The sequence below is a fragment of the Leptodactylus fuscus genome, chromosome 4, assembly GCF_031893055.1.
Source record: "Leptodactylus fuscus isolate aLepFus1 chromosome 4, aLepFus1.hap2, whole genome shotgun sequence".
In the NCBI taxonomy this organism is placed as follows: Eukaryota; Metazoa; Chordata; class Amphibia; order Anura; family Leptodactylidae; genus Leptodactylus; species Leptodactylus fuscus.
Window position 1 is genome coordinate 167,806,166 of NC_134268.1, and position 144,179 is coordinate 167,950,344.

Consider the following 144,179-nt stretch of genomic DNA (forward strand, 5'->3'; position numbering starts at 1 on the left):
GTAAACTGTGCGGAGTAAATTGGGTACTCCAAATCCCATTCTATTTTTCCACTAGCTCCTATGACACGGATGGGGAAGAGAGGCATTCTGGGGGATCAGCTCTGGTGTATTATCTCTCATAAGCTCTAAATATGAGGTGTCCCCTGAAAACGCTCGCACAGCTTATACATTTCCTTCTAGTCGCAGCCACTTATGTCCTAATGATTTGGTGACTTTTGGGGTTTTTGTCTTCACATTGTACAAGCTAGATTTTTTTTTTGGCAATGTGGTCATATGAGGGCTTGGTGTTTGTGGTATGAAATTTACTTTTCAATGCCACCATTTTGGGGTGCCTGTAACTTATTGACTACATTTTATAAACTCTTTCTGGGTGGGATGTAAAAGGAAACATCAATTCTGGCATTGCTTTTTAGCATTTTTTTTTCCCCATGCAGCGTACAGCATAAGTAACATGTTATCTTTATTGTGCGGGTTGGTACGATTACGGCGATACCTCATTTATATGATTTTTTTATGCGCTGCTTTTGTGCAGAATAGAATTCAATTTAGGGAAAAAAATCAATTATTTTTGCATCGCCATCTTCTGAAAGGTATAACATTTTTATTTTTCAGTAGACAGAGCTGGTTGAGGGCTTATTTTGTGCAGGATGACCTCTGCTTTTTATTGGTACCATTTTGGTTTCATCTGACCATTTGATTACTTTTTATTGAACATTGAACAGGCAAAGGTGGTGAATAATCATTATTGTGTGCGGTTTTCTATGACGTTCGCCGTTCGGGTTAAATAATGTTTTAATTTTATTGTTCAGGTTATTACGGATGCGGTGATACCAAATATGTAATATGTTTTTTTATATTTTTCTTTATTTTACATAATAAAACATTTTATATGGGAAAATGGGATTTTTGGGACTTTATTTATTTCTAATTTACTTTAAACTTATTTAAACTTTTTTATTTTTACTTTTTTTATAACTTTTTTTTCTGTCCGCATGGGGGATTGAAGCAATGATCTGCTGATCACAGCTTAACTAGATGTACGCTGCAATACATACTGTATGTTACACGTGTATTGCAGTGTTCAGGAAGCTATCAACCCCGACACACGGGGCTGACAGCTTCCATTTTGGCAGGATCAACCAGGTACGTGGAGGGGACAACATGGGGCAAACCTGGGGTCACTGATCAGACCCCGGGCTGCCCATTAGCAACACCGAAACCATCACGGGGGGTGCCTATCTCAACCCTAAGTTACTGAAACCCTTGAGATGCCGGCAGTCATGTTTGACCACTGGCATCTCAGGGATTAACACCCGCGATCGGACCCGGTTCCGACCGCGGGTGTTACAGGGCATTGTCAGCCATAACATACGGCTGACACTCGCAGGGCATGGTGCGCACACAGGTTCTGTGTGCACATCATGCAGCCACCATAGTACTACGCCAGTTTGCGGGAAGTCCTTCCCAGCAGTGCCATACTATTGCGGTGGATGTCAGGAAGGGGTTAAAGAGGAACTTTCATGCCCTTGGGCACATGCGGCACTTCTAGAAAGCCGAGAGTGCGCTGAATTCAGCACACTGTTGGCTTTCCTGTTATGTGCTCTGGGGGAAAAGATATCAATGCAATTACCGATATCTCTTAACTGTGAGAAAGGCGTTCCTGACAGTCTAGATGGGCAGTGAGGAATGCCCCTACTGTACTGTCAGAGGGTGCGTTCCTTACTGCCCAGCCATGACTCTGAGTGGTAAGGAATGTCCCCTCCAGTACTCGTCTATGGATGAGTACTGCTAGGAAGGGGGGGGGTCCTCACCGCTCAGCGGCATGGCTGTGTGGTAAGGAACACCCCCTCACAGTATAGCACTACACACAGTACTGTCAGGAGGGACGTTCCCTGTTAGACTGTCCGGAATGCCCTTCTGACAGTGGAGAGCTATCGGTAATTGCACAGATAGCTTTTCCCCCGGGGCACATAACAGGAAAGCCATCAGTGCACTGAATTCAGCACACTGTCGGATTTCTAACAGTATATAAAACTGAAGGTGCCCGAGGTCATGAAAGGTCTTCTTTAAAGGCCCACAATTGTGACTCAGAACCTGTAGAACCCACCTTTTTAATATGCCTATTCTCTGAGCCAAAAATCATACTAGTGAGCAAGGGTTAACTCCTGTTTTCTCTGCTGCACGTTACAAAATTGCTTTTGCTGGAACGTATAAAAAAATCCTGTAGATTGGCAAACAGTGTGGGAAAGTTTATCTCCTGCTTACTTTTATCATTAATTTCTAGGTTTAGTGATTCTTGAAATTATATGCTGGCTTCATCTTGTTTATTCTTGGCTATGCTATTTTGCTATTTTTTCATTATGTTTCCTTTTTTTACAAAATTATGCTTTCGTACAAATAGTAATAGCAGATTTTTGATCTATCGTATAAATCTATGCATTAAACTGAAGCGTGAAAATAGCAATGCAGCAAGGAGTCTGTGTTAAAGTGAAGTGAAGGGTATCATCATAGAAACAAGATACCTAGGCAAGTAATATAGTGTGTGTTTATCAGACACTGTTATTGAAAAATAACAGCAAACCATGTCAAATGGATCAACTGTTAATTAAAATTGAATGATGTCTGGAAAATGCAGTGTGCCAGAAGCAATATATGTAATTCATACTTCAGCTTCCAATATACCTGTCACTGGTACTTATGCTGTCCTTACAGTAAATTGGCTGAAATAATTGTTTTCCCATGTGTCGGGTACTCGAGGACACAACTCTGTGTCTTGATGTCTGAATATCAAATGCTGAAGAGGATTGAAAACAAAATGATTATTCAGCATTGAGCGGCGTATGAGTCTACATCTTTCCAGCTGTTGATGAATGCCTGCAGAGCATGTTGGGAGTTTTAATTCAACAATAGCTGGAGAGCCACAAAAGGATAAGCTCAGTGTTGAGTAATGTCATTTTATGAATGAGCAAACAGCCTGGAAAACCAAAGATTGCATTTAATTGTAGAAAATCAATTTATCTTCAGCTTTCAGAATTGAGGAGAAATAAGAAGATACATTTATCTCTTTACATAGTGGTAAAAGTAATGGACGTCAAGACAGGATTTCCTAAGAGGGGATCCAAAAGTGCAACGCATTATAGAAATACCATGACTCCAGAGGAAAACTCTGCATTTTTATTAGCATTTTCTTGCTGTTTCTTCCCTGTTTTTATTTTCAGATGGTTCATCAATCTACAGCACAAAGCCTTAGATGCCCTAGTTTTTTTTCAATCATTTTGTTTTCTCGCTGTGACTTCTTCATTAGTGTGTCAGTAGAAGAATTATTGTGAATCTATCGATAAGAACTGTGTAAACTTTGTTCCTCTCAATCCCTTTTATCTTTTCATTTAAGGCCCAGTTCACAACTGCATTCGGTATTCCTTTCGGGGAGTCCAGATGGGGACCCCATGAATGGAATATCGAACACATTGACAAGCAGTGATCTTATGAAAGCACACAGACCCCATAAACTATAATGGGGTCTGTGTGTTTTCCGCGCAATGTCCGCACAAATCATGCGGAGAGAAAGGTACTTTCCTCTCCGTATGAATCGTGAGGACAGTGCACGGAAAAAGCACGGACCCAATTATAGTCTTCATAAGTTCACCGCTTGTCAATGCATTCGGAAATCCGCCAGAATGAAATACTGAATGCAGATGTGAACCAGGCCTGACAGATGTTGGAAAAAGCAAGACTTTGTTAAAAGGTGTGTTCGATACATGATTGCAGCCAAAGAAGTGGGGGAGGGCTTCTGTTATAACCAGTTGCCTTATGGAAAAGTACATATTTTATCATATGTGAGAAGGAGAGGAGTATGACTGATCATCTTTGACCCATTTGGAAGAATTTGCATGATATTTACAGTTTTCATTAGACAAAATAATACCACAAACTACCTTTTGTGTATTTTCTACATTTACTGTTCATTTTTTGTTAATAGCGTAATTTAAATAGTCACTTTTCAAAAAACTTTATATGAATCAAATATTTTTATGTATTTAGTAAGTAAAAATGTAAACTTGTTAATAATTATGATATAATAAGTCAATTAGGCCAAATTAATTAACTACAACAGAAAGAAGAATCAAAGAAATTAGGATGGGTAAAATTTTACAAACAGAATGTAAGCATGTACCAGACATGACAGTTTAAACCCCTAAACTATATTCTCCAGGTTATTGTTTGGGCAATGTTGTTAAGCTGGTTGTGGTGTTATTTGGGCATCTTACTGCATATTTACTAGGGTAAAATGTATCATCAATCCCCCAATTGTTCAGATCAGTATCTTACAAAAACCATCTAATCTTAACAGATGTAGAAAACTATAATATGACACTGATAATGTAAAGGGGTTGATCCATCTCAAGAAACCTATCTGTGCTGGTATCTTATGTAAAATAAAGACTTTTCCTAAATAGATTGCTTTAAAAATGCTGCTTTGTTTGCCTGCTATGTGAACTTACTCCTCCCATAGCGTTGCTATAACCACAAACTTGTAGGACAAGTGACGTCATTTACTCATTGCTCTTGCTGACAGGACAATCCACTCAGCTAATTGCAGTTTGCTGATAAAGCCGAGTCTGTTACCTTACTATGTAAACAACAGATAAATCTGATTCCATTCTCTACATGCATCTGCATAATATCTGATCTGCATAAATATTGTGAGGCTTCTCGGGTCCATTCAGCAAGGGGAGGGGTAAGAAATACAGGAAGTGAGAAGAGACTGCAGGCAGACTGCTGAAACAAGGAGATAGGAAAACCCCTTTAATGCAGCATAATAGCTTATCACGCAGCACAACAAAAAGTCATTGAAATGCCATTGAAAAAGTCAAGTCAAAGGGTCTTCTCACAGTGAATTTAATGCGTCATGTATCAATTTAATTTTTGTGAGAGCTGTCCTACATAAACCATCCAAAAATTACATGACACCTCTACTAGAGAGAGTCACTGATGATTTTTTTTTCTTCTTGCCTAAAGGCTTTCACAAATTTTGATCCAGACCTTCAAGCACTGTGAAAAAGAAATTGAATATAATAGTATAGTATTTCAAGTAAATCCTAATTAAAGGATAAGCATAATATTTGCAGTTGGAGAGCATGAATGACCATAGTATATAATATCCATATTATTTACATCCGCATAAAATGGGAGTCCCTAAATGTAATAACTCTACAACAGTGGGTTTTTTTATATTGACCAGTATTTGTTGTTCATCCAACATCTTGAAAATCTGGCGTTTTACACATTTGTTTTCCTAAATAATTCAGTTTTCCAATTACTTGGCGCCTAGTCCCCATGGCACAGTACTTGTCTTGTTCTGCAAAATTACTTTACATTTTGCTTATTTGTTATTAAAGCAATTGAATTGGCCATCCAAAGAGCAGGATTTGTGCTTAACGCCAAGAGAAGCATTGACACACATTCTTAATTTCTACACAAAGGTTGTTATGATAATCATGTGGCTTGAGTGCCAAAAATGGTTGGGATGTTGTTAAATGAGTAATGTACGCTTAGTAGTTCTTCTTGTGAGGCTCATAGTTGTTCACTGGGCTGTATAATTGTACTTACGAGCACTTCCAGCTCATTTGGCTCATGACTGTGTTGCCCGTGCTCAACAAGCATCTTTAACATAATGGCAACAAAGCCTTAAAAAAAATAATTCCCTCCTTCCCCACAACATGCATAATGAGGTGTTCTGTCCTGTAATCTAATAATATCAACAGATACAATTAAAATTGGAAATCACAACAATGCAGACTCATTCAATGTGCGGAGTATCAATGCACTCAACTCCAGGCACATCCAAGTCACACAATCGGTCAAGGATTGAACAACAACACTGTGGGAAATCAGTAGAAAGTATTAGTCTTAGGTCACTTTCCAACAATAAGAAGTAAGGTTGCCTTTCAGCTAGCTGTCAGAAATTCGACTGATAATCCCATTCGTAATAAAATTAATAAAGAAGAAAACATTGGAGGATGAGAATGTGCTTTATCCAGTAGGAAACAATATTAAACTCTGGGAAATATTTTTTTAAAGTCTTTATTTTTGTCTGTACAATTTCTAACATATTTCCTTGGACAAATGGAAACGGTACATTCGAAAATGAAATCTGCTACTAAAATGTATGGTTTTATCTTTCATGTATATTGTCTTTTTTTGTATCTTTATCAAAATACAAATATAAGCTTTGGAGTACAAAGACCCCCTTTATTTAGGCAGAGTTAAATATGAACAACCATGAAAACATTGTAAATGATATATTATACATAGAAACTAGAGATGAGCGAACAGTGTTCTATCGAACTCATGTTCGATCGGATATTAGGCTGTTCGGCATGTTCGAATCGAATCGAACACCGCGTGGTAAAGTGCGCCATTACTCGATTCCCCTCCCACCTTCCCTGGCGCCTTTTTTGCTCCAATAACAGCGCAGGGTAGGTGGGACAGGAACTACGACACCGGTGACGTTGAAAAAAGTAGGCAAAACCCATTGGCTGCCGAAAACATGTGACCTCTAATTTAAAAGAACAGCGACGCCCAGCTTCGCGTCATTCTGAGCTTGCAATTCACCGAGGACGGAGGTTTCCGTCCAGCTAGCTAGGGCTTAGATTCTGGGTAGGCAGGGACAGGCTAGGATAGGAAGGAGAAGACAACCAACAGCTCTTATAAGAGCTAAATTCCAGGGAGAAGCTTGTCAGTGTAACGTGGCACTGACGGGCTCAATCGCCGCAACCCAGCTTTCCCAGGATCCTGAATGGAATACACTGTCAGTGTATTCCCGTATACCCGATATATACCCCGATACCCGTTCCAACGGTGTGCCCCCCCACCTTCACCCCAGAAATACACTGCAAGTCCCCTAGCAATAGAATTGGGGCTATATACACCCACAATTTTTACTACTGGTATACAGTGCCATTGTCTGACTGGGAATTCAAAGAATATATTGGGAATACAAATACCCTCATTTCTTGCTACTGCCATATAGTGCCAGTGTCTGACTGGGAATTCAAAGAATATATTGGGGTTACGTGCACCCACAATTTTTACTACTGGTATACAGTGCCATTGTCTGACTGGGAATTCAAAGAATATATTGGGAATACAAATACCCTCATTTCTTGCTACTGCCATATAGTGCCAGTGTCTGACTGGGAATTCAAAGAATATATTGGGGTTACGTGCACCCACAATTTTTACTACTGGTATACAGTGCCATTGTCTGACTGGGAATTCAAAGAATATATTGGGGTTATAAATACCCTCATTTCTTGCTACTGCCATATAGTGCCAGTTTCTGACTGGTAATTCAAAGAATATATTGGGGTTACGTGCACCCACAATTTTTACTACTGGTATACAGTGCCATTGTCTGACTGGGAATTCAAAGAATATATTGGGGTTATAAATACCCTCATTTCTTGCTACTGCCATATAGTGCCAGTTTCTGACTGGTAATTCAAAGAATATATTGGGGTTACGTGCACCCACAATTTTTACTACTGGTATACAGTGCCATTGTCTGACTGGGAATTCAAAGAATATATTGGGGTTATAAATACCCTCATTTCTTGCTACTGCCATATAGTGCCATTGTCTGACTGGGAATTCAAAGAATATATTGGGGTTACGTGCACCCACAATTTTTACTACTGGTATACAGTGCCATTGTCTGACTGGGAATTCAAAGAGTATATTGGGAATACAAATACCCTCATTTCTTGCTACTGCCATATAGTGCCAGTGTCTGACTGGTAATTCAAAGAATATATTGGGGTTACGTGCACCCACAATTTTTACTACTGGTATACAGTGCCATTGTCTGACTGGGAATTCAAAGAGTATATTGGGAATACAAATACCCTCATTTCTTGCTACTGCCATATAGTGCCAGTTTCTGACTGGTAATTCAAAGAATATATTGGGGTTACGTGCACCCACAATTTTTACTACTGGTATACAGTGCCATTGTCTGACTGGGAATTCAAAGAATATATTGGGGTTATAAATACCCTCATTTCTTGCTACTGCCATATAGTGCCAGTTTCTGACTGGTAATTCAAAGAATATATTGGGGTTACGTGCACCCACAATTTTTACTACTGGTATACAGTGCCATTGTCTGACTGGGAATTCAAAGAGTATATTGGGAATACAAATACCCTCATTTCTTGCTACTGCCATATAGTGCCAGTTTCTGACTGGGAATTCAAAGAATATATTGGGGTTACGTGCACCCACAATTTTTACTACTGGTATACAGTGCCATTGTCTGACTGGGAATTCAAAGAGTATATTGGGAATACAAATACCCTCATTTCTTGCTACTGCCATATAGTGCCAGTTTCTGACTGGGAATTCAAAGAATATATTGGGGTTACGTGCACCCACAATTTTTACTACTGGTATACAGTGCCATTGTCTGACTGGGAATTCAAAGAATATATTGGGGTTACGTGCACCCACAATTTTTACTACTGGTATACAGTGCCATTGTCTGACTGGGAATTCAAAGAGTATATTGGGAATACAAATACCCTCATTTCTTGCTACTGCCATATAGTGCCAGTGTCTGACTGGTAATTCAAAGAATATATTGGGGTTACGTGCACCCACAATTTTTACTACTGGTATACAGTGCCATTGTCTGACTGGGAATTCAAAAAGTATATTGGGGTTATAAATACCCTCATTTCTTGCTACTGCCATATAGTGCCAGTTTCTGACTGGTAATTCAAAGAATATATTGGGGTTACGTGCACCCACAATTTTTACTACTGGTATACAGTGCCATTGTCTGACTGGGAATTCAAAGAATATATTGGGGTTACGTGCACCCACAATTTTTACTACTGGTATACAGTGCCATTGTCTGACTGGGAATTCAAAGAGTATATTGGGAATACAAATACCCTCATTTCTTGCTACTGCCATATAGTGCCAGTGTCTGACTGGTAATTCAAAGAATATATTGGGGTTACGTGCACCCACAATTTTTACTACTGGTATACAGTGCCATTGTCTGACTGGGAATTCAAAGAATATATTGGGGTTATAAATACCCTCATTTCTTGCTACTGCCATATAGTGCCAGTTTCTGACTGGTAATTCAAAGAATATATTGGGGTTACGTGCACCCACAATTTTTACTACTGGTATACAGTGCCATTGTCTGACTGGGAATTCAAAGAATATATTGGGGTTATAAATACCCTCATTTCTTGCTACTGCCATATAGTGCCAGTTTCTGACTGGTAATTCAAAGAATATATTGGGGTTACGTGCACCCACAATTTTTACTACTGGTATACAGTGCCATTGTCTGACTGGGAATTCAAAGAGTATATTGGGAATACAAATACCCTCATTTCTTGCTACTGCCATATAGTGCCAGTTTCTGACTGGGAATTCAAAGAATATATTGGGGTTACGTGCACCCACAATTTTTACTACTGGTATACAGTGCCATTGTCTGACTGGGAATTCAAAGAGTATATTGGGAATACAAATACCCTCATTTCTTGCTACTGCCATATAGTGCCAGTTTCTGACTGGGAATTCAAAGAATATATTGGGGTTACGTGCACCCACAATTTTTACTACTGGTATACAGTGCATTGTCTGACTGGGAATTCAAAGAGTATATTGGGAATACAAATACCCTCATTTCTTGCTACTGCCATATAGTGCCAGTTTCTGACTGGGAATTCAAAGAATATATTGGGGTTACGTGCACCCACAATTTTTACTACTGGTATACAGTGCCATTGTCCGACTGGGAATTCAAAGAATATATTGGGGTTATAAATACCCTCATTTCTTGCTACTGCCATATAGTGCCAGTTTCTGACTGGTAATTCAAAGAATATATTGGGGTTACGTGCACCCACAATTTTTACTACTGGTATACAGTGCCATTGTCTGACTGGGAATTCAAAGAGTATATTGGGAATACAAATACCCTCATTTCTTGCTACTGCCATATAGTGCCAGTTTCTGACTGGTAATTCAAAGAATATATTGGGGTTACGTGCACCCACAATTTTTACTACTGGTATACAGTGCCATTGTCTGACTGGGAATTCAAAGAATATATTGGGGTTATAAATACCCTCATTTCTTGCTACTGCCATATAGTGCCAGTTTCTGACTGGTAATTCAAAGAATATATTGGGGTTACGTGCACCCACAATTTTTACTACTGGTATACAGTGCCATTGTCTGACTGGGAATTCAAAGAATATATTGGGGTTACGTGCACCCACAATTTTTACTACTGGTATACAGTGCCATTGTCTGACTGGGAATTCAAAGAATATATTGGGGTTATAAATACCCTCATTTCTTGCTACTGCCATATAGTGCCAGTTTCTGACTGGTAATTCAAAGAATATATTGGGGTTACGTGCACCCACAATTTTTACTACTGGTATACAGTGCCATTGTCTGACTGGGAATTCAAAGAGTATATTGGGAATACAAATACCCTCATTTCTTGCTACTGCCATATAGTGCCAGTTTCTGACTGGGAATTCAAAGAATATATTGGGGTTACGTGCACCCACAATTTTTACTACTGGTATACAGTGCCATTGTCTGACTGGGAATTCAAAGAGTATATTGGGAATACAAATACCCTCATTTCTTGCTACTGCCATATAGTGCCAGTTTCTGACTGGTAATTCAAAGAATATATTGGGGTTACGTGCACCCACAATTTTTACTACTGGTATACAGTGCCATTGTCTGACTGGGAATTCAAAGAATATATTGGGGTTATAAATACCCTCATTTCTTGCTACTGCCATATAGTGCCAGTTTCTGACTGGTAATTCAAAGAATATATTGGGGTTACGTGCACCCACAATTTTTACTACTGGTATACAGTGCCATTGTCTGACTGGGAATTCAAAGAATATATTGGGGTTATAAATATCCTCATTTCTTGCTACTGCCATATAGTGCCAGTTTCTGACTGGTAATTCAAAGAATATATTGGGGTTACGTGCACCCACAATTTTTACTACTGGTATACAGTGCCATTGTCTGACTGGGAATTCAAAGAGTATATTGGGAATACAAATACCCTCATTTCTTGCTACTGCCATATAGTGCCAGTTTCTGACTGGGAATTCAAAGAATATATTGGGGTTACGTGCACCCACAATTTTTACTACTGGTATACAGTGCCATTGTCTGACTGGGAATTCAAAGAGTATATTGGGAATACAAATACCCTCATTTCTTGCTACTGCCATATAGTGCCAGTTTCTGACTGGTAATTCAAAGAATATATTGGGGTTACGTGCACCCACAATTTTTACTACTGGTATACAGTGCCATTGTCTGACTGGGAATTCAAAGAATATATTGGGGTTATAAATACCCTCATTTCTTGCTACTGCCATATAGTGCCAGTTTCTGACTGGTAATTCAAAGAATATATTGGGGTTACGTGCACCCACAATTTTTACTACTGGTATACAGTGCCATTGTCTGACTGGGAATTCAAAGAATATATTGGGGTTATAAATACCCTCATTTCTTGCTACTGCCATATAGTGCCAGTTTCTGACTGGTAATTCAAAGAATATATTGGGGTTACGTGCACCCACAATTTTTACTACTGGTATACAGTGCCATTGTCTGACTGGGAATTCAAAGAGTATATTGGGAATACAAATACCCTCATTTCTTGCTACTGCCATATAGTGCCAGTTTCTGACTGGGAATTCAAAGAATATATTGGGGTTACGTGCACCCACAATTTTTACTACTGGTATACAGTGCCATTGTCTGACTGGGAATTCAAAGAGTATATTGGGAATACAAATACCCTCATTTCTTGCTACTGCCATATAGTGCCAGTGTCTGACTGGGAATTCAAAGAATATATTGGGGTTACGTGCACCCACAATTTTTACTACTGGTATACAGTGCCAATTTCTAACTAGGAATTCAAAATGTGCAAGGCTCCCGGAAAGGGACGTGGACGAGGCCGTGGGCGAGGTCGGGGGAATGGTTCTGGGGAGCAAGGTAGCAGTGAAGCCACAGGGCGTCCCGTGCCTACTCCTGTGGGGCAGCAAGCATTGCGCCACTCCACAGTGCCAGGGTTGCTTGCCACATTAACTAAACTGCAGGGTACAAACCTTAGTAGGCCCGAGAACCAGGAACAGGTCTTGCAATGGCTGTCAGAGAACGCTTACAGCACATTGTCCAGCAGCCAGTCAGACTCTGCCTCCTCTCCTCCTATTACCCAACAGTCTTGTCTTCCTTCCTCCCAAAATTCCGAAGCTTTACAGAACAATAACCCAAACTGTCCCTGCTCCCCAGAGCTGTTCTCCGCTCCTTTCATTGTCCCTCAACCTGCCTCTCCACGTCACGATTCCACGAACCTAACAGAGGAGCATCTGTGTCCAGATGCTCAAACACTAGAGTCTCCTCCATCTCCGTTCGATTTGGTGGTGGATGACCAGCAACCCACCCTCATCGACGATGATGTGACGCAGTTGCCGTCAGGGCATCCAGTTGACCGGCGCATTGTGCGGGAGGAGGAGATGAGACAGGAGTTGGAAGAGGAAGTGGTGGATGATGAGGACACTGACCCGACCTGGACAGGGGGGATGTCAAGCGGGGAAAGTAGTGTGGATGTTGAGGCAGGTGCAGCACCAAAAAGGGTAGCTAGAGGCAGAGGCAGAGGTCAGCAGCTTAGGCGAAGCCAGGCCACACCCGGAATCTCCCAAGATGTTCCAGTTCGTACCCAGCCCCGAAAAACTCCCACCTCGAGGGCACGTTTCTCGAAGGTGTGGAGTTTTTTCAAGGAATGCGCCGAGGACAGATATAGTGTTGTCTGCACAATTTGCCTCTCGAAATTGATTAGGGGCTCTGAGAAGAGCAACCTGTCCACCACTTCAATGCGCCGTCATTTGGAATCCAAGCACTGGAATCAGTGGCAGGCAGCAACGGCAGGACAAAGGCCGCCTGCCGTTCACGCCACTGCCACTGCCTCTGCCACTGCCTCTGCCACTGCCACTGCTGACTGTGCTGGCGATGCACTCCAGAGGACGAGCCAGGACACCACTTCATCTGCCTCCGCCACTTTGTTGACTTCTACCTCATCCTCCCCTGGTCCTGTCTTATCTCCTTCTCCTGCACCATCAAAGGCACCATCAGGCGTTTCTTTACAACAACCCACCATCTCTCAGACATTGGAGCGGCGGCAGAAATACACTGCTAACCACCCACACGCGCAAGCCTTGAACGCCAACATCGCTAAACTGCTGGCCCAGGAGATGTTGGCGTTCCGGCTTGTTGAAACTCCCGCCTTCCTGGACCTGATGGCAACTGCGGCACCTCGCTATGCCGTCCCTAGCCGTCACTACTTCTCCCGGTGTGCCGTCCCCGCCTTGCACCAGCACGTGTCACTCAACATCAGGCGGGCCCTTAGTTCCGCGCTTTGCACAAAGGTCCACTTGACCACCGACGCGTGGACAAGTGCATGCGGACAGGGACGCTACATTTCACTGACGGCACACTGGGTGAATGTAGTTGAGGCTGGGACTGCTTCCCAAACTGGCCCGGTGTACCTCGTCTCCCCGCCTAACATTCCTGGCAGGGACACGAGAAGAACACCCCCCTCCTCCTCCTCCTCTACCGCCTCCTCCTCCGCCACCGCCTCCTCCTCCGCTGTTAGATTGACCCCAGCTACGAGTTGGAAACGTTGCAGCACTGGCGTTGGTAGACGTCAGCAGGCTGTGCTGAAGCTGATCAGCTTGGGGGACAGACAGCACACTGCCTCCGAGGTGAGGGATGCCCTCCTCGATGAGACGGCAATATGGTTTGAGCCGCTGCACCTGGGCCCAGGCATGGTCGTTTGTGATAACGGCCGGAACCTGGTAGCAGCTCTGGAGCTTGCCGGACTCCAACATGTTCCATGCCTGGCCCACGTCTTCAACCTAGTGGTGCAACGTTTCCTAAAGAGCTACCCCAATGTTCCAGAGCTACTGGTGAAAGTGCGGCGCATGTGCGCCCACTTTCGCAAGTCGACAGTAGCCGCTGCTAGCTTAAAATCTCTCCAGCAACGCCTGCATGTGCCACAACACCGGCTTTTGTGCGACGTCCCCACACGCTGGAACTCAACGTTTCAGATGTTGAATAGAGTGGTTGAGCAGCAGAGACCTTTGATGGAATACCAGCTACAAAACCCTAGGGTGCCACAAAGTCAGCTGCCTCAGTTTCACATCCATGAGTGGCCATGGATGAGAGACCTTTGTGACATCCTACGGGTCTTTGAGGAGTCCACAAGGAGGGTGAGCTCTGAGGATGCGATGGTGAGCCTTACAATCCCGCTCTTGTGTGTTCTGAGAGAATCCCTGATTGACATCAGGGATAACTCAGATCACACAGAGGAGTTAGGGATAGCATCCGATCCGTCACAGCTGGAGAGTAGGTCCACACATCTGTCCGCTTCACTGCGTTTAATGGAGGAGGAGGAGGAGGAGGAGGAAGAAGAGTTGTCCGATGATGTGATGGTGATACAGGAGGCTTCCGGGCAACTTCGAATCGTCCCATTGTTGCAGCGCGGATGGGTAGACATGGAGGATGAGGAGGAAATGGAGATTGAACTTTCCGGTGGGGCCAGAGGAGTCATGCCAACTAACACTGTGGCAGACATGGCTGAGTTCATGTTGGGGTGCTTTACAACCGACAAGCGTATTGTCAAAATCATGGAGGACAACCAGTACTGGATCTTTGCTATCCTTGACCCCCGGTATAAAAACAACATCTCGTCTTTTATTCCGGTAGAGGGGAGGGCCAATCGCATCAATGCTTGCCACAGGCAATTGGTGCAGAATATGATGGAGATGTTTCCAGCATGTGACGTTGGCGGCAGGGAGGGCAGTTCCTCCAGTAGGCAACCAAGTTCTCACCGGTCCACACAAACGAGGGGCACACTGTCTAAGGTCTGGGACACCTTGATGGCACCCCCTCGCCAAAGTGCCGCCACGGAGGGTCCTAGTGTCACCAGGCGTGAGAAGTATAGGCGCATGTTGCGGGAATACCTTTCCGACCACAGCCCTGTCCTCTCCGACCCCTCTGCGCCCTACACGTATTGGGTGTCGAAGTTGGACCTGTGGCTTGAACTTGCCCTATATGCCTTGGAGGTGCTGTCCTGTCCTGCCGCCAGCGTCCTATCTGAGAGGGTGTTCAGTGCAGCCGGTGGCATCATCACTGACAAGCGCACCCGTCTGTCAGCTGAGAGTGCCGACCGGCTCACTTTGATAAAAATGAACCACCACTGGGTAGAGCCGTCATTTTTGTGCCCACCTGTGTAAAGCACCCCAACATGAAACTCCATGTCTGTACTCAACCTCTCCAATTCCTCCGCATCCTCATACTCATCCACCATAAGCGTTGCACAATTCTGCTAATACTAGGCTCCCTCCACCCTGATTTCCCCCAACTCTGCTGGTTAGAGGCTCCCTCCACCCTGATTTCCACCAACTCTGCTGGTTAGAGGCTCCCTCCACCATGAATTTGCCCAAACTGGGCTGTTTAGAGGCTCCCTCCACCATGAATTTGCCCAAACTGGGCTGTTTAGAGGCTCCCTCCACCATGAATTGGTCCAAACTGGGTTTTTTAGAGGCTCCCTCCACCATTAATTGGTCCAAACTGGGGTGGTTAGAGGCTCCCTCCACCATTAATTGGTCCAAACTGGGCTGGTTAGAGGCTCCCTCCACCATTAATTGGTCCAAACTGGGCTGGTTAGAGGCTCCCTCCACCATTAATTGGTCCAAACTGGGCTGTTTAGAGGCTCCCTCCACCATTAATTGGTCCAAACTGGGCTGGTTAGAGGCTCCCTCCACCATGAATTTGCCCAAACTGGGCTGTTTAGAGGCTCCCTCCACCATGAATTGGTCCAAACTGGGTTTTTTAGAGGCTCCCTCCACCATGAATTTGCCCAAACTGGGCTGGTTAGAGGCTCCCTCCACCATGAATTGGTCCAAGCTGGGTTTTTTAGAGGCTCCCTCCACCATGAATTTGCCCAAACTGGGCTGGTTAGAGGCTCCCTCCACCATGAATTGGTCCAAGCTGGGTTTTTTAGAGGCTCCCTCCACCATGAATTTGCCCAAACTGGGCTGGTTAGAGGCTCCCTCCACCATGAATTGGTCCAAACTGGGCTGGTTAGAGGCTCCCTCCACCATGAATTTGCCCAAACTGGGCTGTTTAGAGGCTCCCTCCACCATTAATTGGTCCAAACTGGGCTGGTTAGAGGCTTCCTCCACCATGAATTTGCCCAAACTGGGCTGTTTAGAGGCTCCCTCCACCATGAATTGGTCCAAACTGGGTTTTTTAGAGGCTCCCTCCACCATGAATTGGTCCAAACTGGGTTTTTTAGAGGCTCCCTCCACCATGAATTGGTCCAAACTGGGCTGGTTAGAGGCTCCCTCCACCATGAATTTCCCAAAACTTGGCTGTTTAGAGGCTCCCTCCACCATGAATTGGTCCAAACTGGGCTGGTTAGAGGCTCCCTCCACCATGAATTTCCCAAAACTTGGCTGTTTAGAGGCTCCCTCCACCATGAATTGGTCCAAACTGGGCTGGTTAGAGGCTCCCTCCACCATTAATTGGTCCAAACTGGGGTTTTTAGAGGCTCCCTCCACCATGAATTGGTCCAAACTGGGTTTTTTAGAGGCTCCCTCCACCATGACTTGGTCCAAGCTGGGTTTTTTAGAGGCTCCCTCCACCATGAATTTGCCCAAACTGGGCTGGTTAGAGACTCCCTCCACCATGAATTGGTCCAAGCTGGGTTTTTTAGAGGCTCCCTCCACCATGAATTTGCCCAAACTGGGCTGGTTAGAGGCTCCCTCCACCATGAATTGGTCCAAACTGGGCTGGTTAGAGGCTCCCTCCACCATGAATTTGCCCAAACTGGGCTGTTTAGAGGCTCCCTCCACCATTAATTGGTCCAAACTGGGCTGGTTAGAGGCTTCCTCCACCATGAATTTGCCCAAACTGGGCTGTTTAGAGGCTCCCTCCACCATGAATTGGTCCAAACTGGGTTTTTTAGAGGCTCCCTCCACCATGAATTGGTCCAAACTGGGTTTTTTAGAGGCTCCCTCCACCATGAATTGGTCCAAACTGGGCTGGTTAGAGGCTCCCTCCACCATGAATTTCCCAAAACTTGGCTGTTTAGAGGCTCCCTCCACCATGAATTGGTCCAAACTGGGCTGGTTAGAGGCTCCCTCCACCATGAATTTCCCAAAACTTGGCTGTTTAGAGGCTCCCTCCACCATGAATTGGTCCAAACTGGGCTGGTTAGAGGCTCCCTCCACCATTAATTGGTCCAAACTGGGCTGGTTAGAGGCTCCCTCCACCATGAATTGGTCCAAACTGGGTTTTTTAGAGGCTCCCTCCACCATGAATTGGTCCAAGCTGGGTTTTTTAGAGGCTCCCTCCACCATGAATTTGCCCAAACTGGGCTGGTTAGAGACTCCCTCCACCATGAATTGGTCCAAGCTGGGTTTTTTAGAGGCTCCCTCCACCATGAATTTGCCCAAACTGGGCTGGTTAGAGGCTCCCTCCACCATGAATTGGTCCAAACTGGGCTGGTTAGAGGCTCCCTCCACCATGAATTTGCCCAAACTGGGCTGTTTAGAGGCTCCCTCCACCATTAATTGGTCCAAACTGGGCTGGTTAGAGGCTTCCTCCACCATGAATTTGCCCAAACTGGGCTGTTTAGAGGCTCCCTCCACCATGAATTGGTCCAAACTGGGTTTTTTAGAGGCTCCCTCCACCATGAATTGGTCCAAACTGGGTTTTTTAGAGGCTTCCTCCACCATGAATTGGTCCAAACTGGGCTGGTTAGAGGCTCCCTCCACCATGAATTTCCCAAAACTTGGCTGTTTAGAGGCTCCCTCCACCATGAATTGGTCCAAACTGGGCTGGTTAGAGGCTCCCTCCACCATGAATTTCCCAAAACTTGGCTGTTTAGAGGCTCCCTCCACCATGAATTGGTCCAAACTGGGCTGGTTAGAGGCTCCCTCCACCATTAATTGGTCCAAACTGGGCTGGTTAGAGGCTCCCTCCACCATGAATTGGTCCAAACTGGGTTTTTTAGAGGCTCCCTCCACCATGAATTTGCCCAAACTGGGCTGTTTAGAGGCTCCCTCCACCATGAATTGGTCCAAACTGGGCTGGTTAGAGGCTCCCTCCACCATTAATTGGTCCAAACTGGGCTGGTTAGAGGCTCCCTCCACCATGAATTGGTCCAAACTGGGTTTTTTAGAGGCTCCCTCCACCATGAATTTGCCCAAACTGGGCTGTTTACAGGCTCCCTCCACCATGAATTGGTCCAAACTGGGCTGGTTAGAGGCTCCCTCCACCATTAATTGGTCCAAACTGGGCTGGTTAGAGGCTCCCTCCACCATGAATTGGTCCAAACTGGGCTGGTTAGAGGCTCCCTCCACCATGAATTTGCCCAAACTGGGCTGTTTAGAGGCTCCCTCCACCATTAATTGGTCCAAACTGGGCTGGTTAGAGGCTCCCTCCACCATGAATTTGCCCAAACTGGGCTGTTTAGAGGCTCCCTCCACCATGAATTGGTCCAAACTGGGTTTTTTAGAGGCTCCCTCCACCATTAATTGGTCCAAACTGGGCTGGTTAGAGGCTCCCTCCACCATGAATTGGTCCAAACTGGGCTGGTTAGAGGCTCCCTCCACCATGAATTTGCCCAAACTGGGCTGTTTAGAGGCTCCCTCCACCATTAATTGGTCCAAACTGGGCTGGTTAGAGGCTCCCTCCACCATGAATTTGCCCAAACTGGGCTGTTTAGAGGCTCCCTCCACCATGAATTGGTCCAAACTGGGTTTTTTAGAGGCTCCCTCCACCATGAATTGGTCCAAACTGGGCTGGTTAGAGGCTCCCTCCACCATGAATTTCCCAAAACTTGGCTGTTTAGAGGCTCCCTCCACCATGAATTGGTCCAAACTGGGCTGGTTAGAGGCTCCCTCCACCATGAATTGGTCCAAACTGGGCTGGTTAGAGGCTCCCTCCACCATTAATTGGTCCAAACTGGGCTGGTTAGAGGCTCCCTCCACCATGAATTGGTCCAAACTGGGTTTTTTAGAGGCTCCCTCCACCATGAATTTGCCCAAACTGGGCTGTTTAGAGGCTCCCTCCACCATGAATTGGTCCAAACTGGGCTGGTTAGAGGCTCCCTCCACCATTAATTGGTCCAAACTGGGCTGGTTAGAGGCTCCCTCCACCATTAATTGGTCCAAACTGGGCTGGTTAGAGGCTCCCTCCACCATGAATTTGCCCAAACTGGGCTGGTTAGAGGCTCCCTCCACCATGAATTGGTCCAAACTGGGTTTTTTAGAGGCTCCCTCCACCATGAATTTGCCCAAACTGGGCTGGTTAGAGGCTCCCTCCACCATGAATTGGTCCAAACTGGGGTTTTTAGAGGCTCCCTCCACCATGAATTTGCCCAAACTGGGGTGTTTAGAGGCTCCCTCCACCATGAATTTGCCCAAACTCTGCTGGTTAGAGGCTCAATCCACCCTGATTTTCAAAACAAATGTTGGTGCCAACCTCAACTTACTACAAGGGCCAAATTCACTGCTGGTGACAAGCTCTCCTCACTGCAAGTGCCAAATACACATGTTTCAAGGTGTTTTCCTACTGTCAGAGAGGTGGTATTGAGTGTGTAAAGTGTGTAGTTGTTAGGCTGTGATGTTGGGGTAATAGAGGGTCTTTGGTGTGTTAGATGCCCCCAGACATGCTTCCCCTGCTGTCCCAGTGTCATTCCAGAGGTGTTGGCATCATTTCCTGGGGTGTCATAGTGGACTTGGTGACCCTCCAGACACGGATTTGGGTTTCCCCCTTAACGAGTATCTGTTCCCCATAGACTATAATGGGGTTCGAAACCCGTTCGAACACACGAACATTGAGCGGCTGTTCGAATCGAATTTCGAACCTCGAACATTTTAGTGTTCGCTCATCTCTAATAGAAACTAAAGTATCATAAAGTATCCTTCTAATTGAACTTCCATCAATTACTTGTAATGCATTGAGAAAACATGGTCAGAAATAGTTCCACTTCCTTATACTGCCATCACAGGAAAAGCATTACATAATAACCATTCCTACCAATAGGTTGTCTGTGGTCCTTCAAAGCAAGAGACACTTTTTGCATTACTCTTGTAAGGGGTTCAGCTCACACGGTTGGGAACGGCAATGACACCATGCAGACAGGTAGTACGATAAACAAGTCCAGTGTTTTATTTGGGGTTTTCAGCATAAAACACTGTGCCATCAAAGAAACAAAACAACAAAACCTAAGCCTTGTCCGGCTCTACCTAAACAGCAGGTTGTCACCATATTAGCCAAAGTCCACAGGGGTACCTGTTTTCCTCAGGAGTGTTTTTCCTCACACTCTCCTTGTGTGTATCAGGCTCCTAACTGAGCTTCCTTCCCCAGTAAAATAGCCCTAAGGAAGCTCACCTGTGACTGCCCCAGACTCAGGGCAAAACCCGTGGTGGAGTAAGGCTGTGGACTGGAAGGCTCCCACTACCAACCTGCCCTCCAGTCCAGAAAAGCCAGCCCATAATAAGGAACAAGAGTTCCAGCAGACTATGCTCTGCTAGAACATTATTGCTCTGGCTTTCCTTTATCTCACCTGGCTGAGGAAACCAGGAGAGATATACACTCCCTCCACCACCTTACCGTACACTTTACCACATATCTCCCCCCCTTCTCCAGACCAGAGGTCTGGGCATTTCTACTCAACAGACAGCAGACCCTGGACAATGCATCCACATTTCCTTGCAATTTCCCTGGTCTATGTTCAAGTTTGAAACAGAAGTTTTGTAAGGAGAGAAACCATCTGGTCACCCTGGCATTTCTCTCCTTATTTTGCTTCATCCAGGCCAGTGGAGCGTGATCCGTCACTAACACAAACTTTCTACCCAGCAGATAATATTTTAGGGACTCTAGGGCCCACTTGATGGTCAGACACTCTCTCTCGACTATCGCATAATTTCTCTCTGCTGGGGTCAGTTTCCTACTCAGGTACATCACTGGGTGTTCTTCCCCATTTACCACCTGTGACAGGACGGCTCCCAACCCTGTATCAGATGCATCAGTCTGAACCAGAAACTGTTTTCTGAAATCTGGGGAGATTAGTACTGGCTGTTCACACAGAGCGGACTTTAGACTCTGAAAAGCCTTCTCTGCCTCTGGGGTCCATTTTACCATGACTGACTTACCGCCCTTTGTTAAGTCCGTCAATGGTGATGCAATAGAGGCAAAATTGGGCACAAACCGGCGGTAGTATCCGGTAATGCCCAGGAAAGCCTTGACCTGTTTTTTCGTTAGCGGTCTAGGCCAATTCTGTATCGCCTCAATTTTATTTATCTGGGGCTTAACCAATCCCTTACCAATAATGTAGCCCAGGTATTTTGCTTCCTCCAGACCCACTGCACACTTCTCAGGGTTTATGGTCAGGCCTGCATCACTGATGGCATCTAGGACGGCCTGTACCTTACAGAGGTGACTTTTCCAATCAGGCGAAAAAATGACCACATCGTCCAGGTAGGCAGCAGCATAATCACGGTGTGGTCTCAAGATCAGATCCATCAGCCTCTGAAATGTCGCAGGGGCCCCATGTAACCCAAATGGCATCACTACATATTGGAACAGGCCTTCAGGAGTGGAGAATGCCGTCTTTTCTTTTGCCGCATCAGATAATGGTATCTGCCAATAACCCTTTGTAAGGTCAAGTGTTGTGATGTACCTGGCACTCCCCAGCCTCTCAATCAGTTCATCCACTCGGGGCATGGGGTACGCATCAAATTTTGAAACCTCATTTAATTTCCTGAAGTCATTACAGAACCTCCATGTCCCATTGGGCTTTGGGATTAGTACAATGGGGCTTGACCATTCGCTGCTTGACTCCTCAATGACTCCCAGTTCAAGCATGCGCTTGACCTCAGAGGATACCGCCACTCTGCGGGCTTCTGGTATCCTGTACGGCTTCAGGCTCACTTTAGTGTGGGGCTCAGTTTTAATATGATGTTTTATCAGGTGCGTTCGGCCGGGTAGGTCAGAAAACTTGCCCCTGTTGCGCTGTAGGAACTCCTTTACCTCCTGTTTCTGGTGTCCTGACAGGGCCTCTCCTATTCTTACTGGGGGAATTGGCTGTAACCCTTCCACGGCTTGATGAGGTTTATGTGGTAAATCTGGAAGGGTTTTCTCCTGCCTGGCTGATGCACCTTGTAATTCACCTCACCCACCTTTTCTACAATCTCATAGGGACCCTGCCACCTTGCCAGAAACTTACTCTCAATGGTGGGAACTAGAACTAGGACCCGGTCCCCTGGATTAAAGGTCCTCACCCGGGCAGACCTGTTGTAAATTCTGCTCTGGGCCTCCTGAGCTTGTTGCATATGCTCTCTGACAATGGGCATCACTGTCTCTATTCGGTCCTGCATCTGGACCACATGTTCAACAACACTTTTATATGGGGTGGCCTCAGTCTCCCAGGTCTCTTTGGCAATATCTAGCAAACCCCTTGGATGCCGGCCATAAACTAACTCAAAGGGGGAAAACCCTGTAGATGCTTGGGGTACCTCCCTGATGGAGAACATAAGATACGGTAACAGACAGTCCCAGTCCCGGCCATCCCTTTCCACTACCTTTTTCAACATGTGTTTGAGAGTTTTATTGAACCTCTCCACTAATCCATCAGTTTGTGGGTGGTACACTGATGTACGGATATGTGCGATTTTAAACAATTTGCATAGTTCTTTCATAACGTTTGACATAAAGGGGGTACCCTGGTCCATAAGTATATCTTTGGGAATTCCTGTGCGAGAGAACATGTAAAACAACTCCTGAGCTATATTTTTGGAGGCCATGTTTCTTAAGGGAACTGCCTCCGGGTACCTGGTGGCATAGTCTAACACAACCAGAATGTATTGATGTCCCCTAGCGGATTTGACTAGAGGCCCCACCAGGTCCATTGCAATTCTTTCAAATGGTACCTCAATGATAGGAAGTGGCACCAACGGGCTACGGTAGTGGGGTGTGGGGGCACTTAATTGGCACGTGGGGCATGACTCACAGTACCTCCTCACCTCTTCATATACGCCAGGCCAAAAAAAACGTTGGAGGACTCTCTCTTGTGTTTTACTAGTCCCCAAATGACCCCCCAACACATGATTATGAGCCATATCTAACACCATGCAATGGTACAGTTTTGGCACCAAAAGCTGTTCCACAATTTCATTGTTACACTTGGTGACTCGATACACCGGGTCCCTATTCATAGAAAAGTGTGGAAATTTGTGGTCAGCTTCGGGATCCTGTGGTACACCATTTATTACCGTGACATTGGCACGTGCAGTACTCAAAGTGGGGTCTCTTGCTTGCTCAGTCCCAAAGTTACCCCGAGACACTCCTAAATCTAGCACCTGCTGCCCTGGTGGGGAAGTTTCTTCTTCTTCCCCGGCTAACACTTGCAGGGGGAACCATTCATCATTGCACACCTCAGGTTCATTCACATTTTTCCCCAAATTAGTTTTACTACTTCCATGGGTCCCTGCACATGAACCATTATTTTCAGAGAAAGGAACAGATTCTGCTGGAGTTACTTCACTGGCAGCAGGAGCGTTACCTTTCTTCCATAATTCCCAAAACAATGGGAAATCACGGCCCAAAATCACCTCATACATGAGCTGTTTTACCACACCGACCCCAGAGGGAGTTACCAGTTTAACTGAGGCCACAGGGTAAGCTATAATATCCCCATGGATGCATAACACCTTCACCTGTTTGCCTGCTATATAGTCCCCAGTCACAAGGCTGGCTTTAACCAAAGTCACTGAGCTACCAGAGTTCAGCAGGGCTGTTGCCGAGCGGTCATTGACCCTTAACATGCATGCATGTGGCTCAGTCCCTGGCATGGCTGCACACACCGGTACAGCAAATAGCGACTGCTGCCTATTAGCGTCACACTCCATGAGCTCTGAAGTAAGAGGGCAATGGGCGGCCACATGTCCCCACTCATAACACCTCCAGCACTGGAGGGACCCATGCCTTTTCAACAGGGAGTCATTTCTAGGACCTGTGGGCCCCTTAGGTTTGAGTTCAGTCTTTTGCCCTCTCCCGAGGTCCAGAGCCCTGTTCCCTCTTGCACTTTTCCACAATCCTCCCACTGTACCCTTCTTACCCACCGATGTCACGGGACGGGCAGTCCTGAGAGGAGTTGGTGCTGTGGGAACATCATGGAGGAAGTCCTCGGTCGCTATGTACCTTTCGACCAGGTTGACCAGTTGATCAGCAGTCTTGGGGTCCCCGTGTCCAACCCAGCGTTGTAGCTCTGCTGGCAGCGCCCTGAAGAAGCGATCGACAACCACCTTTTCCACAATTTGGGCGGGTGTGCAGGTCTCTGGTTCCAGCCATTTGCGTACCAGATGGATTAGGTCGTACATCTGGGACCTGGTGGGTTTGTCAACGGTGTAGGTCCAACTGTGCACTCTCCTAGCGCGAACTGCTGGTGTGACACCCAGGCGAGTGTTAGGATTATGCAGAGACTGCGGCCATGATATGGGCATCGCTGTCTGTTCCTCTGCACAATACAGGGTTGCAGGAGTTAACCTGCCTTGCAACAGCCGGGTGTGGTCGACTGGTTGATTGACATAGGAGTCGACCAATAGACGCTCGGATTGGGCAGCTGGGCTATTTGCTGGTGACCGCCCCTTGCCTATATAAGGGGGCTGGTCTGGACGCCCGGCGCTCTATGATCAAATTCCAAACCCTGAAATGATGTGTGTTGTGTGTGCTTGGGTTCCTGCCTGAAATATTAGAAATTGCCCTAGTTAGCAAATGACCCCTGAGCTAGCATTTCCACTGTTAGTCAGGCAGCATGCTGCCTTGTATGTGTGGTGTAACTCAGTAGGGTCAGCTAGCAAAACTTCCCAGACAGGGTGACTGGGAGTGGGCTTGGCAATAGTTGCCTGGGTGGTTGGGTGGAACTACCACACACAGGGTTACTTGGTCTCTGGCTAGTCCTGGAGTTCAGGCTAGCCAGCTTGTTTATTTGTGTGGCTGCTCTGACTGCACAGAGCTCTGTGAGTTGCAACAGAGCACACCTGGTCATTTAATTTAGCTGGCAGTGACAGGAACTGTTAGTCTGTATTCACACCAGGTTGGTTAGTAGTCAGTGGCCCAGAGGGCTCCATAGGGTTTTATTTGTTTATTTTTTTAATAAACCCTGCTGACCATAACAGCGAGCAAGGATCTCAAACTTTAGTTTGGTATAGTCCTGGACATCCTGCTCCCTGAGGTCATAGTAGGCCTTTTGGGGTTCACCGGAGAGGAAGGGCGCAATCACATCTGCCCACTCTGCACTCGGCAGACCCTCTCTCTCTGCCACTCTCTCAAACACCGTGAGGTAGGCCTCGGTGTCATCATCAGATGTCATTTTCTGCAACACCTGCTGTACAGCCCTCTTTACCTTGGCAGTCTCAGGCAGGATTACCTCCATTCGTCGGGCTTGAGTCATGCTAGACTCTCGGAGTGCAGCCATCTGCTCTATTAACAGGCGGTTTGTTTCCTGTTGCTGCGCCAGGGCCTGTTGTTGTTGCGCCTGGGCCTGTATCAGCTGCTTTAATACCTCTTCCATGGTATTGGACTGTCCTTGCAAAGTTGCAGCAGCTTTCACCCAGGACATATACTTCTGGCTCTTTTAATGTCTGCCACACACAGTTGTCCAGACTTCGGTTATGCCGTTGTGCCCCGCGTCCTCCACCAATTGTAAGGGGTTCAGCTCACACGGTTGGGAACGGCAATGACACCATGCAGACAGGTAGTATGATAAACAAGTCCAGTGTTTTATTTGGGGTTTTCAGCATAAAACACTGTGCCAGCAAAGAAACAAAACAACAAAACCTAAGCCTTGTCCGGCTCTACCTAAACAGCAGGTTACCTCTCTGACCTACAGCAGGTTGAGTCACCATATTAGCCAAAGTCCACAGGATACCTGTTTTCCTCAGGAGTGTTTTTCCTCACACACTCCTTGTGTGTATCAGGCTCCTAACTGAGCTTCCTTCCCCAGTAAAATAGCCCTAAGGAAGCTCACCTGTGACTGCCCCAGACTCAGGGCAAAACCTGTGGTGGAGTAAGGGTGTGGACTGGAAGGCTCCCACTACCAACCTGCCCTCCAGTCCAGAAAAGCCAGCCCATAATAAGGAACAAGAGTTCCAGCAGACTATGCTCTGCTAGAACATTATTGCTCTGGCTTTCCTTTATCTCACCTGGCTGAGGAAACCAGGCGAGATATACACTCCCTCCACCACCTTACCGTACACTTTACCACACTCTCCACTCTTATCACTCCTGCAAATAGGTCCCTCCGCCATTTACTCAGAATTCCTTAAAGGGTTTGTCACAGGAACACAACCATATTTAAATTTGCAGACAATTAAAAGTAAAATTTTGGGGAAATGTAAGTTATTACAAATGTTGTAGAGTTTAAAAATAAAGAGTCTAGCCATCTTATTGAAGACAGTCTTTTGTCTTGATGGGTTGTCAATAGATATAACCATGAATTCAGTAATGTTCTATGATCTGATACTAGTCAACAACCCAACCATGAAATAGACAGTTAAAAATTTCTGCCAAATTTATAATTACTTATTTTCACAAAAATGTCTACATATTTAACCCGTTCCCGACATCCACTGTAATACTACGGCGCATGCCGGGTGTTTAACTATGGCAGCCACCCGGGAGTCGGGAGTTTTACACAGTAGACAACCAGCGCTAATGCCTCTGGTTGGTGCCTGCACCGATCAGAGACATTACCCCTCCCGCGCCTTGATCAAAGCTGACGAGGCGCCATTTTCCTAGTGGCGCATGGGTGCCGCCATTTTGCTGGTGATCGCCAGCACCTGGAGCAAGCTCCAGGGCTGACATCACGTTGGCATGACAGCCTTGTAAAGGCTCCCAGGCCTGTCTGCAGTGATTTTCTTTTGCAGGCTGCTCTATGCAGCCTGTAAAAGAAATGACGAAATTATGCAATATATTGCAACGCATTAGCATTGTAATGCATTCCATTAGTGATCAGACCCCCTGGGGTTCAAGACCCCTCGGGATCTAATAAATGCAAAAAAAAATTTAAAAAGTAAAAAAAATATAGAAAAAATTAAAAAGTATTAAAAATTCAAATCACCACCCTTTCCCTAGAACACATATAAAAGTAGTTAAATACTGTGAAACCTATACATATTAGGTATCCTTGTGTCCTAAAACGCCCGTTCTACAAATCTATAAAAATATTTTCCTATACGATAAATGCTGTAGCGGGGGAAAAAAAAAGCCAAAAGTGCCAAACCGCCATTTTTTCACTGCTTTGCCTCTGATAAAAATTTTTAATAAAAAATAGTAGAAGTAAAAAGTGCACCCGGCCGTGCAAAAAAAAGTCGCCCTATGCATCACCGTACACGGAAATATAAAAAAGTTACGGCTGTCAGAATATGGCGACTTTTAGAAAAAAAAAGGCACAATTTGGGATTTTTGTTAAGGAGTTAAAATGTAAATAAAACCATATAAATTAAGTATCCCCAGAATCGTACCGAAACATAGAATACAGGTGACATGTCATTTTGGCTGCACAGTGAACGCCGTAAAAAAGAATCCCATAAGAAGAATGCAGAAATGCACTTTTTCTTCAAACCCACCCCATTCTGAATTTTTTTGCAGCTTCCCAGTACATTGCACAGAATAATTAATGGTGGCATCATGAAGAAAAATTTGTCCTGCAAAGATTAAGACCTCATATGGCTCTGAGAGCGGAGAAATAAAAAAGTAATGGGGTTTGGAAGGGGGAGAGTCAAAAACAAAAAACGAAAATCAAAAAATGCCGTCGGTGGGAAGGGGTTAAACATTATGTTCATGGGAAAACCACTTTGGTAGAGTGTCAGCCAAGTCCAGCATTTTTAGAAGGCTTGACTGATGACTCAATGTGTATGAGGATCCCTAATTGGTTCCCTATGGCAAATGTTTGGCTAAAGAAGAATCATTTGTCTTACATTTCAACATACCACATTCGTATTTCTTCCAGTATATAAAGGGTCTGCCAGTAGATTATTCTTCTCTCTAAATTAAAAAAATATGTATACATGTACATATCTGACTGAACCAAACATACTTGTGTAAGCAGAGTCAGGTTAAATAGCTGTCATCCAACAGTTACATGTACCCTATTATTGTATCTTAGTTCCCATTCTTGCGTTCCAATGTCAGTACTAGGTGACGTGATATTCATCACTTGCTATCGACCTGTAAACAGAGACTAGTGGTGGGCATTGGAGAGGGACACTGGTTCTTTAGAATGGAGAGGTGAATAATAATTTTTATTATTTCATTCTACTTGCAGCTGGATTATTTTTACAAGCTAGAAAACACACGGAGTAAACGCGTGTGTATTTTGGCAAAATACACGTGTAAAAAATACGCGTGTAAAAATCAGACTCCCATTGACTTCAATGACATTTTACACATGTATTTTGACGTGTATTTTGACGTGTATTTTGACGTGTTTTTTTTACACGTGTAAACAAATGTCATTGGGAGTCTTATTTTTACACGTGTATTTTTTACACGTGTATTTGGTCAAAATACACACGCGTTTGCTCCATGTGTACGGGCCCTTAAGCCAATAGACACTTAACCAAACAAAATCAGTGAAAATCAAGTTGAATCTCACTACAATGTTTGACACAGTACATCTGTATTTAATACGTATGGGCCAAAAGATCTTTTCTAATGATAACTTATACACACATATATGTGGCCCATAGTTTTAATTTAACATGAAATTCACAATGTTAATAAAAAATATTCTTGATGTAATATACGTTATTGCATTCAAGAGGTTGTATACTTGTATCTTTCGTATTTTATTAAGTAAGCTGATCGCAGTATCCCTTTGCCAATACCACTAACAATCACCTGTAATCTGTGTGAAACCTGGCAGTAGGTGTAAAGTTTTTCTGCAGTGCCCCCAAAGGGGAAATGAAGCATTACACAATTACTATTAAAATCAATGGCCTGTCTATGTAATGGAGAGACATAATATACTGAGGTTTCTCCTCTATTAACGGATACAGTATGTGAATTAATATTTTCTATTCCATAGGAGAAGTTATGAAACCAAATTTGGGGAATTTTACAACATTTGTACATGTTTTTTGAAGCAACTCGGAATGTCATATAAAAAGTTTTGGCCCATTGCATTTACTGCTGACATAAAGGGTATGATAACTTGTCTCAACTCATGTCAAGTACAGTGCACTCTCCTTTATTGCAGGAAATAATAGCACATTTGTAGATTACTGATCTATGACCGCACTGGTGACTTCCCCATTATTCTGCAGCCAATGAAGATATTTTCTCTCTGTTTGTATTCCTGGGCTGCTTTGATCTGACCTGTGTCTGGAAAGGTTTCTCTATTTTATATACAGCAAAAAAAAAGCAGAAAGACTTTCCAAGGACAGCTACTGTAGCATGCCCAATACATTAGTGTGCTGTTAGTGGCATGCCTTGTAGACTGTCTTCACTGGCTGCAGGCGCTTTGTTTGATTTAGCAAAAACTGTCAGCTAAAGTTTCTGAGATGAAATTGATCCTAGAAAATTGCTCCCTATTCCTGTGGTAATCGTATTTCTTTACAATTGCTCTGCCATGGTATACAATGCAATCTATGCTATGATGACTATAATACTTTCATTGGAATAAATGTATGAAACAGGTAGAATAATGCACATCAGAATAGAAACTGGTTAAAAATATGTTAAAAGGTCAAAAAGAGAAAAATAACACTTAATAACAATTTTCAGTGTCGATGTTTATATGACAGAATATTAACATTCGGCGCCAGGAAGTGGATTTTCTGTTTCCATTTTATATTGTCTGTATTCTCTACAATTTATTTTTTTTATTAAGCGAGTTTTATTAGACTCAAACATAACAATTCATGTAACAAGTATGCAAGGGCACAAATGAAGGTATACAATAAACACAATGTCATATCTCATCATTGATCATTATTATCTCTCTAGTCATTTAACATAACTATGAGAATGAAACAAGTCACAATGTGAAGAAAATTATGAGTCATAGACTGAGTCCATATAAGGATACCTTAGGATAATCAAGTAACCATCACAACCAAACTCAGTGTCATCCCCATTCTTTTGTTACCAAGGAGGCACGTCTCTAGATACAGTCCATTCTATCATGCTTATCTCAGCGAGTGTAGAGGACAGTCCTTTTCATTCTTCATACAGTGAATAAAGAGGGGAGGGGTTGATTCTCCTTACAGACTGCTCATATCCACTACTCTATCTACTACTGTATCTACTAATGGCTGCTTCAGTGATTGCAGATGGGATATCTTTCACAAACAAGCAGCTTTAATGAATGTGCACATAGATTGTTTTTTCTAGTGTTATACCTGCTTGGTTGCATGTATCTGCTTTGTCTTTACAGTAGAGTGTTCCTGGATCTCCAATATTATCATTAGAGATGAGCGAACAGTAAAATGTTCGAGGTTCGATATTCGTTTCGAGTAGCCCCTCCATATTCAACTACTCGAATTGAATATCGAACCCTATTATAGTCTATGGGGGGAAAATGCTCGTTTCAGGGGTAGGCAACGTTCGATCAAATTATACTTACCAAGTCCACGAGTGAGGGTCGGGCTGGATCCTCCATGCAGTCTTCTCCTTTCAGCGTCCCCGCGGCGTCTTCCGGCTCTTCATTCACTCTGCCAGGCATCGGGCCTGAGCAGAGCCGACTGCGCATGCCCGCACTACAAGCGAACATGCGCAGTCGGCTCTGCCCAGGCCCGATGCCTGGCAGAGTGAATGAAGAGCCGGAAGACGCCGCGGGGAAACTGCACGGAGAAGACTTCTAAAGGTAGGAGAAGAACCAGCATTGATTGGCCAACTGTATAGCATTCGGCCAATCAATGCTGGTTCTGCATCGAACTTTTACATTTGAACAGCGAGTGGTACTCGATCGAGTACGAGTATTTCGAATACTGCTCGGTTGAGTACTACTTGCTCATCTCTAATTATCATCACTTGGGTTATGGCAGAACATTATCAGCAATGTATGGGGACAGACTGCTCCTTATTGTCATGGAACAGACTGCCCAGCAAAACTCTGCACTTATTCCAACTCAGGTTCCCTTTAATACTTTCTTGCTCACTAATGTGCATAAATTGTATGAATTGTTTATCTCCCATTACTTTACATTCCATAATCAATAAAGGGATCTTCGCAATTCAACCTCTTGGGTTGGGGTATGTTCACGCCTTGTTAATTGAGAGTAGAGGTTCCTGAATTGCGAAGATCCCTCTTACTTGAGTTCATGGCTTGAAAAGTAATCAGAGCTGGAGATTAAACCAATTCATACGAATCTTAGCACATCTAGTGAGTTTTCATGCTGAAATCTGTGCTTAACACCAGGCTGGTTACACTATTAAAAACATGGCAGCTAATTCATAGCTGTTTTCCTAACTTCAAAAATGTCTGTGGAAGTATGGCCTTCAATGCCACAAGCTGGCATAGATTTCAGTAATCAATTATACTAGAAAACTGGAGGAAATTATAATAAATCTGGTGGGAACAAAGGTCCAGTCCACACCATGCCTTTGGCATAGTGGCAAGGTTGATATAAAAACACTACTTTTTCCAATTTTTGTCACAAGTGGTGTTTAGAAAGTGGCAAAGATCAGCTTTACGCAAAGAAAACAGGTTTAGGGGCTTAATAAATTTGCCCCTTTGTGTTCTCTTAAAAACGTTTGACTACCATCATTACTAGAGATGAGCGAGTAGTACTCAATCGAGTAGGTATGCTATACAGTCGGCCAATCAACGCTGGTTCTTCTCCTACCTTTAGAAGTCTTCTCCGTGCAGCTTCCCCGCGGCATCTTCCGGCTCTTCATTCACTCTGCCAGGCATCGGGCCTGGGCAGAGCTGACTGCGCATGTCCGATTGTAGTGCGGGCCTCACTCGTGGACGACCCTCACTCGTGGACTTGGTAAGTATAATTTGATCGAACGTTGCCTACCCCTGAAACGAGCATTTTCCCCCCATAGACTATAATAGGGTTCGATATTCGATTCGAGTAGTCGAATATAGAGGGGCTACTCGAAACGAATATCGAACCTCGAACATTTTACTGTTCGCTCATCTCTAATCATTACTATAACCTCCCACTTGGATGTCCAAGATTTTGATTCCATCACACCTTTCCTTCATATGCAAAAACATATCATGGAATAGAACTTTCATGTTGGTTGCCCCTCTTTACACTATCCTGATCTTCTGCCTTCCACCCCTCATAATTCATTGAGGTATAACCTCTTAACAGTGCTGGGAATGTGCTGACCCTATAGAAAGTGTGAGTGTGCAAAGTTTCAACTAAAAAACTCACAGAACTAGTGTATGGAGATTTTATAATGAGATGAAAGGAGTTTATACGGCGGCGATAGTGAAGACATGGCCAACGCACTAGTTTATTGTAGTGATGAAATATTCTTAAACATTTTGGGATTCAATAAGATATTCTGCCCAATTCCTCTTACCTTTACACTCATGCTGCAGATTCCTTTGCTAGGCTCACAATAGTTCTCCCAGGGCATTGGACAATACTGCCCCCTTGTCTTGAGTCTTTATCTTCCTCAGTTTGGATGTATTCAGCATCACTGACTGGTGACACAGTGGTCTTCTATGGAATGGGCTGCCTGGATATTGATTATTTGGCAGCCTCGCAGACACGACTGCTTCAGTGACATCTGCTCAGGCCTCCTTCATTTTTGGGGTGAATATACCCATTCTTACCACACCAAGGTATCACACACTGGAATAAATAACAATATAAAATCCAATAAGAATCGGAATCTTGTGCATGAAGGTGTTTTTCCAACCATTTACAGTTGTATACTGAACCTGATCTCCAGCTGATAGGGACATTTTGGAGAACAGCCCTGTCAGCAGATTTCACTCAATCTGTATTACCAAGACAAATGCAGAAAACAGCTGACTGACAAAAAGTAGCTCATAGTGCTCTTACAAAATATGCTTTTATCTAGATGCCAGGTACGAGAGTCAGGACACCGAACCTTTATTTCTGCAATCAAAGCAATGTCTTGGAACAGATTGATATGGTAAATAAATAGAAAATTGCAAGTGTGACTTTTTGAATAACCATTTATTACACTATAATACAATTGGTGGAATTTTTTAAGGTGTTGTGTATGCCAGTCTTACCACATTTCCTCACTGGAACTACAGTGTTGGCCATAAATATTGGCACCCCTTCAATTCTGTCAGATAATACTCAGTTTCTTCCAGAAAATGATTGCAAGCACAAACTCTTTGGTATTAATATCTTCATTTATTTTGCTTGCAATGAAAAACACAAAAGAGAATGAAAAAAAGTAAAATCATTGATCATTTTACACAAAACTCCAAAAATGGGCCGGACAAAAGTATTGGCACCCTCAGCCTAATACTTGGTAGCACAACCTTTAGACACAATAACTGCGAACAACCGCTTCCAGTAACCATCACTGAGTTTCTTACAATGCTCTGCTGGAATTTTAGACCATTCTTCTTTGGCAAACTGCTCCAGGTCCCTGAGATGTGAAGGGGGCCTTCTCCAAACTGCCATTTTGAGATCTCTCCACAGTGTTCTATGGGATTCAGGTCTGGACTCATTGCTGGCCACTTTAGAAGTCTCCAGTGCTTTCTCTCAAACCATTTTCTAGTGCTTTTTGAAGTGTGTTTTGGGTCATTGTCCTGCTGGAAGACCCATGACCTCTGAGGAAGACCCAGCTTTCTCACACTGGGCCCTACATTATGCTGCAAAATTTGTTGGTAGTCTTCAGACTTCATAATGCCATGCACACGGTCAAGCAGTCCAGTGCCAGAGGCAGCAAAGCAACCCCAAAACATCAGTATAAATACATGAAGAGGCCAATAATGCATAGTATAGTATGGGACTTAGCTCAAAAATACAAAAAGAACAACCATACCCACAGGTGACTATAAAATGTAAATTTTTATTGCTATCCAAACATTAAAAAATCACATGGACACACAATAACACACTACAAAGATTACAACAATAACAGGGACAAATCATAAGGTTAGAAGTGCCAGCAAGCCAAAGTGATGTTGGTGAAATAATACACAGTTGTATGAAATCAATGTTTATACCATGGACAGGGTGGCTGAGGGTCCAAATAAATTATATTGTATACTCATATGCCACACCAAGAGGTAAAAGATGGTATCATCTAAGTACACCCACTCATAAGAGGCATAATAGTTTAGAAATACCAAATGACTGTAGTCACCCACATCAGGACGTGTCTATATGATGTTAAGGTGAGCTGATACACACATTTGTGGCATTTAATGGCTTTCCAGGACATAAGTGAATGGGTGACTATGGTCATTTTTGGCTTTCTCAGGTAAGTTTTGGCAAACTCCAGGCTGGCGATTTTATGTCTCTGGGTAAGAAGTGGGGTCTTCCTGGGTATCCTACCATACAGTCCCTTTTCATTCAGACACCGACGGATAGTACAGGTTGACACTGTTGTACCCTTGGACTGCAGGGCAGCTTGAACTTGTTTGGATGTTAGTTGAGGTTCTTTATCCACCATCCGCAAAATCTTGTGTTGAAATCTCTTGTCAGTTTTTCTTTTCCATCCACATCTAGGGAGGTTAGTCACAGTGCCATGGGCTTTAAACTTCTTGATGACACTGCGCACAGTAGACACAGAAACATTCAGGTCTTTGGAGATGGACTTGTAGCCTTGAGATTGTTCATGCTTCCTCACAATTTTGCTTCTCAAGTCCTCAGACAGTTCTTTGGTCTTCTTCCTTTTCTCCATGCTCAATGTGGTACACACAAGGACACAGGACAGAGGTTGAGTCAACTTTAATCCATTTCAATTGGCTGCAAGTGTGATTTAGTTATTTCCATCACCTGTTAGATGCCTCAGGTAAGTAACAGGTACTGTTAATTACACAAATTAGAGAAGCATCACATGATTTTTCAAACAGTGCCATTACTTTTGTCCACCCCCTTTTTTATGTTTGGTGTGGAATTATATCCAATTTGGCTCTTTGTCAATTCTTTTTGTGGTTTTCCATATCCATGAATTATAGGCACAGCTAAAGAATCCTAGCACTGACTGGTTAAAGTTCAGCAGCCTCGGCAAATCAGTGATGTGATAAGATTCATCAGTGATGCTCTTCTCTCAGGACAGTGACACACCCTGTTTTGCTTCCAGAAAGCACACCATGCCAAGTCTCTCCCCTACTGGCTCTCATGGAGTGTATAGCATTTGGCCAATCAATGCTGGTTCTGCAGGCAGGAGGCTCATCTTTGACGAGGCGGAGTCTAAGATCGGAGCACAATGAAGACTGCATATTTAACATTAGAGCAGTCTTCATTGTGGTCCGATGTTAGACTCCTCCTCGTCAAAGGCGAGCCTCCTGCAGAACCAGTGTTGATTGGCAGAATGCTATACACTCTATAGCATTCAGCCAATAAACACTGGTTCTGCAGGAGGGATGCTTTGATTTGCTACTCAAAGGTAAAATACTATCCTGTGGGTCTATCATTCTCCCCGCACCGTGTCCTGCTCTGTACGGTTCTTTTTCTGTATGTGGGCACGGACGCCTTCCACTTTGCTTTTACTCGATCTGCAGAACCAGCGTTGATTGGCCTAAAGCTATGCACTGTATAGCATTCGGCCAATCAACGCTGGTTCTGAATCAAATTTTTACTGCGAATAGCGAGTGGTATTCGATCGAGTACGAGTATTTTGAATACCATAGTATTCAATCGAATACCTACTTGATCGAATACTACTCGCTCATCTCTAATCAGTAGATTTAATACCTTAGTAAGGCTAGGGCTACATGGCAATTTTTGTAGTGACTCCCATTGCACAACCTAAATTTCCAGGTGGTATTGTAACACTTAATGTACCATGACTGTGACTTCAAGTTGAGCTTTGCTCAACTTTTTGCAACTTATAGTTGTGATCATGGCATATTAGGGGTCGTAATGCAACTCCATTCACTAACATTAGTGAAGGAGTTGTAGGGAGATCTGGTGATCTTTATTTAGGAGATAGGCGTTTGCAACTGAAATTACTGTGTAGCCCTAATCTAATGTTTTATTTTACAGTATACCATTGTTTGTTCTCATGCAATTTTCTGAAAAAGGCAAACAACCACTTTAAATAATATATACATTTATAGAAATGCACAGATGTGAACTGGACTATCTGCACGTAATGCTATAAGATCAAACAATTCATTAAAAGTTATCAAGATATCCTGGAAGTGTTTTAATCAGTTAAGTTTGGTTTCCTCCACAAATACGTGGTAAAGGAGTTAGTCAATTATAAAGTTTCAATATTACAACTAAACAGCAAAGTGATAGATACGGGGTACAGCAGCAATGCTTTTCCTTGGATGCCAAAGTACGAATACTGATCATATTACTTTGTCCGATGTGGCAATATTACAAATTTTTTTAAGGCATAGAAATGGGAAGCCAAGAAAATACTGAGACACAATATAAAAAGAGAACGTTATACAAATACTTAATGCAGCCTATTGGATAAACAGAGTATATGATTAATGATTAACTTCACAATACATCCTTTTCTGACCTCTTCTGCATTGTCCAAGGCTTTTAAAGAGGACCCTTTATGTTCTCTAACATTGGTGTTATATACCGCTGGTGGAAATCTGACAATGCACTGAATTCAGTATACTTTCAGCTTTGTCTGTATGTACCCCAGCTGCAGAGATATTGGTACTGTTAGTTTTGGCACCAATATCACTGCGTTGTCAGGGGGGCAGCCTTACAGCTCATCACTGGGCAGTTACTGGGTGATTACTCTGAGCTTCGTGGTCACCCCCTCTGACAGTGCAGTGATATCGGTGCCGAAACTAACAGCACAAATATCTCTGCAACTGGTGCACATTCCAGCAAAACTGACAGTCCACTAAACTGAGTGAACACCCAGCATTCAGGTGGTATATAACACCACCAATGTTAGAGGACCTTGCTCCTTAAAGTTTAATACACCTTGGACTTATGTTTGGTGCAGACATTCCAATAGACATTCTTAGTAGGTTCAAGTTTGTTCAACACTTTTTTCTTAAGTTAACTCTGTATAAACGTTATCATTAATGTAAACCTTTAATATTATGTTTGGGCTGTGAAGAGAGCAATATTGCACTGCTGTAGGGAGGTGGGGTTGGGACACAAGAAATTTCAACCTCCACCTCAACCTCTTTGCTCTATTCAGTTAGGGATGGGGTTGGGAGGAAGGTTGTTGGTGTGAATATTGATGCAAAACATTCTATTTGTATTTCTAAAAATTAATTCAATACTCTAAGAAATAAAAAAATTTCCATCAAGAGTGTTTTTGAAACTAATTGAAATTTTATTTTTTTTCTTTGTTATATAACATGTAAACTGATTTTTGACTGTTCAGCCCTGCAACTATTTTTTCTTTTACTTCATTCTTATTTTTATTTATAGAATTGTTTCTTGTGTAATTGCATTTATTTTATTTTTTATATATCCTTATTAGAGATGAGCGAGTAGTACTCAATCGAGTAGGTATTCAATCGAATACTACGGTATTCGGAATACTCGTACTTGATCGAGTACCACTCGCTGTTCGAATGTAAAAGTTCGATGCAGAACCAGCATTGATTGGCCAAATGCTATACAGTCAGCCAATCAACGCTGGTTCTTCTCCTACCTTTAGAAGTCTTCTCCGTGCAGCTTCCCCACGGCGTCTTCCGGCTCTTCATTCACTCTGCCAGGCATCGGGCCTGGGCAGAGTCGACTGCGCATGTCCGCTTGTAGTGCGGGCATGCGCAGTTGGCTTTGCCCAGGCCCGATGCCTGGCAGAGTGAATGAAGAGTCGGAAGATGCTGCGGGGACGCTGCAAGGAGAAGACTTCTCGGAGGATCCAGCCCGACCCTCACTCGTGGACTTGGTAAGTATAATTTGATCAAACGTAGCCTACCCCTGAAACGAGCATTTTCCCCCCATAGACTATAATAGGGTTCGATATTTGATTCGAGTAGTCGAATATTGAGGGGCTACTCGAAACGAATATCGAACCTCGAACATTTTACTGTTCGCTCATCTCTAATCCTTATTATTTATTATTCATTTTTATTTTTTAAATGCACTTAACACACACACACATACTATATACATATATATATATATATATATATATATATATATATATATATATATATTATACTCAGAATATAATAATTGTTAATTTATAGAGGATTCTGTTACTTTATGTATTCTAGAAGTCTTATATTCACTAGCAGCCATTTTGATTAAGAAACTATTAAGAAATTATAATGCAGAATATATTTACTATATTATATAACTCTAATAAGATTTGTGGCAAACCCTAGAAAAGACGCATTTTTGGTGACGGCTACTCTGGGGTAGGGGAAATTTTATTAATTCCCAGTGAGGATAATTTTCAATTACCCAAAATGCTGAATAGTAAACACGTTCACTTTTATCAGATGCCCTAGATGTTAATTATTTTATGGCGTGACAACATCTTATCTTATCTGCTCAGAAACATAAGAGAAGATTTAAAACATTTTGCAACAACAGATTAGTTGGCATCACAGTTTCCAAAACTTGTGTTCAAGAAAGCCAATATACATCAAGCAAAGAAGTGGATTCATCTGCTCTATGAGTGATATAGTACTAAGGCAGTCCTAAATAAGTGTAGATTGAATGAAATAAGAATAAATAATGTCTTATTAAGTTCACATATTCGATCTATGCACTGCAGGGTAGACCCATAAATCAGACAAAGCTAATAGAGTCTGTAGCTGAAGTCTCAGCAGAAGTACTATACTTATATATCACACTACAGAGTATAGATTCTGTGCTCCTTTCCTAACCCCTAGAAAATGTGCCGCACTTTTAATATGTATTTATTAAGCTCTTTTATTAAAAGTGTCAGTGTAAATATGACATCTGTTAACCAGTAAGCCCTGATACCCATCAACGTTCCAGTAAAATGAAACCAATGTGTAGGAAAGATATTGCATTACAGTCATCACTGTTGGAACTTAACATACATATAGATGAGATATAACACTGCTATAAAGACGCATTATCCTGTAAAATGACAAACAATTCATGGAAGAAGAATAAAATGTGTGCATGTTTTTATTCCTTCCATCAATTCGGTTTTCCTTATAGAGGGTTATCCAGAATTAGAATAGAGATGCAGTTTTTTTTTCAAAAAACTGTGGAATGCTTGCCCATGACCTGTGCTTGGTATTGCAATTCAGTGCCATTCATTCCAAATCCCTGGCATAGATTTAAAGGGGTTTTCGGAGAGATTTCAGAAATTAAAATACAAAAGCTGGTGGGTCCTACTTGCATGTTTGGTGGCCGTGCCCGATCATTGAAACCTTCTGGAAGGGAGTTTTAAAAGAGAAGAAGAGAAGAGGACACCGAGCGCCCCATAGTGTAATTCAATTAGTTGAACAGTGGTTGATGAGAAAATTGGGAAGTCTCACCTGGTTCGGTTGTGGATGGCCACAACACCTTGATTAGGCGTCAAAAACAATTAGAGGAAAAGGATCCTTTTAGATGTGGCATGCAGCTGATTCCTTCAACCCGAAGGTGTAGGATACTGTAGACAAGGACCAGTCCTATTCTTCGCAGGGAAGAGTCGGAACAGAAAAGGAAATCGCGCTTCCACAATGGGTCAAATAAATGGAATTTATTGGCAATATTACACGACGCGTTTTGGGCATGTATCTGCCCTTTATCAAGTGTAGATTGCTAAAATCTGTCCCTTTGCCCCCTGTAGTACATGCCTGTGCTGTACCTACAAAGAGTTAAATCCCCAGATGCGGGACATATGTAATCTCATCACAACGTGGACATTTCTAGGTGGAAAGAGTGATTTCCTTTTCTGTTCCGACTCTTCCCTGCAAAGAATAGGCCTGGTCCTCATCTGGAAGGGAGTGGCAGATAAACTAAGACAGGTCGAAAATTCCTTCTTCATAACACCGGAATCGCTATTTTTATCCTTGCCAAATGAGAAGTACTCTCCGACTAGAGATCTCTCACCCACACACACATGCTTACAGCGGCTAAATCTCTGATCCCGCGGCACTGGCTACAATACACCGCCCCCCCCTTCCCCGGGAAATGTGGGAAAACTGCATACAGGACATTGCTAGATTTGAGGAACTGCTTAGTTGGTCACTCATGATAAATTTGTTTGAATCTGGAGTCCATGGTTATCATATCGAACTGATGGTTCATGATCTTTCGGACATTTTACCCCCCGAGATGAATCTTATGACAGAAGTAGACGCACGCCCACCCACCCATTCTAATCTTCCTCTCCCTATCCCGACTCCCCCCTCCTCCACTCAGTACTCCAATGCAGCTGTACGTTTATTGAATATGCTTCAGTTCATTATTTTACAGTCTAGCAAGATTTCTTGTGCTTGCAATTGAAAACTTGCTGTTATTACTGTATCACAGTTCCCTCCCCTTGTATTCTTGTAAAAACCCAATAAACTTTCTGAATTAAAAAAAAAATTATAATAAAACTAATCTATAAAAGAATTTTGGACATTCAGAGGTAATGTCACACAACTTACTTTAAGAATGTCTGTCGTATTGCCTCTAATGATGTGAAGCATTCATTATGCCAAGATGTTAGAAAATGCATTTGTTCACTTTCACCCTTTACTCACACAAAACAAAGACTGTATTCAGATTTGGATTATATTCACATGACTGGGAAATTTATGGGCTGTGTTTTTCACAGATCCATATGGGTTCCATTTTTTCAATGGACCACATCAGCTCAATGGCCACATTAGATCAATGAGAATCGATTAGGGAGCCTGATCCATGAAAAAGTAACTCAGTTGTGTGGATATCACGTTCATACTTCATTCTGACACAAAATCCACCCAGGAAAGTCTGAGGATGAAAATCTGTACATACCTACATTGAACTTTTATACTGTATATAGAATCCATGAGAACTGAAATTTAGATACAGTTAAGCAAAACAAAGCCATTTTATTATGGTGACCAGTGCTATGCGCCAAGCTTACCATAAGTTTACACCATCCCGCTTCCCAAAAAAAATTATGAATCCAGAAAAAAATAAATTCTTAATCTATTTAAATAATTAAAATCCAAAAGTGCTGATGTAAATAATATATAAAATAATAATTCATAAAATCTTGGTGTAAGTATGCTCTCTGCAATATGGAGATCTGTCTGATTAATATTACTATGACTAATCTATATATATAAAATTCAAATCCTGTAGTAGTCTGCTCTATACAAGTCCACAGTTCTTGCTCGATTTGGGTGAAATTTGGCACGCCCCCTCTCCACGCACAGGAGCAGAATACTGCGCACGTTACATCTTCCCCCCCATCATGAAATTTGGGCCCCCGAAGTTAGGCCCTATACATATTATGGGGAAATGTGAAATCTGTAGTATACATGAGTCCCCCTGCGAACTTCCGGTTGGCACATGCGCAATGGAAGGGCGGCAAGAAGACTTCCTGTTCCTTAGTGAATTAACCAGGGCTGGGTATGTACTTCAGGGTATGGTCCTCGGGTTACGACGAGCCTGCTGCAGAACCTCATTTTCTGAATGCTATACAGTGTATAGCATTCGGCAAATGAAGGCTGATTGTGTAGCAGGCTCGTCCTTGCTACGAGCAGGTAAGTATGCTGTTACCAGTTGACTTTTTCTCATTGAAATGAATAGACCAGCGTTGATTGGCCAGTTGCCAGTGATTTGGCCAATCAACGCTGGTTCTGCCAGAGGCTCGTCTGAGGAGGCGGAGTCTAACATCGGACTATTCATTCCAATGAGAAAAACTCTTGCCTGCCCGTGGCAAGGACGTGCCTGCTGCAGAATCAGTGTTCATTTGCCGAATGCTATACATATATATAGCATTCGGCAAATAAATATATATACTGTATAGCATTTAGCAAATGAGGTTCTGCAGCAGGCTCGTCGTAACCACGAAACAGTATGCCTATACCCCTGCTAGACATGGCAAACTCTCAAAACCGGAAAGAGATCTTCGACCGGAAATAGGAAGGGCGGGACTTAATCCTTTGTTATTGTTGTCAAAGGGGGACTCATGTATACAGGAGCTTTCATCACTTAAGCTGCTGAGGTAAAGTGAAAGCTGAGCTCTGATTGGTTGCTATGGGCCTATTGAGGCGGCTCCTTCAGGTCCTAGTAATACTGTGAGGGCTGCTCTGGATTACTATTCATCCTATTACATCTCTTATCAGTGTCAGGACATAGTAATACTGTGAGGGCTGCTCTGGATTACTATTCATCCTATTACATCTCTTATCAGTGTCAGGACATAGTAATACTGTGAGGGCTGCTCTGGATTACTATTCATCCTATTACATCTCTTATCAGTGTCAGGTCCTAGTAATACTGTGAGGGCTGCTCTGGATTACTATTCATCCTATTACATCTCTTATCAGTGTCAGGACATAGTAATACTGTGAGGGCTGCTCTGGATTACTATTCATCCTATTACATCTCTTATCAGTGTCAGGTCCTAGTAATACTGTGAGGGCCGCTCTGGATTACTATTCATCCTATTACATCTCTTATCAGTGTCAGGTCCTAGTAATACTGTGAGGGCTGCTCTGGATTACTATTCATCCTATTACATCTCTTATCAGTGTCAGGTCCTAGTAATACTGTGAGGGCTGCTCTGGATTACTATTCATCCTATTACATCTCTTATCAGTGTCAGGTCCTAGTAATACTGTGAGGGCCGCTCTGGATTACTATTCATCCTATTACATCTCTTATCAGTGTCAGGTGAATACTAAAGGCTCAGAATACTAAGGACTGTTTTTTAAAAAGCCTGCGTTTCTCACATGGACAGTTGTATGTTGCTTGCTCTAGAGTGGGTAACCCCAAAAATCTTTTCATATACAGGTATGCACCTGAAGGTAAAACTGGAAACATTGTTTAACAAAAAGCCGTACAATAGATAGTTGTATAACTGTAAACCAATGTTACTCTTTGGTCTGTGAACTACTTATAGATTACACTGGAGGGAGGGGGAAGGGCTGCACTATGTTGTTAAAATTGTTTGTTTAAGGGGCATAAATTTTAAATTTTGATTAAAAAAAATAGTTCAAGAAAAAGATGTAGTAGTTTATACTACATAATATGTATTGAACATTTAAAATCAATAAAAATGTCAAATTAGTAAATAAAAAAAAAAATTGTGAAATGCCAAAATAATAAAAAATTAAAGTGGAAAAAAAGATTTACTGTAGCTCTGAGAATGTCAATTTCAGTGTGACACTGAAAATTTTACTTTAGCATAACCAACAATTTAACATATTTTTCGTGAGCGAAGCCGCGGGTAATCTACTAGTCAGTAATAATTACTTCTAATAGGTAGATGTTACTGCTAAAAGAGATTTATTAAACACAAAGAAGAAGACATGCAATTTCTATTTCAGACATCCTAATGACTTTAAATAATTCTACATTGACTGCTGCCAATTGTATATATTACTGAGACATAATTATTTGCAGGAAGGGAAATTACAGATGTGTCTTACCATATTTTTCCTTTTGGGTGAATATTGTGCAAAAGTGACAGGCAGAGTGCTGGAGTCCAGATATATCAGCCCCAGGTATCTGACACATGTGTGGTCCAGGGCGGATCTGGAGTAGGCTTCAGCCCAGGTGTAGATCCTTGGCTTATTACTGGGCCAGAAAAAGGCTTCTTGCATTGGGCACTACAAGCGGGCATGCACAGTTGGCTCTACCCAGGCCCGATGCCTGGCAGAGTGAATTCAGAGCCGGAAGACGCCACGGGGAAGCTGCACGTAGAAGACTTCTAAAGGTAGGAGAAGAATCAGCGTTGATTGGCCGACTGTATAGCATTCGGCCAATCAATGCTGGTTCTGCATCGAACTTTTACATTCAAATAGCGAGTGGTACTCGATCGAGTATGAGTATTTCGAATACCGTAGTATTCGATAGAATACCTACTCGATCGAGTACTACTCGCTCATCTCTATTAAACACCTCTCAGATAAAAGAGTCAACTGCACTTTTCACCACTATTAAAAAGGTAAGCTGATGATATTTTGGCCAAACATTATCAAAAGGACACTTTTTTGGCACACAACAGGCTAATGATCAGAAAGTGTTCCTGGCATATTTGATGAACATATATCACAGGCGCGATATGTACAGAACCTGGCAGTAGAAATGAATGAACATGAACAACTCAAATAAATAAATAGGTCCCTTGACTTTTTTAGGGACCTGTTACTTGGCTGATTATATAAAATACTATCCAAATAAAGTAGTAATTATATATAATATTTTATTATATTAATTTCTAAATTCAATTATTATTTAATTCTGAGCTGTCCGATGAAAATGTTTTACTGTTGTTCATTGAAATGGCAGGCTACCAGCTATTAAATATCTATTGGCCGTGTTGTTTGCCAATATGTTGACGGTTTAAGATTGTGTTATTAAAATACAGTAATTTCTGTAATTACTCCATTAGTGGTGCCAAAGCTAAAGCAGCACGTCTGGTCCAAGGTGTAGGAATTGTACGTTTGCCTCCAGCCCAGATATATTCGTAGCTTAGGTCTTGAGGCTCACACTGCAATATCCAGCCTTAAAATCAATACTTCAAAATCATACACAATGGATATCAATCTTTTCTCAGAAAGCTCATAAAACTCATAAAAATTAACTTCTCTTTGGTCTGGAAAGAGAAAGTAATGACATTTTCTTCCTTGACATGTAGAGCCATGGAAGAAATATTGGAATCTTCAAAGAAATATGCTATTGCAGTATGTCCTATAGAGCCGAGATAAACTTATTACTGAGAATACCACTTTCCTTCTCAGCTGACCCATCAATATTAGGTGTTTTAGGTGGCAAAAAAGAAAATCATTTGGATATTAAAAAGTAGGGAGACTGAGTAAATCTGAAATAATTGTCTACACATTTTTTCTTCAGAATTCTGTGAAATTTCTGAATTAGCCTACATTCAGACAAATTGTATTTTTTACCACCATTTTGCACTTTAAGGGCGCCCATTTTAATGGATCCTTTATGTATTTGTTTATTCAGGCATCTGTGAAAAAAGACAAAAATAGAACTTAATTAGGGTTGAGCCGATCTTGAGATTTCAGGATCGTTTTTTAAATCCGATTTTCGATCATTTTCCAGCCGATCACGATCATGACATTTTCTCAATCACCAATCGGAATCCGATTTTTTCTGATCCTGATCGCTCAAGCCTAATGTTAGCTTTTCCCACAATGATTGGCCAGTAGCCAAGCACTGTGGGAACTAACATGAGATCTCGATCCCGCCTAAAAAGATCGGGATCGGAATTCTGATCACGATCGTGAAATTTGCTCGATCGCCGAACAGAATCCGATCTTTTCCAATCCCGATCGCTCAACCCTAAATTAATCTATTTTTTTATGCTCCTTTAAAATGTAAAATCAAAAAATGGATTATGTGAATAGTACCCTGTTAGGAACCCGATGCGACAATAGTGGACAGTTAGTCCTGGACAACCAGCCCCAAACTAAAGGCTAAAACAGTCCCAAGTGTACAACGCTCTCCTACGCAGAGCGGAACCAGGCCTCAGAGGTCTTCACCAGAGCTCCTGATGGTGGAGTTGGACTTGGTAAATTCTGGGACCCAGAACTGCAACTGCCCAGAGAGCACAGCACACTCAGAACACCCCAAGTAGCAGTGGACCTAGAAACCCCAGTAACACTAACCTCAGCAGATGAAGAAACGGGAAGATCTGGTCAGCAAGGAGAGAGATGTTCTGAGGTATGCCAGGAGATAACGGAAGTACCGCAGGAAGGTCATACAGGCCAAATCGGTACACAGGAAGTCTCACAGGTTCCAGGGATAGCCAAAACGAAGTCAATCAAGCCGTGTCATACACAAGAGGTCACAGAGTATCCAAGCAGAGGTGAAGTAGGAGTAGTCAGGAAACAAGCCAAGGTCATCCACAGGAGGTCAAAAGGTATCCAAATTGGGAGGTCAAGGAGAGGTAGTCTGGAAGGCAAGCCGAGGTCCTAAAACAGGATCACTAAAGGAAGTACAGGAGGTTTAGGGGTCTGGAGCACAACAGAAATGCAGGAGAGAGCTGTCACCAGGAAACTGAATAACCAGTGGCAGGCCGGAGCCAAAACAATGCAGTCTGCCTTTACTAACATCTGAAAGAATAGCACGTTCTTAACAGCTGAGAGAATTCCAGCATGATACTGTAAAAGGATTCCACCATTGCAGCAAGTAAGCTCCTACCATTACTTTTCTTCTAGATATTCCATGATCAACTGTTAGTGGTTTATTAAAAAGTGGAAAGTATTTCTGAACCACAGCAGCTTAAGTGGTGATATATACATTTTAAAGGGCAATAAGGACACTCAGAGGCATAGCTAGCAGGGAGGCAGAGGCACGGCTGCTGGGGGCCAATTGACTTTGTGGGGCTCACCACAGAGCTGCATTTAATGACATACTTTAACTAGATCAGACACCGATCTAATTAAAACCCCTTCTTGTTCTGTAAATCACAAGCCACTTCAGGTCTGCAGTTTACAAGACACTGAAAACAGATAAAACATGTTTGCTGACAGCTAAAGCTGGACATGTTCACTCCCTCCTGTGCTCAACCCCTAGCTACGCCTCTGAGGACACAGTATAAACATGCTTAATAATACACTCTGTCACATGACCAACTCCACTTTACTCTAGATGGACAAAAACATAGTCATTGATGTCACATGGAGTAGGATGAGAGGCCGAGAAATGAGGCCCACCCTCTCCACTGCACTCTGCACAGTGAATCAACAGGGTGCTGGGGGTCACCATAAAGTAAGCATGTCTATACAGTGTCCTGAATGCACTGTCACAAAACTATATCAGCAAATAACCCCTTTAATACCTATGAATTTAGAAAGGGCTGTGTTAAAAGATCCTATTGGTGTAATGTGCAGGTGTCCAAAAGCATTTGAGTTATCAAGAAGTAATGGAAACTATAAAGCTCCAGGACAAATTCCACTAAAATTCAGCCATTCTTAAAACCAGAAGATAATAGTACTACTATAAGCAAAACTACCATGTCATCAAATATGTCCCTCTAATGTGCCCCAATCATCAGCATCCCATTTGAGGTTTTCTGATATGCTGTATTACAAATGATGATATGGTAGGTGACATATGTTGTACTCCAGGAGCAGTGTTTCTAGGAAGGAATACCTACATACCTTCTTATATTTGACTGTCCTATTCATTTATTAAATGTTGTTTTGCAACTGGAGGTAAAACTCCAGCATTTTGTAGTCTCTTCTATTGAATCTCATCCACACATTGCAGAAAAATATGTGCAGCGGAAATGCTGTGATTTCCAGAACTGTTGCAGTTTTGGAAATTGTAGCATGTCAATCATACCTACAGAAACACCGGTGGTTTCCCAATAGGTATAATAGAACTAGAAAGACTTTCTCTGCTTTCTGTGAAAAGCACTGTTGGAAAAACCACAATGCATTTGCGCTGCAGTTTTTCCAGCACTGCATTTTCGTTGCGTCCGGTTATGAGAGGCCTTAGTTTAAAGGGGTTGTCCCATCACAAGGATCCTATCTATACTGCTTGTTAATGTGGATGTAAGACTTTTCCTAAATACATTGCTTCAGCAAAACTGCTTTGTTTGTCCACTATCTTACTTTATTCAATTCATTGTGGCCACAGCCCTGACTTATCTGCTCAAAAGTCAAGTGATGTATCTGCCTGCTCTCAGGGGGAGGGAGGAGGGGCTAAGTGCACGGGAGCCAGCCTGTGTTTCTAGCTATTCCTGTGTCTACACCACATGACCTAGCTTCCTGCTATCAGATAGGGGAGAGGAGCTGCTTTCATTTCTTCTGTTCTCCCAGTTATCAAGTTAGCTAATTCAATTGTGTTCATTATGGCAGAGACAGACAGTCTCTGTATGTAACACAGAATGGAGTTGCTGCTACCTGTACTTCATAGTCCAATATGGGTGGGCGGAGCTACACGCTAATTTGGAGGCGGTGCTAAACGGTAGGTTGCATGTGAAACCCCGCCCACCAAATGATTCAAAATCACTGAATGGTTGGACCAAGGGAATGCCGTGGACATAGTATATCTTGACTTCAGTAAGGCATTTGATAAAGTATCACATAACCTTCTTATTGAAAAAATGATTAAGTATGGCTTTGACAAAAAATCAGTTAGGTGGATTCACAACTGGCTTAATGATCGGGCACAACGAGTAATACTAAATGGCTACACATCGAACTGGAAGAAAGTCAAAAGCGGGGTGCCGCAGGGCTCTGTTCTGGGCCCAGTACTTTTTAATATCTTTATAAATGATCTGGACGATGGAATTATTGGGGAACTCATAAAATTTGCAGATGATACGAAGATAGGAGGAATAGCCAACACTAGAGAGGAGAGAGAGTGTATTCAAAAGGACTTAGACACACTAGAACAATGGGCTGAGGCGAACAAAATGGTATTTAACAGGGACAAATGCAAAGTTCTACATCTGGGTAACAGAAATGTAAAAACCATATATAGTATGGGAGGAATAGAACTAAGTGATAGCATAGGGGAAAAGGACTTGGGCATAATAGTAGATCACAAATTCAACATGAGCCAACAGTGCGGTGCTGCTGCAAAAAAGGCTAATAAAATTCTGGGATGTATTAAGACAAGCATTGAATCTAGATCAAGAGAGGTCATTATTCCGCTGTACTCTTCCCTGGTCAGACCACACCTGGAATACTGTGTACAGTTCTGGGCGCCTCAATTCAAGAAAGACATCGATATATTGGAGCAAGTGCAGAGAAGAGCAACCAAAATGGTGGAAGGTCTGCAAACCATGTCCTATGAGGAGCGGCTAAAAGAACTGGGATTGTTTAGTTTGCAGAAGAGAAGGCTGAGGGGAGATTTAATAGCAGTCTACAAATATCTGAAAGGTAGTCACAGTGCAGAGGGATCTACCCTATTCTCATTAGCACAAGGAAGTACAAGAAGCAATGGGATGAAACTAAAGGGAAAGAGATACAGATTAGACATTAGGAAAAACGTTCTGACAGTGAGGGTAGTGAGAGAGTGGAATAGGCTGCCACGGGAGGTGGTGGGCGCTCCATCAATGGAAATCTTCAAGCGGAATCTGGATAAACATATAGCTGGGATGATTTAGGAAAACCTGCACTCGCAGGGGGTTGGACCCGATGGCCCTTGAGGTCCCTTCCAACTCTACCATAACATAACATGTAGTCTGCAATAGAAGAGCGGGATTTTTGCAATGCATTGCAAACCAGTCTGTTGTGCTACTTGTAGCCTGTACTATTTATCCCACTAGCTGTGCTTTTTCTTGTTAGCATTGGTCATTTTACTTTCATCCCCCTTCTATTATGTACAGTATATCATAATTTATGACAAATGATGCAAGAAACCAGGAAGAAAGATTTTACAGCAGTGAAGACTGGTGAGTATGCGACGTGGGAATACCCCTTTAAGGCTGATTTAAGACAAATGCCATATGGGTGCATTTTTGTGTTCTCACTATAACTGTATATTTCTAAACTGACGGTATAGTATATATCAATTCACCTGGCCCTAGAATTTACAGCCTTAATGTTTAGATCTATTTCTTAAAATTAGAAATATAAAATCTGAAACGGACTTAGAAGCAGATTTGCTATAAGGCAGATGCACCGCCAATATGGAACAAAACTTTCCAAAGCCTAATTGACTTCCGTAAGTAGATTGCTCCTGAAAAGTTACACAACGGATAATAAAATGAATAAATAATACAACATAAGAACATGTTAACCTTCAACCAATCCAGTAGATCTAGCTGCAGATCTGGCGCTCAGTGTTTGCTGATTAATATAGCATATGCACAGGTGAATAATATTTTATAGCAGCTGCTTTATGTGACATTCTACTGTTTAAATATTAAACATAATTATTGCAGCGTGCGCTTTATTTGCAAATTACAATTGGGCCACAGGTGTGTTTGCAGGCATGAAGCCAAAGACCAAGATATTCAATCTAATGCTTCATAGAGATTACAGGCTTCATAGTTTCATATTAGAAGATTTGCATAATTTTCAGTTTAGCATGTAATTAGAAAAGGTTAAATGTTGTCTCTCATTGCAATTGTAGAATATGAAGGGGTTTTTGAAATTAAAGATTTCTTACAAATTATCTACTTCTGCTCTAGACGTTCTCCATACATCAGAGGGCCTAGGAGGACGTGACTTTTGGTTCAATTAATTAACACTATAAATGAAAACTGTAGTCTGTGTCTTCAGCATAGAGAAGAATAGAAAATGTGAAAAAAACCATATTTATTAGAGTTGATTCGAATAGTATTCGAAACATAGTTTCGAATACATCGCTCCCATTGGAATGAATGGAAGCAGCCGAGCAGCAAGGGGTTAAGCGCCATTCGCCAGCCGCCAGCCGCTTCCATTCATTCCTATGGAGCGTGGTATATGAAACTATAGTTTCAAATACTATTCGCTCATCTCTAATATTTACCTGTCTCAAAATTGCCTTTAATGGCTGGAATATCCATTACCCGTTCTATCTATCTATCTATCTATCTATCTATCTATTTCTTGATTCATTGATAGATAGATAGATAGATAGATAGATAGATAGATAGATAACCCAATGTCTGTGATGCAAATTACAGTCTATTAAAGCTTTTATTAGTATGTTGCAATATTATATGGCGTTTGTTTTGCAAAAATTTTGAGTTCCTAAAGGTGTCTTCACATCTGCACGAGTGTTAGGATGGGGTCCTGCAAGGCTTCCGTCCCGGCGCATGGCGCCACCTGCGGGTCAACCCGACTCTCGCCCCCGGCCACGTGCAGTGAGGCGTCTAGAGACTAAGTCCCTTTTTTCCTCTACTGAGCATGCTCAGACCTTTTGGAGCCGCGCAGAGGCCAAGTACCATTTTGCCCATACTGAGCATGATCGGTGAGGTCATGGCCACTGCCCTGCTGGGCGGGGATTTCCCTTTATATAGTTTGCATGTGCCGCCGCCCGGCGCTCACACTTTGACTGGAAATTGTTAATGACAGAAGTTCTGGGTATTGCTAGTAAGACCTGTAATCCTCCTGAACTGGCAACTCTACACTAGGGCTTTGGAGCAGTGGTCTCTATTCCAGCCCGTGGCGCTATCAGCAGGTTTGGTCTCTGTGTTAGCCTGTGCCTTGGCACTCTATTCCTGTCCGTTCTAAATACTAGGGGACTGTGAGACTCTGTGAGTCTTTGTGTTGCTGACCAGGGGCGACATTTAACCCCTGGCAGCCTGCACCTGTAGCATCTACTCACAGGTGTGTTTATCCAGTGCAGTTAAACTGGTGAAACCTTGTTGCAGTCTGTTCACACTGTATCACAGATGCTATTCCCCAGTGCAGTTGAATTGGTGGAGACTTTTGTTGCAGTCTGTGCACACTGAAATGTACAAATCTCAACTGTCCAGTGCAGCTAACTGGCAGTCGTGACTAAGGCCTTGTTCAGACAAACGGCTGCCCTCTGGGGCCTGTGGACCTTGACTGCAGTTTCAGCGCAGTCTAAAGAGTTCTGCCATCATTCACATTTTAATTTAAATATATATAGGCAGAACCATAACACTGAGTCTCTGCTGGAAAATCCAATGCAGAATCCACTAAAAATCAACAGGGCAAAATGTTAATAAATATGCAATTGCCTTCAAACACTGGTGAAAGTACAGTACCACAGTCCCATTGTTTTAGTTAGTCCTTGATAAATAAGTCATACATTAATGCTTCATACATTTTGCCACCATGTCTTTGTAAAGTATAAACCATAGTTATAAACATGGCAGCTCGACTGACTGCAGTATTTTTATGCTAGAAGCTGCTGATCATTAGGGATCCAACTGCTGGGACTCCACTGGACATGAAATTGGAGTCCCAGCAGTTGGGAATGGAGCCCTCTATGTAGAAAAAAAACCACAAACCCCAGTTTTTGCAGTGAGGTATCAGTAGTTGCACCACCAATTATCAGCAAGCTATCTTTAGGCACAAATGTGTACATGTGCCCAGTCCTTGGTAAAATAGCATGGATGGCACATGGATAATATCTGAGTGCCACTCTTGTCTCAATGGGCAATTTTCTTCAATGATTCTGTGATGCACAATGGATAGGTACAGGACCTATTCTGAGTTTTGATGCCAGGCTCACGGTTTTGTGTATGAGGACATTAAATATAATGGGTCAAAAAAATGATGGTTAGCTCACAGACAAAGCAAACATTAATGAAGCCTTATTTTGAGGATAGGGGATAGTTTGAAATAAATGGATTAACCTTTTAAGAATTTTTGAGGTCCATCCAACATTGACATTATTTGTCTACACTAATAAAATTCTACAAAAACCACATTTTCTGAAATAGTGACATTATCATAAGTGGATTTACGTTATATAATCTAAACATTTTAATACATAGAAACTTTGGTAAATATCTGATAACTTTGTGACTTTGAACTCGCTGGACTGCTTTGCATCTTCTTTCTTTTTTTGTCTTGCAGCTATAAAAAAAAATCAAGAACACAAATTAGGAATAAAATTTTTGCTTCCCCACCGTTTTCTTTCCCAATTTATATAACAATGTGAGAAATATAATTTCCATTTAGGTTCTATTAAATGGCTTTTCACAGTTTTCCTATCCTTATCAAGTTTCATTCAGCTATAACACTGTCCTACACAGTTAGAGATTTAATTCACATTTGTGCTATACACAAATGAGCTGAAAATAGGCAGTTAAAATAAAATATGCATGTGTTCATTATCACTTGGACTATATCCATGACAATAGGGAGTAATAGGGGAAAAAGGTTTTAACTGAATGCCCGCTTCCAATTCTAAGAAATAAGAAATTGTGTACAATAAAAAAAAAAAAACTTATCTCACATTTGGTATGTGCTTAGCGTCTTTAGGCGAAATGACCAAAACTGTATTACTTATTAGTAATTTTATATAGATTTTTACCAACTGAAGTAAACATACAACGAACATGACATCAAGGGAAAATAAAATACATATCACATACCAAATTCCCTCTGTACGGATCACATAATAACCATGTATTCCAATGAGTATTTCCCTCAGTTTTTTCAGTTTTCTCTATCCAACTGAAGTAAGTACACCTCAAGAATGGCCATTCACATTAGTAGAAATTTTCACCTATGATTATGTTCTGGTGCAAGATGGTGAAGATTAAGCAGGGACCAAAGACAAGAAAATCTTTACAAAGAATATTAGAAATATTCTAACAACATCACCTATATAGAATTGTACTCATTGTAATGATTCTGGGATTTTGTTTTCTTTATTTTCAGACCCACTTCTCACGTTTTTGTATTATATTTCTATAAGAATAAAATTTACATGTACCGTAAAGTACCAGGTGTCAATTTGATGTGGTCTCTTACACGAGTGTATGGTGCAGTTGGCTCTGTCCAACCCATAGCGGCAGAGGGAACTGAGCATTGGATCCTGAAGACGTGCTCAGCGTGCTGTGATGAAGCTGTGCTTTGAGCACAAGGAGAATGCCCCCTGTGCTTTCTGAGCACAATTAGCATAATGAGGAAACAACAAAAAATTCAAAAATGGCAGCGCAGACCTACAAAATAAAGGTAAGAGATGAATAGCCTTTTAAAGGCTATTCCTACATGGTTTTAGTTTAAATAATTTTTTTAAAATAATAGAATCGCTTTGAAGAGCACCTTCATAGATTTGGGCACATGCGGTGTTATATACCGCTAGAATGTCGACAGCGTGCTGAATTCAGCGCACTGTCATCTTTCCCATTCTTTGCCTCCGGTAAAGAGCTATCGATGCTGGTACCGTAGCTCTTCACTGTCAGAAGGGCGTTTCTGACAGTCTCTCAGGAAAGCCTATCCTCACAGTACCATCTATTGCACTGTACTGTGAGAGGAGGTGTTCCTTACCGCCCAGTGATGATGCTGAGCGGTGAGGAACTACTCCCCTACTCCTGATAGTACTCGTCCATAGACAAGTACTAGGGTAACATTCCTCACCGCTCAGCGTCATGGCTGGGCAGTAAGGAACGCCCCCCCTCACAGTACAGCACAATAAATGCTACTGTGAGGAGGGGCATTCTTGACAGACTTTCATAAATGGCTTAAACACAATTTTCCTCATAATATAAACAATACTGGCTCAAATATATAGCTCAGCATACAACACAGAAAAAGCACAAGCCAATAACAATCACAACATATCTATAAAAAGTATCAAAATTCACACCTGTGGGATTTTTTCATCTAAGGTCATTTAGAAGTGCATGCTATATGTTGTAGCATACCACTTTCTTTCATTCATCATTAGGAGTACTGAGCCTGATATATAATATGTGTTATGTTACCTGTAATGGTTAATACTATTGAATGACTTTTTTGACCATCTAGCTATATGTCTTATATTTTCTAGTCTTTTGTGTCACTATTTGTGTCGTCTTTTTTGGCTATGTTCATCTGCCCTGCTGCATTATTTGTTTTTATGGTATTTTTGTTTACCTGATACAATAAAATATTTTGATACTTTTTATAGATATGTTGTGAATGTTATTGGCTTGTGCTTTTTCCGTGTTGTAGACTTTCATAAATGCCCTTCTGACACTGAAGAGCTACAGTACGGTGACGGCACCGATAGCTCTTCAACGGGGGCACAGTACGAGAAAGCCGATTCAGCTGAATTCAGTGCACTGTCGACTTTCTAGCTGTGTATTACACCACATGTGGCCCAGGAGGTGAAAGGGCCTCTTAAATATAATAAATATAACTAGAAAAATAGAGCTGTTCTAAAACTTTGGACTGTTAGTATAAATCAACATGTAGCAAAGCAATTAAGTTACTTAAAGTAGATGGTCAAACTTCATCCTCATTCAGACTTTCCCAGTAATTGTAAGCATGGAAATGTGATTTCTAGAGTGGAAGATTTATGCCACTGGAGAGCTTCAAGAAAGTGCCTGTTTCGTCCTAGGAAAGCAATGTGTTAGGAGTATTTAGGTTCTTTAATTTCTATTTTTCTTACCTGGGGAGTTTTTGGCTGCGCAGTGTCTGGGGTGGCATCCTGGCGCTGCGGGGTTGTCCTGTTGTGAGTATTGGTGCACACCTTCTGACTTGCATGCGCGCACTGCTGGTAGGCAGCTTTATCTCCTGGTTGATTAGTCTGTCCTCCCATTTGCACCTGGGAGGAGTGGTCTCTACTCTGTGTTTAAACCCATGCCTCCCATGGTTCTGTGCTGAGTGTCGCTTTTACAGAGCTAGGCCTTAGCAGGAGGAGTAGGTGGTGTTCTGGGATAGAGGAAGTTCCGTGGTTGATTTTTGGGAGGTTTGGGTGAACGAGTTGGTTTGTGTGTTTTCCCTTCTGTGTTCACCAATCCTCCCTCTGTGTATAATTGACTGTGTGAGTGAATTGCCTTATCCTTTGATTTCTACTCAGTTTCCCTGTGTTTGTTTCCTAGTGTATGGTTCCTTCCCATATTGGTTTGGGGGAATCCTTTCCCACATTTTTCCTGTGTGCTGCTTGTGTTGTTAGTCAGCGCACACCCTTGTCAGTCCCTGTCAGTAGCAGCTTCACTTGTTCGTTAGGGGTGACCCCCTTTAGTCTCCAGTCCCTAGAGATCTTATAGGGCATTCCTTCTCCCACTTCCCTCTAGGCCTACGGAATCAGTGAGAGAGGAGCTGTCGGGGTCAGGCTTAGCCTGAGTACAGCCGACCCACACCCGTGAGGCAGGGACCGGGATAGCTAGTGGGAGTAGTGCAGGGCGAGATTCCCTACTGCTATCCCTTAGCCCCGTTGCAGCTACCTGGACTGACATAACAGTACACTCAGCCGGTAAAAAAAAAAAAAAAGGTTCGTTTGCATTATGACGGACCTGAAACAGTTGTACCAGGCGGTGCAGCAGATTTACACTGAGATGGAGGGGATCAAGCTACGAATGGATGCCATCCAAGCTTCTGGCGTATCTCAAGTACAGCAGTTGGCTCAACACACAGCCTCTCAGGTGGAGGGCATACAGAGGCAGGTGAGTAGCGCCCCTGTGGGTCGGCCTCTGGAGCCAAAAGTCAGCTTACCTGAACCCTTCCGAGGTAAGAGGTCAGATTTTTTCCGATTTCAAAAGGACTGTCTTTTGTATTTCCGGCTACGACCGTTTTCCTCCGGTTCTGAGGTACAGAGAGTTGGGATTATTATTACTTTATTGAGAGATGATCCCCTCATCTGGGCACATTCGTTACCAGCCGACTCAGCTTGCTTACTAACTGTAGAGGCGTTTTTCTCCACAATGGGGTTACTGTATGACGACCCAGACAGGGTACGCACGGCTGAGTATAACCTACGACGTGTGGTGCAAGGGGATCACGCTATAGAGAAATATTGCACAGAGTTTCGTAGGTGGGCAGCAGAAGTACATTGGAATGACCCCGCTCTACTTAGTCAGTTTGAGACAGGGCTCTCGGACCAGGTTAAAGACCATCTAGTTTCTCACCCTGTTCCGGGAGATCTAGATGAGGCCATGCAGCTGGCAATTAGAGTTGGACGGCACCTCCGGGAGCGTGGAGACAAGAGTCCTGGGGGGCTTAGCCCTCCTCAATTCTCTGTTTTTAGAGAGGACCCGGGGGACCAACCCATGCAGATTGGGGCCACTGTGCGAAGTGCAAGACCCAAGAGTGAAGGGTCCCGCACAGTACGCTGTTTTGTGTGTGGAGGGATGGGACATGTAGCAAGGGTATGTCCCTCCAGAGAATGGTTCGCCAAGGAGAGTAATAACCCCAGGTCTATTGAGGGTAAAGGGAGAAAACCTACTAAGGAGGGAGGTGTGCATATTTCCTGTACTCAGACTGCCGGGTTGACCCTTGAAGGATGGGTAAATGGGCAGAAGTGCCGGATTTTGGTTGATTGTGGTTCGGCAGTCAACCTTATTGACTCAGAGTTTTGTGAGCAATTAAGGGTGAGTCCTTTGGTCTTGAAGTCTCAGATACCGGTGTGGGCTATTGATAAGACCCCTCTACAGCAAGCTGTCATCTCCAAACAGGTGGAGGGTTTGGAGTTTATTGTGGGTGGCCACAGGGAAGAGATTGACATTTCTTGTTGTCTAAGTTACCAGCACAAGTAGTTTTGGGGTGACCCTGGCTGAAGCAGCATAACCCTATTATCAACTGGGAGACCGAGTCAGTAGTTTCTTGGGGGCAGGGGTGTAATGGTCGATGTCTGCCCATATCCGTTATGTCTTTGTCTATAGACAATTTGCCTCAAGAAATATGTGAGTTCAGGGAGGTCTTTGAGGAAAGGGCAGCCAAGACATTACCACCACATCGCACCTATGATTGCTCGATTAAATTTATACCTAATGCAGTGTTACCCAAGACAAGGTTGTACAATCTCACTATTCCGGAGAGGGAGGCGCTCAAAGAGTATATTGAGGGGAGTCTAGAGGTGGGGCATATTCGCCCATCTAAGTCCCCAGTAGCAGTGGGGTTTTTCTTTGTAAAGAAGAAAGATGGAGGGTTGCGCCCTTGTTTGGATTTTAGGGAGATTAACAAAATCACGGTGCGGAATCCCTATCCCATTCCGTTGATCTCGGATCTATTCAGCCAGATTACGGGAGCCCGCTGGTTTAGTAAAATAGATTTACGTGGGGCGTATAACTTGCTGAGAATCAAGAAGGGGGATGAGTGGAAAACAGCGTTTAACACACCCCTAGGACACTTTGAGAATCTTGTGATGCCTTTCGGTCTAACCAATGCGCCTGCGTTTTTTCAGAATTTTATTAATGATGTACTAAGTGCCGTCATAGGGAGGGGGGTTGTGGTCTATCTGGACGATATACTCATTTACACCCCGGATTTGGAGACTCATTGGGAGAGAGTGAGAGAGGTTTTAGATCTCCTGAGGGTTAACCAATTAAGTGCTAAGCTGGAGAAATGTGTGTTCGCGGTCAATAAATTATGTTTCCTTGGCTATATCCTATCGGACAAGGGGTTTGAGATGGACCCTGAGAAGGTCAGGGCAGTCTTGGAGTGGCCGCGACCCGAGAACCTAAAGGCGGTCCAACGGTTCTTGGGGTTCTCCAACTATTATCGCCAGTTTATCAAGGGATTTTCTGAGGTTGTGAAACCTATCTCGGACTTGACTAAGAAGGGGGCTGACTGTGCTAAGTGGTCGCCAGAGGCGCTAGCTGCGTTTGAAGAACTGAAGAAGCGATTCTCATCCGCTCCCATTTTGAGACAGCCGGATGAGAGGTTGGCCTTCCGAGTGGAGGTGGATGCCTCCTCGGTGGGGGTGGGAGCAGTACTTTCTCAGGAGTTCGAGGAGGGTACGCATCCCTGTGCCTTCTTTTCTAAGAAATTCTCTGCCTCTGAACGGAATTATGACATCGGAGATAGGGAACTACTAGCAATAAAACTAGCGTTCGAACATTGGCGTCATTTCCTGGAGGGGGCCAGAAGGCCAGTCCAGGTATTTACTGACCACAAGAATTTGATTTATCTTGGGTCGGCGAAGAGATTAAATGCACGGCAGGCCAGATGGGCTCTATTTTTTGCGCGGTTCCATTTTAACGTGACTTATGTGCCGGGTTCAAAGAATGTTAAGGCTGATGCTTTATCCCGGTATATGTCGACTGAGGAGGAACGAGAGGCGCCTGCCACTATTCTTGGGGATGGAGTGGTGGTAGTAGTATTGGGCGCGAAATTGGAGAAGGCCTTGATCGAAGCGCAACACGCTGCACCTTCCAAGATACCTAGAAACAAGCTTTTTGTCCCAACTACTCTCCGACAAAGTCTCCTGAGGGAGTGTCATGAGTCGGTTCTTGCTGGTCACCCGGGGGTTTCAGAGACCATGAGATTGGTGTCTAGGAATTTTTGGTGGCCAGGGTGGAGTAAGGAGGTCTTGCAGTTTGTTCAAAATTGTTCGGTCTGTGCAAGAGCCAAGGCGTCGCATACCCGTCCCCACGGTCTTCTACATCCATTGGAACCTCCTAAGGCACCTTGGACTCATCTGTCTATGGATTTCATCACGGGCCTTCCGGTGTCTAAGGGTTTCACGGTCATTTGGGTAGTCGTTGACCGCTTCACGAAAATGTGCCATTTGATCCCGTTTTCCAGGCTGCCATGTGCCAAGACACTATCTGAGGCGTTTATTAAAGAGATTGTAAGGTTGCATGGTCTTCCTGAGGAGATCGTTTCGGACAGGGGACCGCAATTTGTGGCTAAATTCTGGCGGGCTTTTTGCAGCAGGTTGGGAGTTACACTGTCATTTTCCTCCGGGTTTCACCCAGAGTCTAACGGACAAACAGAGAGGAAGAATCAGGATGTGGAACAGTTTTTGAGGTGTTTTGTTCGAGAGAACCAGAATAATTGGGCTGCCTTTCTCCCCCTGGCAGAATTTTCCCTAAACAACCATGATTCCAATGCCACAGGTACCACACCTTTTTTTTGCTCCGGTGGTAGACATCCTGTTTTCGGAGTATTTTCTTCCATTTCTTCCCCAGTTCCGGAGGAGGAGCTATTTTCTAAAAAGCTGCAAGGGGTATGGTCCCGTATCCGAGAGAATCTGGTGCGGGCGTCGCACCAGGCTAAGGTCCAGGCGGATCGGAAGAGAGGAGAGTTGCAGTTCTTCCCTGGTGAGATGGTTTGGTTGTCCACCAAGAATATCAGGTTGAAGGTTCCTAGCAAGAAGCTGGGTCCCAGATTTGTGGGTCCTTTTAAGATCATCAAGATGGTAAATGAAGTGGCGGCGCAGCTGCAACTACCTAAAAGGTGGAAGATAAACCGGGTCTTCCATGTCTCCTTGTTAAAGAAGGCCAAGAAGGGAACGTCTCCAGTTAAGGTTCCACCAGTTTCTGAGTCCGGGGAGTATGAGATATCCCGAGTTCTGGATAGCAAATATGTTCGGGGGAAGCTATGGTATCTGGTGGCATGGAAGGGATACGGTCCTGAGGATAATTCTTGGGTCCTGGAGTCGGATGTGTCAGCTCCCAGACTCGTGGAGAAATTCCGCAAGGAGTTCCCGAAGAAGGATGCTCCTAGAGAATCCGGAGTCTTCTCCTTGAGGGGAGGATCCTGTTAGGAGTATTTAGGTTCTTTAATTTCTATTTTTCTTACCTGGGGAGTTTTTGGCTGCGCAGTGTCTGGGGTGGCATCCTGGCGCTGCGGGGTTGTCCTGTCGTGAGTATTGGTGCACACCTTCTGACTTGCATGCGCGCACTGCTGGTAGGCAGCTTTATCTCCTGGTTGATTAGTCTGTCCTCCCATTTGCACCTGGGAGGAGTGGTCTCTACTCTGTATTTAAACCCATGCCTCCCATGGTTCTGGGCTGAGTGTCGCTTTTACAGAGCTAGGCCTTAGCAGGAGGAGTAGGTGGTGTTCTGGGATAGAGGAAGTTCCGTGGTTGATTTTTGGGAGGTTTGGGTGAACGAGTTGGTTTGTGTGTTTTCCCTTCTGTGTTCACCAATCCTCCCTCTGTGTATAATTGACTGTGTGAGTGAATTGCCTTATCCTTTGATTTCTACTCAGTTTCCCTGTGTTTGTTTCCTAGTGTATGGTTCCTTCCCATATTGGTTTGGGGGAATCCTTTCCCACATTTTTCCTGTGTGCTGCTTGTGTTGTTAGTCAGCGCACACCCTTGTCAGTCCCTGTCAGTAGCAGCTTCACTTGTTCGTTAGGGGTGACCCCCTTTAGTCTCCAGTCCCTAGAGGTCTTATAGGGCATTCCTTCTCCCACTTCCCTCTAGGCCTACGGTATCAGTGAGAGAGGAGCTGTCGGGGTCAGGCTTAGCCTGAGTACAGCCGACCCACACCCGTGAGGCAGGGACCGGGATAGCTAGTGGGAGTAGTGCAGGGCGAGATTCCCTACTGCTATCCCTTAGCCCCGTTGCAGCTACCTGGACTGACATAACACAATGTGGCAGAGGAAAATGTAGGGAAAGTTGGATGCTTTGTTTGGATCTGCAGACAAAAGGGCTGTTAATGAGGCTTAATTAACAGCCAGGTGTAATAAGCTCTATAAGGTCTAATTCACAGGATCAGTGTTTGGTCAGTGATTTGCATCAGTGATTGTGAGCCAAAACCAAAAGAGGAGATTATGGTGATAAAGTGTAATGGAGAGATTTGCACCTGTTCTGTATTTTCAACCCATGATTGGTTTTGGTACACAATCACTGATGCAAATCAAGGACCAAACATTAAAAGTCCATACAGAAGTTTACTCTTGGTCAATTTTAGGCATATTCTACGGTGGAGTCGCATACTCTGATACAGATGTGAACTTAGTCCCAGGTGCTTTTTCACAACAAAATAGCATTGATGTTTATGGAAGTATATAGAATACTTTTTTCCTTCACTCATCCTTTTAGTCATACCCTTTCCCATCCCTTAGTTGAACTTTTTTCATCCGTATTAACTATGTATGTATCAGGGGAGCAAAACAGTAGTATATTGAGGCAGGAGATAACATTCAGACTGAAGCTATTCATAGCTATGCTACAGTCTCAGATTACTTGGCCCTAATGGAACACAATTAAAAAGTTAATAGCCAATATTGGAGAAAGAACATCCCATAGGCAATGCCTTATATACACAGTCCAGTCACATTAATGTGACCACCTGTCAAAATCCAGAATAACCACCTTTTGCAGAGCGGACTACTGCGAGACGTACAGGAAGAGAGGGGAGGTTGTGATGATGTTCACTGGGACCCATGCCAATTCCAGTGCCGTGGTCCCACAGATTCTTGATTGGGTTCAAGTCTGGGGAATTTGCTGGCCAAAGGAGTATGGTAAACTCATCCTGGTGCTCCTCGAACACATTGTTAGGACTATGTGGCAGCTGTGGCCAAGATATTAGGGTCACAGCCTGTTCCACTGCGCAGTCCAGCATTCATAGGGTTAACTTCCCTTGCAGCAGCTGGACGTGGCTGGCTGTCTGACTGACTATCGTGTAGGCCAATGTACGCTCGGTGTGGGCAGCTGGGCTGTTTGCTTGAGACTGCCCTTTCCCTATTTAAGGAGCTGGATTCCTCAGCCCGCTGCCCTAATGTCATTCCAAATCCTGACTGCTGTGTGTGTGTTTGAATGGGTTTCAGTGTGAATAAATATTTAGTTGACCTTAGATAGTAATTACCCCTGAGTCAGTTAAGCTACTGTTGGTTGGGTAGTATGCTTGTTCTCAATTCACTGGTAGCACACACTTAGTATTGGTCTCTGTCTAGTTCTGAGGTCCAGACTAGACTGACTTGTTTGTAGTAGTGGCTGCTCTGAAGCTGCAAGGCCTCTGTGATTTAACAGATAACACCCGGTTGGTGTAGTGGGCTGGCAGTGACGCTAACTGCCAGACCTTGTTTTAGACCAGGGTGTTTCTGGTTACAGTAGGGTTTTTTTTTATTTGTTTGTTTGTTTTTAGATAAACCCTGCTGACCATAACAGTACATTAGGGCCAGAGCCCCGCCGCAAATATGTATTCAAAAACCATTTTGGCAAATCTTGTCAGTAGTCTGAACACACGGCTGGGTGCAGTGGAGCAACACTTGCAGCAACCTCCACCAGCTGCCGCAGCTGATTTTTCTGCCCTATCTCAAGGGTTAGCTCAGGCTATGGCTAAGTTGGTGGGTAGTCTGCCGACCCCTGCAGTGTCACCGTGTCCAATCCTGCCTCCGGAGCGGTATGCGGGTGAGCCGCAGGGATGTCGGGGATTCATTCACCAATGTGGTAGCACACACTTAGTATTGGTCTCTGTCTAGTTGTGAGTTCCAGACTAGATTGACTTGTGTAGTAGCGGCTGCTCTGAAGCTGCAAGGCCTCTGTGATTTAATAGAGTACACCCTGTTGGTGCAGTGGACTGGCAGTGACGCTAACTGCCAGACTTTGTTTCACACCAGGGTGTTTCTGCAGTTCAGAGCCGCAGGGTTTTTGTTTATTTAGTTTTTTTTTAATAAACCCTACTGATCATAACACACGTACTGTCACGTTCGTGTCAGAGTCCAGACACAGATTCCGGGCTGCAGATTGCAACGCTAAGGAAACAGGGGAAGGAGACTATCCCTGGCACTACGGTGGCTAGCTAGGCCCTGCCTACGGGTGGTGGTCAGCTGTCCCCAAGCTAGCCTTGGCCCCGACAACTCCTGGCTCTCTAGCATGAAAACCTAACAGACAGATAGGGCAAGAGCTGCAAGAGAGCTAGGGACTGGGGATACTAAGGTGGTCAACCCTACAGAAATAAAGGGGCAGCTGCAGATGTGCTGGACAACGGACACGCAGCACAACACAATACAAAACTAGAGAAATGAGGAAAGGGACAGTGGAGAGGTGAGGAAAGGGTAAACACGAGACTGGGGTAAAATAAACTGGAACCCACCTCAAACAACCAGATAGTGCCAAACAAACAGACGTGAAGGGCAGGGCAGAGTAGAAGTGTTGAGGAAAAAAACAAACTCACACACAAACAACACTCAAACTCCTTTCTAGTCAGTAAGCACAAGCAAACCACTCCTCCTCCTCCTAAGGCCAAGAATTCTAGGTTGGGACCACAAAAACCGGCAACTGGTGGAGACAGCCCTCTTCCTAATAAAGGCCCCAGACTCCTTCCATAGGATGATGGCAATACATAACACCTGAGGTTTACTCTTATAACCCCAAGTGTGTTCAGAAGACCAGAACACTATGTACACACTGATGGCTCAATGGTAGGGAACCCACCAGCAAATCACAGAAGCCCGGATTGAATCCCCGACAGAAACATACACCAACACACACACGCAATCAGGTCATGACACGTACACTGTGAGCTTTATGACACGTCGCGTTGTCCTGCTGGTAGATGCCTTCATCCTGAGGAAAAACATTTTGCATGTAGGGGTCCGCAAGGATAGATGCATACTTGTGTTGATCCATCGTGCCTTCCACAATGATGAGTGCACCCAGATGGCTGATGACAGGTGCCTTCTGCGATTGGTTATTTAACATTGACGTCAAAAATAGGTGGTGGTCACATTAATATGACTGGACTGTGTATATTGTTACACCCACAGCTAGGTAATTATTTAGTGAGCCAAGGAACATCTTCTTTTCTCATATGTTTGTTGGTTATGACTTTCCATGTGTTTTCTTACATCTGGTGGGTTTTATGTGACCCAATGTAATATAATTTCTCCAAAATAGAAGCCATTTGTATATTATATTCTTGAGAAAAGCAGAATTTTCCAGTGAGCTTGAAAACACTGTGGAATGACTGAGAGGAAACAACAAGAACTGGAGGAAGTAAACATCAGTTAAAACGTCATAGTATAAACATTACATATTACAAAATGTCCTTAAATTCATCCCATTCACAGATGGCAAAATGAGCAAAACTGACCAACTTCAAATGACTTTGGGCCACACAGAAAGAACACAGCCTGGCATGCACAAATAAACATTGCACTTTGAAAAAGCTGTTTCAAGCCGCGATCCGATCCCTTCTTTGGTTTATTCAAAGTCAAACTATTCAGCAGCTGTTTGAGAAATGACAAATTTTTCAGCCACTCTACAACTTTAGTCAATCAAAGGCAACTGGCCTATTTAAATTAATTACAATTAATTACAATTAGAAACAGCTGTCATATTCCGAGACAATAAAGATTAAGAGTGATTTATCCACTCGCTCAAAAACAGATAAACAGGCAAGTTTCCGCATGCTTTTTTTTTCCTACTAATATTTTAAGAGTAGCATGTAATAATTTTATTAATTGCAGCCAAGAGGCAGAGGCGGAGACACGATGATGACAGAAAGTAAATTAATTTGCCCTGATAAATGTTGTGATGCAGCCAAGTTAGCTGAAATAATTACTTTTGCTTAAATTAGAGAAAATGTTATACCAAATTAGTAAAGCAGAAGAGGTGAGCTGCATTTCCAAATAAATTCTAACTTGGAACGGTTACTGTAGAAACAGTCTTTTCAAATGTAAAAGCAGGCTGTCATCCTGCAAAGAAATCCATTTAGCAGTGACTTATTTAGGAAAGGTATTCATTGTCTCACTGCCTAACTGCTACAGACACCCCTTACCTTTCTAGTATTACTTGGCTGATCATGTAGAATTTTTTTCAGCTTCTGGTAGAACCAACATTCTTTTCCAAAGCCATATACATACAGCCTCCATACAACTGCTGTATTTAGCACCTATACAGGTTTATGTATCCTTAGCCATTACTTTATCTCAATATACTAACCAGATGTAGCTTCTATGTGGCATTTTTGAAACAGCTTTAGGCCTCCATGTACAATTGTATACTCAATTATGTGGCTTAGATATGTGCATGTGATTTGATGGTGTCTTTTTATGAATGCTATAATAGGCCAAAAGAGTTTCACCAAGATACAGGGTGGGCCATAAGTATGGATACACCCAGATAAAATGGAAGTGGTTGCTGATATCACCTTACCGTTTGTGGGTGGGCCATAAGTATGGATACACCCAGATAAGTATGGATACACCCAGATAAAATGGAAGTGGTTGCTGATATCACCTCACCGTTTGTGGAATGGAATTAGTACATGGGGGGAGGGACATTTGAGGCTGGGTGACACCCATGGCGGCCATTTGCAAAGCTGCCACTTTAGATTCAACTTAACTTTTTTCAATGGGAAGGGAGTCATGTGATACATCAAACACATTGTAACAGTATGGGTCTGGTTCGGAGTCTTAAGTTGCTACTACTTGGAAGGTGACTTATTTGCAACGCTGGTAACATAGTCAGGAGGAAGCCAGTGGTCGATGCACAAGATAAACGTCAGTGTTGGAGGAGAGGACAATACTGTAATCAGGAGCAAGCCAGTGGTCAATGCACAAGATAAACATCAGTGTTTGCAGCAGAGTGGAAGAGAGCAGATTACCAGCAGAGCACAATAATCTTTCAAGGCTTGGATTATATAGGAAGTTCAATCAGAGAACAGGATGGAGCAAACCAGAGAGGTGGGAACTGAAACTAGAGGTACCGGGAACTAGGCTCAGATCAGCACAGGATCTGTCCAGGAGGCTGAATAGCTCAGTTGGAAGAACTGAAGCTTGGGACACTGAAGTCCCTGGGTTTAAGTCCCGACACACATGGAGAATTGCACAAGAAAAACAATGGTGTGCTCATTTTTAATGTAGCTTTATTCATTATTGAGTTAACCCACTAAAGGATGTGCTCGAAGTGCCCCACATCCTGGATCTTCACAGAGTATACTATAGCCTTCAAATGGCCCCAGAGAAAGAAGTCCAAGGAGTGACATCCGGAAACCTTGGGTGTATCCATACTTATGGTCCACCCTGTACTTACACTACATACACAAAAAATATCAAAGTTTACATCTGACACTGTCCCAAACCAGTCCATACTTGATTATTATAGAATATAATATGCTGACCACTTCTCAAATATTACAAGCTACAATAATAGAAATAACAATTATCAGTAGAGAGTATCTCTTCTGACATGCGGAAAAAGTTCTATCATTCAGATTAGACATTTTCCACTACTGACTGTCATCAAAAAAATTAAAAATCTGGGGCCCCACTTGGCATAAACGTCACAGCAAGAACCGCAACATTTTAAAGTCACTGTAAAGTGGATGGGATTTTAGCTAATCCTATCCATAAAAATATGTGCAGCGGAAATGCTACAATTTCCAAAGCCGCTACAATTTTGGAAATCACAGCATGTCAATTATACCTACAGAAATGCTAGTGTTTTCCCTATAGGTATAATGGAAGCAGAAAGGTGTTTTTTTTTTTTTCTGTGAAAAGCACTAGGAGAAAAACCATGATGTGTAACCACAATTTTTTGCACCCATAGTAAGGACGCAACGTGGACACTTCCAGCAGGTCTGAAACCTAACTGCAGTTATGAACAAAAATATGTAAACATCTATAAGTATATATTAGGGTGGCATCTTCAGCTGGGTTTACACGGGGGGGGGGGGGGGGGGGGGAAGGGGTTGGACCGGAATTTGATGCGGAGGCCGCCTCAGAATCTGGTCTGAAAATGGATAGCCAGCGACTGGATGTCGGTGCAGTGCATACAGTGCGGCTGAATCAGCCATGTAATCTGCCTGAAGAGAGGGCATATCGCTTCTTTCTTCTGTGAGTGGAAACAAACCAGTCGTGGAAAAAGGAATCCATTGAATTCAATGGGAGGCAGTTTTTTGAGCCACATTCTGACGCGGATTCTGTGTCAAAATCCGGGCCAAAAACATTGTGTGAACCCAGCTTTCCTCATCTTCCAAAAACCTGTAGTTCTCCTTTCCCTACCTGTAGGCTCTCATTAGATGCTCATATAATTGGATACAGTAAGGCTGAGATCACATCTTCTTTTTAAGAAAGAGCATATCCACTCTATACCATATCACTCTCTTAGTCCTTCATATATTCATGACAGCTTAGAGAGAACAGTTTTTTTTATAGAGATATCTATGAATCATAGGGTTTCTGATGGCTTTTACTCCATAATGGTATTCTGCGTCTATTTCTTACCCTTGGTTCACATACACGTTTGGTAATCCATTCAAGGAGTCCGCATGGGAACCCCCCAAATGGACATTTGCAAGCGGTGTTCAGCGAAAGCACACGGACTCCATAGACTATAATGGGGTCCGTGTGTTTGCCGTGCGCTGCCCGCATGAATCATGCAGACAGTAAAGATAACAGGGTGAACTGGACGTATACTAAACTTTTTGGATCTAGATTGTGAAGCACTTTCCTGTCCGCATTTCCCCTGCAGAGATCTCGCAGCAAGCACATGGACCCCATTATAGTCTATGCGGATCCGTGTGCTTTTACTGCACACCACTTGCAAATGCATTCAGTAGTCCATTCAGGGGGGGACTCCATGCACCCTTGAACAGATTACTGACACAGATGTGAACGAGTGTTACGGTTCTGTCTATAAATATGAAAGTAATAATTTTAACATAAACAGAACCGCTAGACTGCAGAACACTGCAGTGAGGTCCACAAGCCCCAGGAGGGCAGCCGTCTGACATAGCACAGTGAACTACCAATTAACTACACTGGCAGTGGTGTGTGTGTGGTACTAAATGTGAACAGGCTGCAACCGAACCCCACAAGTTAACTTCAGTGGCAAGGTGCGCCTGAGTATAGCTGATATAGCAAGGCTGCCAAGGGTTAACCGTCACCCCTGGTCAGCAGCAGAACATGCTCCGCCTAAGCTAGCAGCTACAATAGTAGTGGACAGGCAATAGGCTATCTGATTCCCACTGGCAGAGCCAAGGAATCCTAGCTAGATCCCTAGACTGCTCCTGCCTATCACTGGAACCTAGCCCTGAACTCCTGTCTCAAAATATTTCAGTTAAAGTGTGAGCACCGGGCGGGCGTCAGTTCACACTATATACTGTAAAGGCTAGTCCCCGCCCAACAGGGGCGGTGGCCATGACCTCACTGATCATGCTCAGTATAAGCAAAATGGGACTTAGCCTCTGAATGGCTCCAAAAGGCCTGAGCATGCTCAGTGGGCCGAAAGCTGGACTTAGACAGCGAGGGTTGGATTGGCCCGCACTATGCGCTGACGGGCAGCCTGCGGGACCCCATACTAACAACAAGGACTTAGTTTGCTAATTAGAATGTTCCAATAATAGGTACATTTAAATATCCTCACTTCTGCCCTGCAAACTAATATGGCAGCCTATATGGTACCTAGAGCAGAATGTCACAAAACAGCACAAATAAGAATACTATATTATTTTAAAAAAAATCCATAATTTGTTATTTATGCAGCTTCATATTCATTGGTTCAGCAAAGAACTTAGACTTTAGCATTCCTTAAGACCAAAATGACAACCGCAGCATACAAGAGTAAATTTAATATCTTATCTACTAGAACTAATGGAAATAAGATTGCATTATTTCTGTTTCTTTCCCCAGGACTTTTTTTCTGGGATTCTTTTGCTGTGATATGAAGTCAAGTTTCCAGTCTCTAAAATTTCATTTTAATGGGAGGTAATTCTGCATTGAAACAATTAGCTGACATTGATGAATGAAAGCTTCAGCTCCGCTCATCATGATAATGTCAAGGTGAAGCAGTCATTCAAATAATAGACTGAATGACATCTGCTCCATAGGAAGGCCGGTTGCTGAACTTACAGTAGTAGGAGATGATGGGTGCCTTGTAATAGGCATTGTCACTGTTTAAGTTTGGTTTGAAATTTTCATTTTGTAGAATTTTCAAGTCCTTGAGTATCAGCATGTAATGATATACATAACATATATATATTTATATATATATATATATATATATATATATATATATTATAAAATATATAATATAATATATAATATAATAATATAATATATATAATATATATATACATGTAATGATATGCATATGATATGCATAACCTGCGTGCAGAGCAGCTATAACATAACATGGTTCAATATATGGATTACTGATTTAACAGCTGCCTTGGTCAAACAGGAGCATAGTATAAAAGTTAGTGATAAAAAAGATGGTAAGCAGTGGATACAAATTCTGGGTTTATCCGTAAACTATCAATGGCTTTTACGTATTCTAAAACACTGAATACAACAATTATCTTTTTCGGCGAGAAAAAGTGCTTGCATGTAGAGATGAGCGAACACTGTTCGGAACAGCCGTTCCGAACAGCACGCCCCTATAGAAATGAATGGACGTAGCCGGCACGCGGGGGGTTAAGCGACCGGCCGCCGGCAAAGTGTACGTGCCAGCTGCTTCCATTCATTTCTATGGGAGCGTGCTGTTCGGAACGGCTGATCCAAACAGTGTTCGCTCATCTCTACTTGCATGTCATTTTTTTAGACAAAAATGGCAGTTATATTGTAAAAAGAAATTGTTTTGTAGAAAAAATAGTCCATTTTGATGACCTATAAAGTGCTACAGGTTTTTCAAAAAAAAAAAAAACAAGGCCTAACACAGCTCTATCAATAGAAAAAAAACAGAAAAAGGTTACAATGGAGGCACAGAACAATTTTCAAATATAAAAGTAGTAACTTATGAAAAAATTGGTATCACCAGGACTAGGGACACTTTAATCACAGGGCCAAAAGCACACTTGCACCAGGCCCTATGGTTGAGAGGGGCCTCCCTGGAACAACAGAAAGTACCCCGGATGCTGATGAGTTGAAGACAATAGTGAAGCAGGAGCTGTCCACTTCCTTCGTCATCATATGGCCACTGTTTCTGCTCCCAGTGTCCTGGGAACTCAAGGCATGATGTAGTAACATCACTTACATCATGTCTGTTGCTCTCTGAAATCTCCTGGACCAGAGACAGGAGTGAACAGGAGAGCATTAAGGATTTTTTTTTCTTTGGTATATACAGAGAGGGTATCTGAAGAGAGATATGAAGCTGTGAGGACAACCTGGGTGGGGACATGACACTGTGAGGCAACCTAGAGGAAAAATGACCCTGTGAGGGCAACCTGGGGGATGGGTGGAAATGAAACTGTTAGGGCAACCTAAGGGGGGCATGAAAGTGTCAGGGAAACCTTGGGGTACATGACACTGTGGAGGCAACCTGGAGGAGGACATGAAAATGTAGGCGTAACCTTAAGGAGGACATTATATTGGGCCAATATTTAGGCATTAAACTTTGTGAAAGCCACTAAGGGGACCATTGAGCGGGCATTATAATTTCTGCAGGTCAGGTATTTCTAAGTGGTTGTGAAACCTTTGCACGGGGCCTACCAATGTGTTAAAACAGCCCTAACCAGGACCATAATGGACAAAAAAAACAACATTAATATATGAGTTATACCACTGTTAGGAAACCTAATGCAACAGATAACTCAGTAAATCCTGGGCTACTAGAATCCCCAATCGCTGAGGCAAATACAGTCCTGAGTATGCTACGCTCTCATAACCGGAGCAGAATCAGGCCCCAGAGTTCTTCACCAGAGCTCCCGATGGTGGAGTTGGACTTGGTAGTAGTCCGAGGCATGGACCCTCAACAGCCTAGAGAGCGATGCACACTCAGCAAACCCCAAGTAAGAGTACCCAGAAGGCTCCAGCCCGTCCTAACAACCACACTGTAAAAAAAAATCAAAATACTTAACTATTGTTTTTCTCCCTTGCAAATGTCTTCAATATATTCTAGATAAACTAATATGGTGACACTCATAAATATAACTTGTCTCACAAAAACAATAGCAAAATAAAAAGTTAAAACTCTTGGAAAGAGCTGATGACAACATGAATTCGGCAATCAACAATCAACATTACATAAGGCCAAAACTGTCTGATATATAAAAGGGATTCTACCACTAAAGCAACATTTTTTAAAATTACCATGTCGTAATAGCCTTAAGAAAGGCTATACGTCTCTTACCTTTAGACGTGGTCTCCGCGGTGCCGTTCCTTAGAAACACCGGCGGCCATTTTTGGGAGGTCGCTCTTGCTCTTGTAATTCAATACAGGAGTGTACTGCGCAGGCGTCAGAAGTTGGTCTAACAGAAGAAGACAGAAGAGGCGGGGTTGCAGCTGAAGATGGAGGCGCCGCTGGAGTGAGCTCTCGGGCAGCAGTGGGGACGCTCCCATCGCTGTTTGAGTGCTGGGGCCCGCCCTCATTGCTGCGGAGAACTCATTTGCATACCAGTTAAAGCCAGTATTTCTAAGGAACAGCGCCGCGGAGACCATGTCTAAAGGTAAGAGATGAATAGCCTTTCTTAAGGCCATTCCGACGTGGTAATTAGAAAAACTGTTGCTTTAGTGGTAGAATCCCTTTACAGGGTTAATGGGCAGAACGGTGCATGGTCACAGCACTTTGATTAAACTTGTATAATGTACATTGCTTGCCTTAGCTATAGAGAACAGTGGTGTGTGCTATCAATAGATGAAAACGATTTTGTCACCTAACTAGGCATTTAGTTGCTTAACTAGCATTAATTTATTGTGTCTTTATAACATTTATTTCTTGATACAATTTAATATTTTCTAATGATTCCAAATTCCCAAATAACATTTGTATAAACACGCATAACCTGACATCAGCATATTTTATTACCTGCAGCTTTATGCTAAGTAATCCATGAGAGAATTCTGTTTTCTTCTAACTACACTTGCTGCGGTCATAATTTCTTCTTTATCCAATGAAAGGCTACAAAACACTTTTATTGGTTTGTCTAGGGATAGTAAGCAAGCACAACATCCAGTCTTATCATTCCTTTACTAAAGCACTTAGAGAAGTTTACAAATTGAATTTGTGTTGGCGATCATTCTTATTTTAATATGCTATAAATTGAGAGAAATATCTTCAGCTTAGTAGACACTTCAAACACAAAATGAATTGATGCTATTAAAATGAATTATAATTCATGTTGCTCATAGATAAACATAAAAGCTAAATAATATACATTTTCATTTCCACAAAACTAATTATTGTTTGTATAATTAGGACTAATGTATAATTCATTCTTTCTCAATTTAGGCAAATAACGTATGTGTGGTGTTTTACATACATAGGCATGCCACTGTACCTAAGGGATTACTGCTTAAAAATGGCAACTAGATCGTGATCCATATATTTTTCATACATGATCACCCAATGGAATACTAAAGAAAAGGAAATAGAACTGCACACCAAAATGGTTATGCTTCTTAATACAATTTTTAATGGTGTACAAAAAATACAATATTTCGGTTTATACCCTTCGTCAGGCACTTATGAACATATGGCGTGGAGAAAAAAAGAATATGGTGGCCCTCAAAATTGAGGACCGTAGTAGAGACATTTAGAAGTAACAGATAGGGTCCATCTAAATAGAGTCTGGTGAGCCTTCAGATAGTGTTACCGCAGGGTTGGTGAGGACACTTGGTGTGAAGTCTCCTGGATATGGATGCTGAGTTGTCTCATGGACTGGAATACTAGTCTTGACTATCAACTGTAGATTTAATTCCATGCTTAGAATATCACTTATCAGCAAAGCCAATAGCAAAGTAAGTGTTGTAAGCCGATGGCTGGTCAGGTAATGGAAGAGGTGTACATCTCACACAGACTACTAAGGTGGGTGAGATGAGAAAACTCCAGAAAGAACATTCCTCAGCAGATAACTATTGTCTGCTGAGGGTTATTTCAAAGTTCCAGTTACTGGGCTGGATTTTTAGGGATGACAGGTAGGATTGGTAGTGGGACCTGTTATTCCACCCCCCTCCAGTCCACACTTTGGGGATGTTCCAGCAGTGATTTAGCTGTAGAGAGTCTCCTCGTCAAGGAGGCTTAAGAAGTCAGCTCCAGCAGCAGTCTTTGACAGAGTTTGGCTAGAGAGCCAAAGAGAGAGATCATATTTTTGGAGCTGTGTCCTGAATGATTCTACTGGCTTTTGGATTTCTGTTATTCTAGGTGAGGTAACCTATTCTATGTTTAGTTAGAGCCTAGCCGGGCAGGGATTTATTTTTGTGTTGTTTTCCTTTTGTTGCTGCACTATATTTTTGAGTGAAAATAAACTCTACCTTTTTTTTGGACTAAAGAAACTGAACTTTTGTGTCTATGCCACTCCACCTAGCAACCCCAGACCCTGACAGTGTATATACCTATTTTTATTGAAATGTTAAAGAAACCCTATTGTATGGTCAATTATCATAATAAAGTTGAGCATTTTCACCTATTTCTGCCGGATCCACTTGGCGTTTTTCATCTGAAACAGTTTCACCGTCTTATAAAACAATTCTACCCTGAAAATGATAAGTATATTAAAGGGATCCTATCATTTAGACTCATTTTTTTCTGCCTATCACGTAGGAATAGCCTTAAGAAAGGCTCCTTTTTTCCAGTATGCAAATACTGTGTAAGTGGCCATTTTCTTGTGGCTGACGGGCATGCGCAGTTGGGTTTGCCCTAGGCCCGAGGCCTAGAAGTTTGAAGCCAACCCCCGGAAGAAGAAGCATCAAGACCGTGTTCCTGAAGAAAATGGAGGTAGCAGTGGAGAGTTCTCTCACAGCATTGGGGATGCCCCCAGTGCTGTTTGAGTGCTGGGGCCCGCCTCCAGTGCTGCCAGATAACTAATTTGCATACCGGCGAAAAACGGGATTTTAACCGACAAGACATCTAAAGATAGGAGAAAAATAGCCTTTCTTAAGGCTATTCCTACGTGATAGGCAGAAAAAATTGAGTTTAAATGATATGATCCCTTTAAATCCTATGAAGAAGTTAAAAGAACGTACTACTAGAGATGAAATATACAAAATATTCTGGTTACTCAAAATACAGTAAAGGAATAGCAGACATGGAATACAGTCACTCACGTACACGCCAGGCTAGTTTATCCCAGTCTTCCAAATGTTACTATGTACATTAAATCTCCTTGAAGCAAAGATACTTAAACCTATCAAAACAACATCACATGTCAAATGTAAGCTGTAGGAAAAGAATACACGTGTTGTAGTTTTCTCACATGAATGATATCGTTCACTGACACCTCGTCTGACATCTAGTTTAAGAAAGTGTTACCATTTAGCACTATGTCAGAAGCTCGTCCTCAAGCTGTAGACTATCACATCTGCTCAAAACTGCACCTATGCATTGTAAACACAAACTTCATCAGCTGTCATCTGATACAACCATCCATTTTGCTTCTGGGTATTTCTTCCAATATACTCATCGTCTGTCAACAGGTAGAGAAGGCTATATGACTGCATATTTTTATGAAATACATATTTTCGTTTCAGGAAAAAGGGATGCGCGCAACTCAAAAAATTCTAATAAGCAACAGAAACACATTTTGTGTTTTGTGTTTTGGATGTGCAGGCTCCAGAGGTGTATATCCAGTATTGATTATCTATCTATCTATCTATCTATCTATCTATCTATCTATCTATCTATCTATCGTCTGTTGCAGACATTTTCATTGATTACATACAGTTAATCTAGTAACACGCATGTGACATCCCCAATTGGAGTCATTCTCTATTGAGAATGGAGACCATTATAAAGACTTTTACAGCCATGACTCATCCCTAAAGAATTTAACACAGAGACAACTTGGCTCCTTGCTTTTCCAGCAGTTTTCCCAGTTCATGCCAATCTCTCACCATCTATAATACCCCCTTGTGCCCCAAATAGTGATTATTCTGCAACCCACTGGAGGCTATCAGCAAATGGGAGAGGTAGTTATTGTAGTTCTCAATGGTGGAAGTAATGGTGGCTGACTCCCCCAGCCTACCTGGAGCAAAGTTGAGGGAGCAAACAGTGTAGCTGATGGTTGTGGTAGTTCCTCCAGGGCATTTCCAGTTGTAGGTAACCTCTATGCTTACTGAGCCAGGTAAGAGTCAGTGCACACAGAGTTTTTGGCACTGATTTTGACACTGAAAGACTTTTTATGGAGGCTGATTTTGAGGTGGATTCAGTGCACTGACCCTAATAGTGGTCAAACAGGCCTTTAATGACAGATGTAGGAATGACATGGGAGACAGTTGTTGCTGTTGAACATATTATGGAAATTTACTGATGAAATAGCAACAGATGCAGTGTTCAGACGGGTTCAGTAGTGTAATGGGAGTTCCACTGTAAATGGTGGAAATAATTCTCATGGCAAAGAATGCCCAATAAATAGTTGTTAATCTAGTACCAGTTACCTCCAACATCTGCATGGGCTTGAGCAAGCTCTACCAAAATTGAATTGCTCCCAAACAGGGGGAAATATATATGGAAGATGCAAAACTATACTGGCACATAACACAACATAACAGGCAATATATGCAAAAAGCGCAAATTAGTGCAGACATCTTTAGCAGTGTCCACTTGGCTACTTCAAATGGTAATAGTGACTGCTTTAGGTCCATTATGTAACTAACCAAAAACCATGTGGAGTGACCTTTATTTATCTATAAGTCACAGATTGTAAGCTCAGTTAGATTTGCTTTCCGAGTATGTGGATGCAAATGAAAGTAGAGTTGGGCAAATTGGTTCTCTAAAATCGGATTCATCCTGAATATTCTAGATTATTAAGTTTTTAACAAAACCAATTTGGGATTCGTCTTAGACAAACTAAAATGTCCACTGCCAGTGTACCCGTGTCACTGCTAAGGCCCAATCACAGGCCTCAGTGGTGACCCCGGGTGTATGATATCAAAGAAGAGCACTGGACATTGCATAGAAGCAGAGACAGAGTGATGGATGCCATATGGGGCCCAAAAAAGGTAACAGAAGGTGAGTATAATTGTTTTTTTTTTTAATGTTGTCACCTTTCTTGGGCCTTTAGTTCTATCAGAACAAACATTTGCTTTGTCCTATCAATGGAGCCAGAGATGATGAGCTAAAGGATGGTTATAGTTAGACCCTGTGTGTGTAAGATCATAGGTCGTGGCAAGAAACGGCATGTCTCTGCTGTCGTTGTGGATGTACTGCCATTCACAGGAGAACCTGTCCTCTTATCCATGAGTGTCCTAGGATGTCTGGTTCCCAAAACAGGATGGCATTTTTGTGGCAAGGTGGAGGTTTTCTCTGTTCAGCTGTCCAATGCTCCAATCTTCCTCTCCGACAAGCAGTCCTCCAAGCCAGCAAAGTCCAAGTGACAGCACAGGAACATGGCCTTAGATAGGCAGTCATTCAAACCCTGTGTTACTTGGGATAGAAAGTAATAAAGAATGCACAGAAGAACGGTTGTGTGATTAAAGATGGTAGTGTGAAACTAGCTTATTAGGAGTCAGTCACCACAATATCAACCCAAAATGGTGTTTTCCCTTTGTGACTCAGGGCCTCCATTTCTTAGGTATATGTTTTGTCAACATGACAATTAACTCTTTGGAGGGCATTAGCATTGAAATAGCTGGGGCAACATAGTGGCTCAGTGGTTAGCACTGCAGCCTTATAGCGCTGGAGTCCTGGGTGTGAATATCATCAGGAACAACATTTGCAAGGAGTTTGTATGTTCTCCCTAAGCTTGTATGGATTTTCTCCCATTCTACAAAGACATACTGTGATAGGAAAAAAAAAAAAAACTACATTGTGATCCCTATATGGGGCTCACAATCTAAATAAAAAAAAGCTCACTTGTTTATTGTTGAAGCCACTGTTTCACAAAAGTTAAATATCCTAGTTGGGTTGATCTGTTGGATTCTGTTGACAGACTCCCTTTAAATCAATATCTCAATAAATAGCAAAATTATTGTAATGCATATATATACATATATAGAGAGATATCTCTCTCTCTCTCTCTCTCTCTCTCTGTATATATATATATATATACTGTATATATATATACAGTATATATATATATATATACACAGAATCACAATATTTTCTATGTCGATTATTTGTGTGTTAAAAAATGACTATTGGAATTCCAAAAGAGAAGATTTCAGTGAAGTTTATTCTTTAGGTATAAAGTTTTATGTCAGAAAATGTGATCTATTTCCACATCCTTCATAACCACCTGCAGTAGACACACTTTTCATTCTACAGGGAGACAATGAAACAAGTGAACTAATTAAGCAGAGCGGATGATGAATTGTATTCTAGAGAGATCTGACAACTATTTCTACTAAGTCTTTTTTATTATGGCAAGGAGAAAAAGTGTCAAGAGGATGTAATCTAAGGTGAACCAAACCACATAACACATGGACATAACAGCAAAACTGAAGGAAATAATCTAAGCCTGAAAAGGGAAAACAACAAAGATGCCCAAAAGTTCTGTTTGAGCATTCATAGATCAGTGTGGCTTTATTTTTCAGACCCAAGAGAAATGGATGATAATTTGCACAAGAATCAGGACTTCATGTAGCAATATCATTGGGACACACGGAAGAATATGCAATGAGGGAATCTATAAAATCTATCACAGTGGCATAGAATCATCTTTGGCACGTGGTCCCAATTTATACCATAGATGTGTCCCTTTATTCTTTCCGTTCTGTTTGCCTCTTTGTAAGATTATGGGCAGAGCATCCGGGGAACAAAGAGGGCTCATCAGATTCGCTATATCTTTAGAAGAATTCTGGGAAGAATGCTATACAGTCGGCCAATCAACGCTGGTTCTTCTCCTACTGTCACGGAGCAAAGGTATACGTCTTCCTCCGGAAGGTCTTTTGAATCAACACGGACGCAAGAGGTCGGGAGACAACAGCAATTTATTGTAATCCACAAAGTTAGTAGCCAGCGGCGGTCACATCAACCGTAATAACAATAAGTCCACAGAAGTCACAATCCAATGATAGCTTTGGTTCCTTGGTCCTGTAACTAAATCCTGGCTCTCTGCAGAGCTGTGCACAGGCCGGCTAACACATACTAACTGCTGCTACATACTATATACTAAGACTGTTACACCTTTATCTGTGGGTGGGAAGGGCTGAGTCACAGATCCTTCCCCCCTCACCTATACCAAGGAGAGCAGACTCCCTGTCTACTATGGACAATGCACCATCCAACATCTTCTTGGAGACACTGATCAGATTATCTCCACCCATTGTCCTCACTGGTCCTCACTAGTTAGAGGTATTTGCATACAATGTGCTAACACACTAGACCCTAATCAGCCAACTACACATTGATGTATACAACAGGTTAGAGAATACATTCCACATGAAATATATATTACACATTGCCTATAGTATAGACTCTAACCATCCCGTGACACCTACCTTTAGAAGTCTTCTCTGTGCAGCTTCCCCGCAGCGTCTTCCGGCTTTTCATTCACTCTGCCAGGCATCGGGCCTGGGCAGAGTCGACTGCGCATGCCCGCTTATAGTGCAGACATGCACAGTCGGCTCTGCCCAGGCCCGATGCCTGGCAGAGTGAATTCAGAGCCGAAAGATGCCGCGGGGACGCTGCAAGGAGAAGACTTCTCGGAGGATCCAGCCCGACCCTCACTCGTGGACTTGGTAAGTATAATTTGATCGAACGTTGCCTACCCCTGAAACGAGCATTTTCCCCCCATAGACTATAATACGGTTCGATATTCGATTCAAGTAGTCGAATATTGAGGGGCTACTCGAAACGAATATCGAACCTCGGACATTTTACTGTTCGCTCATCTCTAATCTTTAGTGATTTACGCAATAAATTGCTACTTTTTGCTATTTTCCTAATAGCAGGCATGGCATCCCTACTAGATTTATCTTCATGGTGTAAATGTTAGGCTAAGTGGTCTATCAAAGTGAAAATATAAAAAATGGGGAAATATGAGGTGTGTAATAAAACTCAACTTTTATTGATAGATGTTAAAACCCCAAATATTTAAATAAATTAATGACAATGCATAAGCCTAATTTGCTGCTCTATTCCCCATATGTACTGAATTTATAGTCTGTGGTCAGAAATATCAGGCTAATGGTAACGACAGGGAAGAGGAGCCTTGGCTATAGCATATACAAAGCAACAAACATACACCATTTAAATCTCAATAGTCACGTGGTTGTATGAATGGTAGGTGACGCCCTCATTAGTAACACTCCCTCAATGTGTGAAGTCAACGTAAAAATAACATAATGCTTCGCTGTCACTGGGGATGTTTAACTAGTATGGCGTATACCACACCACCAATACAAAGCAGTGTACAAAAGAAAAAGGTGCGACCAGTGATGGCCAAACAAACCATGTGGCAATAAAAGAGTTAAACATTTTTGTGAATATAAATGAGTTAAAATTTAGTGGTGACAATTAGAGATGAGCGAACACTAAAATGTCCGAGGTTCGAAATCCGATTCGAACAGCCGCTCACTGTTCGACTGTTCGAACGGATTTCGAACCCCATTATAGTCTATGGGGGGGAAATGCTCATTTCAGGGGTAGGCAAAATTCGATCAAATTATACTTACCAAGTCCACGGGTGATGGTCGGGCTGGATCCTCCTTGAAGTCTTCTCCCGGCGCAGCGTCCCCACGTCTTCTTCCAGCTGGAATTCACTCTGCCTAGGCAGTGCCGATTGCGCATGCACGGTCGGCTCTGCCCGGCCCGACACCTGAGCAGAGCCGACTGCGCATGCGAGGGCATGCCCGCGCATGCGCAGTCGGCTCTGCCTAGGCCGGATGCCTAGGCAGAGTGAATTCCAGCCGGAAGACGCCGCGGGGACGCTGCAGGGAGAAGACTTCCGAAAAGTAAGAGAAGAACCAGCGTTGATTGGCAATGTATAGCATTCTGCCAATCAACGCTGGTTCTGCATCGAACCTTAAACTTCGAACAGCTAGTAGTGTTCGATCGAATACAAGTATTTCGAATACTGTAGTATTCGATCGAACACCTACTCAATCGAACACTACTCACTCATCTCTAGTGACAATATTTTGACTTTTGCACTCTTGGGCTGTAGTGTCCTTGTCACTGTAGCAACTGATAACCTCACCAGGACGAGCCTCCCGAATGGGGACGGGTCCCATCCGGTGATTGGTGGGACCCAGGTGACGTCACTGGAGGGAGAGTGACTATCGCATATTTTTTTTGGCCTATTGTTAGATATTTCTCTCCTGGTGATAATAAGTGAAACGCATTGAGAGCGGGGGACACAGGGGTGCGTTTGTTATGCACATTCTCTAATGGCGCTACTCATGTCCTTATCTATGGGGGCTTGTCTTCCGTGAGTTGCTACTATTCTACTAGCTTTGTCAATATAGAGGTTGGATCAATTGCTTTCAACACTACGGCTTTATACGAGTCATTGTTAACCCTTACATACATGTCTGTTGGTTCAATGGGGGTGAATAGGAAGGGCCTCTATGTAAGAATAATTATAAGACTTAACTAGTGTCCCTTGAGGCTATTTATAGGGTGGTTTAGTCTTTATTCATTCTAACCCTAAACCACTACACTAGGCAGGATCTAGAGGAAGTCATCATATGGTTACAGTCAGCCCGAACGTTATTTGGTGAACAACAGCTACGTTTAAGCTGTCACCAATGGCTGTACTGGTTTTGGCATAGTATTTGGTATAACTATACTTGTATCTTTAATTGATGACTCCTGGACTATTTATACTTCTATTTGGCCTAATGTTTATACACAACACTTTTCATCGATTCATTTCAATATATAACTGGCAATAAGGACAATTTGGCGCTTAAGGACAATTTGGCGCTTGTCTTTGAATATGAGAAACAAGTATTGCCGTTTATTGCCAGTTTATAATTTACTTTTTTAGTGTTGTTATACCCAATATAAATTTGTATGCAGGTAGGGGGTACAGAGCGCACAGTTGTATGGCCGTATTCCGCTGGAAAATGGTTCTGCTCAATGGAGGAGTGAGGTGGAGTAGTAGGTAGCTGCTGGGGCCCTTAACATCCACAAGGGATGAAAACAGACAGGATCCGGACCAGTAAAAAGGTCCGGATCCTACCCAATATAAATTGGATCCTATACCAACTATGAGGTAGAGCTAGGACTCTTCCCTGTATCTCCCTACATTGACTATATTTCCTCATGTATATTGCTATATACTATACAGAGTTGGAGATACTTTCTTACACAAGGGTGTGTCCATATCAATGCTCTAGGTGGGTTTTATACATTTTGAGTCGACCTTTAATTGATCACTGTAAAAGTTATATTTTATATTTTGTTTGTTTCATGCTAGTTGACTTTTGTTTTAGCAGATTGCCATGAATGTAGGCACCTTCTATGATCTGGTACTTATCAGAAACCCAGTCATAACTTCCTTATTATACTCAAGATTATCATCTTGTGCATCCACTGTCCTCGTTCCATTCTATGTTCCTGCACACAGAAGATGGCAAGGAAAAATCTTTCAAACTTAATTTTTTTATTATATTATTTTATTATATTATTAATATTAAATATTATTATGCAAAAACTTCTTTAATACAATGAGAAAATTGTGACCTAGTTTCCCTTTTCCAGTACATAAGATAGTAGAGCAAAGAGACTTTGAGATGTTCCCTCAATGCAACCAAAATAGGACAAAGTTACAGAAATCGGAAAGAAATGACTTTGTCTCATACAGGCTGACGAGCCTTGGTAACGACTATGGGTGGGTTATGTAACACAATCCTTAGACATCTTTGTATTTGACATGGTACCACAATCTTTTTTTTTTCTTTAATGTAGATTGTGAGACCCATATAAAGGGCTCACAATGTACATTTTTCCCTATCAGTATGTCAGGAAATCCATGGAAACACAGGGTGAACAAACAATCTCCTGGCAGATACTGTCTCTGGCAGGATTCGAACCCAGAACTCCAGCACTACAAGACTGCAGTGCTAACCACCATGTTGCCCCCACGGTACAAAAACCTTTGTTAGCTAAATTTCAAAGTAACATCTCTGCATTAGAGATGAGCGAACAGTGAAATATTCGAGATTCGTTTCGAGTAGAGCCTCAATATTCGACTACTTGATCGAATATCGTATCCCATTATAGTCTATGGGAAAAAATGCTCATTGCAGGGGAAACCACTATTTGACTCAGGAGGGTCACCAAGTCCATGAGTAGCAGAAGGAGAGTGTTTAGGAGGAGCACTTTGCAGTTAAAGTGCACGGACCCCATTATAGTCTATAAAGTAAGCTCCCTTGTAACCGCAAGCTGCCAGCTCTCCCAACTAGCAAAGACGAGCCTGCGGCAAATCAACGCTGGTTCTGCGGCAGGCTCGTCCTTGATAGTGTTAGGATTGGGTCCCGCAGGTTGCTCTCCCCACTTGCGGGTCAGTCTAAATCCAGCTTTCACCCTACTGAGCATGCTCAGACTTTTGAAGCCGCTCACAAGCTAAGTGTCATTTCTCCCCTACTGAGCATGAGCGGTGAGGTCATGACCATCGCCCCTATTGGGTGGGGTCTTCCCTTTAGTGTGAGCCAACACCCACCAGGTGCTCACACTTTGACTAATCTTTGACTAATGTTTGAAATTCCACAGAAGTTTGTTTATGACAGTAGTACAGGAACAGGCTCCAGCATTGCAGGCAGGTTGCCAGACTAGGCCACTGTGTGGGGTTACCTCTGCTTCTATCTGGGTGCTGTTAGTTAGGACCTGTAAACCCAGAACTGTCAGCTCTGCACCAGGGCTAGGAGCATTAGACACTGTTTCAGCCTGTAGAGCTGCAGCAGGTTTGGACTCTGAGATAGCCTGTGTAGACTGTCAACTTAGTAACTCCTAGCTGTTGCAGGAGAACTCGTAGCTGTTGTAGGAGCATGCAAACTTCTGTGGTGACTCCTAGTTGTTGCAGGAGCATGTTTGTTGCTGACCTGGGGTGAGTTAACCCTTGGCAGCCTTGTTTGTTTCAGACCCTGTTCATATTGAGTACTGCACCGCACCACTGCCTGTGTTTGTTGCACTCTGTTCACAGTGAGTACTGCGCTGCACCTCGGCCAGTATTTGTTGCACCCTTTTCACATTAAGTTCAGACATACAGCCGTGGACCTCGCTGCAGTGTTCTGTTGTTTAAAAAATATTATTTATATATATATATACACAGAACCATAAAAGATAGTCAGGAGAGCTGGCAGCTTAGTGTTACGAGGCAGCTGACTTTTTTGTCATAGGAATGCATTGACCAGCGTTGATTGGCCAGTGTACAGCATTCGGTCAATCAACGCTGGTTCTGCCGGAGGCTCGTCTGTGAGGAGGTGGACTTTAAAATCAGACCACAATGGAGACTGCTGTGGTCCGATCTTAGACTCCACCTCCTCACAGACGAGCCTCCGGCAGAACCAGCGTTGATTAGACGAATGCTGTACGCTGGCCAATCAACACTGGTCAATTCATTCCTAAGAAAAAAAGGCAGCTCCCTTGTAACAGCAAGCTGCCTGCTCCTAGCAAGGACAAGCTTGCTGCAGAACCAGCGTTGATTCAACGCTGGTTCTGAATCGAATATTTACTGCGAATAGCTAGTAGTATTCGATTGAGTAAGAATATTTCGAATACCATAGTATTCGATAGAATACCTACTCGATCGAATACTACTCGCTCATCTCTACTCTGCATAAAATTGTATGTATATTCTCTTTCTTAATGATTTTTCCCTGTATTGTCAAAGGAAAAGTCTCTGAAATATGCTTAAAAGATACCCTTGTGAATACAGCCTATATTATTTTAATTGTAGAGGAGTGTTATCTCTGACTTTTGACTACGGTTAGATTTTGGTCCGTAGGCTTTAATATCGCTCATCATTATTTGTAAGATAAGTGTGTATGATCCGCAGAACTCATCACCAATGTACTCTAATACAAGTCTGTTTATCAATTAGCACACTTCAAAAGACAAGCATAGCAATAATAACCATTAAATTGTGAATTTCATATTAGAAATGAATACTTTATCTCCATATCTCTGGAGTGCTCCACCGTTAAACTGATAGGTAGTGTTGTGTCATTTCCTTAAGGGTTATTTGGCTTCCAGCATAGTGACTCACATAACAGCTGTTACATTACCTTGTTCTGATAAACAAGAATCTACCTGCAAACACTGCAATCAATCTGGACAGAAATGTGTCGGAATTAATTACTTTATTTGCCTTAACATAATGCATCTGTTTAGTTTTATGTTTAGTTTGTTTTGCATTTGAAATATATTTCTTGACTGTATACATAGAATAATCATAAGCCATTATAATAAGATTATATTGTTACATTTCTCCATTAACTGAGATGAATGTGTTCTGAAGGTACAGGACATAGACTTATGGATGAGCTTAAGGGGTTGTTCCAACTTATTTTTCCATTACTCCTGAGGACCCCATAAACAATAAAAGAAACCCTAGTCACTTCTTTACGACCTCCATTTTTAGTCTTCAGTTTACAGATCACCCAGCTGTTTGTGTCAGGTAGCCAACCTCCTGAGTAGAGGTGAGTAATGCGATTTTATGTTTATGGGCCCCACAATAGCACTATTAATAGGGAAAGGAGAGGTAAGTGCCACGGAAGAGCAGCTCAGCATTCAAGCCCTGCAGATTTATGAATTACCATTTGTTTTCATACACAGAGACATAGAGGTAAAGTTTGATGACCTGTTGGTGCAACCATTGCCATAAAAGTGTTTTCAGTGTTTTTTTTTTTCATTCTTTTTTCTGTGCATGATAAAGGATCTTGCCTGAGCTGCTACTCTACTTTGTGTACTTCATTCAGAGATATCCTATACGCAGTTACAAGGACTATAAGACACTTGTGTCTGAAAATTATTTATCAAGGGCAATTTATTAAATTGTCTATGACAGTTTTATTGCATAAGAAAAGTTTCCCGACTCCTGGCTTGAAACCAGAAAACTGCTTGTCTCCTGATTCCAACTCTCTGATGTGATCTGTAAAAACCGACCCTTTGCTTGTTACCGGAAAACTGCTTGTCTCCTGACTAGGCTCACGTTTCCTCTTGAAGTGACTACTGGCCTGGACATTTGCTATCCTGATTTGTCCTCCTGATTCTGATCAGCCTTGTAAGTTATTCATGGGTTCTGGTTTTCATTTCTGATAGTGGAGTATTTACTTCTCATACATATAGTGCGGGCATGCGCAGTCGGCTCTGCCAAGGCCCGATGCCTGGCAGAGTGAATTCAGAGCCGGAAGATGCCGCGGGGACGCTGCACGGAGAAGACTTCTCGGAGGATCCAGCCCGACCCTCACTTGTGGACTTGGTAAGTATAATTTGATTGAACATTGCCTACCCCTGAAACGAGCATTTTCCCCCCATAGACTATAATAGGGTTCGATATTCGATTCGAGTAGTCAAATATTGAGGGGCTACTCGAAATGAATATCGAATCTCGAACATTTTACTGTTCGCTCATCTCTAATCCTAACCACACAAGTAACGATTGATATATAAGGGGAAAAAGCAGGTTGGTTAAACATGTGTCGTCAATTATTAATCACACGGAAGTAACTCCTAATATTACCCTAGACTGAAGTTATATTTTCTAAAATAGCTGAGATATAGAGAAATATTGTAATAAACATATTTAAACCAATGGTCTGGGCATCTATTTTGTTTATTTATTATATGCTTCTCAGTGTTTCACTATTCGTAACTACTATTGTTGTTGTTCATGTGGGTCAAAGTATCACATGGTATGAATAAACCAATGAAATTCTACTACCACCTATATGAATGGACCTTATTATCCAATCAAACAACAATACCAAAGACTCATTCACAAAGGGGAAAAAGAGACCTCGTAATTAATCACAGCCAATGAAATTTTACTAAGACTATTCTCTATGTTAAAGGCGAACACCCAATGCCCATAGACAAACAGACACCGACATGGTTTTTCTTATGCAAAATGAAACATAGAGAAAACTTCAAAAAATCAATACTGATAAAGAGATCACCCAGGCCCTAAAGTATAATAGGGGGAAGCCAAGGGTCAGTGTAAAAAATAAATAAAACATTCATACTCACCTTCCGTTACCTCTTTGGACCTGGGAGATAGAGATTTTTTTTTGCCAGTTATGCCATTCACTGTATGAGATAAATATTCTTATAGTTTAATAGCATAGACAGTTTCAAATGCAGGATGATTATATTTTTTATTTTTTATTTTTTTTTCTGTATATTTTTAAGCTCTTTTTTGCTGTCCTACCAGGTGTTTTAACATGCAATCATTAGATTACTTATACCAATACTACAATCATACTATAATCTATGGGGAATTTGCTGTGTTTGTTTTTATTCCTGCCACAGAGAGAGCTCAATACTTACATAGAATTGGCAGAAACAGAAGATTGCATCTGCAATCCCCCAAACAGAAAGTAAAAATAAAAAATAAAAACTCAGTTGCTCAGTTGCAAACTTGGTTGCCTCTTAGGGTCAGTTCACACGTGAACTGCCTGCGCAGGTTTTGACACCGAGAGAGACGCGGCGAGCCGCGTCTCTCTCTTGTCAAAACCCGCCTGCCACGACCACCTCAAATGAATGAGCCGACATAGGAGGGAGCTGCCGGGGAAGCGGAAAAAAAAAGCCCGGCAGTCTACATAGACCACCATTGTAAAGGGGCGGATTTTGAAGCGAAATCCGCTGTCAAATCCGCCCCTTTGCCCACGTGTGAACTAGCCCATACCATAACATTTGAGAGGTTTACTGCCTGTGATTAGTTGTCTCTAACTACAGGCACTGCCACTGGATTCCTGCTAAATAAAACAGCAGAGACCCAGGGGCTACACTGCCCACTAAGCTCCATCTTTTTAGATCCAAAAGCCACCCTACATGTATAACTAATGGCAGGAAGGTGTCAAATGAGAAATGTATGGGTCTAGCAAGACACCTATGAAGCTTTCAGTTCAGCTTACAATAAACATGTAAGGGTAAGTTCACATGACGATTTTTGGTTCGGAACCTGAGGCAGAGGCCGCCTCAGGTTCTGGACCAAAAGCCGGGTAGCCGCGACTGAAAACTGATGTACTGCACTGGCATCCAGCCGCGCACTCTGCTCCCGATTAGGCCCAATGAATGGGCCTAGTCTGGAGGAGGGAGTGTCTTCAGGCTGAATCGCGAGGCGACTCGACCTAAAGAATGAGCATCTCACTTCTTTTTTCTGGGAGCTGGAAGAAACGGCTGTCGGAAAAATCTCCTGAGCGACTCCCATTGATTTCAATGGGAGCCGTCTTTTTGGTCAGGATTTTAAGGCGGATACGGCCTCAAAATCCTGAACAAAAATCTCTGTGTGAACTTACCCTAAGAATTCAGCAGCAGCCAGGGGAAGAGACACTGAAAGACTCCATTCAATTCTATGGGGCCACAGGTACTGCTAGAGATTACAGTCTCGGGAGCCCCTTAGAAGTGAATGGGGCACCGGTCATGCAAGCACACTGGCACTCCATTCACAAGAAAGCTTTAGAGGGACTTTTGGTTCCCCATCCTCTTGATCACTGTGGGACCCCAGCGATTGGACACTTATCCCTTGTCTTTTGGATAGGTAATAAAGTTTCCATAATGGGACAACCCCTTTAATTAAATGTATGTGTCTATGCGAGGTCATGAATGACACATGTATATCATACATATGTCGTCCATGCCATTTTCTCACAGCCACGTACATGTACACAATCACGTGTATGTAGTCTCACACTATATCCCATTTGTATAGTGAAGTCTCTTTAATATACAGCTTTGCTTTTACAATACAAGTAATTTTATATTAAACAAACCAGTTACTGCATGTGACAAGTTTCATTGTAATCTCAGTTTTCTATTATTTGTTCAGGACATTATGGGTAAATTATTTGTCATGGTTTACTTTTAGGGATTGTGCAAATTATTTTTTTATTACTGTTTAAAATGATGTTACCAAATAAAAAACAAAAATCATTGCCTTCTGTAATGTTGCCTTTTACATTTTAACCAAGACAGATTTATTGTTTCTTTTACGTAGACAAATTGAATTACAGATTTGTGTGTTGGTTAATATTAAATAATTTATCACAAAAAGTTGCAGCAGTGAACCTTTAACAAGAAAGATATTTCATCTTTACACATCTGCATTGCATACACATATTTCTGTTCTTTATAGCATAGCCTAAGGTGTAGGATGGATTTGGATTTGGCATATTGCATTGCAAATAAAGGTTATTTTGCTTTAATAAATGTCACCCTAATTTAACAATTGCATATAGCAAAATGCACGGATGGCATATAACAGCTAAAAGAATTTTAAAATCAGTTTTTGGTTACATTTCTTTCCAATTCACCCCCTACCCCTCCAGTATAAAAGTGCATACATAGATAAGTTCTGTAAGATTAGAAAACAGGCCTTGACTTTTTTTTCTACAAATAACACAATTTTTGTCTTTTGCCAAATTCAGGTATTGCAGCTTAGTGGTGCTTGTTCACATGCAATCCCTTTAAATGTATGTATGTACACAAAAGACATATATTAAACTTCTAGGGAGGGAATGGGATTGGGAGGGATGAGTACGACTCTTTTTTAGTTTTATATCCACCCCGGCCACCCCTGAGTTTTTTATGATTCTTGGAGAACCCTTTCGGTACAATGGCTACTTGTACATAGTAAAATAGTCTAAGAGCAGCATAGCTAGTCCTGGCTATCAAACAGTAGGCCTGACACCGGATTACAAATTACCAACAAAACACATGAAATATCCACAGGGTATGTCAGAAATGTCTGATAGATGCAGATCACATCTCTAGGGTTCTTAAGTACCTCTAAAGTGAACCCAAACAGGCTCCATCACCCAGTTCTTCCTTACCTCATCCCCACTGACAGTGAAATCCAGACTTTAGGTTTTAAAGAAACGCCATTACTCTCTGAGCTATGCTGTTTCCATAACTCACATAGAAGTGAATTAACTTATATAGGCGCTATGGAAACGGTGTAGCGCACACCTACACTATTTCTTTAAAACTGGATCATTGTTGACAATCTGGCATTGACTGTCAGCGGGGATGGGTTTAGAGTGAGCCAGACAAAGGAGTCTTTAGTGAATCCTTTTAGAGATGGGTGCAGAACATAAATGTGGGATCCATATCTAGCAGCCATTATATGCCCCAAAAACATGTTCATGGACAAACGTTTTTAATTTATGATCCAGTGTCAGTATGTGTCTGCCATCTTATCTCTATGATAGCCAGAATTAGACAAGCTACCACTATAGTGTGTAAATATGTACCAACAACTCTTCTTCATAAATCATATGAAACTCAAGAGCATTTGGGGTGGATGTAAAACCAACTAAAGTCATAATCACCTATCCCCAGTCTAGTCCTGGTCACCGTTCCTTCTAATTCTGGGACATGCTAACCTGGAAGAGGGTAAATCACTGGCCTCAGTGGCCACTGGTGAGGGACCCATGGCATCATTCAGATATTACTCAAGTCCCTCACCACTGGTTGGCCTTACAGTCATATGAGCCTTTCTGTTTTCAGTTTGGCCTGGAATTAAAATTGATAGAATGGGAACCAGGGCTGTACAACAAAGCAATAAGATGAGTTGTGGGGTGTTTTTTTTTACACCAACCTTAGGGTCAGTGCACACTGAGTTTTTTGGTGCTGATTTTGACACTGAATCCGCCTCAAAATCAGCCTCCAAAAGAAGCCTCCCAATATAACTCTATTGGGAGGCTTTTTTTTGGAGCATGATTTTGAGGCGGATTCAGCATCCCAAAATCAGCGCCAAAAAAACTCACTGTGAACTGACCCTTAGTCATCATTGAGTTTCATGATCCCTGAAGAACTCCTTTAACAGTGACAATGCAAGTGCCCCAAAGAGTATGGAGATCTTGTATTGTCATTAGGCTGCTGAATGGGAAATAAACTATTCTAAAAGGTGAATAAATTCATCAGTAGGTTGAAAGAATCGTCAGAGGAATGAGTGGAAGAGTATGTGACATATAGTTTATAGAGTTTACAAAAACATGACAGGTCAGACTTATAACCATGTAGCCTAGATTCTAAATAATCCAAGATTATCTTTATTAGAGGCAGGATTTTAATTTTTTACTTGAATTATCCATTTAATATTTAACTGGGAAACTCATGTGGCATTGGACTTAAAGGGGCTCTATCATTGGGAAAAGTCATTCTTTATTAAGCACATACTTGCATAGCCTTTAGAAAGACTGTTTCACACTTACCTTTTGTATGTAAATCGCCTCAGGGGTTTTTGAATGAGCCCGTTTTTATTCAGATGCTAATTAGCCTCCAGAGTGCATCGGAAGTCTCAGCGAGCACTGTCTGCTATGTGTGTGAGAGCAGGGAGATGAGTCATCAGCAGCAGCCTGTGCAGTAGCCACAGCAGAGAGAATAGTGCTCGCTGAGACTTCCAGGTGCACGCTGGAGGCTAATTAGCATATGAATAAAAACCTGGCTCATTCAAAAACTACTGAGGCAATTTACATACAAAATGTATGTGTGGAATAGCTTTTCTAAAGGCTATGCAAGTATATGCTTAGTTAAAAATGACTTTTTCCAATGATAGAGCCCTTTTAAGGCCATGTAAGGCCATGTAAATGTATACATTTCTTTCAAACCTATAAAAAAAATTACATAGTGTAGCCAACATTCACTTTGAATGGGAAGTGACTGTGCTCTGCAAAAAAAATAGCTGCACTATTGGTGCTATCACCAATTGTACATGTTAGCAGTGGATATCTGCTGTATAACGCAGCTCTTGAGCCTGCACCATATTGCCTCATCGGATGTGTACAGTACAGATACATAAGATAACATAGATTGAAATGATTCCTTAGTGGTTCCTACAGACTCTCTAAAGACTGTAAACATACATTGAGTTTTATGATTTTTTTATAGTGGTTATGTATCTTGTGATATTTTTCTTGTATTACTATAGGTTGTTTGCATTTGCTTGTTCTTAATATTGTACAACAGACATATCCTTTGAGAGTTCTACACATTTAATCTTGATCAGTTATGGTTTATAGTATTTTTATATGCTTTTTAGTCCAAAATTTCTGGCTGCATTCCTGATAGCAAAAAGTGAAATAAAATGCCTTTGAGTTAAATGTAGAGTAATTCTTACTTATGTTTAAATTTGTAAGACTGTATTCTAGCCAATAGCCTATTAGTCACATTGTATAAAATTACGCCAATTCAAGTGTCGTCTGACCGATATACCTGTAATAGCATATCATAGACTCCATATTTCCACATAATTATTGTTGGAGGCAAGTTATACATTGAAACCCCATGTGCCTGGTATATTAACTAAAATATAAATTCTTCCTATGCAAAGTAGTCAATAGGAGTTATAGCTTCAGGCGATCAACTGAATGAGATTTTGACTTCTATTCTGAAAAGTTGTAACATACGGTACAATAGAAATAAATGTATTTGGTTCCCAGAGGAGAAAATTACACTTAGGTGTCTTCACCCTAGAGCCAGATCAAAATTTTTGGAGGCCCTTGAAAAAAACAATGGCTGGAGCGACTATCCTTTTAAGGTGATTGAATTCCATGCTACATTTTGCAGAAAGGAAATAAAATATATGTAAATGCATCCCCAATAAATCCTGTTCATATCACGACAATGCTGATCCTAATTGTGTATGACATTAACTTTTCTTAATTGAAAATTGGCATATAGAAAATGCTACCGTATATGCTCGAGTATAAGCCGAATTTTTCAGCACAGTTTTTGTGCTGAAAAAGCCCCCCTCGGCTTATACTCAAGTCAGCAAATTTTTTTTATTTTTATTTTTTTTAAATTAGGAGGAAGGGGGGGTGTCTTTCACCAGCCGCAATATCAATGCATAGAATCTACCATAGAGTAGTGGGGGGGAAAAAGAAGCTTTAAAAAAATTTTTTTTTAAGGTTGTAAATCACTCCTTTACCTAGAATACATATAAAAGTAGAAAATTACTATGAAACACATACACATTAGGTATTCCTGTGTCTGAAAGTGCCCGGTCTACTGAATATAGGGTCTCTGCAGTGCTCCTGTTCTGTCGGGAAGGGGTTAATAGGAGCACTGCAGAGACCCTATATTCAGCCGGGCTGAATTACAAGTGGGGGAAAAAACAGTCCTCAAGCTCAGGGAAGGGGCAGACAGACAACCAAAACACCCCCTCCCCTTCTCCAGCACCCAGCATCTACTGCAGCCAAAAACTCTGACCATTTTAATTTTTGTAATTTTCCAGTAGCTGCTGCATTTCCCCCCCTCGGCTTATAATCGAGTCAATAAGTTTTCCCAGTTTTTTGTGGTAAAATTAGGGGCCTTGGCTTATATTTGGGTCGGCTTATACTCGAGTATATACGGTAAATGAATCCCAAGGACTAGGACTGGCAATGGATACAAGCCTTAAAAGAGATTTCCAGCCACAACAAGTTACCCCTTATCCACTTGCTGATCATTGGGAGTTGAACGGCTGGAACCCCCTCTGGTTCTATTCAGCAGCTGGCCTAACAAACCGTGGTCAAGTGCTGAGCCTTATGAACAAGAACATGGGTCTGAACTATAGAGTTATTTATCTGAATTATATTTTTTTATATATGATGTTAACCTGAGAAATTTAACGATAATGCATATTAATTTTTCATCTTTAAAAAGGACATAAAATGTGCATATCACAGGGTAGCAGTTACTTCTTTTGAGAATTAGGACCACTATTTTCAATCTGCCTGTATTCTTCAGGCTTCAAGTACAGACATACCGTAAGCGAGGGCAGCATTAAAACCAGATTCCCATTAGACCATGAAGACATAACATGAACGATAAAAGCCATCACCAGATGATAATCTGCACATGAGATGGTCATGTCCACCATGCAGAATGAGAACTTGGCCAACTTCAGGCATGTACCTCTGACCTTGGGTTTTACTGTTCAATGGAAAGAGCTTATCTACACCCAGGAAGTTTTCTAGCCATTAGTTAATATCATGCGTAAAGTATCAAGGGATGTAAAATCAACATAAGAGCACAACATTTCTCCAGCCCAAAGATTCACAGTAACCTGCACATAAACAATAACATGTGGAAAATACAATCAAATGCCTTTTTAAAGATTGATCAGAGCTACAAACACATAGAAGTGTATATTGTGTAAATTGACTGTAAACCTTATCAAGTGAGGTTATCTAGGAGGTGGCATTTAAGTGGTCAATGGGAAAACTACTCTTCATTGCCATCTAAATATGTGTGTAGCAAATTAAGTATTTAGTATGATCCCATGTGGTGGCTTTTGATCACGTGATAATAGAGGTAAAACAGGGGTATGACCTGCATAATTGTGTGATAACTGCCCACTGAATGCATGTAGAATTCTGTCAGAAGGGGCAGCTTTAGCATTAGAACATAACTGAAAGGGTATGTACCTAAATTAACAAATATTGTTTTGCAGGATCATACACATTGGTCAAAAATTTTACATACCGTATAAAGCAGCATGGTGGCTCAGTGGTTAGCACTGTCGCCTTGCGGCACTGAAGTCCTGGGTTCGAATCCTACCAAGGAGTTTGTTTGTTCTCCCCGTGTTTGTGTGGATTTCCTCCCACACTCAAAAGACATACTGATAGGAAAAAAATGGAACGCATTTTACAACTTCTGTTGTGTGTATGAGCACAACTGGAAATATGGTTAACCATAGACACATTACTGAATAACAGAAAAAGGGACCCTAATGGCCTCTGAAATACTGAGCCTTTCTAAACTGTCTGAATGTCAGAATTCTCAGTCATTAGAGATGAGCGAACAGTAAAATGTTCGAGGTTCGATATTCGTTTCGAGTAGCCCCTCAATATTCGACTACTCCAATAGAATATCGAACCCTATTATAGTCTATGGGGGAAAATGCTCGTTTCAGGGGTAGGCAACGTTCGATCAAATTATACTTACCAAGTCCACGAGTGAGGGTCGGGCTGGATCCTCCGTGCAGTCTTCTCCTTGCAGTGTCCCCGCGGCATCTTCCGGCTCTGAATTCACTCTGCCAGGCATCAGGCCTGGGCAGATCCGACTGTGCATGTCCGCACTACAAGTGGGCATGCGCAGTTGGCTCTGCCCAGGCCCGATGCCTGGCAGAGTGAATTCAGAGCCGGAAGACACCGCGGGGAAGATGCACGGAGAAGACTTCTAAAGGTAGGAGAAGAACCAGCGTTGATTGGCCGACTGTATAGCATTCAGCCAATCAATGCTGGTTCTGCATTGAACTTTTACATTCGAATAGCGAGTGGTACTCGATCGAGTACGAGTATTTCAAATACCATAGTATTCGATCGAATACCTACTCAATCGAATACTACTTGCTCATCTCTATCAGTAATTCCTTATGGCATTGCCTGATCAGTCTTCTGTGCATACACAATACAGTTATACCTGACATATGTACTTGTGTTGTTTTCAGAAAGAAACTTTCTTTTTGACATTGCCTAGAAATACAGCAGTTACAAATTGCTACTTTGTAAGAATGGCTACTTGCCCAGTAAACCTAATAAAATGTATGGCGTCAAATAATCTTTTTATTATTTTTGTAATGATTTCTCTAACGTTCATGCAAAAGATTAAAAGTGTCATATTCCTCAAACCAGAGGGGAAAGTAGCAGGGCACACATCTGTCGGAGAATTTCCAGCTCAGATTTTACCGAGTTTTATTCATCTATGTTGTCCTGGCTGATAACATGCTTAACCATCTGCTTGGATGGCATTGTGCCTCCTACTAGTTTGTGTGAGTTTTCCATCCTGGGCAGAAGCCAATATCATATAAATCTGTTTAAGTACAGGGTTCAAAACTAGCAGCTTATCAACACATCCACACTCGCATGCACAAATATGACAACCAGCAATATGTTCCATTCATTTTCTCATCTGTATGGTTTATAGCCAAATCCTTCCTGTTGGTAAACAAGTCCACGGATTTGGATAATTGTTAATAATTTATGTTTCGTACACATTAGGAATATCAAGGGACAGAACAACCAAGTCACATGCAAGAAAAAAAATGAACAGTAATTGTATAGAAGGAATTATAACAGTACAACAACAAGGAGTTAAAGGGGTTGGCCACTTTCAGACCAATATTGACAAACAAATGTACAATAAAAAGATATACAATTTTCCAATATACTTTCCGTATCAATTCCTCACAGTTTTCTAGATCTCGGCTTGCTGTCATTCATTCTGTTACTTCTAGAGGATAAAACTCTGACTATGGTCATGTGATTTACGGTCCATGGTCATGTGATGAGTAGAGATGAGCGAACAGTGTTCTATCGAACACATGTTCGATCAGATATCAGGCTGTTCGATGTGTTCGATTCGAATCGAACATCACGTGGCAAACTCCAAAAAAATTCGATTCCCCTCCCACCTTCCCTGGCGCTTTTTTTGCACCAATAACAGCGCAGGGGAGGTGGGACAGGAACTACGACACCGGAGGCATCGAAAAAAATCGGAAAAAGTCATTGGCTGCCGAAATCAGGTGACCTCCATTTTAGACGAATAGTGGATTTCAAATCCGGGTCATATGAGAATGTGAACTTTGTGACTAAGAGACAGGGATAGCTGTACAGGCAGGGATAGCTAGGGATAACCTTTATTTAGGTAGGAATGTTATTAAAAATAACTTTTTGGGGCTCTATCGGGTGTGTAATTGTGATTTTTGTGACATAAACTTTTTCCAATAGGAACGCATTGGACAGCGCTGATTGGCCAGAGTACGGAACTCGACCAATCAGCGCTGGCTCTGCTGGAGGAGGCGGAGTCTAAGATCGCTCCACACCAGTCTCCATTCAGGTCCGACCTTAGACTCCGCCTCCTCCGGCAGAGCCAGCGCTGATTGGCCGAAGGCTGGCCAATGCATTCCTATGTGAATGCAGAGACTTAGCAGTGCTGAGCCAGTTCTGCTCAACTACACATCTGATGCACACTCGGCTCTGCTACATCTGATGCACACTCGGCACTGCTACATCAGATGATGTACATCTGATGTAGCAGAGCCGAGGGTGCACTAGAACCCCTGTGCAAACTCAGTTCACGCTAATAGAATGCATTGGCCAGCGCTGCTTGGCCAATGCATTCTATTAGCCCGATGAAGTAGAGCTGAATGTGTGTGCTAAGCACACACATTCAGCTCTACTTCATCGGGCTAATAGAATGCATTGGCCAGCGCTGATTGGCCAGAGTACGGAACTCGACCAATCAGCGCTGGCTCTGCTGGAGGAGGCGGAGTCTAAGATCGCTCCACACCAGTCTCCATTCAGGTCCGACCTTAGACTCAGCCTCCTCCGGCAGAGCCAGCGCTGATTGGCCGAAGGCTGGCCAATGCATTCCTATGCGAATGCAGAGACTTAGCAGTGCTGAGCCAGTTCTGCTCAACTACACATCTGATGCACACTCGGCTCTGCTACATCTTATGCACACTCGGCACTGCTACACCAGATGTAGCAATCTGATGTAGCAGAGCCGAGGGTGCACTAGAACCCCTGTGCAAACTCAGTTCACGCTAATAGAATGCATTGGCCAGCGCTGATTGGCCAATGCATTCTATTAGCCCGATGAAGTAGAGCTGAATGTATGTGCTAAGCACACACATTCAGCTCTACTTCATCGGGCTAATAGAATGCATTGGCCAGCGCTGGTTGGCCAGAGTACGGAACTCGACCAATCAGCGCTGGCTCTGCTGAAGGAGGCGGAGTCTAAGATTGCTCCACACCAGTCTCCATTCAGGTCCGACCTTAGACTCCGCCTCCTCCGGCAGAGCCAGCGCTGATTGGCCGAAGGCTGGCCAATGCATTCCTATGCGAATGCAGAGACTTAGCAGTGCTGAGCCAGTTCTGCTCAACTACACATATGATGTAGCAGAGCCGAGTGTGCATCAGATGTGTAGTTGAGCAGAACTGGCTCAACACATTCAGCTCTACTTCATCGGGCTAATAGAATGCATGGGCCAATCAGCGCTGGCCAATGCATTCTATTAGCGTGAACTGAGTTTGCACAGGGGTTCTAGTGCACCCTCGGCTCTGCTACATCAGATTGCTACATCTGATGTAGCAGAGCCGAGTGTGCATCAGATGTAGCAGAGCCGAGTGTGCATCAAATGTGTAGTTGAGCAGAACTGGCTCAGCACTGCTAAGTCTCTGCATTCGCATAGGAATGCATTGGCCAGCCTTCGGCCAATCAGTGCTGGCTCTGCCGGAGGAGGCGGAGTCTAAGGTCGGACCTGAATGGAGACTGGTGTGGAGCGATCTTAGACTCCGCCTCCTCCAGCAGAGCCAGCGCTGATTGGTCGAGTTCCGTACTCTGGCCAATCAGCGCTGGCCAATGCATTCTATTAGCCCGATGAAGTAGAGCTGAATGTGTGTGCTTAGCACACACATTCAGCTCTACTTCATCGGGCTAATAGAATGCATTGGCCAATCAGCGCTGGCCAATGCATTCTATTAGCGTGAACTGAGTTTGCACAGGGGTTCTAGTGCACCCTCGGCTCTGCTACATCACATTGCTACATCTGATGTAGCAGTGCCGAGTGTGCATCAGATGTAGCAGAGCCGAGTGTGCATCAAATGTGTAGTTGAGCAGAACTGGCTCCGCACTGCTAAGTCTCTGCATTCGCATAGGAATGCATTGGCCAGCCTTCGGCCAATCAGCGCTGGCTCTGCCGGAGAAGGCGGAGTCTAAGGTCGGACCTGAATGGAGACTGGTGTGGAGCGATCTTAGACTCCGCCTCCTCCAGCAGAGCTAGCGCTGATTGGTCGAATTCCGTACTCTGTCCAATCAGCACTGGCCAATGCATTTCTATGAGGAAAAGTTAGCTTGCGAAAATCGCAAACTGACAGGGATTTCCATGAAATAAAGTGACTTTTATGCCCCCAGACATGCTTCCCCTGCTGTCCCAGTGTCATTCCAGGGTGTTGGTATCATTTCCTGGGGTGTCATAGTGGACTTGGTGACCTTCCAGACACGGATTTGGGTTTCCCCCTTAACGAGTATCTGTTCCCCATAGACTATAATGGGGTTCGAAACCCATTCGAACACTCGAACAGTGAGCGGCTGTTCGAATCGAATTTCGAACCTCGAACATTTTAGTGTTCGCTCATCTCTAGTGATGAGTACTTATTTTGAGGATGAGTATTTATTTTTGTATTGTTTCCTTTTGCATTATATTTTTGAGTGAAAATAAAACTCTACCTTTGTTTTGGACTAAAGAAACTGGACTTGTGAGTCTATGCCACCCCACATAGCAACCCCAGACACTGACACTATATAGTACAGTAACATCATACATGAGCATGTCTATTTCCAATTGTCCATGGGGTTGTGCTGAATAAGTTACTTATAATACAGATCGAGTTATTCATTTTTAAATGAATTGTAGGCGATACATAAAAAATGAGGATCCTTAAATGACAAATGTAACCATTTGTGGCACAAATATGGGCTGCGTGCCAAAAATGTGCCAGTTCTATGCCAGTTTTGTGGTGTAGAAAGCTTAGCAAATCCCCACATTCCCACCCACCTAGTCTTTGCAAACCCTGCTCAGCGGTACAGAACAGTCACAGCAATTTCAGAAACCAATCTGTCATACTGACACTTTTTTAGGCATACAAACCCTGATAGAGCGTATATTTCCCTTTAACGTAATATATTTCCTTGTACTCTGCATATTAATTTTCCTTATTAGCAGAATAATTTACATTTGTAATTAGGGAACTGTCACCTTCTTTAAATATTAGATGAAATTACATATTTTATCATGAGAAATTTCAAAATGACATGTTATTTGATGAATAATATGGTAATTAATGTGCACATTTATTTGTTAATATAATGTACAAGCCGCTAACACCACTTAGTAATTTCACTGCAGTGAATTTTAATTCTATTCTATTAAATTGATGTCTTTACTTTTTGTCATTAATAGTAACCTGTATATACAGTAACATCATGCATAAACATGTCATTCCCAAACTTCCATGGGGTTGTGCTGAATAAGCTAGTTACCATAGAGAGTGAATTATTCATTTTAAATGAATCGTGGGTGATACATAAAAACTAAAGGCACCAAAATGACAAATGTAACCAAGAGAAACTGAATGTGACACAATAGTTATGTTTATCTTGTTAACTATAGGTCTCTGCTCCACAAAAGATTCTTTCTACTGATACATAAAATAGAAATAATGTTTGCTCTATGCAAACAATATCTCTGCTACATAATGAATACCAATGGATTGAAACTCAATAAGTCTTTGCATCCTTTTTATCCTTATTTGGGAAAAATTTACAGGAATACAATCTTGAATTCATAGCCAGATGTAAGAAACTGGGTCAGGAAGACAAACTATCTCTTCTCTGTGTTGCACACTTTGTCTGCACACTCTGTCGGTCTTACCAGTATATATTGAAAGCTCTTTGTAACACTAAAAATCTATATTCACTGCCATATTGCCCTCCCAGCAGACATAGCAGACTGGTTACCTCTGTGTGTGTTCCTGTCTCTTTAAGAATTTGTATTTTCAACTGCTAAACTTCCTCCTGCCAATCCCTGTCTGTCTATTTGTATTTAAAAGGATTCTATAATTAGAATCCAGTTTTAAGCTAAACTCACGTTGGAATAGCCTTAAGAAAGGTTATTCTTTCCCTACTTTTAGATGTCTTCTCCACGTTGCCGTTGCTTAGATATCCCGGTTTTCGTCCATATGCTAAGTAGCTTTCTCGCAGCACTAGGGGCGTCCCCTGTGCTTCGAGAAAACTATCCAGTGCTGCCTTCTTCTGTTCAACACCTCCACCTTTCTTGTCCGCATGATTCGTGTGGAGATCTGGCGGCAAGCACACGGACCCCGCTATAGTCTATGGGGTCTATGTGCTTTTAATGCACAACACTTGCAATTGCGTTTAGTATTCTGTTCGGGCGGACTCACCGAACGGAATACCAACGCAGATGTGAACCAAGCATTAGCCTACGTGGTGGTGTACTGTGTCCTGATTCTGTTTTAGACCCGGCCTTTGTTATCTGAATGTTCTGGTCTGATTCAGTAACTCTGTTACTAGTGCCGAACACGTGTCTTTTTCTAGTCTATGCATGTATTCAGAAGACTCTGATTATACTCTGATTATAAGACTCCGTTTTCACACTATGCCATTTGCCTGATTTTGAGGTCAGAACTGGCTTTAAACAAACTGCTGATATACCAACAATGCCATCATATTCAGTTAATTCAGAAGACTGTTCAGCACTTTCAGTGGCAACCCTTTTAATAATCCGTTCTGTCCCCAAAACAGTAACAACCCCCATTTTCCCACACACATTTCAAATGTCTACCTTTTTACCACCTAATAGATTTCTAGCACCCACTGATCAGTTATTATAATGCCTCCTTATAAATAATAGTCCCTGCTTATAAAATATATTGCACCTTTATCAGTAATAGCTCCCCATAAAAAAGAGTTCGCAAAGTACAGGGTTAAGCAGGGAGATATGGATGATTTAAACGGTGGGGATAACCTTGGTGGATAAAGAGTGGGAGTTTCTGCTCATCAGGAACCGCCAGTTCAGTAGCAATGGAGATGTGGTCAATAGATCATCGTGTGTTCGTGTTTATTGAAACGGGCCATTCTGTAACTCAAACACAGAGACGTTTCAACGTTGGCCATTATGGTCGTGTTCTGAAGTTTGACACGATAATGAAGTGGGTGAATCACTTTCAACAAACAGGTTCTTTGAGACCCGGATCTGCACGAGGAGGTGACTGAACGGTACAGACCCCGTAAAACATCGAAGGGGTGCGTTAAGCAGTTGAAGCCAGCCCTTGATGTTCGACTGTAATCAATGTTTTTTTAAAAAACTGAACAATTTTAAATATTTGGGTGAAACCAGGCTCTGAACAAACTAGTTTGCCCATCTCTAGTCACTAATGAGTATCTATCCATTTATAGGCCTTATTCACACTTCTGCCTATCACATACCTGTGGCGTTCAGATATTTCACTGATGCCATATGTATTCATTACTTTCAATGTTTTTATTTGGATATCTGTGTGCTTTTGCAGATAATACGTGAAACAATGAAATGGTAAAAAAAAACGAGTGAAAAGCAGCGCCACTGGGTGAAGAAAAGCTCTGTAAAAATAGCTTGATTGGTTTCAAATGACAGGTATTACAAAGGCAATGCGCTTCGAAGCTAGTCTAGCATCTTCATCAGTCCAATAAATCGTCCACTGTCAGAGCGTGGGAACCTCATTTCACCCGGTTTTTTTTTACCATTTCATTGTTTCTGCTGCAACTGAGGACTCAACAGCACATTCACCAGGGTGCCGGTCTTTTATTTAATTTTTATTTATTTGCAGATAATAGGTGTGCAAAAAATCAATGAAAGCACCTTTTTTTGTTTTGCTGATCACAATGCATGACATCAATGAAAATCTGAGTCCATTAAAGGGGTTATCCCATCTGAAGGATCCTATCTATACTGGTAGCTTATGTGAATTGAAGACTTTTCCTAAATATATTGCTTTAGAAATGCTGCTTTGTTTGCCTGCTATGTGACTTTATTCTTCCCATTGTTTACATAGTCGTGCTATAACCATGGACCTGTAGGACAAGTGACGTCACTCACTCACTCACTGTTCTTGCCGGCAGGACAATTAGTTCTGCTAATTGCAGTTTGCTGATAAAGCTGAATCTGTTATCTCTCTATGTAAACACACAGACAACACTGAGTCCAACCTGTACAAGCTTGGGCACATTATCTGATCTGTATAAGTATTGTGATACTTCTCAGGTCCATTCAGCAAGCTGGAAGTGAAGGGAGAAATACAGGAAGTAAGAAGAAGAGACTGCAGCCAAACTGCTGAAACAGTCAGATGGGAAAACCCTTTTAAAAAAAAAGTCTATAGGTCCATTAAAAAAAAAAAAAACAGATGACATTTGTGTGTCATCCATTTTTTACAGACTTGGAGACATACAAAGTATAGAAAATGATTCAGAAAAATGTATCTGCTTTTCCCAGTCATGCACATTAGCGGGGTGGGTGCTGTCTGTGAATAGCACAGACCTTATAGACATGTTAATGAGGCATAATTCATGGTCCGGCTCGGTTTGATAGGTCCGGCTGACATAGTGAGGACTCTCTTTTATGACATGTATTCACCGGCCGGAGATTTTCTTTATAAAACAACCCCTTTTGTTTGTTTTTCTGTAACTACAATTCTGTGATCTGCAATAGCTGATGATCAAAGAAATTTGGTTTAGAAAGAAAGTCTTTGCTTCTTTGGCTGTGAACCGTAAATGAGTGCAGGTGCCCATTGTATGCATTATTAATGGAAATGCTGCATACTCAATGTTCAATAACAAAAAGAAACAAGTGGAAAGAGCTTTCACATAAAGATAAATAGTGTTGTGAGCTAATTAGTACAAAGACAGTGCAAGTTCACAACCCGACCCTCCATGTAGAACTAAAATAGAAAGCCGCTAATGCACGCCATTACTCATTTTCTAAATAATTCACTTTTAATAATCAGCAAAAAATCCAGCAATGCTTATAATGTGTATTTCTCATATGTACAAATAACAACAATAATGAACTCATTGACCAACATGTCTTAATTCATAGACTTATTACAGAAACAGAGATACAAATTATAATGTATGAGGATCTAATACACATTCACATGTTGCAGATTTGTTGAAGAAATTTCTGAAACTGAAAATCAGATTTATTCATCAGAATGGGCTTGTTTTAGAACCACATAGATTTCCACTACAATTGAATCTTTGGATTTAACCCATATTAGTTCTCAAAAAGTGAAAGCAGTATGGAGAGTAGAAAATATAGATGACCAGGGAACAGGAACTGAGTTATCATTGCGACCTGAGATCAGATCTCTAACCTAGACAACCATCTGTGAACAACGAGGAGAGATTTAGCGGTATCTGACAAATTTAGCATGATAGATAAAGCAATGTGTTGGATGAAACACTTCAGTTAGCTTAAGCTACAAGTCTAAGTATGATTCTTCAGTTGGTGGAGAAAAGGACACAATAATTAATTCACAATAAATAAAGAAAGAAAGAACCAAAATCAATCAATAATGATAATGGTGTGAGAGATAAAAAAAATAATAATAATTAATTAATACATATATTAATTCATAAATGAAAGTGCACATCTGCAAACAGATTAAGGCTAATGCCCCATATGGCAAAAAAGCAGCATTATTGTATGCAGCAGCAATGCAACAGAAAAAACTGCGCCATTTTAAAGTACCAGCAAAATGAATTGGAGAAGAACAAATGGAAATTAAAATACAGTAAAAATTAAGTGACAAATAAGTGCTTTTGCTGCGTCTTTTGTTACATTTTTGTTACGTGGGCCTAAAAGTTGATTTTTCTTTTGGCTAAAAAAAAAAAAACCTCAAAATCTGCAACAAACAAGCTGGGCCTTAGTCTTACAGTACCTTCACACATAGCCAATTGTGTTGCATTCATTTTACTGGGGCTTGCAGAAATCCAGGTGTTTCTTCTTAAAGACCTCATTTAAGTAAATAGAGCTGATTTTTAGACCCAGATCTTCTGCAACACAGAACAACAAGTGCAGCTCAATAAATTAGAATATCATCAAAAAGTCATTTTTTTTTTTAGTAATTCAATTGAAAAAGTGAGCCCCATATATTATAATAAGTCAATACAAACAAACAGAATGAACTTTTTCAAGGGTTTCTTTCTGTTAATGTTGACTCCAAAGACATACTGACAGGGAATGTAGATTGTGAGCCCTATATGGGACAGTGACTGTCTGTAAAGCACTGAGGAATATGATGGCGCTATATAAGTAAGCATAATAAATAAATAAATAATAATTATTAGAGATGAGCGAGTAGTACTCGATCGACTAGGTATTCGATCCAATACTACAGTATTCGAAATACTTGTACTCGATTGAGTACCACTCGCTATTTGAATGGAAAAATTTGATGCAGAGCCAGCATTGATTGGCCGAATGCTATACAGTCAGCCAATCAACGCTGGTTCTTCTCCTACCTTTAGAAGTCTTCTTCATGCAGCTTCCCTGCGGCGTCTTCCGGCTCTTCATTCACTCTGCCTGTCAGAGTGAATGAAGAGCCAGAAGATGCCGCGGGGACGCTGCACGGAGAAGACTTCTCGGAGAATCCAGCCCGACCCTCACTTATGGACTTGGTAAGTGTAATTTGATCGATCGTTGCCTACCCCTGAAACGAGCATTTTCCCCCCATAGACTATAATGGGGTTCGATATTCGATTCGAGTAGTCGAATATTGAGTGGCTACTCGAAACGAATATCGAATCTTGAACATTTTACTGTTCGCTCATCTCTATTGATTATGGCTTACAGCCAAGGAAAGTCCAAAAGTCATTATCTCAGAAGATTAGAATAATTAACCCAAAACAGCTGCAAAGGCTTCCTAAGCATTTAAAAAAGTCCCTTAGTCTGGTTCAGTAGGAAACACAATCATGGGGAAGACTGCTGACTTGAGAGATGTCCAGAAGGCAGTCATTGCCACACTCTACAAGGAGGGTAAGCCACAAAAGGTCATTGCTAAAAAGCTGGCTGTTGACAGAGTGCTGTATTAAAGCATATTAATAGAAAGTGGAGTGGAAGGAATAAGGAAATGCACTTGTATCTGTGAAAGTACCCTTTGGAATTGGCTTTGTCATGAACTATGACAGTTTCCTAATGTTAAGAAATTTGATGATAAGCCACTAAGATCAATGAGGTTAATCTTTAAAAGGACTTTTTTGAAGAACAACATCTCCATATAAGGACCTGCACCAACTATTTTCCTACCAACTAAACAATAACCTAAATACTAGCTTGTGCCTCTCTCCATATTACGAGTGACTGCAGTCAACTTACAGAGACTTTATCCTCCTACAAGCTGTAATGGGATGCGGCTTCTTTTGTGCCTTTTCCACTAGCTGTGTGCCAGAACTATATTGCAACTTTCTACCCAATCATGTTAATTATACTAATCCCATCTTCTCTTTGTCTATGCAATGTATAACCACGCCTACAATGTATTTAATCTTCACCTTTCCCTCCATTTAACAGAACCCACTATACACATCTAGTTGTGACTGTGTGAGTCTCCGAGCCAGCTCATATACCATTTGTACTTGAAAATGGTGATACTTAAAGTGGATTGAACTCACAGATAAATATAATAAAGACTCTCTAAATCATAAGAGATGGGCTGAGAAATGCACAAGTCAGTTGATTTATCAGGTCACATACAATACTTTCAGGAGTTCTAACACATTTTCAAGGTACACGGTCAAATAGCCTCCACTATTCCACAAAAATTAACAGGAAAAAAATGGCTGAAATAGACATCAGCACTGATGTTTTCTTGAGAAAGGTATGTCATGCTGTTAGCACATGCTGCTACACAGACAATGTCTATGAAAGGCATATCCCAGAAATAAACGTGCGACATCTTAAGCCAAACTACCTTGTCACAATAAAACTATAAATGAAATGTTAGTGATAGTCAAAATATACAGCAAAAATACATTTTAGTGATAACAAAAGTTCATGTTCAACCTCAGAAAGAAATAAGCGATCAGATGTGTATTCGAAAGCGCAAAACTGTGTGGAAGAAATTTGGCTGAAGATGTCACTGATCTATAGACAGATACGTAGCTAAAGACTGATAGGTGATAGATAGATAGATAGATAGATAGATAGATAGATAGATAGATAGATAGATAGATAGATAGATAGATAGATAGATAGACGGATAGACGGATAGACGGATAGACGGATAGACGGATAGACAGATAGACAGATAGACAGATAGACAGATAGACAGATAGACAGATAGACAGATAGACAGATAGACAGATAGACAGATAGACAGATAGACAGATAGATAGATAGATAGATAGATAGATAGATAGATAGATAGAATAGCAACACAATAATTACACTAGCCACTGCCTGTACAGAATAATGGATGGATAGATAGATAGATAGATAGATAGATAGATAGATAGATAGACGGACGGACGGACAGATAGACACTTCTCAACACTGAAATTACAACACTATAAAGGAGATACGAAAAGGTATATGAATCAAAATAATAGCAGGCATTACTAAGCTCATATCTATGACATGTGGAAACAGGCATAAAAACTAGACTAAAAGCAAAGTGTTTTAGGCTTATGAAACCTCAAAGATCAGATCAAGTAGTGTGAGATTATTAGGTTATGCTTCCTGTTCATCAATGTTCCAGTTATCGACACTTGTCACAAACTGAGGACAGAATCTTTGAATCAAGAGACGTTGGTTTATCAATCTGACAGCAAGAAAAAAATGGAGGCTGGAATGGAGGTCTATCCTCTTCAGTGATAGTCCTTTTTTTTGTCTAGGATGCAAGTCACCTAAATGCACTGCACTTTTCATCATTAAATGCCATGCCTCCATTGCTATGAATGTCATTTTTTTTCACAGTATGCAAATGAGCAGTCTGGAGCCCCAAGGGGGACTCCATTATTCCAAACTGCTATGCCCACACTGCTGTAATAGACTGATGCAAATGCAAGAACACAGGGCAAGTGAGATTTCAACTTAGCTTCCTGGCCCTGTTGTTCAAAGAAGGAAGAAGGACCTCTTAGAGCAGTATGGAGCGTTGTGGTTTGGTTCAACAGAGCCACCCTTGGTGCTTCAGACTGCTCATTGCATAGTATGAAATAAATTAAAGGGGCTCTATCAGCAAAATCATGCTGATAGAGCCCCACATATGCGTGAATAGCCTTTATAAAGGCTATTCAAGAACGATAAAAGTTATATTAAACGACCCCCCCACCCCCGTTTTAAAATAATAACCTAAAAAAGTATGTGCTCTACTTACCGAACGTGCACGCTGGGCGGGCATTCAGGGTGTGTTTTCATCTTCATCCCCGCCTCCTCTTCCTCTGATGTCCTCCGGTCCCGTCCTCCTCCGGCGCTCGCGAACGGACACTGATAATAAAAAATAGCCTGGGCGCATGCGCAGTAGCCGTAGTAGAAGCCGCATGCTACTGCGCATGCGCCCGGGCTTTTTTTTTTTTTATCAGTGTCCGCGAGCGAGCGCCGGAGGAAGACGGGACCTGAGGACGTCGGAGGAAGAAGAGGCGTGGAGGAAGATGAAGACGCACCCTGAATGCCCGCCCAGCGTGCACGATCCGTAAGTAGAGCACATTCTTTTTTAGGTTATTATTTTAAAACTGGGGAAGGGTAGTTTAATATAACTTTTACGGTGCCTGAATAGCCTTTTTAAAGGCTATGCACGCATATGTGGGGCTCTAGCAGCATGATTTTGCTGATAGAGCCCCTTTAATATATTGGATTAATATAGTGAAGGCGCAAATTTTCATGGGGAAAAAATCATTGCAGTCATTTGAACTTGATCTATGTCACTGTGCTTTAATGTGCTTTACCCCAGTGACAGACTCCCTTTAACAGACCATCTATGTCACTGTGCTGCTGCTTTAATGTGCTTTACCCCAGTGACAGACTCCCTGTAACAGACCATCACAGCTGAATTAGAGAATAATCTGTGCATAATTAATTACATTTAATCACATAATTTACTTCTATGTCATACAAAACATATGCTTATTCCTAGAAATTTCAGAGGAACATTGTCAGGCTTTATACGGAGGCTTTTTTCGACTCTGAATTGTTAGCCTCCGGATACTAAACAGAAAAAATCAACAGAAAATTTATGTTAAGGAGAGAGAATAGGGAGCTGTTCGCTGCCTTTAGTCCTGTACTATATATCTTGACTAGACAACAACTTTGCTTAGAGCCTGTAAAACATGGACAGTCTTATCAATAGAAGTCATTAATTAGTTATATTAGAAGGATTTAGAAATTGTCTTCATAGAAAGTAACAGAAAGTTAAAGAAAGGAAAAAAGACCAGTAGACAGTAAAACAGTCAATGTGAATAAAGTGCAACTTGGGAAATCATTGTATGTTATTTATTCCTAAGAACATTTTCTGTATGAATATTTGGTTTAGAAATTAAACACATGCTTTGCAGAAATATCCTCATTCCTACATATACTGTGGTAAAGGTAAAGGAGGTCCACAACACTCTCAATAATATAGTGTCCAAAACCCCAATCCTTCTGTGCATACACTGAACCGATTGTGCCCCAGGGGTGATGGAAGTAAAAAAAAGACTTTACAAGTACCTAGTTTAGTAACTGTAAGCTATATGATAAAGCCTTGACCTATCTACCATAGGCATTACTAGTCTTAGGCCTGGTTCACATCTACGTTTGGTATTCCGTTTGGAAAGTCTTCTTGGGGACTGCCAGAACAGAACATTGAACACATTAAAAAGCGGTTAGCTATGAAAGCACACAGACTCCATAGACTAGAATCATTTGGAGAGAAAAGTACTGCTTGAAGTCACCAAAGCTGCACAAAGTGCAAACAGGAGTGAACAGAGTCATCAATATATGAGGAAAATAAGTCCAAATCTGGCCAGATTATTGTGCTTCCAAGCCTTTATTCCATCTACTGCTCCTATCTTACACTACAACTACTGCCTTTATCCATGTACTGAACTTGGACTGTTATATGACCCCGCTTACTTTGGTAACTTAAGTCATCTGGACTTCCAGATCTTGATGATTTCACATGCCAGTTGTATGTGCACTTGAGAAAGGGCCACCCGCCCGAAAAGCGTTGTGCTTGGTTTACAATAAAATCCTTGAAGATTACTGGTCGATTTGTTGGTCCGTGCGCGCTCCACCCCATTCCTCCATACCTTACTGGTCTGATACCCTGAGGGACTTCTGTATATTGTTGTTTTTGCGACTTTGGTCGACGCAAGGGGATTAGCTGCTGCCACCACTCTTTAATTCATATGTGCTATTGGTGTTGTGACTCATCACAACACGTGAAGGTAAGAGGCCATTTGTTGGTCTAATCATCACCTCCTTTCCTTCAAATACTACACCATATTGGCGCTCGGTGTCTGTCTTCCTTTTTGTATTTTATGTGCTCTTTAATATTGTTATGGGGCCAGAGGTACACTATCTATTATGTGTGATAAGCTCCTGTTTTTTAGGCAGTACTTTTTCCTATCTGCAGATATTCCGCATATCAGAATTTTGGTGGGTTTTTACTCTACTTCCTTACCAAGGGAAGTTTAAGTAAAGAAATGTCAGTGTAATCCATGAAGGTGGCAGTATGTATCACAGAACAGGTCTATAACAAGGGGGAGTAATTAGGGTAGGGGGAGATTTTATCAAAGGGGTCCAAGGAGTGACAGGGAGGGGGATCTGGCCCCTGGACCCTCTGAATGTCACGATTGCTATTGATCACAGAGACCAGGCGGAATCTTCCAAGTCCAGCGGTTGTTCCCAGCTCTCGACTTGTAACAGTTGAGTTCCAGAATTAATACCGCACGAGTAGCTTCTGTGCCCGCGTCATTGCAGCACCGTACTGGTAAGAGTAATAGTACAGCATAGAGCGTTAAGGGCTTAAGGTTACCATGACCACTAGTCATACTCAGCCTGGATCTGCACATCTTGTCAGAACTTAAAGAAACAGACCCAATTAGAGTTCTCATTTACCCCTTAATCCTGAGTTGAGGCAGCGTATTTAACCTTGGCTCTAGCATTACATCTCTACCTGACTGTCTCTGCAGCTGGGCTTCTTGTTTTCCCTGCCTTTACTCCCTGAATCTCTCCCTGATATTGCTGACTTCTTAGTTACTGACATTTGGCTTACTCTCCTGGATTACCCATCTGTTTCTGATTTGACTGTATCAGTTATCTCTTGAACTTGACTACGGCTTGAACTCTGACACATCCCTTGTTATGTTATATAAATAACACACTCTCCTGGTTTATCTTTGACTTGTTTATAACCCCGATACTGGTTTGGCTTTCTCTCTGTCTCTATCCAAGTGCACATATTTTCTAATACCAATTTTTGGCTTTGCAATCGACACAGCAAAGCCCAACATGCCTTGTGGTGGGCTAAACTGAATATATTGGGGACATCTTAGACTGTGCAAACCTAAATGGTATTGGATTATAGGAAGCTGCTGAGTTGTCAGTAGTATACCCTATCTATTTTGTGTGGCATATTGTGGAATTGATCACTCAGCAACTCAGGAAATTGCTTACATAACAGGCCACCACAGCCCAGAAGTTATTGGTTTTACTTATCTTTTTTGCACCTCTAGGCAGCATATTTGTTTTCATGGTAGTTGCTGTGAATTTAATTGAATGCACTATAATTCTTATAAACATAGTCTTTGTTTCTAGCTTACTGTCTGTATATCTATTGCAAAGTGTACAATAGTGCTGAAATTGTTTCCAGTCTTCAGAGACCACCACATACAACCTGCTACTAAGCATATGCTGCCCACCATATGATATCCACCCCTCCATGAAGAATAAAATAGAGAAAAGAGTGGATAAGTGAAATACAGATGTTTATGAATGTCTTTTTATTATCTTTGTTATCTTCTATGGTAAGATATCACACTGAGGCAGATATCACATCTGTACCAGGCAGAAAATAACAGGACCTCAGGTGTCATGACATATCTTAAGAAAGAGGAAGAGGAAACATGTTCGGAGAACAAGACATCACATAAGAGGAGGAGATAAACACCAAGAGCATGATCACTGCATGAAAGACTAGCTTAGGCTGAAGCCCCATGTTGCAGAAACGCAGCTTCTTTTGTTGCAGATTTTGCTGTGGTTTTTTGAGCCAAAGCCAAGAGTGGCTACAACAGGAAAGGGAAATATATAAGAAGTTCTTATACTTCCCCTTCTGCTCAGTCCACTCCTGGCTTTGGCTCAACAAAAACACAACAAAATTTGCAACAAAAGAAGCTGCGTTTCCGCAACGTGGGGCCTCAACCTTAGAGACATTTCAACGTGAAGTGAATCATACAGCTTTATAATAATTTGCACACAGTTCGTATAGACTGGAAGGCCATTTTTACAGTATATGTATTAAGTGCGTATATATCCATTGAAATAATCAGACTTTTTTTTTTTACAGCTACACAAAACCTACTAGAAAATTAAAAGCAAAAATGCATCAGGTTTTTTTGTGTAGTTGAGATTTTAAAAAAAAGTCAACCCCATTAGCATATCTATAAGTGGAAACACTAATGGGTTACAGATTTTTGGACATGTAATTATGTTAATAAAAAAAATAAATATAAGTCCTTGAGTTGTCCTCTCCTGATAAATTATTATAAACTCAATCCAGCCTTTTCTTATATTTCAGGCTTGATTAATAGGCAAATTATTTTACTATTGACCAGAAACAATGCAGGCAATCAGCAAATCCAGAATTTTAATTTATATGGAAACTGAATGTTTAAAATAGAATTTTGGCCAAGAATAACAGATTACAGCCCATTCTGAAAACCCTTCTTTTATTGTTAGCCACTTAAACTCCTCTTCTTTCCTCTACAGTAGGCCCAATAAGTAGATACAACAAGAAGCTATATTTCTAGCAACAAAGGTCAATAATGCTCTCACAGAGTCACAGACAGGTCATGAGAACATGTAGCAACCTGATAAGTCCCTGTGACGTCCATCAGATGCTGCCCTCCATCTGGTTTACCTTCCCAGGATCAGATATTGATTGTGATTTGGGTTGTTATGACGCTCTCACAAACCTGTCAGGTGAGCAGAATATTGTCTGTCTATAATATGTCACTCTCAGCCTGATTTACTACACGAGAATTGGCTTGGTGTCCCCCTCTTTTGTCTTTTTAGTTCATGAGGACATATCATTCTAGATCTTTTCTCCATGAGGAGTACAGGTCCAGAAACAGGAGGCAGTGGCAATTCTATGGTTTCTGGAACTTTCACATGTAATTCCTTAATTTTTACCTTTTTCAAGATAATGGTCCAATGTGAGCATACGACCCTACAACTCTATGGTGAATGTATGGGAATTTCTATAGGAGCAATTCACCAGTAGCTGCTGGTAAACCCTGGGGGTAGGGGCAAAATAGACAGTGAGCCCTAAGCTGAAACCCCCCGCTGTCCCTTCCTACTTGCCAGTCCTATCCTAAGCAACAGGCGACAACTGGTCAACGAGCCCTACCTATATATGTGACAACACATATATAGGAGGAGCTACCAGGGACAAAGTCACAATAGCCAGCAAGTCTATGAGGGCTGATATCCAGTATATAGGAAGCCCAAGACCAGTCCTAGGCTTGATTGGAAGACAGGATGACACAGGGAAGGCTAGAATTAACTATTTGATGGACATAGGGAAAAAGGTGCAGGAGATGGGTGTGGTGAAAATTAAATTACAGAGATAGATAGAACAGTGTTCCCTGTTATCCCTACCAGAGGCAAGACTGGGATATTTTCTGCCCCTGTGTACTGTAGGACAGGCGGATTTTTAATTAGTCAGTATTAATTTCACATGACTAGGATCCCTTAAAAGGACACAGCTTCCTCCCCCAAAATGTGTTTTATTCTGTCCTATGTGGACCAGGACAGGTGGTGAGGACGTTGTGTTCTCCTAAGGGATCAGGTCTGAATGGTTATATGGCCCGGTGTTTGTTCCACAGCTTCCTTGCGACATGCTTCCAGCAAAGATTATTAAGATCATTTTCTAAAAGGCTCCCAGCAGACCTACGGCCGCTTACCTCGCTTTGGAGTCATGTCAGCCGTTTTTGGAGCTGCTGCCGGCTCTCCTCCCTCCCTCAGGAGCTGGCTGTGCTTGTTCTCAGGCGGAACCTCATTGAGCTTCCCTGTTTCCGGCCAGTCACATTTGCGGTTGCGCACTTCCGGCACGGCCCGCACTTCCTGTGAGGCCCAGCGACCGCAAAATGAAGTTCTCCCCACTGCTGGTTAGGCTGCAGGGAGTAGAAGGATCAGGGGGATGGACGCTTAGTGTGTTCCTAGGAAGCCCTGAAAGTTGGGCTCCTATAAGGGATCTGTGGAGTCCTAAAAACTGGTGGATGCTTAGCCCCGCCCCTTCCTCCATGGCATCTTAAAGGGGTGTCGGTTTGTCTCCTCCTTGCCTTCCAGAATCTCTGGCAGGTTGCCTAAGTTGCTTAGTCTGGCTGCTACTGGCTCCAAGCAAGTGAATTTGCTGAAAGTTATCTGCAAGCTCTTTCTAAATAGTTTAAGGTAAGACTTGCTGGCCTTTCCAGCCTTCAAAGTTTTGTCTCCTTCACCCATCTTTTCTCTATAGGCCTAAATGTCTTCTTCCACTACACCACCGTGTGACCGTGGTAGGAGGAAGAGGCCTACTAAAAGAAGGCATCCGCCTTGTGTGGCTTGTGACATCCTGCTCCCTGATGGTAGGTGGCAGTTTGTCTTATTTTCTTTAGTAAAGAAAAAAAAAAAAAAAAATATTTTCCTGGTTACTCTATGTCCAGTTTTTGTTTTCATTAAGGCTACGATTATTCTCGTTGCTGGCAATGCAGAGGCCTTCCCCGGGAGGAAGCCTCCACCTCTGAAGTAGTGACATGGGTCAAGGAGTACATGGTGAGTAACCATATTTGCAACGCGGAACCTTGATTTCTGCTGAAACTGTTATTACATTCCCTCTATTTCAGGATGATTCCCTGAAGGACATCCCTGAGTCTTTATCTCATCTGACAAAAAAACAAAGGCTGTATAAGCCCTCTGAGCCCATGCCATCCCTGGAGAGGCTCCAAGTGGATGATGAGGGGGCCTCTTTGGATCACCCATCCTCTGATACCAGCAGCAGCATTTTTCATCGGGACAAGACCCATAAACTGCTGAGGTCCATCCAGTCATGGGACCAGGATGCAGAAGGGGAAGCCTCCGCGTCCACCTCTGATAGGCGGAGGGCCTTTCAAGTGGACACTTCCATGGTCGGCCTTATGGAGCGTGAATGGAAACAGCCTGAGAAGGCCTATGTTCCATCCATGGCCTTCAAATCTGTTTACTCCATTAGCCCCCCACCTAAAGTGGACTTGGCTGTTTCCAAACTCTCCCGTAGAACTGTCGTTCCCCTGGAGGATGGTTCAAATCTTCAAGATCTCCTGGACAGAAGAGTCGAGTCTACTCTTAAGAAGGCTTATTCTTCCGCATCCACCCAAGCATCAGTGGCCATAGTCTCTACCGAAGCAGCTGACAGTCTGAAGGTGCGTCTGGATCGCCTCGAACGTGATATTTATTCAGGGATGGGATGATATCCTGGCTTCCATGAGTGACCTTTGCTTAGCTTCGGATTTTCTCCGTGAGTCGTCGAGACAGTAGCTTAAATTGGCTTCAAAATCCATGGCCTTGACTACCGCTGCCAGGAGGCCTCCCTGGCTCAAGCCTTGGCGGGCGGACGCCGCCTCTAAGTTCGCCCTATGCTCCCTCCCCTTCCACCCGGGGAAGCTTTTCGGCTGAGGGCTGGATGATCTTATGGAGGGGCTAGCCGAGGGGAGAGGTAGGTCTCTTCCTCAAGCCGCTAGGGGCAGGAGGAAGAGACCTACCTCTAGAGGGCGGGGCTATCACCCACAACAGTCCCAGAGACACCCTGGCTATCGTCCAAGAGGTGTAGGACGGGGGGGGGGGGGGAGTTCCAGAGAGGAGACCAAAAAGAAACCTGCTTTTTGACAGGATGCAGCTCCCTGTGACCTTTCCTCCCATAGGAAGACGACTTTCGTCATTTCTCGCGGCTTGGCGTCTAATCATCTCAGACCCCTGGGTCCTTCAAATCATCCATCAGGGCTACGCTGTAGAATTCTCCACGCCTCCTCGCGACCAGTTCATCATCACCTGGTCCCTCCCAACTCTTCAACAAGCCTGCCTATAAAAATCAGTGGCAGAGTATTCACCAGTTTTTCTCGTTCCAAAATCTACAGGAGGCTGGCGCATGATAATAGTCTATGGGAAAAAAATGCTCATTTCAGGGGAAACCACTATTCGACTAAAGCAGAGTCACCAAGTCCACGAGTAACAGAAGGAGAGTGTTTAGGAAGAGCGGTGTGCAGTTAAAGTGCATGTACCCCATAGACTATAATGGGTCTGTGTGCGTGCAGTGCACTGCCTGCACAAATGATTCATGTGGGCAGTGCGCGGCAAGCACACGGACCCCATTATAGTCTATGGGGTCCGTGCGCTTTAACTGCACAGCGCTTGCAGTTGCGCTGATATTCTGTTCGGGGGGGGTCCTCCTGCGGACTCCTTTCAGACGGGAGGCAAGCGCTAATGTGAACTGGCCCTTATTCGTCCTGCAGAACCAGCATTGATTGGCCAAATCAATGCTGGTTCTGCAGCAGGCTCATCCTTGCTAGTCGGGAGAGCTGGCAGCTTGCGGTTATGCGGGAGCTGAATTTTTCTCATAGGAATGCATTGACCAGCATTGATTGACTGAATACTATACAGTGTACAGCATTCGGCCAATCAACGCTGGTTCTGCCGTAGGCTCATCTGTGAGGAGGCGGAGTCTAAGATTGCACCACAATGGAGACGGTTGTGGTCCGATCTTAGACTCCATCTCCTCACAGACAAGCCTCCAGCAGAACCAGGGTTGATTGGTCGAATGCTGTACACTGTATAGCATTCGGCCAATCAACAAAAAAGTCAGCTCCCGCATAACCGCAAGCTGCCAGCTCTCCCGACTAGCAAAGATGAGCGTGCTGCAGAACCAGTGTCGATTTTCTCATAGGAATGCATTGACCAGCGTTGACTGGCTGAATACTATACAGTGTACAGCAATCAACGCTGGTTCTGAATCGAATCTTTACTGCGAATAGCGAGTAGTAATCGAATGAGTACGAGTATTTCGAATACCGTAGTATTCTATCGAATACCTACTCGAATACTACTCGCTCATCTCTAGTTCATACTTTGTGTCTGCTATCCTAACAATTCCTACATCCAAAACACATCACATTCAAATACTGACTATTTACTTGCTACCTAACATGTCCTACTTCTTGTGAAGTGTCATTGTAATTAGATAGTCAATGTAATCCCATAGTAAAAAGAAAAAAAACAAACTATGGATAGGTTCACACTTGCACTGGGCTCTCCGCTAACCAGGTCCACAAGGGGACCCGGATGACGGAGAGCACATTCGCTAAAACAGCGATTACCGAAGGACACAGATCCCATAGACTAAAATGGAGTCTGCTGTGTGTTCATTGAGTTTGCACTGTTTTTATACTGAAACCAGGAGAGGGAAAAGCCCTTCATGCAGATGTGAACCTAATCTAAGTGGTATTTTTCTCTGATCCTCTTGTTTTGGAATGAGTAGCTAACTATAATTGTGAATCTCAACATTAAAAGGAAAACATACAGCAGGCATATATCACAAGCACCGCCATATGATGATCTGAAGTCTGTTAATGTAAGGGCCCCTTCATAGCCGGCTTTACGAGCGCTCCCATTGAAGTGAATGGGAAGTGTTTAGAAGTGCTCGCGTGTACGGCTCGGAATGAGCCGAGCACTTACGCCGTGTGAAGGGGCCCTTACTGCTTCCATGTCCTGTACACATTACCATACTGGTGTGCAGTATTTAACTAGAAGAGTACTAGTCACTATTAAGAGTACTCAGACTGCTTTGTAAAGTGCATCAATATGGTGCTATACTAAATTGAGATTCCAGTTTTGAGCTGCATTTGCTGGAAACGGATGTAAGCTGCTTTGAATTACTTTTCAGAAAAAAAAAGATGAGAATGTGAATTTATCATCAAGCAAAGCATTGTACACATAGCTGAGAACTGTGAATCGGACAGTAATTGTTCAATCTGTTAGTGATTGTCAGACACTTCTACACTTCTGATTGGAAGTGACAGTATGGACACAAGCACTGGAGTCCAGAACACATAAAAGTATCAAATCACAAGAATACTTCAGTAAAACTTCATCAATCCACATAATATAGCATAGCAGGAAAGTATAGAATTTCTGCAAATTTCCCTAAAATAGCTCCGGGGTCAGATTTAGAAGGAAATCAGCTTGGCTTTCTAAAGGTCAGATTATAAAAATAAAAATAATAGTATAAAGGTTGAGCTTTGGGTCAGTGGGTTCTCTGTACCTTAAAGCATTTTATATCAGGGTATGAGGTAAGCACTGTCACACTTACTAGTATTTTACAGGTGTTCTTAGCTAATCTGAAAGTGCCTCTTAAAGGGGTATTCCCATCTCAGTATTTGTGGTTTTATCCAGAGGTGGAAGTAACCCTCATCCTTATCAACAACAGGGCCTTGTCTGTTCCTGAAAGTGAATGAAGAGGGGCCGCGCATGCACAGGTCTCTCCATTCACTTGTACAGGAATCATGGAAATAGCAAAAGCTGTTTACATAGCCCCTCTCCATTCACTTTCAGGAAGACATAGGGCCCTGTTCTCAAAAAAGACATAGGTCCCATAGATGGGACCCACATATGTCAGCTATTTAAATCATATCCTATGAATATGGCCATAAAATATGCCTTAAAAAGAAAGTCATGTGAATGCCTCTTTAACTTTTGGAGGAGTTTTCAGGATAGGTTAGAATTAGTACTTGCAGACTAGTTGCTATGATGTCTCCCATAAACAATACATAGCTCTCTAATGTTCTGCTCTCTAATGCTTAGAAGTAGCATTAGTGCCACATTGGACATTATACCGAAGTACTGTGCACTATTACTGTAAATAAAGAACTTATGATGCTGCAGCTAATGGTAAGTTTTCTACAGTTCCTTGTCTACATCTTTCCTTCTTTCTTATTAGACTCCATCACCTTCCTCTCTTTCCCGTCACCATAAACTTCTATGAGTATGTGTCATTTTGTACTTCTATGAGCTGACAGTCTGTCTTAGGAGGCCAAGGTCCATTCTTCAGACATTTTAGAGGGAGTGAATAGTTTAGAAGAGTAGGACTGATGAGGAAAGAGCCACATAAATAGGTAAAGGGTCATTTTCTACAATAAAATATACTACACAGTTTTTCCTATTTGATTTTACTGTTGATTTATTGAAGACTAGCCTCTGCCCATAACTTTGTCTGCGGGTTGTTGGAGTGGATGATCCGCCTATATTCAGCAAATTGCTGCCGTCGATGGTTTGGCCTGCTCCGGCATTTAGTAGCTCTTAAAGGGGTTGTACCATCACAAGGATCCTATCTATACTGCTAGTTTATGTGGATTTAAGACTTTTCCTAAATACATTGCTTTATCAAAACTGATTTGTTTGGCCATTATCTTAATTTATTCACTTCATTGTTTACACTCTGTTTCTATGGCCACGGGGCATATCTGCTCAGTTCCCAAGTGATGTAGCTGCCTGCTCTCAGGTGGGGAGGGAGGGGCACAGTGCTCGGCAGCAGCTCTGAGCTGTTTATGTTTGACAAGTAACAAAGCTCCTCAGATAAGGGAGGGGGGAGGTGAGAGCTCCAGGATTACTGTGCTGACTATCTTCAGCTCTTCCACTTATCAGCCGGTTTAATTGAATTTGGCTGAGATAGGGAGTCTGTTACCTCTGTATGTAATGCAAACTGACTCAAATCTAGCTCTGCTACATCAGTTTCCACATCAGCTTCATACTGTGGTAATTTATTACCACCCATCCCTTATTACTGACTACAAACATAGCAGATAGCAGAGCAAGTGAAACCCCGCCCACCAATGTACCGAGAAAACCAGGAAGTGAAGAGAGCACACAGCCTGGCAGGTTGGTGAACAAGGGTTATAAGGAATACCCCTTTAAGCTGTCCTGTTGCTGAGCTTGTTCCTCGCACCGTGCCATTAAGTGTTCCGGCATCTCAGCAGCTCGCTGGGACGCCATATAATGAGTGTGTTGTTGGCATTGATGATCTTCCTCACCTCCACTTGAGGAGAAGTCTGTGACTTCTGGCTTCCTTCATAGCTCTCGTTGTTTGCAACAAATTAGATTCTCTTTTTCCCGGCATGTTTAAAATTGACAAACTGCCAATTTGGATTAAAGGTGATTGCCCATGTCAGTGTGTCAGCAGTGCCTGGAGCAGATCAGTTAATATGCAAATGCATGTACACTGAGGGTTAGCTGTGTGTTTATACAGAGAGATAACAGCCCTGGGACCTAAGATAAGCTGCTGCGGGAGCAATGTAATATACTATGTGAACATAAATTCATAACAGTTGTGAAGACATGTCATTTACCAGGATAAAAAGTAGCCTATATTTTAATCGAGGTTACAATCTATCTATGTGCCAAATTTCATTCAAATCTGTTCAGCCGTTTTTGCGTGATTGAATAACAAACATCCAAACACACAAACATCCAAACTTTCACATTTATAATAGTAGGATTTGTTAAAAAGTGAATGACCGTTTAAACCCATACTATGAAATATCTGGCCTTATATTCTACATTTAGAGGTTAAGATGGTCTTTAATTCATGCTTTGGGTTACTGGCACACCACTGTAAACATCATGGTCTAACATCAAAAATAAAAAAAGCCCTCTGTTCAGCCCCTGTGTCATGTCTGCCCTGTGAAAACTTTAACCACATCAACAAACTTTGAGAAAATATTTTGTTTATCCATTATAACTTATAGTAAGAACTCTGGTAGTTGCTAACATGTTTAGATTCATCTTCTTATACCTGACAATGATCCAAAGCAAGCAATATCTTTAAAATAACCCATACAACCCATCATAACATTCAATTCCAATAAACTGACCACTAACTATACTGAAGTCAAATACAGTAGAAATGTTTATTAGCAAATTGTAAGAATTCTATTGTTGTAATGTTTTAATAAGTGTAAAGAAGATGGTCATACAGTATATACTGCCTATACTAATGGAGGGTGTCAAGATGTAGGTTATAAACCTCATGCACAGTATCTGATAACTACTTTGCTTCTGCTTTTTATGTCAGAATCAGGAGAGTATACATCGAAGAGTACAGTATCATGTAACCACTTTATTTTTTCTGAGATAAGGATACCGTCATTGTTTTAACTTTAAAAATAGATGGGCCTTTCCCAACTCTGTGCTAGCATCAGTCATCTTCTTCAGAGTGACCTGCTGGGGGAGTAACATATCGACCAGGGATAGGAATAGACTTGACAGGCTCTTTAGAAGGGCCAAAACTGAGCTGGGGAGGCCCCTGTACCCAGTACAGGTGGTGGGTGACAGAAGGATAATGTCCGTGGTGAGCTCCATGCTGGAGAATAACTCCCATGCCATGTATGAGACTGTGACAGAACTTGGCAGTACTGTCAGTGACCGACTGCTTCACCCCAAGTGTAAGAAGGAGCGCTATCGGAGATCCTTCCTCCCAACCGCGGTCAGGCTGTATAATCAATATCAGGCTAAGAAAAGATCAGTCTGCACAGAGAACTAAATGATCCTGAGTCTTTCTTTTTAGTTGCTATGACTCCTAGTATCTCTTCTATCTGCTATAAGCTTGTATGTGTTCTTCCTTGAATTATATTACTTTATTATCCGTACTGCTGTAACACACTGAATTTCATCATGGTGGGACTATCTAGGAGTAATCTAGGATTATCTTATTTTATATTAAAATACTGATCAAGTACAAGGCCATATACTGTAAAAACAATTATTTACGAAAGATAACTTTAACAATTCTATAACCTAGCTACTATGAAGAATCTAGCTATTCGCCCTCCAGGTTGTTTGTTCTGTTAGGCGCAGTGGTGATGGCGGAGATTGTAAACAATGTTTGTATTTGTTGCACAGCTCTCTCTTTAAAGGGGTTGTCTATGATAAAAACAAATGCCTACAATCTAAACACCCTCCCTCCGCCTACTTTCTAAATAAAAATGTATCAAAAATGCATACTTACCCATATCTCTGGGGTGGTCATGTGACTACCCCAGGGACATCTGCTGGTTATCCGGTGACAATTCTTTTTCCCATTTCTGGAAATAGAATGTCACTACTACTCCCCCCATCCACTCCATCATATTTACCTATCTTCCTTCCAGGCTTCTTCCTGTGGGATAACCAGCAAATGTCCCTGGGTAAATATAGCGAATCGCATCCCCATACTGTGGGAAAATACGCGCTGCGGACACGCAGGATGTGAAATATACCATTATTAGGTATAATATAAATAGAAAGTTTTTCTGTGAAAAGCGCTCTGGCTTTTTTTGCTGCTGGGCGTTACGTGGGGCTTTAGCCTAAGTGTTTTAGCTGATAAAACCAGTCTACTGTTATCTCATTGTTGCATAGATTTGCATATTCGTGTTCTAACACAATATTTTAGACCTGCAAAGAAAGACTATTCTACTCGTCGAATCCAAGTCATCCATTACTTTCTTAATTAAATGCACATTTTATTCAATTTCCCTTTATAGAAGGCATTGCTAGGTCAGCCCTGAATAATCCAGCTGAGTGACAGGTCGGTAATAAAATGTTAATCAGAATTTAGCACCTTCTGCTAAAGATTTAATAAAAAATCTTTTAAAAGTAGTAGCACAATCACTAATAATTAAAGCCAAAACACAAGTGTTCCGAGATCCATTCGAGAATATCATTAAGCCCAGACTAGCAAAGAAAAAAGACCTATTTAGTTCCAATAATAATTCCAACAGCACATGAATAATGAATCCTAATTTACAGGGACACTGAATCACACGGGGAAAACACTCAGGTCATCCTAACCTATCTATCTGAGGGGATGGCTTGATGTCCTAAAATCTGACGACAGACAATGGGGGAGATTTATTAAGGAAAATGCACCAGAGATAGGGCAGGTTCACACCTGCGCCCAGTCTCCGCTTTCTGGGTTTCCGTCTTCTGCCTGAGAAACTGGACAGGAGATGGAAACCGGCAGTCAGGTTTCAAACCCATTCACTTGAATGGTTTTACAAAGTGTCCACCCATGAGTGATACCGTTTGTTTTTAACCGGACATGCAGGACCTTGTATCCGGTTAAAAAAGAATGGCTTCACTGCAGAGACCAGAAGACGCTCATGGGCGCTCACAGGCGGACACTGACTGCCGGTTTTCCATCTCCTGTCCAGTTTCTCGGGTAGAAGATGGAAACCCACAAAGAGGAGACCGGGCGCTGGTGTGAACCCACCCGTATGCTGTAATTTGCACCAAAAAACGTCTAACATGCTGTGTACCACATTTATCAAGTGACTTAGACAAATTTCATGCACTTTTCCAACTTGTGTGAAAAAGGGACATGTCCTATGGGAAAAGGAGTGTTGCATCATGGGAAAGGGGTATAGCATAAGCTGAGACTCTATGCACCAAGAACATTGAACCCAACTACTACTTGGTGTAATCTTAGACTACACAGTCTAACAATAGGTCAGATTTATCAGACAGCAACAGACTCTTTAATAAATCTGACGTGGTTTAAGACTGTCTAGTCTAAAGTTACACTGCCTAAAAAACTAGTAGTAAATCTGTAATGCTATGTTCATATTACGTCATGTTACCCGTTTTAAGGCCCTAAGTCGCAGAAACGCAGCTTCTGTTGTTGAAGATTCTGTTGCGTTTTTTTGAGCCAAAGCCAGGACTGGATTCGGCTGAAGGGAGAAACTGTATAAGAACCTCCTATATTGCTAGAACCAAGAGTGGGAAATATATAGGAAGCTCTTATTCTTCTCCCTTATGCTCAATCCAAAAAAAAAAAAAAAAATGCAACAAAATCTGCAATAACAAAAAAAACCCGGTCTTTATAAGAGGTTGACTTTATACTATGCATCAAATGTAAAAGAGCTGCCTAAAATCATAAAAATTAGGGTAAAGAAAATGGTACAATTTACTTAACTGCTGAATTCCCACTTCTGTCTAGTAAATAGAGATGTGGTTGTCACTGGCTGTACCATTCTTGGCTGGGTAAAAAATATTTTTGAATTAACCCTTTAATAATATTTTACACTAAGCAGAACAGCTTTGAAAAGCAGCTAAGAAAGGATATGGCTAGGAGTATATAGCAAGTGAGAAATTTAAAGTGCACACCAGCCATGAGGCGGCACAAAGAAAATTGTATTTAAGGTGCCTAACAAATTCATCCCACATGCTTTATTTTGATAAATTTGGTTTGCCATTTATACGCCATTATTTATAAATTTTCCCCATTATATTCACTATAACAAAATGCTGGGAAAAGTGGTAAATAATGTTTTTCATATTTATGATGTTATGGCTCCCTCTTCTGGAACGTTACATTGTGAGCTACACAAATATGCCAGGATTCTATTTGTTCTTTCTTTAAGCTATTGAGAATTAATACAAACACATTCGTCATTAATATATGATCACAAGGTAAAGCAGACTTTAGTTATGCAATACGGATAGGTCCTGCTGAAGTCTAAAAAGGTTATTCAGCTCGTACATACTATTTAGAAAGCAGAATGATAGAGGAGCAATACAATGCAGAGTTAGGAAAAGATGATGAATTGTTCTAATATAGGGGATACAAATATTTATTAATATAGACAAGTTACGCTGAGTTCACACCAGCGTTCGGGTCTCCGTTAAACCTGTCAGACCAAGTCCAGCCGTGAGCGCCGGTGAGCGTTTTGTGCTCTCCGCGGCAAAACGTTTTTTTTTAAACCAGACCTGTATGTCCGGTTAAAAAAAACTGGTTTCGCCACGGAGCGCACAAAACGCTCACCGGTGCTCACAGCCGCACATTTTTCAAACCCATTCAAATGAATGGGTTTGAAAAATGCCTGCAGGTTTCCGTCTCCTGACCAGTTTCGGGCAGGAAACGGAAACCTGCAGAATGGAAGCCGGGATGCAGGTAGCTTAGAAGTGATATGTTCAGTTTTTTCTTACATAAAGGTTATTGTAGACATGAGATAACGTACACTCTTGCCTGATTCCTCAGTATACTCCACTTTATTGGTCTTGAGGATACTGCTCCATCTTAGCTTTCTTCTCATCTTTATGACCATTCAGTGTTTCATTTGCTGGCTCAAATTCTTCTTCTTGCTGAGATTCCTCGGGGTTCAGCCCTAGATCCCATCCCCCCCCCCTTCTCTTTTTACATAGACCTGATTGGACAAACTATTAGCAGATTTCTTTTTTAACTGCCTCATAACACCATGTCATATCTAAAACGTAACACTACAAAAATGTGAACTTCTTGTGTTTCTGCCATCTTCAAACTTGCTAAAATCCAATTTGGAAAATGTATTTATCCCTTTATGCCAGATTTATGGATGATATTTTGGCTCAAATCCAGTGTCCATGTAAAGGGGAGTCAGAAACAGCCATATTGAGATCTGTAGCAAGGGTCTACATGTAGTACAGTTTTTTAGGACATTAGTTGTTTATATGGGGATCTCTATTCTAACATTTTCACCAAACATTAGCAGCTGCGGAGAGGTAAGGGCTCGTTCACCTCTGCGCCTGGCACTCCGTACTTCAGGTTTCCGTTTCCTGCATAAAACAGAGCAGGAGACGGAAACCTGCAGGAGTCTCTCACCCATTCATTTGAATGGGTGAGAAAGATGTCCGGCCGTGAGCGGTGGTGAGCGTTTTATACTCTCCGCCGCGAAACCGGGTTTTATAATCCGGACACGGAGTCGGACATGCAGTACTCTGGGTCCGGATTTAAAAAAACGGTTTTGCGGCGGAGAGCATAAAACGCTCACCGCCGCTCACGGCCATACCCGGTCTGTGATTTCTGTCTTCTGGCATGCAGAAGACTGAAACCACAGAACGGACAGCTGAACGCAGGTGTGAACCTAGCGTAACCTGGAACTTCTTTATAAAATCTGCAACAGGATTATATGCAATTCACAATACCAGTGTTTTCTCATATGGCACAGGGGCCCCAGGGCTACCTCAAGGACCAGGATAGACAATTCCCTCTGCAATACCTATGGTTAGACTCCTGTAGAATAGTTCAAAGCTGCCATAGATAGGTACTGCATGACTATAAGTGTAAAACTTTAGATGCCACAGGGAGAGGACAGATAGAAGAGAAAGAACCTTAGAATCTGTAACATTGGTGACTGAGCGACAAATTATAGTATTTTTGCTGTGAAGAACGGTTGATATAATTATGTTATTACCTGGATCCAGCTACACGACTGCAGAAGATTGACTAACTGATATAGAAAGAAAACCAAACTCATAGTTATAGAATAAATAGGTTTTAGCAAAGCTTTAAGCTTTAAGAAACAATTTGCTTTAACTGAGCTGTAATTGTTTGCTTTGGAGATCTCACTTGTAAAACAGGCAAGATAGAAAAGTACAACTCCTTAAGGCAGTGATTTTCAACCAGTGTGCCGCGGCACACACATGGTCGGGTATGCCGCGGGGAAAGTTCCCCAATTGCACTTACCTTTCTCCTCGTTCCCTTCGTTCTTCTCGCCGCTCTCTCTCTCTCCGTAGTCTGGCTACGTCATCACATCGCGTCTCTAACTGTTAGCAAGACCGCGGAGAGAGAGAGCAGCGAGGGAACGAGGAGAAAGGTAAGTCTAATGTGTACACTGTCTGCACAGATGGAAGGGACATGAATCTGGGGACAGACATGGAGAGGACATGAATCTGGGGACAGACATGGAGAGGACATGAATCTGGGGACAGACATGGAGAGGACATGAATCTGGGGGCAGAGATGGAGAGGACATGAATCTGGGGGCAGAGATGGAGGGGACATGAATCTGGGGACAGAGATGGAGGGGACATGAATCTGGGGGCAGACATGGAGAGGACATGATTCTGGGGGCAGACATGGAGAGGACATGAATCTGGGGACAGACATGGAGAGGACATGAATCTGGGGGCAGAGATGGAGGGGACATGAATCAGGGGGCAGAGATGGAGGGGACATGAATCTGGGGACAGAGATGGAGGGGACATGAATCTGGGGGCAGACATGGAGAGGACATGAATCTGGGGACAGACATGGAGAGGACATGAATCTGGGGACAGAGATGGAGGGGACATGAATCTGGGGGCAGAGATGGAGGGGACATGAATCTGGGGGCAGAGATGGAGAGGACATGAATCTGGGGACAGAGATGGAGGGGACATGAATCTGGGGACAGAGATGGAGGGGACATGAATCTGGGGGCAGAGATGGAGAGGACATGAATCTGGGGACAGAGATGGAGGGGACATGAATCTGGGGACAGACATGGAGAGGACATGAATCTGGGGGCAGAGATGGAGGGGACATGAATCTGGGGACAGATAATGAATGATAATGAAATTTTGTGTTCATGGAAACAGGCCCAGGTTTCACACTGAGTGAGTATAAATACATTTAGAATCTATATTATTAACTATATGTATAATATGTACTGTTTTAGTGTCATTTTGTGCCATTTTGGTTGGTGGTGTGCCCCGGGATTTTTTAAGTGTAAAAAGTGTGCCGCGGCTCAAAAAAGGTTGAAAATCACTGCCTTAAGGAATGGAAGCAGAGACATAACCTGAAGCTCCTCAGCTCCAATTCAAGGTACGTGACAGTGGCCCTTTTAACATGTTTTTTCTATAATACTGATGTCTTCCTATGTTGTAGAGAGGCCTTTGGACCCCCTGAGGCTCCAGAGACCATTAGTGCTTATAACTCCTGCACCCCTATAGCTGCATCCCTGGAAGCTACGTAAGGATTTCAGTTACTGGAGCACACAAAGGCATCATTAGATTACTGTACATTGAGATACATCAGAATGATGAATAAAATACCACATGTGCTCAGTTACACTAAGTGAAATAACATTATCATTGTAAATAATTAGTTTCTATTTACAATAATCTACTTAAAAAAAAAATAATAATTGGTTTAATAGGGTGATTGACTGGGCTCCATGTGTTCTTCCACTATACCATCTGTAGGAAATGGCCTCTCGTATCCTCTTCTCCAGCACGTCAGTAATTAGAAACATCTAAAACGGTTCATTCACTTCACAATATTGTGTTAAATGTTTACAAAATTTCATACATTATTAATTCATTACAAGAAAGGGAGGCATTTAGCTGCAATATAGAAGAGAAGGCTTTGTCAGTGAGATACTACACATGCATTGCTACTAGGAGAGCCATACACAGTTTAAATGAACAAATTCAGGTTTGGGCCTAAGGAAGCCTAGAAAAGGAAACATTCAAGGGTTTTCACATTTAATAAAGATGTTACATATTGATAGAATAAGCCATAACATTCTGTTTGAGGAGACTCTCACCCCACAGCAGCGCTCATGGCCAGCGGCTGTGCAGGAATTATTGACGTGAGCTCTGTAAAGGAGCGGAAGCTCTTATCCCTCGTTCACATCTGCATTTGGTAATCTGTTCGGGGAGTCCATATGGGGATCCCCCATACGGACTACCAAACGCATTTGCAAGCGGTGTGCAGTGAAAGCACTCGGACCCCATAGATTATAATGGTGTCCGTGTGCTTGCCGCGCGCTGCCTGCACAAATCATGCAGACAGAAAAGTAGATTGTGAACTACTTTCCTGTCCGCATGTTCCCTGCGGAGATCTGGCGGCAACCACATGGACCCCATTATAGTCTATGGTGTATGTGTGCTTTCAATGCACACAACTTGCAAATGTGTTCGGTAGTCCGTTCAGGGGGACCCCATGCGGACTCCCCGAACGGATTACCGAACACAGATGTGAACCAAGGGTAAGCCTTTCTGACAGTCTGACCCTATCAACCTGTAAGTTATGGTACATCTCAGCGACATGCTATCACTCACTATGGGGGAGAAACCCCCTTAATATTTTCACTTAGTATAAAGAAAAGTAAATCCTGATTCAGACATAAAAGAATCAGTGGCGTATAACAATGATTTCACCACTGCCTTGACTTTAGATAGGAAAGATAAAACCGGTGGCCAGGTGTTATTTTTGTAAGCTTAAGAAAAAGTACATTTACTGTAGCATGATATGAATAAGTTATTGTTTGAGTTCTAAGCTCTGACATCTAAGAAACCTTTGTGTCACACCTGATGTCTGATGCTACTACATAAGTCGTGTACAGCCTTTCTTTACGATAATCTTTAGTAACGTTTTACATTTTTTACAAAGAAAAAGACAAAGAAGAAAACTGACCGCCGGGTTCAGTTTTCAAACCCATGCACTTCAATGGGTTTGCAAAGTGACCGCCTGTGAGCATCTTCTGCCTCTCCATGGCGAGACCGTTTTTTTAACCGGACACAAAGTCGGACATGCAGAACTTTGAGTCCAGAAAAAAAAAAAATGTTTCAATGCAGAGAGGCAGAAGACTCTCACGAGCGGTCACTTTGCAAACCCATTCAAGTGAATGGGCTTGAAAACTGACCGCCAGGTTTTCGTCTCCTGTCCAGTTTCTCTCGGCAGAAGACGGAAATCTGAAAGTAGAGACCGGGCGCAGGTGTGAACCCGCCCACAGAAGACACACTTTTAATTCTATATTACGAACTGGATACTAGAGGCACAATAATGACCAAACTGTATTTTCTCTTAATAACCAAACCATTTTTTGCTTAATTTTTCTGTTGTTTCATACCAAGGTCCATTGCTTTTTTTTTATTTTTTTTTTATGTAGATTGTGAGCCCCATATAGGGCTCACAATGTACATTTTTTTTCTATCAGTATGTCTTTGTAGAATTGGAGGAAATACATGCAAACATGGGGAGAACATACAAACTCCTTGCAGATGTTGTTACTGGCGGGATTTGAACCCAGGACTTCAGCGAATGCTGCAAAGCTGTAGTGCTAACCACTGAGTCACCATGTTTCTCCTTGATTTTTCTATCAATGTAACTGAGGGCTTGTTTTTTGCAGGCCAAGTTATAGTGTTTCCGGATACAAATATCTTATTGATTACATTTATTCATTTTTTGTAGAAGGAAAAAGAAAAAAAATAGCAATTGTGGCTTAAATAACCTTATAAATATATTTTCGGGGGTCGATATGATTACATCAATACACATTTGCATGGGTCTTTTTTAAGTGTTAATACTTTTGAAAAATAAAAATCCTTTTCCTAATTTTTTTTTTGTTATCTACACTTGAGAATAGATGAGCGAACACTAAAATGTTCGAAGTTCGAAATCCGATTCGAGTAGCCCCTCAATATTCAACTACTCGAATCGAATATCGAACCCTATTATAGTCTATGGGGGGAAAATGCTCGTTTCAGGGGTAGGCAACATTCGATCAAATTATACTTACCAAGTCCACGAGTGAGGGTCAGGCTGGATCCTCCGTGCAGTCTTCTCCTTGCAGCATCCACGCGGCATCTTCCGGCTCTGAATTCACTCTGCCAGGCATCGGCCTGGGCAGAGCCGACTGCGCATGCCCGCACTACAAGCAGACATGCGCAGTCGGCTCTGCCCAGGCCCGATGCCTGGCAGAGTGAATGAAGAGCCAGAAGACGCCGCGGGGAAGCTGCACGGAGAAGACTTCTAAAGGTAGGAGAAGAACCAGCGTTGATTGTCCAACTGTATAGCATTCGGCCAATCAATGTTGGTTCTGCATCGAACTTTTCCATTCGAATAGCGAGTGGTACTCGATCGAGTATGAGTATTTCGAATACCGTAGTATTCTATCGAATACCTACTCGATCGAATACTACTCGCTCATCTCTACACTTGAGTATTCTCATAAGTACAGTCAGGCACCTGCTTTACACAGCGCAGGACACCCCAGTTTATTACAATGCAAGTGACATAGAAAAACTATTGCAGAATGAAGCCCATTAAGTGACTGATGTAGAAAGTCTATTGTCTGTCACTAACGGGTTAATATCAGCATAACCATAAAGTGGAACTCAGCCATATGTATAGGGCTGTTATATACAATGACATCAGGAATAAGCTGTAATACAGGTTCCTGAAGTTACCGCTCAGAAACAAATTGTAATTTTAGGTTTGTTCCCAGTGCACGGCTATTTAAGAATAAAAACGGAGAATCAAAAAGAAAACAGAACAAAACGCGAAGCTGCTATATATCAGAACCTTCTCATAGGTAGTAAAATGTCTAGCAGGCGTAATACACAAGAAAAGCTTTTGGAGTTATTTTGTATGTTTATTTTAAATTGTATCACATTTATTTCGGATGCTTACACAATCTTAGACACAGATACAATGCATGCAGCCAAAAGAGATAAATCATACTTTGTCATTTACTTGTACAGTTTAGAAAATAAAATCACATGTATTATAGCTGGACAATGTAGCTGGAAACTGATTGTTATTGATCTGTTTGGAAAGATTTATATTCCAGCATTAACTATGAGATACGTAAACTGACAGATCTAACTAGAAATCTGGTTTGTTATGTACAGTATGGGCTGTAACTGTTGACCCACATGGTGACTTAGTAGTTCACAATGTTAGGGTGAGTTCACACGGAGTAAAGTGGCGCGTGATGTCGCAAAATCACGGCCGCAAAATAGCGCCGCGTATACGATCCCGGCTCCCATTGAAATCAATGGGAGCGTGAACGGCACGCAGAAGCTCACGCGGCGTATACGTGCCACATCACGTGGCACTTTACTCCGTGTGAACTCACCCTTAAAGGGATTGCTCAAATCCTTTCAAAAGCTATCAATGTGCTGCATATAGGAAAATAAAATGTTTATTCACCTGCCCAAAGCTGCTCCTTCTCAAGTGCCATTGCTGTCAGTCATGTGCCATTTGTGCAGTGGTCACTGCCAAGATCTATGATTGGCTAAAGCAGTCACTTGACACAAACATGACATCACGGGCGATGTCAGCTAAAATATGTAAGCAGAAGAGAAAACGTCACTGCTGATATCAGCCTGCACACGGAGTTTACGCTCGCTCATTCTGAACGTAAAAAGCGTAAAAAACAGATCCCATTGACTTGAATGGGTGCCGGCATAAACGCGCTCCCCATTTAAATCAATGGGAGGCTTTTTTACCTATTTCTTTCAATGTGATACGCACGTATTCAAGCCAGTGGGATCTGTTTTTTACGCCGCTCACTCTTAACAAGTTTTACGTTCAGAATGAGCGAGCATAAACTCCATGTGCAGGCTCCCTAAGCAGAAGAGAAAACGTCAGCCAGAACCTGCAAGTAGAAGAAAAAACATCCCTTTATGAGGCAAGAAGGGAATCTCACTTAGAAAACCACATGGTGGATGTGCAGCTCTTTTGTTGTAGATTTCACTGCGGTGGATTGAGCAGAAGGTAGAAATATAAGAGCTTGCTAGATATTTCCCATTCCTTTTGTAGCTATTCTGGGACTTGGCTCAAAAAAGCAGCAAAATCCGAAATAAAAAAGCTGTGTGGGGCTTTAGTCTTAAAATACCCTTTAAGGCTTTTACCTTACCTGCAAGCGGATGGAATTCTGGTTAATCTCATCCATACATTGCAGGAAAAAATCCACAGCAGAGAAGCTACGTTTTCAAAAACGAGGTCGTTATTGAAAATCGCAGCATTTCAATTGTACCTGCGAAAACACTAGCGTTTTCTGCATAAGTATAATAGGCGCAGAAAGTCTTCAGAGGAAAACTCTGAAACATTGCAATGAAAAACAATGCACAAAAAAGTGATGCGTATCCGCCATGTTGTTTTCTGTGGAATTTTTTTGACGCACTTCGCTATATGGGGCCGTAGCCTAAATCTGAATCAAAACTGTATTTAAAAAATGCATAATTTTGAATGCAGTTTTTGACTCAGTTTCTTAATTTTCCATATAAAACGTGTCTAATCTGAATGCAATTTTTTCTGATGCAGTTTTAACTGAGCCCAAATACACTGTAGAAATGCATCTTACTCGACCTTTGTGCAGGAGTGTGTGTCTCAGATTTAGAAATCAAATTATGCTCTGTAAACAATGAAATCAGATTATATTCTGATAAATTGCAAGGTATATTCTGTAGACAAAGAGCCAACAATCAATTTTCTGCGTCCAATTGATTGCAGTCAATGTGATCATGGCTATATAAAGTCTATATTTGTGAAGTTGATTAGTTGATCTAAGAACATATACAATTTATAGCTACATGATTATATAAAACTCAATTTACTACAGATGTATGTGCCTTCTGTTTTCAGAATTCACAGTGGAAGCCTGGAGCGCATAGATTTCCTTAACTCTTCTACATTGAGACCTTCCAGATCAGTTTCTAGTTCTTACAGCTGCCCAGTCTCTTTCTAGTACCCCCCACTCATTGACTTCAAACCCACTGAATTCCTCAAGATTGCGCTGTTGTCCCCTCTTGTTTAAAGAGGACTACTGTTGAGCGAATAGTATTCAAAACTATTCGTCGAATACCTCTCTCCCATAGAAATGCGTGAAAGCGGATGAACACGAAGGGGTTAAGCGCAGTGAATATTTGACGGCCGCTAACACGCATTCCTATGGGAGCGAGGTATTTGACGAATACTATTCGGTCAACACTAAAGAAGACCTTTCATGTCTTCGGGCACATGCGGTTTTATATACCACTAGAAAGCCGACAGTGTGCTGAATTCAGTAGTCTATGGAAGAGTACAGGGGGGGGGGGGGGCGTTCCTCACCACTCAGCGTCGTCGCTGGTTGGTAAGGAACGCCCCCTCTGACAGTATAGCGCTACGGACAGACTGTAAAGAGGGGTGTTCCCAGTTAGTTAGTCAGGAACGTTCTTCTGACAATGAAGAGCTACGGTAATGGCACCAATAGAGCTTCCCCCAGGGCACATAACGGAAAGCTGAATTCAGCGCACTTTCAGCTTTCTAGCGGTTTATAAAACCGCAGGTGCCCGAGGACATGAAAGATCCTCTTTAAATCTTTACAACACATTTCTTTTGGTAGTACAGAGTATTTACATCTAACATCACTTTCTTAGGACTGTTTAAGGCTAGGTTCACTCCTGCATCTTTCCGTTTGGGGTTTCTATCACTGAACCTGCATAAAAATGTGGAAAGAAAAGTGCAAGTGGGACTTTTCTCTCCTCATTTTTCTGCATTTTTTCGAGCAGAAAATGGGTGGACCCCCATTATAGTCTAGCGAACCCGCAGAACGGAGACCCAAGCACAGGTGTGAACCTAGTGTAAATCTGTTATAGTTAAGTTCCTGAAGCAAATAACAGCAAGAGCAGAATGTGGCTGAAATCAGAGAACAACAAGCTCTTTAAATCCAGTACTGCATTGGGCCCAGACCCCAAAAACCTTCACCAGCATCAGAATGGAGGCCAGGTGGATTAAGCTGAATTTGAGGATCCAAGTTATCACCACCAGAAACTGTACAGGAAATAAACGCTCCATTATCTGAAAACAAAACAATAGCCCACCATTAACATACAGGGCAGAACTGAAACAGGAGAAAAAAGGTCCAGAAAAATGGTCAAAACCAGGACATGTCATCAAAGGCAAAATCAGGAGACAAAATGGATATCCAATACAAAGACAAGTTTAGGTTCAAAGGGGTAACATCAAAGCCCGAATCAGCAGATAAATAACCAGAAACAAGCTGAGGGTCAGAAAAGAAATCCAATGCACATGAATGGGGTTCAGAGCCAAACCAGAGTACTAAATTAGCAGGCAATCTGATTCAGGAGGAATTGTAAAAACCGGGGGAAGCTTCTGCAGTGCAGAAGCTTCTCAGGTTGACACAGTAACCTTAAAGGAATAGCACCTGATTTGTGACAAACTCCTTAAGGATCTTAATGCTGTTACATTGTTACAGATCTGTATATATATATATATATATATATATATATATATATATATAAATATTATTTTTGAAACTACAGAACCTCTTAGCTGTAGAGCACTACAGCGAGGTCCACAGATCCAATGGTGGGCGGCTGTATGTCTGAACTCAATGCACACACTGCAGCGTGAAAATCAATGTGAACTACTGCAAGACACTGCAACCTGGACTCAATGTGAACTACTGCAAGACACTGCAGCCTGAACTAAATGTGAACTACTGCAAGACACTGCAGCCTAAACTCAATGTGAACAGTGTGTACTGTGCGACACTCCATGTGAGCAAGGTGCAACTAGAATCCTCCCAGTTTAGCTCACTGCCAGGTGCACCAGTACAAGTGAAACACACACAGCTGCCAAGGGTTAACACTCACCCCAGGCCAGCAAACACACACACTTACCCCTGCGACAGCTAGGGGCCACCACGGAAGTTTAGAACATTCTCCTGCACACAGCTTGGAGTTACCAGGGGAGTTTGCATGCTCCAGCACACAGCTTGGAGCCATCAAACACCCATGTTCCCGCGCACAGCTAGGAGCCATACATGAAGTCAGACAGTAACACATAGGCTATCTCAGAGACCAAGCCTGCTGCAGCTCCACAAGCTGGAACGCCGTCTACCGCTTCTAGCCCTGGTGTAGAGCTGACAGTTCAGGGCTTACAGGTCCTAACTAACAGCACCCAGATTGAAGCAGAGTAACCCCACACAGAGGCCTAGTCTGACAACCTGCCTGAATACTGGAGCCTATCCCTGACTACTGTCATTTACTCCGTGGACTTTGAGGAAATTTTGGACAAAGTTTGAGCCCACGGCGGGCGTCGGCTCACACTATTAAAGGGGAAGTCCCTGCCCAATAGGGGTGGTGGCCATGACCTCACCGCTCATGCTCAGTAGGGGAGAAATGGCACTTAGCTTGTGAGCAGCTCCATTACGTCTGAGCATGCTCAGTAAGGTGAAAGCTGGATGGTTAGACTGACCCGCAGGTGGTGCTTTGCGCTGTGATAGTAACCTGCGGGACCCAATCCTAACATACAGGTATGCAGAATAAAAGATGCAGTTTATTGACAGCACATCGCCTTGCGTCATCAGGAATATTTTGGCAATAATTCATGCAGATAAATGCAGGGGAGAAACTATTACAATAGAGGTTTTTCCTCCCCATTCATCTTGGATTGGCCTTCTAATTCAAGCTAAAAAACATGATTCTTGAATGATATTTTTCCAGGTCGATAGTACTGTTCTATAAACGTGAATTTCTACTTTATCACAGCCTAGAGATCCCCTATGTGTTGTGTCCCATTCTACTTTATTGTATTACTAATATGTTCCAAAACTGTTTTTGAATTTTCAATTGCACTTGTATTAATAATGATACTTTATTTTTGTTTTGTACTAAACTGTACAGATGGATACACAAGAAATATTTTTCTTAACATTGAAATGGAATAGAGGAGACCAATGCTCATAATACTCCTAAAAAGACTAATATATACAGTCAGTTAGCAAATAGATTAATACAAAAAAAATTAAACAGAAAAATAAAAAAATTACAGCAAATTTACAAATTCCAAAATATTTAAGATAATATGGTAGAAAACCAAGAAGATCTCCTGTTCGATCGTCTTAACTCTCTAGTGATGCAAGAGTTTAAAGATCTTTTGTAGGATATAAATAATTAACAATTCATCAATGTCTAATTAAACAAGAAAAAGTACATCTTGTTGTACAACCAATTATTCCAAAATTTGCAACCAGTTAATCAACCATTTAACGTATTATGTTAAATTAAAGAAGAACAAATAGAAAATATCTGACTTTCAAGAATCTTTGTTTTGTAAAAAAAAAAAAAAATTAGCCTTATCGGCTCAACACTTTTAATTAAAACTGGCAGGGGAACATAGATGCTAAGCAGTCTATTTGTTTTGCTTTCTTTGCAAATGGCTCAATCGCTTTGCAATAATCCTACAATAAAGTTATCAGTTAAAATATCATAAGAACTACTGTTTGTAACATGTCCTGGAGAGACAACATGTTTTACAGTACATTAAAGGGGTTTTCAAGACAAAAAAGTTTAGTTTTTTTAATGTCTGTTAGTGCTATTAATGGATTAATAAATGCAACCATGTATCTTTAGTCATGTTTTGAGGGATTTCTGGGTATCTCTGGAAGCTCCTGGTATCTCCTGCATTTGTTTACTTGGTTCAGCTTCCTGCTATGTAACTTCCACACTAACTCTTCTCTCCTTACTCCCCACTCCACCCTCTCTAATTCCTTTCTCTATTCCTCCCTCCTCTCTCTCTCCTTCTCATAAACCTCCTCCATGTCTTTCTAGCTATCCTGCCCTCTACTAGCCCTTCCCTACCCCTACCTACTCAGCCCAACCCTGACTCCTTTATATACTTAACTCTCTTCCTTCCAGGATTCTTCCTGCAAGACGGCCCCTCATTTACTGATTCTGCAGATGTGCGTTCTTCTCCCGGCGCTGTTCTTTTCTCTGCAGTGACAATCCACCTCTCCTGCGCAGGCATGAGACCTGGACAGTAGAGGTAAATTATCAGTAGCAATGTGCAGATCAGTGCTCGGAGAAGTGGTAGAAGTCAGAAAAGAAATAGGAGCCCTCCCCCAGGAAGAAGCCTGAAAGATTAGTATGATGCAGTGGATGAGGGGTGAGTAGTAGTGACGATCTGTTTCTGGAAACGGGGAAAAGGATCATCACCAGATAACCATAAAATAACACATTTTTGATTAATTATGTTATTTAGAAAGTAGGAGGGGGGAGGGTGTTTAGATTATTGTAGGGATTTCCATTTATCCTGGACAACCCCTTTATGCTGAATGTAAGAGACACAATAGAAAACTGGACTTGTTACCTATATTAACCTATCACAGTGCAGCTTGTAATCTTGCCAGGGCAATTTACAGTGTACATTCTGTTACAAACAACATTTTTAGTATATTATTAAACATATTTAGTATACAGTATATATAGTATATCATCCACATAGAGCTCTATGGAGAATGGAGGGATGGAGTAAGATCTCCTGTCTACTAGTTAATTGATTTATTGCCTCATTCTGTGTACTAACTCCTCTTATCTACAACTTAGCAGTGTTAAAAGAGCAATAAATAATATTTGAGTGTCTTTTCTATCCTCCTGCTCTCTTAGTGTGTTATGGTCTGGGAATCTCTGACCATGGACTGGCCCCTGACTCATAATTTCTCAGTCAAGTAAGAGAAAACATAAAAGAAAAAAACAAAAATCAGGAGTATGAGCAGTTTGGAATTACTAGTGTGGATACTCCTACACCCTGCCTTGCACAACTAGAAGTAGCCGTGGGCCCGACTAACTTGCCTGACTGGGCGCGGACACAGCCGGAGAAATAACTCACCTAACAGTGAAACAGAGACCCCCGACTAATTTCACATTTATGGGAAAAGAAAAGATACAGAAAAAGCCCCCCCACAGGCGTCCGCCTGGATTAACGGTGAGTATGAGGAACACAAAGAAAAGTGCAGAAAATAAATGTGAAACAGAAATACTGACACTATGAAAAGGGATAGGAAAAACAGAATTTAGTATCACACACCAAAAACACTACAAAAATATCCAAACCTTCAAACAGAAAAATAAACCTAGGGTTCACTGCACCCGGAGCACTATGTTTGGAGAAGGAGCTCAATACTTAACAAAAATATCCGGATGGTGAGAACAGGCAGCTAAGGACGCTGATTGGGCCAGGACTCAAGTGCAGGTGGAATAGCATCTTCAGACAGACAGACCATGTCTGGGACACAGGAACTGAAGATTAAGACCGGCATCAGACAGCATGCACAGCTGATTTAAATAGGAAAGAGCAGGATTTAGAACTGCCCACAGCCTGTAATCCCTCAGCACTGCAGAGGACTTAACCCCTTCAGAGGCCAAGACACATCAAGCACTGATCCACAAGGCAACTCATCACGTGATCCATGCTTGAGTGCTACTGCAGAAACAGTATGCGTACCCTGTTTCCCCGAAAATAAGTCATCCCCGGAAAGTAAGACATAGCAGAGGTTTTGTTGAATTGCCTAAAATAAGGCACCCCCTGAAAGTAAGACATCCCCCAATAATAATAATCTTTCTGAGCAAACATTGTATGAAGAAAAAAATTGCAGCTGAACATTGTGCGGGATGTTATGTGTTTGCAGGTATGCCGGCTGCTGATGCTGCTGCGATACGTTGTATCCACTGTTCCTGCTGCTGTAGGATGAGCTGGGAGATGCCCGCTGTGCAAACACTAAGCATCGTATGTGGCAGAGGATCCACTCTCCTAGCTCATCCCACAGCAGCAGAGACAGTGGATACAACGTACGGTATCTGTAAGGATTGGAGTCAGGGTCAGGCAGTGCAAAGTGACACAGCTGGGAAAGCAACACTGTGCAACTAATGACAAAAGGGGTAGCAGGCCCTGCAGCTATAACTATGCTGTAATATCTGAGATGAGGCAGACCAATGCACTTCCTAATTGAAGTGTGCCTACCACGGCTCCTAACCTTCTATCCGGCGGCTAGGATAAGGGGAGAGGAGGCCCTGAAAGTCTTAGGGACTGGAGTCACGGGGTCACACCTAAACAGAAAGCACAGTGTAAATGCAATGTAAAACAAAAGACTAAACAGCATGGAACCAGGGAGGACCACAAGTCCTCCAAGGCAAGACACAGAAGAGAAGGCGAGGTCAGACGAGCAAGAGGTCAAGCCAGGAGATATAATAAAAGGTACCAAATCAAAAGACAAGGGATAGTCAAAAATACAAGCCGGGTCTAAAAACCAAGAAACATATGGAATACAAACAGACAGGGAATCAGACTGAGCAGAGGACCAGGAAACACAAAGTGAATGGCTGGCAAGGATCCATGCCTGGGTGGGGTTTAAATAGCAGCAGAGAACACACCTGATGGCTAACGGCATGGAGACTGAAGGCAAGGAAAAGATTAACCCTTAATGACCTAAGCACACCCAATAGAACTCCTAACACGTCTCCCAGGGAGACGCCGCGCAGGAAGGAGATCACGGCGACTCCGTATCCTGACAGTATCACAGCAGCAGCAGCTGGCATACCTGTGCACACGGAGCACCGCACACAACGTTCAATCGGCTGCAATGTTTTTCTTCATACAGTCTTTGCGCAGCAAGCACATATCAGTTTAGCGCAGTGGTGGCAGCAGTACACAAAAATAAAATAAGACATCCCCTGAAAATAAGACATAGCATATCCTTAGGACCAAAATTTAATATAAGACACTGTCTTATTTTCAGGTAAACACGGTGAACATTCCCCTGCAGTGCATCAGATGATCCATGCGCAGAATGCCGTTCAGACACTCTACACCTGAACCTAACAGGCTGAGCCCGCAGAGACCGGGTCATAACATAATGAACTAATATGGAGGAAGTAACTTTCTGAAAAGTGGAGAAGAAGATATATTTCTTTAATAACTTATATCACAAAGTTTAATAAATTAACCTGTACTATTAATTTGCAAAAAAAAAAAATGTTTAGAACTGGAGATACTCTGTAGGAAGGACTTCTAGGATCAGAATATTACTGACCTACCTTAGCATAGGCAATTAATATCATATGGTAGGGGTCTGACCCTTGGCACCCCTAATAACTGATATTTAATATTTACATTTCTCTCTCAATAAACAAGCCCTCTATGTAGTAGTAGCGGTGCAGGGTATTTTGGTTTTCCATTCTCTTGAAGCTAAAGTAGACAGCCTACTTTTAGAGGGAGCAATATTAACATGGCCACAATGCTCTCATGAGCACCACTGCCACTTTAAACAACTAATTGGATGCCGTGGCCAAATATGAGAACCAACAAGAACCAGAAGGCGATCAGATTGCAGGAGTGGTTGTTATGGCAGCAAAAAACCTTCGAAACACTACCAGGCCTGCCCGTGAAAAGTTCTTATTAAGCTTTGCTTTTACTACAGTATTGCAGTCTATGGTATATGTAGACAAATGATCGCATGTTCAAACCCACTAGCTTTTAAATATATATAAGAAATAATATTATTGCTATGGTAAGAGCTTTGTATGCTGCTAAAAAAAACAACTATTGTTAAATTTTTGGTGTAATAAAAAGGCCTCATTGTTCCTCAACTGAAAAAGAAGTCAAGAGGAATATATTGTATGAAAAAACTTTTAAGCAAGAGAGAAATTTCTTGCAAAAGTACCATCTTAGGGTCCATTCACACGGAGTAACGTGCCGCGTGATGTGGCACATATACGGTGTGTGAAACTTTGAGCGCCGTAAAAGCTCGCATTGATTTCAATGGGAGCCTGGATCGTATACGCCGCGTTATTTTGCGGCCGTGATTTGAGATCATTGATTATATTTCATATTATCGATTATTGGTTGTTTCTTTTTTGTCTCCAACACATCTCTGCGATCCAACCACACGATAGGCCAGTGGGCTGTAATTGAGGCTTTCGGAAGGGCTATGTAGAGTTTTGAAAAAAAAAAAAAACTTCTTACAAACTTCTTCTTATGTTTAGTTTTATGTTGTATTTTCTTAGCTTTTTTGTTAATAAAAAAAATTAAAAGCAGCCTGTGTCTCGCAACATTAGGCAACTGCCTCCAGCTATGGATTCCTAAGCTTTCTTGGTTAGGTCACCTGTTGCTTCTCTTGAATTAAAGTTTTGTTTGCTTGTCAACCAACAGATGGACTAAAACAGAACTTGGGAAACTCACTCGACTACTCTATAAGGGTGCGTGATGGCACGTATACGGCGTGTGAGAGTTTGCGCGCCGTAAACACTCCCATTGATTTCAATGGGAGTTAGGATCGTATACGCCGCGTTATTTTGTGACCGTGATTTTGCGCACCCTTACATGTGTCACTCAGGATAAACCTTCAGGTTAAAGCCCTACATTGTGTCCCGCAGCAAAAAAGCAATGCAGAAAAAAACGCAGTGGCAACAATTTGCGTTTTTTAATGCAACGCTTTTCACAGAAAGTCTTTTTCTCTGCGGAATTTCTGTTCCCATTATGCCTATAGGGAAACCGCTGGCGTTGCTGTAGGTATGATTGACTTCTGCTATTTCCAAAAAAGTGGGTATATGAATAGCAGTAATTACCTGCTGACAATGGGGAGCCAGCAGGACCAACTAAAGTTGTGGACCCAAAGACAGCCTCTATAGCCGCTATGATGGTAGTAGTTCACCCCTAGCTAAAACACATGGAAGAATGCACCAGTTCGGAGTATCTAAGCTTCATACATCGGCTCTTTCTCTGCATCACAATAAGCTTATCTCTCTTAAGACACCACCAGAGATCTATAGCTAACAGGTGGTTGTGTTAGATAAACCACAATACTCTGGCTGAAACATATATGCAGTTTCTTATACAGTGTTTTAGCTGTTACAGATAAGCTCGATATTAGAAAGCGCTGACACAAGTTGGAATAAAAACAATGTCTTATCCGTAGTTTCATAGTAAAAAATACAAAACTCTTCCAATTCCCTTCTTCTTGCATTTCCTTACACACAATTTAAAGGGATATTCATATTATAGACATTCATTTCTATAAACAGTAAGTGTGATTGTCGGTTTTCTAAACTCTCATACAATTAAATATAGAAGTGCCTGCAAGACATACATTTCAATGGTGGCTGGCTAATAATGGCATAACACAAATATAGAAGCATTAATAAAGAAAGCATTGATTTAAAAAAAACTCTGTGACTCCTTTCTACGATACAAGGGAAGAGCCAGTCAGCAGCCTCTGGAATGTAGCTATCCCCAGTGGCGTAACTAAAGTGTTATGGGCCCCTCTGCAATATTTTGTCTGGGGCCCCCTACCTCATCCCTACAGTGAATTCTTGATAGTGATGGTTATGGATGCTAAGGAGTTTAATCAACCTTAGTGAAGTTAGGGTAATCTGAGGGTCTCCTTGGCTTATGGGCCAAATGGAAGCTGCAACCTCAATACTGATGCCAGTACTTATGGCCCCCCTAAGGCTCCTGTGCCCTGGTATGACTGCAACCTCTGCACCCCCTCAAGTTACATCCCTGGCTATCACTTACCGTTTCACTTTGTTCAATCCACAATCAGCAAGGAATACGACAAGTCAATCATTGTGTCATGAAGACAACCTCTCCGCATGATCTACTAATGGATATGGGTCTTACTGAGGTATAAGAATCTTACTCCCAGTACGATTGAAAATGGAGAACTGATGAGTAAGAACTGCTTCCATTCTGGTGGCCAGATGTAATGTTATTTATGGCCAGTTGCACTTTTTCTAAGTGTTTAGCAGTTTTCCTAGGGGTTAGGGCAGATGGATCCAGAATGATCAACTGATCACCATGCCAGCTTCCGTCTTTGCCTTCATGAGAGTAATTTTTTAAAGGGTTTGTCCTAGGATCAGCATGTTACCTATACAGAGAATAGTGATAAGGGTCTGCTTGTGTCAATCATGGTCACAAGAATGGTCCCATGTTCTCCATGGATGAAATGGTGGATAATGTGCACACTACTGCTCCATTCTATATGTATATGTGACTGGCATAAACAGATACCCACTGTACCTGACTAATCCATGTCAGCCCCATAGACTTTGAATGGAGCAATATTGTGCATGCTCAAAAGCCACTCCAATCTAACTGGATACAATTAGATACTTATCATCTATCCAGGTAACAAGTGTTGATCTTTGGACAACCCCTTTAGTGTAGACAGTAGCCTAGGTATTTAAGTGTTCTGTTGACCAATGTACAAAGCAAAAGGCATTGAATGCTACTTTTGAGTGATGTCCTTTCTACTCACTTTTATGCTATTAAATAAGTAACTGAGTAAAACCTGTGTCATTTAGGCTAAAAGCAGGTCAGCCATTATTTCCATCAATAAAACCAGAATTCTATTACATAAATTCAACTGCATTAGTAACAGAAAAGACTACTGTGTTAGAGCTGAAAACCTTGAAAGAGCAGAGGACAATTCTGTCATTTACAGTATAATAGAAAGCCGCATGAATAATTTAGCAGCGGAAAATTCAGAGGCTGGTACAGAAAACAGAGTAATGACTCCAGCAACATTTCAGATGTTTCACTGCGCAGCCATGAGTGGCATATTTTATGTACAATTTTAGAAACCATTACTTTATTTGTAACTTGACAGATTTGACCTCATGGGTATTTTGTGTATCAATGCATTTTCTCTGCTGAAATGTGTCTGGAAAATCTTCTACGTGTGAGTCAAGAGATCTGTTATTTGTATTCATTAATATGATTTTTTTGGATTATATATATAGGTAATTGCTACAACAAAAACTGCAGTTTTACAGAGTAGCTGTCAGCAGGTTCCCTGGAAATGTGACTAGATGACGACTGCTGGAAGCTTTCTAATGTCACAGGCAACTTGGGGTTGGGACACATGAACAATCTGGAACTGAATATTGTTAATAGTCACTCTAACCCTAAGGCAGGGTTCAAATAGCGCAAAACTTGGGAAGTGTAATGATTATTTATCCTGCTGTGTGGTATCAGGATGTGGTAAAATATTCCTGCACTGAACTACAGGGGGAAGTAGTGAGTATAGAATATGTGTTTGCAGCAAAATAATTCTGACATGGAATTGGGGAAATGTTTGGGGAAAGTGGTATTGCCATTTTCGTATTTATGGCTACATCTTCATCTTGGTCTGTCTGTGATAACAAATAAATGGAGAGGTCGTGTACATGGCAAAAACTGCAGCCTTTAAACAGTTCCTACAAAGTGAATGCAAATCCCATCCGCACATTGCAGAAAAATACCTGCAATTTCCAAAACTTTTGCGTTTTTGGAAATCAAAGAATTTCAATTATACCTACGGAAACGCTGACGGTTTCCCTGTAGGTACAATTGAAGCAGAAAGTCTGAAAACTTTTGTGGACTTTCTGTGAAAAGCCCTGTGGGAAAAAACATGATGCGCTTCCACCGTGTTTTACCCCCAGAGCTTTTTTGCTGCAGT